This window comes from Rhinolophus sinicus, linkage group LG13, assembly GCF_036562045.2.
Source record: "Rhinolophus sinicus isolate RSC01 linkage group LG13, ASM3656204v1, whole genome shotgun sequence".
Lineage (NCBI taxonomy): Eukaryota > Metazoa > Chordata > Mammalia > Chiroptera > Rhinolophidae > Rhinolophus > Rhinolophus sinicus.
Window position 1 is genome coordinate 61754275 of NC_133762.1, and position 141339 is coordinate 61895613.

The window sequence follows — 141339 nt, forward strand, 5'->3', positions numbered from 1 at the left end:
TCTGGGTGTGTTGATTCTTGTGCCTCTTGGGCCGGGCCCTGGTGCAGGGTGGTTTCAGAACAAAACAAATCAACAAGCACCACAAAACAACAAATACACTCACATGTAAAAACAACCAACATCCATCATTCAACACAAACAAAGCTATCAAAAATACAAAAAGGAAAACAAAAGAAACAAAACAAAAAATAGCAACACCCCCTCTCTGCAAAAAACAATCAATAAAGAAAAATGGAAAGGAGGAGGAAAAGTAGAGCAAGGAAAAGAAGAAAGAAAAGAAGAGTGAAAGGGGAATATAGATAGATAGATAGATAGATAGATAGATAGATAGATAGATAGATAATAAAAAAACAAAAAACAAAAAAAACAGCGCCAGTCTTGGCTTAGGTCCACCAAGCTATCTCCAGGTTGTCCTCTGCTGTATAAAACCTCCTCTGCATTACCAGGGTCACTATGGGCACCAGGTGGCCGGCAGAGTCTGAAGGGTGTCGATCACCCATTCATCATCATCGGACAACTAGCCTCCATCCTATACTTCCTAATCATCCTAGTCCTAATACCACTCGCAAGCATCGCAGAAAATCGTCTATTAAAATGAAGAGTCTATGTAGTATATCACATTACCCTGGTCTTGTAAACCAGAAAAGGGGAACAACACTCCCCCACAGACTCAAGGAAGAAACTCCAAGTTCCACCATCAGCACCCAAAGCTGAAATTCTACTTAAACTATTCCTTGAACCATTTATGAATGGAGTTAAACCAACCCCCTGTGCCTCCCCAGTATTAATTTACCAGCACATACCTCTATGTAATTCGTGCATACAATTAATTAGTACATAAATCATACAGTACATACTATGTATAATCGTACATTAATTATTTACCCCATGAATATGAAGAAGTACAGTAAGATCATGATATTACATGATACATTGGATGGAATTGTACATAAAATCGTCCCCAACATGAATATCCTCGACCAAAGTGAATGCTTGATCTTACATAGTACATATAATGGTTCATCGTACATACCCCATTAAGTCAAATCATTTCCAGACAGCATGCGTATCACCTCCAATGGGTTATTTCTCGACTACCAACTCACGTGAAACCAGCAACCCTTACGAGACGTATCCCTCTTCTTGCCCTGGGCCCATAAATCGTGGGGGTTTGTAAACCTGGGGAGTAAACGACATCTGGTTCTTTCTTCAGGACCATCTCACCTAAAATCGCCCACTCTTTCCCCTTAAATAAGACATCTCGATGGGTTAGTGACTAATCAGCCCATGCCGACACATAACTGTGGTGTCATGCCTTTGGTATCTTTTATTTTTTGGGGTATGCTTGGACTCAGCTATGGCCGTCAGAGGCCTTAACACAGTCAAGCAACTTGTAGCTGAGCTTAAATTGAACCATGCTTGGATGCGCATCAAAATCAAAGGGTAAATAAAGTGAATGGTACAGGACATAACGGTCAGCCGAGCATGGAGAGACAGCCTTCAACATGCAAACTAAGGTGTGGCTACCGGGAGAATCCGTAGACGGGTGTTATTCAATCAATGGTTTCAGGACATAACAACATACAGCATACCCACCCCCACAAGGTAAGTAGGCTCACCAAATCCCCTCACCCCCCCATTAAATCCTAGCATGACATGCAACTATCAACATCTTGCCAAAACCCCAAAACAAGAACAAGTGCACAACTGACACAAGTGAGACCGAACCTTCATCGATAGCAGGGCAGACCGATAAATCCACAAACCTCAGCGATTTAACTTAACTCTACCCACCATTTGATACAAACCTACTTTAATGATTCAACTTTCCTTGGACATCCATCTCCCTAGATCTGAAACCCACCCCCATCGATTCAAATATAACTGTGAATTTTAATGTCCACCTCAAACCAAACCCTCCCCGTTAATGTAGCTTAACCAATCAAAGCAAGGCACTGAAAATGCCTAGATGAGTATTAGTACTCCATAAACACATAGGCTTGGTCCTGGCCTTTCTGTTGGTTCTAGGTAAAACTACACATGCAAGTATCCGCGCCCCAGTGAGAATGCCCTCTAAATCATACCTGATTAAAAGGAGCGGGCATCAAGCACACTACAAAGTAGCTCATGACGCCTTGCTTAACCACACCCCCACGGGAAACAGCAGTGATAAAAATTAAGCCATGAACGAAAGTTCGACTAAGTTATACCTACTCCTCAGGGTTGGTAAATTTCGTGCCAGCCACCGCGGTCACACGATTAACCCAAATCAACAGAAATACGGCGTAAAGCGTGTTTAAGAGTGCAAAAAAATAAAGTTAAATTCTAGCTAAGCCGTAAAAATCCATAGCTAAAATAAAACTACGAAAGTGACTTTAGAAATTCTGAACACACGATAGCTAAGACCCAAACTGGGATTAGATACCCCACTATGCTTAGCCCTAAACCTAAACAATCAACACAACAACATTATTCGCCAGAGTACTACTAGCAACAGCTTAAAACTCAAAGGACTTGGCGGTGCTTTATACCCCTCTAGAGGAGCCTGTCCTATAATCGATAAACCCCGATAAACCTCACCAGCTCTTGCCAATTCAGCTTATATACCGCCATCCTCAGCAAACCCTAAAAAGGAACTACAGTAAGCACAAACATAAGACATAAAAACGTTAGGTCAAGGTGTAGCCTATGAGCTGGGAAGAGATGGGCTACATTTTCTTCTTAAAGAACACTTAAAACTTCATACGGAAGCTCCAATGAAATAAAGAGCGGAAGGTGGATTTAGTAGTAAATCAAGAACAAAGAGCTTGATTGAATTAGGCCATGAAGCACGCACACACCGCCCGTCACCCTCCTCGTATATGAAGGTACTACCCTATTCCCACGTACCCACAGTATGAGAAGATAAGTCGTAACAAGGTAAGCATACTGGAAAGTGTGCTTGGACACATCAAAGTGTAGCTTAAACCAAAGCACCTGGCTTACACCCAGGAGACTTCACATACAATGAACACTTTGAACAAGTACTAGCCCAACCATAACTCAGCTTAATTAATACAACCAATTAAATCAAAACATTTACCTTCGTGAAAGTATAGGAGATAGAAAACTCACTTGGCGCTATAGAGAAAGTACCGTAAGGGAATGATGAAAGATAACTAAAAGTATAAAATAGCAAAGATTACCCCTTTTACCTTTTGCATAATGATTTAACTAGAACAAATTAGCAAAGAAAACTTAATCACCCCGAAACCAGACGAGCTACCTATGAACAGCTTTACAGAGCAAACCCGTCTATGTGGCAAAATAGTGGGAAAATTTGTTAGAGGTGAAAAGCCTACTGAGCCTGGTGATAGCTGGTTGTCCAGAACAGAATATTAGTTCAAATTTAAACCTTACCTGAAAAACCAACAATTCCAATGTAAGTTTAGATACTACTCTAAAGGGGTACAGCCTTCTAGACACAGGATACAACCTTTATTAGAGAGTAAGTCATAACCAATACCATAGTTGGCCTAAAAGCAGCCATCAATTAAGAAAGCGTTAAAGCTCAACAAACCAACAACCTTAATTCCTAAAATAACAAGCCAACTCCTAATGTACACAACTGGACTATTCTATTACTAAATAGAAGTAATACTGTTAATATGAGTAACGAGAACTAATTCTCCTAGCACAAGTTTATATCAGAACGGATACCCCACTGATAGTTAACAACAAACACACGCATAGCCCAAAGCCAAGGCCGGACCCCAAAGCAAGTTGTTAGCCCAACACAGGAGTGCAATAAGGAAAGATTAAAAGAAGTAAAAGGAACTCGGCAAACACAAACGCTACCTGTTTACCAAAAACATCACCTCTAGCATTATAAGTATTAGAGGCACTGCCTGCCCAGTGACATCTGTTCAACGGCCGCGGTATCCTGACCGTGCAAAGGTAGCATAATCACTTGTTCCCTAAATAGGGACTTGTATGAATGGCCACACGAGCGTTTTCCAATCAGTGAAATTGACCTTCCTGTGAAGAGGCAGGAATGCTCTAACAAGACGAGAAGACCCTATGGAGCTTTAATTAACTAATCCAATAAAGACAAATCACTACCTACCTGGGACCCAACTCCCCTTTATATGGATTAACAATTTAGGTTGGGGTGACGTCAGAGCACAGAAAAACCTCTGAGTGATCAAAATCTAGACTAACCAGTCGAAACATTACATCACTTATTGATCCAAAATTTGATCAACGGAACAAGTTACCCTAGGGATAACAGCGCAATCCTATTTAAGAGTTCATATCGACAATTAGGGTTTACGACCTCGATGTTGGATCAGGACATCCCAATGGTGCAACAGCTATTAACGGTTCGTTTGTTCAACGATTAAAGTCCTACGTGATCTGAGTTCAGACCGGAGTAATCCAGGTCGGTTTCTATCTGTTCTAGGCTTCTCCCAGTACGAAAGGACAAGAGAAGCAAGGCCCACTCTACTAAAGCGCCTTCAAGCTAATAGATGATTTAATCTTAATCTAGTAACCACAAATAACCCTGCCGGAGAAACAGGGCCCGTTAGAGTGGCAGAGCCCGGTAATTGCATAAAACTTAAACTTTTACAGCCAGAGGTTCAACTCCTCTCTCTAACAACATGTTCATAATTAACCTTCTACTATTAATTGTCCCCATCCTCTTAGCCGTGGCATTCCTAACCCTCATCGAACGAAAAGTAGTAGGCTATATGCAATTCCGTAAAGGACCAAATGTTGTAGGCCCCTACGGACTCCTCCAACCAATCGCCGATGCCGTCAAACTATTCACCAAAGAACCTCTACGCCCCCTAACATCATCAATCTCTATATTTATTATCGCACCAGTCTTAGCCCTTACCCTAGCCCTAACAATATGAACCCCCCTACCCATACCACACCCACTAATCAACCTCAACCTAGGAGTCCTATTTATACTAGCTATATCAAGTCTAGCCGTATACTCCATCTTATGATCAGGCTGAGCCTCAAACTCTAAATATGCTCTAATTGGAGCCCTACGAGCAGTGGCACAAACCATCTCATATGAAGTCACCCTTTCAATCATCCTGCTCTCCATACTACTACTAAGTGGATCCTTCTCACTATCAACCCTAATCACCACACAAGAACACACATGACTAATCTTCCCATCATGACCACCAGCTATAATACGATTTATCTCTACCCTAGCAGAAACCAACCGAGCTCCATTCGACTTAACCGAAGGAGAATCTGAACTCGTATCCGGATTTAACGTAGAATACGCCGGAGGCCCATTCGCCCTCTTTTTCCTAGCAGAATACGCCAATATCATTATAATAAACATTTTTACAACCACTCTATTCCTAGGGGCATTCCACAACCCATTCATGCCAGAACTATATACCGCCAACTTCGTACTCAAATCCCTACTCCTCACCATCTCCTTCCTATGGGTCCGAGCATCATACCCACGCTTCCGATACGACCAACTCATACACCTCCTATGAAAAAACTTCCTACCCCTAACCCTAGCCCTATGCATATGACACGTAGCAATACCTGTAATCACAGCCGGTGTCCCACCACAAACATAAGAAATATGTCTGACAAAAGAGTTACTTTGATAGAGTAAATTATAGAGGTTCAAGCCCTCTTATTTCTAGAATCACAGGAATTGAACCTGCTCCTAAGACTTCAAAAATCTCCGTGCTACCAAATTACACCATATTCTAAAGTAAGGTCAGCTAAGTAAGCTATCGGGCCCATACCCCGAAAATGTTGGTTCACATCCTTCCCGTACTAATAAACCCCATTATTTTTGCCACAATCTCATCCACCATCATCCTAGGAACCCTTATCGTAATAACAAGCTCACACTGACTGCTTGTCTGAATTGGTTTCGAAATAAATATGCTAGCTATTATCCCCATGATAATAAAACGCTCCAACCCCGATCCACAGAGGCCTCCACCAAATATTTCCTCACACAAGCAACTGCCTCCATACTACTCATACTATCTATTATTATTAACCTCCTCCACTCCGGCCAATGAACTGTCACAAACATCCTGAGCCCAACAGCCTCAGCCATCATAACCCTAGCCCTCACCATAAAACTAGGCCTATCACCATTCCACTTCTGAGTCCCCGAAGTAACACAGGGTATCCCTTTATCATCAGGCCTCGTCCTCCTCACATGACAAAAGCTAGCTCCCCTCTCAATCCTCTATCAAATCTCACATTCAATCAACCTGGACATCTTACTCACCATGTCTATCCTATCTATCCTAGTCGGAGGCTGAGGAGGACTAAACCAGACTCAACTACGAAAAATTCTAGCATATTCCTCAATCGCCCACATAGGCTGAATAACAGCTATCATAACCTACAACCCCACCATGGCACTCCTCAACCTAATCCTATACATCCTAATAACAACCACAACCTTCATGCTATTCATGACCAACTCATCAACCACCACACTATCCCTGTCACACTTGTGAAACAAAATACCCCTACTAACAGCATCCATTATAGCAATTATATTATCACTAGGAGGCCTCCCTCCACTAGCAGGGTTTCTGCCCAAATGAATAATCATTCAAGAACTGACAAAAAATGACAGTATCATCCTCCCAACCTTAATAGCCATCACCGCCCTACTCAACCTATACTTTTATATACGACTAACATACACCACATCCCTAACAATGTTCCCATCCACCAACAACATAAAGATTAAATGACAATTCGAAAACACAAAATGAACAACCTATCTATCCCCAATAATCATCCTATCCACCCTAACACTCCCCCTAGCCCCAATGCTATCAACACTGAACTAGGAATTTAGGTTAATACAGACCAAGAGCCTTCAAAGCTCTAAGCAAGTGAACGTACATTTAATTCCTGCCTATAAGGACTGCAAGACTCTATCTTACATCAACTGAATGCAAATCAATCACTTTAATTAAGCTAAGCCCTTCTAGATTGGTGGGCTTCCAACCCACGAAATTTTAGTTAACAGCTAAATACCCTAATCAACTGGCTTCAATCTACTTCTCCCACCCCGTAGAAAAAAAAGGCGGGAGAAGCCCTGGCAGGATTGAAGCTGCTTCCTTGAATTTGCAATTCAACGTGTAACATCCACCACAGGGCTTGGTAAAAAGGGGACTCAAACCCCTGTGCTTAGATTTACAGCCTAATGCCTACTCGGCCATTTTACCTATGTTCATTAACCGCTGACTCTTTTCAACAAACCACAAGGACATCGGCACCCTCTATTTACTATTTGGTGCCTGAGCAGGAATAGTAGGTACCGCCCTAAGCCTGCTCATTCGAGCTGAACTGGGCCAACCGGGCGCCCTTCTAGGAGACGACCAAATCTACAACGTGATCGTCACTGCCCACGCATTCGTGATAATTTTCTTTATGGTAATACCAATCATGATTGGGGGGTTTGGCAACTGACTGGTCCCCCTAATAATTGGCGCACCGGATATAGCATTCCCACGTATAAACAATATGAGTTTCTGACTCCTGCCCCCCTCCTTCTTACTCCTGCTGGCCTCCTCTATAGTCGAAGCAGGTGCCGGAACTGGCTGAACCGTCTACCCCCCTCTAGCAGGAAATCTTGCCCACGCAGGAGCTTCTGTAGACCTAGCCATCTTCTCCCTCCACTTGGCTGGAGTATCCTCTATCTTAGGGGCAATTAATTTTATCACTAGGATCATTAACATAAAACACCCTGCCCTATCTCAATACCAGACACCACTCTTCCTGTGGTCCATCCTAATTACAGCCCATGCTCCTTCTACTATTCCTTCCTGTCCGGGCCGCCGGAATTACAATACTGCTAACTGACCGCAACCTAAACACCACTTTCTTTGACCCTGCTGGAGGAGGAGACCCTATCCTGTATCAGCACCTATTCTGATTCTTTGGCCACCCCGAAGTGTACATCCTTATCCTACCTGGGTTTGGAATTATCTCCCACATTGTCACCTACTACTCAGGCAAAAAAGAACCCTTCGGATACATGGATATGGTCTGTGCTATAATGTCAATTGGCTTCCTTGGCTTCATTGTATGAGCCCACCACATATTCACGGTTGGCCTAGATGTTGACACACGAGCCTACTTTACCTCAGCTACCATAATCATTGCCATCCCTACCGGAGTAAAAGTCTTTAGCTGACTAGCAACCCTGCACGGAGGAAACATTAAATGATCACCCGCTATACTATGAGCACTTGGCTTCACCTTCCTGTTTACAGCAGGAGGCCTAACCGGGATCGTCCTAGCTAACTCGTCACTAAACATTGTATTCCATGACATATTATGTCGTAGCCCACTTCCACTATGTCCTATCTATAGGGGCCGTATTTGCCATTATAGGCGGCTTCGTCCACTGATTCCCACTATTCACTGGCTATACGCTAGACTCAACCTGAGCAAAAATCCACTTCCTCATCATGTTCGTAGGGGTTAATATGACCTTCTTCCCTCAACACTTCCTAGGGCTATCTGGAATGCCCCGACGATACTCCGACTACCCAGACGCCTATACGACATGAAACACAGTATCCTCTATAGGGTCATTCATCTCACTCACAGCAGTAATCCTAATAGTGTTTATAGTATGAGAGGCCTTCGCATCAAAACGAGAAGTATCGACAGTTGAACTTACAACAACCAACCTCGAATGAATGCATGGATGTCCCCCACCCTACCACACATTCGAAGAACCTACCTACGTAAACCCAAAATAAGAAAGGAAGGAATCGAACCCCCTCATATTGGTTTCAAGCCAACATCATATCCATTATGTCTTTCTCCACCAGAGAGATATTAGTAAAATTTACATAACTTTGTCAAAGTTAAATTATAGGTTAAACCCCTTTATATCTCTATGGCGTACCCTTTCCAGTTAGGCTTCCAAGATGCCACATCACCCATCATAGAAGAACTACTACACTTCCATGACCACACCCTGATAATCGTCTTCCTAATCAGCTCCCTAGTGCTATACATCATTTCACTCATACTGACAACTAGCCTTGTCGCGTCCAGCGCAACACGGGCAGTGAGGGTGTGAGAAGGGGCGGTTTGGGTTAAGTTTTTAAGAAAGAAACAAACAGAGACTTAATGTAGTTAAATCTCTCCGAAGGCCAGGGGTCTCTCAGTCTCAGAGGACTGGAGCCCAGATTTGAGCCGACTGGAGGGTTTTATTGATAAGTATACAAGGGAGTAGCAGTGTTTTTGGCATGGTCTGTGAGACTCACTTATCACGTTATAGAAACAACCCAAACCAGTTATGTTGATCTTCAAACAGCCGAAGCAGAAAGTCCTTGAGGTGAGGTGTGCAACTCTTTTAAGGGACATATGTCACATGTTGAAATTGTTTCACAGAGCTGAGCAGAGAGAGTTTAATCTTATCACTCTCAAGACTTTTCTCCCAATTAGGTGAGAGGGAAAAGCCAGAGCCAGCAATGGCTTTTCCCAGGCAAGGGGAAGGAGAGGCAAGGCTCCTTCCTATATTCTTCTAAGGCAGCTCATTGGGGTCCCCACTCGGTTCCACCTGGCTTAGGTTGTATCTCCCATGAGATATCTTACCCGTCTTTGGCTGCAAACCATCTTTTGGGGACCAGACAGAGAGACATAAGGTGTAAACACATGGATGGAACAGAGTCCCAGAAAGGCACAGTCTCACCGACTCTTCTTTCCTTAAGGAAAGACACAGGGGGACAGTTGGCTAGGCTGTTGTGTGACTACATAGCCTCACTCACACCAGCACAATGGACGCACAAGAAGTAGAGACCATCTGGAACATTCTCCCAGCAATTATCCTCATTATAATTGCTCTCCCATCCCTACGAATTCTATAATAATGGATGATGAAATCAACAACCCATCCCTAACTGTTAAAACCATAGGACACCAGTGATACTGAAGCTATGAATACATGGACTACGAAGACTTAAGCTTCGACTCATATATAATCCGTACATCCGATTTAAAACCAGACGAGCTCCGTTTACTAGAAGTAGACAATTGAGTTGTACTACCCATAGAAATAATTATTCACATGCTAATCTCATCCAAGGATGTCCTACACTCATGAGGTATACCTTCCCTAGGCCTAAAAATGGACGCCATCCCAGGACGCCTAAACCAAACAACCCTCTTATCTACTCGACCTGGCCTCTACTATGGCCAATGCTCTGAAATTTGAGGATCAAACCACAGCTTCACGCCAATTGTCTTGAACTAGTTCCACTCAAACACTTTGAAAAATGATCATCATCAATAGCATAAAGTCATTAAGAAGCTGAGCAGCGTTAACCTTTTAAGTTAAAGACTGAGGACCTAACCCCTCCTTAATGAAATGCCACAACCAGACACATCAACATGACTAATTACTATCTTCTCCATGATCCTCACCCTGTTTATTGTAATACAGTTAAAAGTCTCAAAACACTCCTTCCACTCAACCCAGAGTCTCTAGAAGTTAAATCATCAAAACACACCACCCCCTGAGAAACTAAATGAATGAAAATTTATTCACCTCTTTCATTACCCCAACGATAATGGGCCTCCCCATTGTCATCTTAATTGTTATATTACCCAGCATCCTATTTCCCTCAACAAACCGACTAATTAGCAACCATCTTATTGCCACCCAACAATGATTAATCCACATGACATCAAAACAAATAATGGCTATTCACAACCCCAAAGGCCAGATCTGAACTCTAATACTAATAGCCCTCATTCTATTTATTGGCTCAACAAATCTACTAGGACTCCTGCCACACTCATTTACACCAACCACAAAACTATAAACTTAGGCATGGCTATCCCCATATGAGCCGGGACTGTTATCCTGGGGTTTCGCCATAAGACAAAAGCCTCTTTAGCCCACTTCCTACTGCAAGGATCTCCCCTGGTGCCCAGAGCCAGCCACCTGGTGCCCAGAGTGACCCTGGTAATACAGTTCTAGACAAGTGGGGCTATGGAATGTGGTTGGTAGTTTTCACAAAGTCAGTGCAGTTTCTGCTCTTGCCTGTACAAATGTGCACTGAGAGCACCACAGCCAGCTATGGGGAGGTGGGCTTCTTCCCTGTGTGCTGGTTTCCTGGGTCTCACGGCACTTGTTTGGTCAGAGGGGTGTGGAGGGTGTGAGATTTCTGAACTGCTGAAAGCCCAGGGCTGCCTCTGCTACCGCAGGCTGCTGACCCCTGGGTGTGTCTCAGCAGTTGTAATTGCCCTGCTGGGAGCCTCCCAGAAAAGGTGGGGGCTATCCAGCTTCTTCCCTAATACCAGCTGCAAACCAGCTTTTTCCAGTTTTTAAGGGCTACAGCTCCTCTGAAATCTGACACTACTCTTCCATTCAGGGACTAGTTGAAGACTCTGAAAGGGTGGGGGTAGGATTGCTGTGGCAGAATTGGAGGAGGGGCCCAGGTATGGAGTTTTCTCAGTCTTCGGTCTGAAGGAGACAGCCCAGCCACAGCTCTCAGCTGAGGTTTCTGCCTCAAACACTGGACACCACCGTCCTATATGCTGATTTCTTGGCAGGACTGTAGGGCACAGGGAAAGAGCCCACAGACTGGCTACTGCGATCTCCAGTCTGTGTCCTGGGGCCCCCCGCATCTCCGCAGCCAAGGATGTGGGCTGCATCTCCATACCTCTCTCTTCCCTCTTGCCCTACTCACCCAGTTTGCCCACCTTTAGGTAATCCTTGTGCGAGTATCTTAGTTATTCTGTGTGATGAGCAGAGAATCCTTTGATGATTATAGATGTTCAATTTGTGGTAACTTCTAGGGAAGAACTCAAGAAGCCCACCTACTGCCACCATTTCTATGATGTCACTACAATCACTATCTCTTTAAATACAGTTTTTGCCCGTTCTCTCTTTGTCTTTGAGGACCCCAAACTTCTCATATGTTGGGACTTCTAACATTCTATTTTCTATATCTGTTAGTGCATTAGACACTCAATTGCCCTGAAAGCAGAGCCTGAGATAAAGGTTTGTATGCAGGTAATTTACTTAGGAATGTGATTCGAGGAACAAGTGTTAGCAATGGGGTTTGTGAAATAGGGAAGGAGGAAAAACCAACACAGTCACATTATTGAGTTAGCCAGCACTGTGGGCAATTATTGCTTAGTCTTGCAGGACTCACAAGGAAACATCAAATGTGTCTCCAAACGATCTGACTCAGAACTAGCTGTCAGAAATGTGGCTTGGCATCTCAACCTTCTCCTCTGGAAATTGCAAATGGACTCAGGGAAAAAGTGGCTCCCCACTGGGCTCATGTTCCTGGGCCTCTGACCTTCCCTGTCAGAGTAATTCCTCACCATGTTCAGGCTCTCCAATGTCTTCTGGCAAATGTTTTAAATATTAAGTTCATCATTGCCCCCACTGAGAGTGTGAGTCTCAGTTATCCAAGCTGCTATCACACAAAGAGAATGGCTAGCATATTGTTCCCAAAATGTAAAAGATTCTGAATTCCAACATACATTTCACCTAAGCATTTTACATAAGTTATCGAGGACCTGTATGTATTACTTTGTACTTGTTTTTCCCCTCCCAATATAATGTGAATATTTCCTTATTATTAATTGTATATCTGGACCCATCTTATTCTTTGTAATGACTTTAATTTGAGCATATACTTAGCCATTATTAATGGACATTTAACATGATTCCAATTTGGCTACATCAGAAACAAGACTGAAATGGACATCCAAGCACATCTTTGCACCATAGGATCAAAAGGTATGCTTGACCTCTGCAATGGCATGAATGTTGTGCTCCCCCAAATTCATAATTTGAAATCCTAACCCCCCAAGATGATAGTATCAGGACGTGGTACCTTTGATAGGTGATTGGGTCATGAGGGTGGACCCTTCATGAATGGGGTAAGTGCCCTTATAAAAGATCGCAGAGAGCTCCCTTGGTCCTACCATGTGATGACTCAGCAACAAGATGACCAGCAATGAACCAGGAACTGTTTCTCATTAGACACTGAATCTGCCGGAGGCTTGATATTGGACTTCCCAGCCTCCAGAACTGTGAGAAATAAATTGTTGTTTATAGACTACCCAGTACATGGTATTTTGTTATAGCAGCTTGAATGGACTGAAATAACTGCTAATCTACAAATGTGGCTTTTTTTGTGGATATGCTCCAAGAATACAGACTGTACATAGAATGTTATGAAGCATAAATAAGAAATGTAGCCCAAGTAGAAGGACCATTATAATATAAATAAAACCTGGTACACAATTATCTTGATCCTCAAGCTTAAAGAGCTGGGAATTACTAAATAGGGTGTATTATAAATCAGTCATTAGCTGTAGAGATCGAGATTAGCCAGTGATACAAAGTAATAGAATAGTTGTCAAACTATTACTTTTCTAGTCATTCCTTTTTTCTGGAAATTTTTCCCTAGAGAGTTACAGTTAATACTTACTACAACCTTTGAAATTTATACCTTTGCGGTACTTTGGTTCAGAAATAACATTTATCATTTGGTCATATGAAGACATTTTGTATAATTTGCATATTCAAAGCACAGGAGAGTCATTTTATAAAATTACCTCCCATTAAATCATGTTTTGGAAACAACTTCTTGTGCTAACATTTTATTTCCAAACTGTTGGGTTGGATGGAGATTTCTGCTTTCCTGAGTTCAAGTGATTAAGAGACTGATAAAAATAAATTCTATTTTCTCAAAACTGGCTCTTAATCAGTTACATTCTGATTGCTATTCCCAGAGCTATGGTTTCTTTGGGTCCTGAGGGCTTTCTAAGTCCAAATCTTCTGTCGGGGCCTGAGCTCATGACATGCTGCTGTCTGTGGAACATGTAGTCACTAGGCAAAGCTTCCAAGGACCAGGCTCCACTGGCTGCTCAGTGAAAACAGATTCCTGGGTTCTATCTTGGAATTGCTGAGCTTGGATCTAAGGAGGTTGGGGTCCGGGAATCTGGATTTTTAACAATTCACAGGTGTCTATACACAGTTTGCCAGGTCCTGATGACCAGCTTTTGGGGGATCACTGATCAAGCCCAACACTAAATGTGTTTTCTTCTATTTCAATATAAGAAAGTGACCTAGATAGACTTTTCAAACTGGTATATATTTACATAAAATACAAATATGTACAAAACACAAATGTACAGATTAACAAATTAACATAAAACAAAAATTGAGGTAATTCCCACCAAACTCATGACATGAAACATTGGCAACATGTCAGAAGACACCTTCCACCCATTCCTCATCATAATTTGTGTTCCCCCTGCCAAGTCATAGCTGCTCAGGGTCCCAGCGCAGAGAAGGGTTATTTATCAGGGTCTTGCCTAAGTTCCCACAGTCCCTCTCAGCCTAGAGCTGCCTCTGCAGGCAGGCAGTCCTTCAGATTGGTGGTGGGGTGATTCTCCTAGTCTCCAATCTTAGGGACACTGGACTCAAGAGTTCTATCCCTCCCACAACTGGAATGCTATATATATTTCCCTATTTCCTCTTTAAGCAGTGATGTTCAACTTTGGCGTTGAAAAGGACCTGGGAGCTTTTAAAGCTTCCACTGATACCCAAGCCACACCCCAGACCAATTACATGGGAATTTCTGGGGTGGGACGCAGGTATCAGCTGCTTAAAGCTTCCCAGATGATTCTAATGTACAGCTAAAGTTGAGAACCACTGCATTAAAGTTCAGCACTCTGAGGTAACACAATTCATGGTGACTAGCTGAAGCATTTGCCACTGCTTCATAGCACATGTTTATTTTTTACTTTGTGTGGGGACAGAGCCTCAGAAAGTAGTTTACAGGCTCTCGGCCTCACGTGGAGGGGTGCTGGCTCGGGTAGTAGATGGCCGTCAGCTGTGGCTGATTGGCCGTCAGCTGTAGCCAGTTAGCCAATTAGCCGCTAATATAACTGCTGCGGCTACGGAGGAGAGTGAAAGAGAGTCGTCGGTGGGTTGCAGACAAAACGGACAGCAGGTCGCACGTCCAGTGAACCCAGCCTCCAGTGAGACCGTAGTGGTATGACTCCCCTACCTATGGCTCCGTGGGTGTTCCTTTTTGGCCTCACCATATCCTGCGTTATGTGGGGAGCGGGACCAGAGACTCCGCAGGCCGCCCCGCACGACAAATGGCGCAGCAAGCAGGGTCTCCCGCACGACAAATGGCGCAGCGAGCAGGGTATGGTGCCGGCCAAAGCTCTCCGAAGGACGGTGGAGCAGTTTGTGCGTGTGAACACCCAGTCTCAGGAAGACCAGGAGGAGCAGCTGCCAGAGAGCTGGACCCCCGTGGAGGGGTGGGAGGATGTGGACGTTTCTCCCACCAGCACAGGAAAAGCCATGCAGCTGCTGGAGAGATGGAGCCCCGTGGAGAGGTGGAAAGATGTGGACGGTTCCCCAACCAGCACAGGCCGGAGAAAGCAAAGGTCGTTGCGGCCCTGTGGGCCGGGAGGTTCCTGCTCAGGCAGCCCGGATGCAGGACTTGTAGTCCCAGGAGGTAACGCTTGCTGAGTCCTCCATGGAAGATGAGGGTGAGGTCAAGGTTGTCCCTCACCCCCAGGACAGCCCTGGTGAATGACTATGGACTATGGGGAATTGCCTTCCATCCCTAATTTAATGGACCGCTTGACTGTTTGTTTGGGAACTGTTGTTAGTGGAACTGGGGGATATTTGCTTTTGTCTCTTGACTGGCCGCCATTGAGAATATGTAAGCACCTTGATTGTGAGTCGCTGTTGTTCCAGCAGGGTACCCTGAGAGGCACAGAGAGAGTGGCAGTGCCCTGAGAGCCCTGGCTGTGTCCAGGAAGTGTGGCTGTGCCCACAGAGAGTGGCAGTGCCCTGAGAAATCCTAGCTGTGCCCGGGGAAACTAGTGGTACCCTAAGAAGTCCAGGAAGTCTGGCCGTGCCCAGAAGCACTGGTGGTGCCCTGAGAAACCCTGGCTGTGTCCGGGAAGACAGGTGGTACCCTAAGAAGTCCAGGAAGTCTGGCCGTGCCCAGAAGTACTGGTGGTGCCCTTAGAAACCCTGGCTGTGTCCGGGAAGACAGGTGGTACCCTAAGAAGTCCAGGAAGTCTGGCCGTGCCCAGAAGCACTGGTGGTGCCCTGAGAAACCCTGGCTGTGTCCGGGAAGACAGGTGGTACCCTAAGAAGTCCAGGAAGTCTGGCCGTGCCCAGAAGCACTGGTGGTGCCCTGAGAAACCCTGGCTGTGCCCAGAGAGCCTGGCTGTGTCCAGGATATTGCATTCACCCCCAGGCTCCTCGCACAGGGCCCCTCGCGGAAGACGCTTGTCGGGTAGATTGTGAGGCGAGACCCTGTAGGGGTGGAGTGTGGGGACAGAGCCCCAGAAAGCAGTTTACAGGCTCTCGGCCTCACGTGGAGGAGTGCTGGCTCGGGTAGTAGATGGCCGTCAGCTGTGGTTGATTGGCCGTCAGCTGTAGCCAGTTAGCCAATTAGCCACTAATATAACTGCTGCGGCTACGGAGGAGAGTGGAGGAGAGTGAAAGAGAGTCGTCGGTGGGTTGCAGACAAAACGGACAGCAGGTCGCACGTCCAGTGAACCCAGCCTCCAGTGAGACCGTAGTGGTATGACTCCCCTACCTATGGCTCCGTGGGTGTTCCTTTTTGGCCTCACCATATCCTGCGTTATGTGGGGAGCGGGACCAGAGACCCCGCAGGCCGCCCCGCACGACAAATGGCGCAGCGAGCAGGGTACCCCGCATTACACTTTGCCTTTGAGTCTAGTCACTACCACTGTGAAGGTCACAACCCCCCCCCCCCCACACACACACACACACACTATCCTGCCTAACCACGGGGTGTTCCTCTTGGCACAGGTGACTTAAGAGGAGGCAAACTGGAAAAGTAGCGCCATGAAGTGGGAAGGGCAGAAAGAAGTACTTGTCTGCTTGGTGTTGTCTCTAAGTGGGTGACAGACCAGAGGGCAAGAATCCAACTCTAAATAAATACAGAAGTAGAAAAGGGAAAAAACCAGATGTTAGTTGTCCTAGTACAGTATTAATAAACCAGTAAGTACTAAGGAGTTCAGAAAACCTGTTGGAAGAGTTGGTCTGCAAACTTCTCTTGCAAAAGGGTGACATTTTCTGGGTAAAAGCCACCAACTGGATAACTCTGAGTTGTTTAGTTTCACTGCTCCTGCAGATCCAAACTTCTGCTAAGCAGCCTTCTGAATAAATAGACACACCTGGGACCAATCCCTTTCCTAAAGGACATCACCTCGCCCAACACACATCTCTTTATTCCTTTAATGCTTACAAGTATGCATATGTTTGTTCAAAAAAGGAGACCAGAAATCAGCCAAAGGGAAATGATTAGTTGCTTTCAACAAATGGTTTCTGGCTATAATGAAACATGCGATTAGTGTGTATGACCTGTGCCAATCATGAAGTGTCAGCGTTCAAGAGCCCCAAGGGAACAAAGGACAGGTGAGTTTGTTACTGGAGAGCAGGCCCGTCTCAGCGCGGTGTCCAGGTTCTTGGCATCTCGAGCAAAGAACTGAATGAGACAGAAATACAGTGGTGACAGAGCAGCTTATTAAAAGTGAAAGTACACTCCAAAGAGATAGGAGTGGGCCTGAGCAACCAAGAGGCTCAAGAGGCACTGACTGGTGTTTTTCTTTCTCTTCTAGAATGGGCTACTCCCCTCTGAGTGTGGGGTCTCTTGATTGGCATTTATGATTGACAGGAGAGTATTACCTTATCTTTTAAGACTGTGAATGTTCTTTCCCAGAATTCAGTCTATTATAATGATATTAATGAACTTCTGGGAATATGTATGATATTATAATGATGGTATAATGAGGCCCAGGTGAAATGCAGGTTGTAGTGTATGAGTGACTTGTTTAATCTAGTTAGGTATTTTGTGTCCTTTAGCTTCCTCATAGTGGTTGATGGTTATAGTGGATAAGAGAAAGATTTGGGCAGAGACGGGAGGTCTTCTGGGTGGTTGCTCTTCGTAGGCCATGTTGGATGTGCAGGAATGTTACCTGATGTGTTTGAGTATATTGGATACCCAATTCTTGTCTCTAACTGCCTGCCTCATGTCTCCCTTGAGAGACATGATCCCTATAAATCTCTATGGGAAGTTGAGGGACAGGAGATCTCTTCTGTATCTGCTTCCTGCTGAATGTGGCTGTTGTCTCTACCTATCAGGGATTCACAGAACTCTCACTCTATCTGATCTTAGATGAAGGGAAAGGGTCTTGGGATCCGCCTGGAAGACTGTGTTGATCTCTTTGGACAGGATGTACTGGAAGTCTTGCTGGGCATCATTTGTATCCCATCGGCCCCTAGATAAGGAGACATTTTCATTAGACAGAATTAAAAGGGTTGGCCCAAGAAGCAGGACGCAGAGCCATCCACGCAAGGTGGCTATGTGAGGGAAAGTCTGTTTAGCTTCATGGAGCCTGTGGCCTTTTCCTCTAGTTTAACCGGTCATCCAGGTGGCGTTGTTCAACCTAGGAGCTGGGCCATAATGATTACAATCAAAAAGCATAAATCACAGGTTTGGGGGTAATTATCTGAAGCAGGGGGGAGGAGACTTCCTATGATTCAGGCTAGGAACAATCTTCCATTTAAGATTAAAAAGCTGATTAAGATCAGGAACTAGGGAGCTAAGAAACTAGGGAAAAGGAGACTTAAAATTCCTATAGTGGGGGGGGGCAGCTCTCCCGTATCAAATTCACTTTTAAACAGATAACAAACGTGAACATCAAGCCCATGACAGATGTTGACTGCTGCATGTCTTTCCTACTGACAACCTTTTCCCACTGAGTCTGGGTTGACCTTAAGTATCCTCCTCAGTAAGGCTATTGAGGCCTTTTTCTCCAGTTATACTATTTATAATCCTCACCTCTACGCCTGTCTGCTTCTTAGTGGGGCCTACATCATTCCTTGTAATAGTCCTGCTCTGCTCATGCGTACACTGTCTAGTCTGTTCTCCTGGTTCCCATCAAATGGTCAGTGGGCCATGGTATCCTGTCCTCTAACACAGATAATCATCCAGGCTTGGGCACCTCACTGAAGTTGGGAACATCAGATTCTCAGTCCAGGAATCTGGACTTTGGACAGAGACTCTTAGTTGTTGTGGAAGTCATGGATAGTTGGGCTTGAGGCAACAATTTTATGCCATAGGTATGCTCAAGCAGAGAATGTTGGCATATGAGATGGAATGTGTTCAGGTGCAAAACAGTCGCCTAGATGCACATGGGATTGTTTTCCTCATGTAACAAGAAGCCCAGGGGTAGGTGGTTGTTGGCAGTGCATCAGCAGCTCAATGGTCTCACCAAGGACCTTGGGTTTTCTGTTCTCAGCGTGTTGTCCTTTAGACTTAGGTGTCTCCTATGGTCATAAGTCACTGCTGCCATTTTAAGTATAACTCGGGGGTTCAGGAGAAGAAAGGGCAGGGCCAATCCCATTTCTCCCTTTTATTAGAAAAGCAAAAACTTTCCTGGAGGTGAAAATAATTCCTAGATTTCTGCTTTTACCTTAAGCCAAAACCTTGCCTGCGACCACCATCGCTTCAAGAGTTAGAAAAGTGGCAGTGTATCTTTTCCAGTTCTAGAGTGGAAGGTGGCAAAAGAGAAGAAGGCCTGCCAAATAACAGGGCTTGCACAGAATCACAGAGGGGACGCAGAGATAAAATACCATGAGGCATCAGGAGGTGGAGAGGAATTTTACTCCTTTTTGTCCAGGTCCTCGTTCCAGTGTCTGTGAGGTCTGGTTGTACTTTCTGTGCTAAGGTCCATAAGCTATCCCCATATCCCTTCTATACTCGTAGATCCCTCCCTTATCTTCAGCTGGCTTTGTGGATGTCTCTTTCTGATCTCTACGATCAGACTGATCTCTAAGATGCTTTTCCTACTGTGAACAAGCTAGTCTACATCCTCTAACTTTATACTCTACATGGTCCTCCTGAGCTGAAACCAGAGCTTCCCATCACAACACAATAACTTAGCCTGAAACCCTATTCCAAGCAGGCCACTTCTGCTGTCCTGGATCTGAGAACAGGAAGGGCTCAGCCCATTTCTGCTCTTTATTGCTCCTTTCACCCAATTATTCCTAGATTACTTGTAACCTTGAAGTCTACCCTGATTGTCACTCCCCTGTTGACGAATCCTTGCATACCCCCACACTTTCCTCTTAGCCCCTTTTTTGTCTTTCCCTAGCCTGTCAACCTGCCTATAATCTTACTCATCCAAGACCCGGTTTCCTCCAAGAAGCCTTCTCTAGCCATTCTCACCTTATGGGATTTGTTCTTTCCTGCTGGCAAGGCACTCAGTGTTTTTTCTGTGGCATTGTTTTATATTGGTAATGATGCTTCTTATATCCCCTCCCAGACTGTAATGTTCCTGCACACTGACTCACCTTCTTTCGCCTTTGTTTTGTCATAGCACTTGGCTGAGCACCTGGAAGGCTTTCAGGAGATATCTGTGGAAGAAATAGAAACAGCATGGGATTAGGAAAAAGCACTGGACTGGAAATAGGGTGTGTTTCTAGTTTTAGCTGTGAGGTACTCTATTGGCTGCCTGCCCAGCACCACTGCTTCCATGCTGGCAGAACCCTGATTTTGTTCAGCTAAATGCCCTTTATGTGGGCCAATGTTTCAATGGAAGTGGGACTCATCCTCAGTCTTAGGGTGCAGGGGGTTGGGGGTGGGTTCTGGTTGGTCTAACCCAGTGGTTCTTGACCAGGGGCTCTTTTGTCCCCTAGAGGAAACTTGGCAATGTCCAGACACATTATTGATTATCATGACTAGGTGGGTGGGATGCTACTGGAATCTAGTGGGTGGAGGCCAGGGTACTGATAAACATCTTACAATGGACAGAACAGCTTCTCACCACTTACAACACCAACAAAAAATTATCTGTCCCAAAATGTCAGTAGTCCTGAGGTTTAACCTAGTCTAACCAATCATAGGGTTCTTATCCTACTTCCAATAACTGGGTGGCAGTTAGGCTGGAGAGTGAGGTAGGGGGCTGACAATTGAAATAAATCATAACTAACAAAGTGCATCTCACCATGACTCACAAACAGAAAAATGATACTAAACCATGCTGTGCAACATAAATGATCTAATCTCAGACCATTTAACTCATTTAACTCATTCAGACCATGTGCTCCAAGATAAAATCAATGACGCCTTCCAGTGACTCTCCTAGTTTGCAAATTCTGACCTATTCCTGCTAACACTATTTGTGACAACTTCCAGCCCCCAAACCCCAAGAGGACCCTTCCATAACTCCACTGCTTTAAGAAGCCTCACAAGGTCTCTGGTGCATTCCTTTGCTACAGCAAGTTCAATAAACCTAATTTGTTATTTTTGTTATTTTGTTGAGGAATAACTGACATTATATTAGTTTCAGTTATACAACATGATTCAGTATTTGTGTATATTGTGAGATGATCACCACATCCAGTTAACAGCCTTTACCATGCATAGTTATTTTTCTTGTGATGAGAACTAAGATCTATAGAACTAAGATCTGTTCTCTTAGCAACTTTCAAATATGCAATACAGTATTATTAACCAGTCACTATGCTGTACACTAATTTATTATTACATATTTATAGATATATTCCTGGCTATTTTTGGTTGGAGGGCTTTAACATTGTGCATGGAATACAAATATTAATAATTCCAATGCGATGGGCTAAGTCCTATAATCAGGGCACGTTCAAGGGCCTTAGAAATAAAGAAATTTTCTGCTTGAGAAATTAGGGGAATAATTTTCAGCAATGATACTTGAAGTAGCTCCTGAATGATAAAAATGTTTTTGGCCAGGTGGAGGTAAAGGAAAGCATTGTTACAAGGAGAAGGAATAATATGGACAAAGGCAGGAAGGCATAGAATTAGAAATAAGCATTCCTGAGTGTCTGGAACATGGGATTCAGGGCAGGAAGAATAATCCAGACATGCAGGAAGGGCCAGATCATGCAGTACTCATACTGTTAAAAGTGTCCCTGATGTAATAGCTACACTGGTTATATTCAACAGGGAATGAAGTAAATTATTGCCAATGCCAGAATTATAACCTGAAATCCCTAAAAACCTGGACTTATTGAACATTTCCCTCTGTTGGCTCTTCATTTCTTTTCTTATGGAACAGTCATGTGTGATTCCAGTGCCATGTAGCACTGAGAAAGGCAAGAGCACGTTTCCATTAGGAAAGCTTTTGAGTGAAGAAATTCTTAATATTTCATTACGAGCATGCATTTTCTAGAGATGATATATAATAACAGGACTTGGTTTCCTCTGCCTGGAAATCCTCCTCCCTGTTTCTTCCTTAAATCCTATTTATCTTTCAGCTCCTTCATCTGTCAAACAATCTCACAAGATCATGTTATTCTCCTTTAATACAATTATCACATTTAAAATGTTACATTTATTATCATGATCTGATTAAAGTCATTTCTCACTTCTACAAGTGAGCGTTTGTCTGTGAGTTGCTCACCATCAACTTCTACCACCAAAAAATATACCTGGCTCACTAAAATAGTGTTAATGAACGAACTGATGATTACTTCATGCTTTCTTAGATTTTGTAATTAACGATGGTTTCTATTTAAACCCTGCATTTACTTCTAAGGGTAACCTTTTGATACGTTAGACTAAAATTTTTTAACTTCCACGCTGAAAGTTCTATTTTAAGTAAGGTTTTATTGAGTCAAAAAGGCTTGCCAAAATATGGGTCTTGGGGCATGAATTCTAAAGTACTGGGGCATGGCTAGGTAGAAGAGACAGCATGTCTACGGTCCCAGAGATCTGCAAGCATTTTATACATCAAGTAGGGGGAAGGGAGAAGACAGTGGTAGTTTAAAAGAATTTACATAAGCTGTAGGCAGAGCGGTGGGAGAAGGTAAAGGGGGTCAGCTCTAGGATAGGTGCAGTCCTCATAAAGAAATGTCGCTCCTGTAGATTGGCTGGCGGCAGCAGTAGCCCTCCTGTAAACCAGTGGGGGCTGGGCCTCCTGGAATTAGATGGTGTCTGGCTAAAATAATCTGTGGAAATAGCCACCGGAAAATTAATCCAAAATTCCAACAGGCAAAACAGACACGTGAGAAGTGTTTTGTTAGCTGGTCAGCATCCATTAACTAACAATTCTGTCTGTCACTCTCCAGGCCACTGTAATTAGAACATCTCACAATATTTTAAAATAATTTTACAAACTTTATCAAATGTCTGTTGTAATTATCACCAAAAGACCTTACACTTCATATCTGGCTTTAACCAAAACGGACATTTTCTGGCCTAAGTTTTCTCTTAATTGGCTTGGTTTGGAAAAAGTATAATTTTCAGGTGGGGGTTGTTGCACTCTCGTTCCTCTAAGAATATGAACTCATTATTTTTTACACTGCCTGTGTAGGAACCGGGATTTTTGTCACTTAAGCAGCACCATCCTCTCTACCGACACAGACACCCACAGACACCAACACCTGGGACCAGCAATGCCGATGCGCACGGCTACTGGCGTTCACCATCAGAAATGAAATGAAAGCAGGAAGCGCAAGGGCTGTGCTGGGCCACGCACGTTTCGGGGTCCGGACGCCGCGGCGGGTCAAGGCGCTCACTCGAGACCGGCTTCCAAATAGCCTCGCCCGGCCTGAGTAGAACCCGAGGTTCCGCCAGCTCGAAATCGCCGTGATGACCCACCGAAACAGGTCCCACCGAGTGAAGCCCAGGAGAAAGCCAGCTCAGCGACCGGAAGAGGCGGGTCCAAACGCGTCACTTTCGCGCGCAGCCGAGAAAAGGGCGACCCGGGGCGTGGGGCCAGTGCGAGGCCACCTTCGAGCCTCCTTTACTCGGTTAGGGTGCTGGCTGGGCGGGCCGCGGTGGCGCGCAGCATGGGCGACGCGGACGGGCTGCGGCAGCGCCGGCGTCTGCAGCCCCAGGTGGTCACGGACGATGGCCAGACCCCGGAGGCCAAGGACGGGAGGTAGGCGGGGCCTCCAGACCTGGTGTGCGAGCCGCGGGGCCGACTCCATAGCTCTATGATGGCAGTAACCTCAGAAGGGTAAATGCGGTGCCAACCCGCGGCATGGCCGTGTCATTTAATTCTCTCGGAGGAAACAGGCTCCGACCAAGCGGGTGCAACTGCCAGGTACTGGACACTTTGGGCGCACCCTGCGCCCTATCGCTGCGTTAATTCCTGGCTGCTTGTCCGGGGACTGTCTCACGCTGCACCTGTCCCTCCTGCCTCTCCCGCTTCCAGAGCGGTGGCTTCCTTGCCTTTCCCTCCGTCCCCTTTACCCTCTGCGCTGTCCTTACTGCTGGCTCACTTGATCCCCAGGGAAAGCCACCTAACCACGGCCCTAGGTCTTCCGGGTCCCACGCACGCACTGTCCTGAAGGGACGTCTGAAAAAATGTTCGGGTAGTACCTCGTGATCTAGCGAAGAGCTGGCCTCTGTACCTGTCCGTCTCTTGCTGCGTGAGACCTGTCCTTACCGCGGTTTTCTGGAAAGAGTAGAGAACAGAAGGGACTTTGTCAGGCAATTTTCGTGAGAATTCAGCCTTGCAGATTTTTCCTGATAGGGACAGACAAGCATAGGAAACTAATTGTTGATGCCTAATGAAAGAAATCTCAGATTTTTGGTCTTTGCTTCTTTTCCCAACTTTCTAGAATTTAAGTATGCTATGTTTTGTTAGCTAAAAACTGAAGCATGGTCCTCAAACATTTCTATTTCAATATAAAATACTTGAACTTCTCTTTTTAATTTTGTGTCCAGATTCTCCTTACTTTGAATGTTTTGAGAGAACCAAGAGGCCCTACATAGACCAAGCTCAAAGTTGTGGAACTGGTTGACTTTTAAGTTGATAGACATATTGGAAATATTTATTGGTGTGCCAAGGGGTGTGGTATGTACTGAATTTATTCACTGATGATAATAAGAGGACTACCTTCGAAGGAGAGCTCTAACAGAGAGAGGAGCACTTTGGCTCTAGAAAGGCAATTCGCAGAGAAGACTTGTTGGTAATATCTGGCTCCTGGGGTCAGAGGAAAGATCAAAATGTGATCTAGTCTTGACTGTAGGGTGACCAACTGTCATGCGGGAGACCCTGCTCGCTGCACCATTTGTCGTGCGGTGTGGCCTGCGTGGCTTCTGGTCCCGCTCCCCACATAAGAACGCAGGACATTGGGAGGCCAAAAGGGAACACCCACGGAGCCATAGATAGGGGAGTCATACCACTGTATTCTCTCTGGCAGCTGGTGGAGACACACGCAGTAGTAGCCACACAATCCGCAGTCCGCCATTCACTTCTCTGCCTGCCAACCAACCAACCAATCAACGCAGCCCCGCAGTTACATTAGTAGCCAGTTGGCTAACCGGTTACAACTCATGGCCAACCAGTCACAGTCAATGGTCATTCACTACCTGAGCCAGCACCTCCCCACCGAGGCCGAGAGCCTGGAAACTGCTCTCTGGGACTCTGTCCCCACACCAACCATCCTGGTTTTCCCTGGACTCAAATGCTTCCATGGCTGCAGGACTTTCAGTGCTAACCCTGGAAGACTGGGACAAATTGGTCACCCTACTGACTGTGGATATTGTGAAGTCATCCTCCACTGATGAGTGAGGAGCCTTTTAGAAGAGACATGCAAGGACTGGCAGTGCTTTACTACAGAAACCATAAAAACAAGGCATTGCTACGTACACTTTTACGTGAGAAAAGAAAACTCACCTGGCCCTGAGTTTGCCATGAGGTGAAGTGTGTTGAAAACCAAGGCATATAGCATCCGAGGGCACTTGTTGGATGGATCCAACTCTCAGCTGGGCTCCTCTGACACTTGGCCCTGGAGGAGAGAGGCAGAGTTAATTAAGTTGCTTTTTGTTTCTCTGTGGGGATTTCTGACTTAATGGCAAGGGTAAATTGGATGTTGCAAAGTCATTATCTGCTGATCTTTTCCAGTGTGCCCTTTACATTATATTCATTTAAGATATTTTCTTGACTTTGAGTTCCAGTCAAGATGGCAGAGTAGGTAAGTGCTGTGTTTAACGTCTCTCCTGACCACATCAAAATTACAACTAAACTAAAAAACAACCATCATTGAGAATCACCTGAAATCTTGCTGAACCAAAGACATACAACTAAGGACATTTAGAAGAAACCACCTGGGGACTGGTAGGAGGGGCAGAGACGTGGAACAGACTGGTCCCACACTTGTATATTACCATTAAAAACTGGGAAGTATATCTCAGCTGCAGAGGCCCCCTTCTGTAGAAACAAGGGGTCCCAGTGCCACACTGGGCAGCCCAGCCCAGGTTTCCAGTGCCATGGAGAAAAGTCCTCATAATTTCTGGTTGTGAAAACCAGCAGAGATTGTGGCTGAGACAGAGGTCAGCTGGAGTCTCAGGTGCTCCTCTTAAAGGGACCATGCGTGGACTTAACCAACAGTGGAATCACTGGCTCTGAGCTCAAGCACTGGGGCAACAGCAAGAGTGGTAACAGGGGCATCAGAAGCGTGAGCTGGGATGTGGGGGAGGGGAAGGCTGAGTTGTCTGGCTGTATGACCAGTGCTGGAGGGGAAGCTTTCTCCTGGATGATAGAGCTGGCAGAAGCCATTGTTTTTTTGTTGAGTACCCTCTTCCCAGCATGCAGACACAGGTGGCTATCATATCTGAGTCTCCATCAAGCTGGCTGACACGATTTGTTTGCCCTGCCCTGGTGATTCTGAGACCCCTTCCCACCCAACTTTTGGGCACACCCAAGCTGCTTCCAGTGGCTTTTGTATACAAACCAGCCTTGATTCATGCTGCAGACTTTCCTAGGGTCTCTCAAAGGTACGTGGAACCCAAACAAGCAGCATCTGGTGGAGCATATCCCATAGCTCTGGCTGAGCAGCCCTAAGCCCAGCACTAGCAGCAGACCACCTTGGTTTGAGGCTTAGTTTCTCAAGGCACTTCCAAGCATGGTGTGGATGGCATTCATCTGCAGATTGCTTTGTGGCTCCTGCTGGGTGGCCTCAGGTGGTGCACAGGCTGTGGCTGAACCTAACCTGCAGTGGATCCCCTCCCAGGTGGCCCAGGGGCTGGCGTGCCCAGTGGCCAGCTTCAAAATGAACTGGAGCATCACCCAGCTGCCTTCAAGGATGACATACCCAAGGGGCAGATTGGGCAGGCACCAGAGGCCTGCTGAGGCAGATCCTGCTCTGTAGGATTAGCCACTGTACCAAAACTTCTTCACTGTAGCCATGGCCAGTCCTCATAACCAGTGACCTTGAGGGTTAAGCCTTCCTATTGATGCGCAAACAACAATCAATGCTCAATTACAAGAGAGCACACACAACTCACAAAAGGGACATCTGGAGTGCACTGCTCAGGAAGTCTGCACCACTGAGCCCCACAGCACACCTACTATGTAAGGCCACTTTACTAAGACTGGAGGACATAGCAGCCCTACCTAATACATAGAAACAAACACAGGGAGACAGCCAAAATGTGGAGACAAAGAAACATGTCCCCCCAAGAAAGAACAGAACAAAGCTCCAGAAAAAGAACTAAACAAAATGGAGACAAGCAATCTACCAGATGCAGAGTTCCAAACACGGGTTATAAGGATTCTCAATGATCTCAGGGAGAACTTAAATAAAGAGATAGGAAACATAAAAATGGAGATAGAAAACATAAAAAGGAACCTGTCAGAGATAAAGATTACAATAACTGAAATGAAGACCTATTAGAGGGAATCAACAGTAATCAAGACTATATTAGATGAAGCAGAGGATTGAATCAGTGATTTAGAAGATAAGGTAGCAGAAAACACCCATTCAGAAAAGGAAAAAGCAAAACAAATCCCCCCCCCCCAAAAAAAAAAAGAGTTTAAGGGGCTTCTGGACATCAAGTGTACCAACATTTGCATTATAGGGGTACAAGAATGAGAAGAGAGAGAGCAAGGAATTGAAAACCTATTTGAAGAAATAACGATGGAAAACTTCCCTAACCTGGTGAAGGAAATAGCTATATAAGCCCAAAAAGCATAGAGTCCCAAACAAGATGAACCTAAAGAGGCCCACACCAACACACATCATAATTAAAAGGCCAACTGTTAAAGACAGAATGAATCTTAAAAGCAGCCAGAGAAAAACAGTTAGTTACCTACAAGGGAGCTCCCATCAGACTGTTGGCTGATTTCTCAACAGAAACTTTGCATGACAGAAGGAATTGGCAGGAAGTATTCAAAGTTATGAAAAGCAAGGATCTACAATCAAGATTATTCTACTTAGCAAAGCTATCATTAGAATCGAAGGACAGATAAAGAGCTTCCCAGACAAGAAAAATCTAAAGGTGTTCATCACCACCAACCAGTATTACAAGGAATCTTAGACTTCTTCTTTTTTCCCCTCTTTTATAATTTATTAAATTTATTGGGGTGACAGTGGTTAGTAAAATTATGTAAGTTTCAAGAGTACAATTCTGTAATACATCATCTGTGTTTCACATTGTGTGTTCACCACCCAGGGTCACTTTTCCTTCCATTACAATGTATTTGATCCCCTTTTGCCTCTTCTACCACTTCCCCTTCTCCTTTACCCTCTGGTAGCCAGTAAGCTGTTGTCTGTTTCTGTGTGTTTTTTGTTTGTTTGTTTTGTTCTTTTGTTGTTTTCAGTTTTATATCACACATATGAGAGGAGTCATATGGTTCTTGACTTTGTCAGTCTGATTTATTTTGCTTAGCATAATAATCTCAAGATCCATCCATGTTGTTGCAAATGACAGTATTTCATCTTTTCTTATGGCTGAGCAGTATTCCATCTTCTTTATCCAATCATCTATCAAAGGACACTTTGGTTGTTTCCATGTTTTCGCCACCATAAATAATACTGCAGTGAACATCAGAGTACATATATCTTTATGGGTAAATGTTTTCAAATTTTTTGGGTGGATACCCAGGATAGAAATTGGTTGGTCATGTTGTAATTCTATTCTTAATTTTTCAAGGAACCTCCATACTGTACCAATTTACATACCCACCAGCAGTGTATGAGGGTTCTTGTTTCTCTAAAGCCTCTCAAACATTTGTTATTATTTGTTTATAGCCGTTATTTGTGATAGCCATTCAACAGGTATGAGGTGAAATCTCACTGTGGTTTTGATTTGCTTTTCCCTAATAGCTAGTGAAGTTGAGCATTTTTTTCATATATCTGTTGGCCATTTGTATGTCTTGTTGGGAGAAGTGTCTGTTCAGGTCCTCTGCCCATTTTTAAATTGGATTGCTTTTTTGTTGTTAAGTTGTACGAGTTCGTTATATATTTTGGATATCAGCCCCTTATCGGACGCGTTTTTGCAAATATCTTCCATTCAGTTGGTTGCATTTTTGTTTTGTTGATCGTTTCTTTTGCTGTGCAGAAGCTTTTTAGTTCGATATAGTCCCATTCATTTATTTTAGCTTTTACTTCCCTTGCCTTTGAGGTCAAATTCATAAAATACTTTTTGAACCGAAGGTCCATACGTTTAGTACCTATGTTTTCTTCTATGCAGTTTATTGTTTCAGGTCTTATGTTTAGGTCTTTGATCCATTTTGAGCTAATTTTGGTATATGGAAACAGATAGAGGCTAGTTTCATTCTTTTGCACATGACTTATTGAAGAAGCATTCTTTTCTCCATCATTTGTTTTTGGCTCCTTTGTCGAAAATTACCTGCCCACACATATGTGGGTTTATTTCTGGGTTTTCAATTCTATTCCATTGGTCTGTGCTGTTTTGATTTTTGTCACTCTAGTACAAGCAGAAGTCAGGGAATGTGAAACCTCCAGCCTTATTCTTTTTTCTTAGGATTGCTTTGGCTATTTGGGGTCTTTTGTGGTTTCATACAAATCTGATGATTTTTTGTTCTATTTCTTTAGAAAATGCTTTTGGGATTTTGATGGGGATTGCTTGCAACCTATATATTGCTTTGGGTAATATGGCCATTTTAACTATGTTGATTCTTCCAACTCATTTATGTGGAATATCTTTCCATTTCTTTGTGTCTTCTTCAATTTCTTTAAAAAATGTCTTGTAGTTTTCAGCATATAGGTCTTTCACATCCATGGTTAAGTTTATTCCTAGGTATTTTATTCTTTTTGTTGCAATTGCAACAGGAATTTTTTTTTCTCATTTGTTTTTCTGAAATTTCATTGTTAGTATTCATGAATGTGATGGATTTCTTTACTTGATTTTTTATTTTTTTGCTTCTTTAAAATAATTTATTAAGGAAAATTGCAAACATATGAAAAAATTGTATATATTGAAGCCCATGAAGACTCATGAACTCAATGCCCAGCTCCAACAATTATTAACTCATGACTCATCTTGTTGCTTTTATATCACTATCCACGTACTTCCTCTTGTATTATTTTGAAGCAAATATTAGGCATCTGAAATCTATAAATATTTCAGTATGATTTCTTATAAAGGATCTTTTAAAAGCATAACCACAATACAGTTATCACACCCAAAAAATATAATGTATTTCCTTTTTTTTCTTTACTTGATTTTGTATCCAGTAATTTTACTGTATTCGTTTATCATTTCTAATAGCTTTTTGGTGGAGTTTTTAGGGTTTTCTATATAAAGAATCATGTCATCTCCTGAAAGTGACAATTTGACTTCCTCATTCCCAGTTTGGATGGCTTTTATTTCTTTCTTTTGCCTGATTGCTCTGTCTAGGATTTCCAATACTATGTTGAATAACAGTGGTGATAAGGATCAACCCTGTCTTGTTTCTGAATGTAGAGCAAAAGCATTCAGTTTTTCACCATTTATTATGATATTAGCTGAGGGTTTGCCATGTATGTTCTTTATTATATTAAGGTATTTTCCTTTTCCACCCTTTTTATATTAGTGTTTTAATCATAAATGGATGTTGTATCTTATCAAATGCTTTCTCTGCCTCTATTGATATAGTCATGATTTTTGTCTTTTATTTTGTTTGTGTGCTGTATCACATTGATCAATTTACATATGTTGAACCATCCTTATACCCCTGGGGCGAGCCCCACTTGATCATGATGTATAATCTTTTTAATGTATTGTTGTATTTGATTTGCTTGAATTTTGTTTAGGATTTTTGCATCTGTAGTCATCAGAGATATTGGTAGCTAGTTTTCTTTTATGTGTTATTTTTACCAGGTTTCAGTATCAGAGTAATGTTGGCCTCATAAAATGAGTTAGGAAATATTGCCTCTTCAAATTTTTTTAAGTAGAGGGACTGCTTTAAGATGAAAATAAAAAATATGAATAATAAAATGGCAATAACTATATACCTACCAACAATTACTTTCAATATAAATGGATTAAATGCTCCAAGCAAAAGAGAGGTGGGCTGAATGGATAGGAAAACAAGACCCTTCCTGATGCTGCCTACAAGAGATTCACTTTAGAGTGAAAGATACACACAGACTGAAAGTAAAAGGATGGAAAAAGATATTTCATGAAAATGGAAACAAACGAGCTGGGGTAGTAATACTTATACCAGACAAAGTAGAATTTAAAACAAAGATTATAACAAGAGACAAAGAAGCACCTAGTGATCTTACTTCTGGGTATTTATCCAAAGAAACCCAAAATGCTACTTCGAGGGGATGTGCTCATCCATGTGTTCATTGCAGTATTATATAAAATAGCCAAGACAAGAAGGCAACCTGGGTGTCCCTGAATAGAAGACTGGATCAAGAAGAGGTGGTACATATATACAATGGAATGTTGCTCAGCTATTAGAAAGAATGAAATCTTGGCATCTGCGACAACATGGATGGACCTACCGGGTGTTGTGCTAAGTGTATTGTCAGACAGTGAAAGGCAAATGTCATATGATTTCATTTATAAGTGGAATCTAAAAAACAAAACAAACAAACAAATAAAACAAAAACAAACTCATAAGTATAGGGAATATTTTGATGGTTGCCAGATGGAAGGTGGTTGGGGGTGGGTGAAAAACGGGAAGGGATTAAGTACAAATTGGTAGTCATAAAATAGTCATGAGGATGTAAATTAATGCATAGGGAATATAATTAATAATATGGTAATAACTATGTATAGTGCCAGGTGGGTACTTTTGAGTAATTATGATGTACAGTTGAAACCAATATAATGCTGTATATTAGCTATATTTTAATAAAAATCTTAAAACAATGTTCTTGACTTTCCTATCTGTGAACATTGTGTTTTTTTTTTTTTTCCTGTTTTCGTCTTTCTCTTCTTATTTGTTTGATCCCTTTTCTATATATCTGTAATGGTCTCTTTCATAGTGAATTCTCTTCACCTACCTTCCTTTCTATATTTATTATCATAAAGCTATAGTTTTTTTGCTTTTTTTAAAATTATTTTTTTCATGTGATTCTCCTCTATTTTTCATTTCTTTTGTGGTCATTTTTAGTAGTTCATGTAATTGTCTTCTTGATTACCTTACAAGTTGAGGGTTCACCACAAGACAGGAAAGCATTGTATATAATGTATAATGGAATCTGAGGGATGTAAAAATGTGACAACTATAGAAAAACCTTTAGATATGCTAAACAGAATAAAGAAAGCCTTGAAAGATACATTATTCAATTAACAGAAGTAGGACAATAGATTTTAGTGGAAGGGGCACCTAGCAATACATTGGCTATCTCCTGACTCAGCATGAAAGGTAGTGTTAGCTCAGTTTCACTGATGTGGCCATTGAGGTCTATGTGAATGGAGTGGTTTATATAAAGTTCCAGAGTATTGGAGTCAAAAAAGAGAAATGAAACGAATAAAGAAGGATAGAATTTGCCACTGGACAACGATTGAGAGGCACATTAAAAAAATTATGCTTTGGAAATAGGTTTTATGCCAAAGCTCTTGAATTTCTGTGTTTGAACTAGCTATAAGGAGGAATGCAGTCATTAAATCCTTTTATTCAGTGTGGAACATAGATGAACTAAGCACTTTAACACACCAGTGCAAGCTTAAATTGGTATTTACATCAGTTTCTCCAAATACTTTGGAAACTGTATTGTCAGAATGATTGTAACACTGAAACTATCCCTTTCCTTTTGGAACATAGTTCTGTCTGAGAAGAGAGAGTAGCTGTTTAATGTCCACAAATAACTGTTTAGGGCTAAAGAGTGAATACATTGAAAATTTAACAGCTGCTTTTTCAGTAGCTTTTTCTAAAGGACTTTAGACTAATTAAAAATCTCTACTAGGCCAATTTTCCTTTTTAAGACTGAGGAGTAAGGGAGGCAGGGTGGGAAAACAGATGGGGCTGTTATAAATTCATGAAGTTGTGAGGAGTTTGGAATCTGAAGTTTTCTTAGCCTTTCATCCTGGGTGTGTTTTCAGGTGGCTCTTTTAACTTCTTAGTTATTTTCAATGCTGGAATAAAGACATCTACAGTCTAGAAGCCCCAGTTTATAAAGGAATGTGGAAAATGAAAAAAATTCAAGGTGCAGTCATTTAAAAATTAGACTGACTTTGTTGCTGTTTGATTTTCTCAGTTTCTAGGGATTACCTTGACACCTGGGGTTCTGGTCCCTGTGGATTTAGGGCTTATAGATTTTCCATAAAAATCATAGGTTGTTTTTGATCTCACAGGGTCTGTTGCTCAGGACTTCAGTCCCTGACTTGAGGCTCTGATGTCCTGTGTACCGAAGGGGTTAGAGAATGTCCTTCATATTTGGCTGATGAAAGAACAGGATTTTGTAAATCGTGGCTGAGCCAACAGTAGTTGCTAGATCTTGTTGAATCACAATAATTGTTCTCTTGTCCTTAGACACTGTAGGAACTTTCAGGGTGCAGATGTCCTCAAGGAAGTGAACATCACCTGTGGCTCTTCCAAGAGATTTGGGCAAACAAGTTGATTTTCCAGACTGCACCTGGGAAGTAAGTTGCCAGATTTCTTGAATGTGTCAGCACAGACTGGGAAGGAGAGTATGATAGGCTTTGTCAGTGAAAATGGATAGGGATAAATGGAGTGTCCTTTATTTAAGCTACCAATGCAGGTGTGCAAAGGCAAGGGGCACACACTGAGGACAGGCAGAACTGTAGTTGACTGTAAGTTTGCAGGAACGAACAATGATATGGGTCTGCCAAAAAGTTAGTAAACTGTGGGCTAATATAAGTGTGGGTAGGTACAGACACCCCCCTACCCCCATCCCAAGGTACTGTGCATGCACCAGACAGTCTGTCACGCAGGGTGTCATGTGGGGTCTCTGGTCCCGCTCCCCACATAAGAACGCAGGATATGGTGAGACCAAAAAGGAACACCCACGGAGCCATAGATAGGGGAGTCATACCACTATATATTTGCTGGCGGCCGGGTTGGAGAAACTGGAAACAGGAGCCACACTATCTGCAACCTCCTGTCCACTTCTCTCTGTTAACCAACCTCACTTGCTAGCTGCAATCTCCCGTGGTAACTGCAATCCGCTCTTGCTAGCTCAGCCACCATCTTGCTAGCCCCCATTGGCTGCTAGCGTAGCCATGGCAGTTATACTAGTGGCCAGTGGCTCACTGCTTACAGCTGATGGCCAACTAGCCACAGCTGATGGCCATCCAATCACAGTTGATAGCCATTTACTACCTGAGTGAGCACCTTCTCATGTGAGGCCGAGAGCCTGGAAACTACTCTCTGGGGCTCTGTCCCCACACCCGCCATCTGAGGAGCTCCTGTAGGACTGGGGAGACGTTGCCTGGAGAGGAAAGAAGTGATGATGGTGTGACCTCAGGGATCAGCTCTAGGGAGAGCTGTCTGGGAGGGCAAGGGCTTCCTGTTCCTACAGGCAGAACTGCACCCAGTCAGTGTGAGCAAAGGGAAACCGTGTTCCTCAGAACATGCTGCATGAGATGACCTGGGCAGCCAAGGTCCCTGAGTAAAAGATCAGGGAAATGCTCTGTGTTCTTGCCTTCTTGGACATGGTCCATGCACGCTGGCAGGCATTTCCTCAGTCTTCAGGGTTCTGTGGGATCTGCCCCTGGCAGCGATCCTGACCTGTTCTAGCACCTTCCCTTTACTCACTCTGCCTCATGCTCTCTGCTGTGGTCATTCTGCCAATGTGGTCAAGGTTTGGAAATGGGGACTTTTACTTAACTCCTTAAAACATGTATAGTTCACTCATGTTCCAAGGTTTGTTGAGTCCTACTGTTTCCTCTGCATTGCTCTGCCCCAGATATTTGATTTCTCCCAGCTTCACTGAATTTCTCTGTTCAGAGGTCATTAGCTTTGACCCCTGTGTGTGGCCAGCCTTCCCTATCACTCTACTCTGACCCCACTGTAATTGTTCTTTTTTTTTTTTTAAGATTCTACTGGGGAAGGGGAACAGGACTTTATTGGGGAACAGTGTGTACTTCCAGGCCTTTTTTCCAAGTCAAGTTGTTGTCCTTTCAATCTTAGTTGTAGAGGGTGCCGTTCAGCTTCAAGTTGTTGTCCTTTCAGTCTTAGTTGTGGAGGGTGCAGCTCAGCTCCAGGTCCAGTTGCTGTTTCTAGTTGCAGGGGGCACAGCCCACCATCCCTTCGGGAGTCAAACCGGCAATCTTGTGGTTGAGAGCCCACTGACCAATGTGGGAATTGAACCGGCAGCCTTTGGAGTTAGGAGCACGGAGCTCTAACCGCCTGAGCCACCGGGCCGGCCCCCGCTGTACTGTTCTTCATTGTACTTGCCACTGTCTGTCTTTTGCTTATTTGTATTAGAGTAAACAGAAGGCATGAAACTTCATTTACTTTATGGCTATACTATGAATGTAGGTAATTATTTAATGCGTGCATGTGAAGAAACATTAAATGCTCTATCAGGCTGTTGTCTGATGTCATAGCCACTTGGCCATATGCAGCTATTTAAATTAAACTAATTAAAATGAACTAAAATAAAAAATTTAGTTCCTCATTTGTGCTATGTAGGGAGTTGGAGGGATTTGGGGGCTGATCAAGGAAAAAGATATGACTACGAGGTGGCAGCAGCACACACAAGCTTTATTGGGTGACACTTTGACAAGTTTGCATGTGGGGGGGGAATGTCTCACAGCAGGAGGGGGGCCACACTCCTGAGAGGAGGCGGGCAGGAACAGAGAAAGGGCTCCCTAGTCAAGGTGAGTCTCTGGGTCAGAGAGCTTCAGGGGCAGCAGTTTCTGGAACAAGGCTCTCTTATCATTGGACAACAGCTGTCAGGTGAGGTTTCACAGAATATGGAAAGTAGGCAGGCTATAAATGACTAAACGTTTGCTTGTTTGGGCTATATTTTAAAATAATTGGATATGTAAAAATTGGAGTTTTGCACTGGTGGGCCTTTTGACCTAATGGGTCTCATAGCCTGCGTGAAGAAATAACCCACCGGCTGATACACAGAAGTGGTCTTTGGCCCTGTTATATAACACGCTAGCCCCATTTCCAGTGCTCGGTAGCCACACATGGCTCACATTTCTATCACTGCAGGAAGTTCCATTGGACAGCACTACTCAGGGAGTTTGAGATGCTGCTTCTAAAATGTGCCCACAGAACTTCCCAGTGGAGGCTCGCTGATGGTCCGCCAAGGGTGTGTTGATAGGCTTCTTTCATTAGGGAGGGAGCTAGATGGTGGTGGTGGTGTCCAGCTGTATGTCAGGAAGAACTGGGAAGCATGGGGGAAAAAAAGGTTTCCCAGGCCCATGTCAGGCCTGCCCATTCTGAATTTCTGGGCCTTGTTTACAGCTGCCCTGGTTGTCTGGTATAGGCGATCCAGGGGCTGGCCAGTCTTGGGAGCACCAGGGGGTCTCTAAATTCTTCAGCCTTTTATAGTGTGTGCTCACCAGCAGTGCCTTCTATGTCCATATTTCTGGTAACAGTTCCTGATGATTTAGGTATTCTCTAAGATGATATATGTTTTCTCTACCGTGCTCCTCACTTCCTTCTGAGCCCTTGCTAACAGAGTCTTTAACATCTACATTTCTACTAACAGTCTGTTCAAGGAAATTTAGACTTTTTCTATGCTTCTCCTCAAAATTCTTCTATCCTCTACCCACATCCTGATTTCAAGGCTACTTCCACATTTTTAGGTATTACGGCAGTGTCCCACTTCCAGGTAATAAAATTACTTTAATTCGAAAAATGTATTAGTTTTCTATGGCTGCTGTGACAAATGACCACACGTTTAGTGGCTTGAACAACACAAATTGATTATCTTATTTTGGAGTTCACAAGTCCTGGTCAGGTCGCCATGTCGAAATCAAGGTGTCACAGGGCTGTGTGTTTCTTTTTGGAGGCTCTAGGGGAGAACCTGTTTCCTGCCCACTCAAGGTTGTTGGCAGAATTCAAACACTCTTTATTTGTGCTGTCCCAGATGTCTACAGGATGACACTCCATGAAAGCCTCTCTCTCTCCCCTCTTTTGTCTTTCGTTTACCCTTGCCTTTCATTTCTACCTACCCCTATAGAAACAGAATGATTTATTTTCTGCTTTATTCATTTAATAAAATCATGCATGTTTAGAACTGGATAGGACTTTGAGGTTCCGTACCCCACACCCTATTTCATGGAGGAGAACTGGTGGGCTTTGGGTAAAGAGACACCTGCAGTGGTTTGGCTGGTTGTTGGGAAGTTAGGACTGGCATCCAGGCCCCCACGTTTCTACCTGGAACAAGTTTACACAGCAGAATACTATCCTGTAAAAATCAAACAAAACACTGTCCTTAAATCAAGTTTATTTTGTTAAATATGAGTCTTGATTTTTTTCTTTAACTCACCTTATTTTTTGATAGAAAAAGATTCTCCATCTTAGGAGTTCATGATTTTATTTAAGTTAATCTTAATGTCAAGTGTTTAGTAAATTTGAATGCACTTATGTAAGTAAATAATGATCCTATAAAGTTTATTTAGTAGCAAGAGGCTAAATGTGCTCACTTGTTTACTAGATGAGTAATGATGCATGTGAGAATCATTTGAGAGAGATTTTAGTCACTGTTGGCCATTTGTCCAAAAACTTATTGCAAGATTACTAAGGCGGCTTTCAGATCTTACCAGGGCTTTAGCTATGATGATTTGGAATTGTAATTTTAAGATTCTTCATAAATAACCGTCAGCTTCTATGAGAGTCTTCCAGGTGGAGAGGTGGGATTATGGTTTGAGTTCTTAAAGGTGTGATCTGCAAATGACAGGGGAACCAGATGCTCAGGAAGTTTTTCTGCTTCCATCTGCTTCATGAATTTGTCTCTGTCTCATTTATCCACAAACCCTGAGAATCTTAGGGACACACTGTACTGAGTGTTGCTCCTTTGAATCCATGTACCAGGAAACTGGCTTTTGGGAAACAGCTCTCTTCTCTGTAGATGAGTGTCTCCCGTCTCTTATTGCAACTCTATTCCCATTACTTTTTGTGTTCATCAGTTCTTTGAGTTTTCCCTCTTTAAAATTGTATTAGAGGATTCAAGATACAGCCTATCATATTATCTGGAAAATAACTGATAACAGTGTCCCACAGCTGGAAGATTTAAAAAAGAAAAAGAACAAAAGTGTGTTTGCCAATTCTAGCAAATAGTGCTAAAGGTTAATCACAAGCTACAGAGGTTGGTGGCCTTGTACTGGGGACACCGGATGAGAGGCCTGCTTCTACTGAAAGGGCTTTAAAGATCAGCTGAGCTTGTCACCATCTGAGCCTCTACTGATTGCCTTTGTATATTTTATTTCTGGCAGCTCCTTTAGCAGCAGAGTTTTCCGAGTGACCTTCTTGATGCTGGCTATCTCCCTCATTGTTCCTCTGCTTGGAGCTATCATGCTTCTGGATTCTCCCATAGATCCACAGCCTCTCAGGTGAGCTGCTACAGCAATTCTTGGGAGGGGTAGCTCAGCAAAATATAATAGGCTGGGATGATTTCTAGAGTAATTAAACCAATCTGGTCTGAAAGGTAAGTTACTGTGAGAAATAGAGATTTGTAATTTCTTTAGTGCCTGTGTTTTATGTTGAATTAGATGTTCCACAGAATATATGCATGGTACTCATGTTATTGTTTCAAAAACAAAACTGTGCAAACCAGAAACAAAAATAAGAAAAATCCCAAATAAGAGAAGCTTAAATATTAGACACAATTAACCTGAATTCATATGGAGTGGCAAAAGCACATACAAACAAAGGTTAAATATATGGTGATGGGATGAGAACTGACCTGGGTGGTGAACACACAATGTAATACATAAATGATGTATTATAGAAATGCTCATTTGAAACCTATACAGTTTTACTAACCAATGTCATCCCAGTAAATTTAATTAAAAAAGTGTAAGTTACCTTGTCTAGATTTTATAAGTAACTGATTTTTTAAAAAACTTGTAAGTAGTGTTCTCTTTTTCCTACGTTACCTTTCATCAGTGGGGATCTATGAATAATGCAGTCCATTATAACTTGAAAAAATAATATATACCTAAGGAGTCCCATGATATGTATTCACATTTTTAATTAGAGTAACATAGAGCCAGGTTCTTGTTGGTATTTATGACTTATGACATCGTGTCAAGGTGGTGTAAGAGGGTTGCGCAGTCTGCTTCACTAAGTTCCTGTTTTCCCTTGCAAAATTGCAACTGCCCAGAGGGGTGGGCTGTCTGAAGTTTATATTAAGCGAGTAAGTCCACAGCTTATTATAGACTGAAAAACTTGAGAAAGAAGCACATCTCATTATAGACTGAATATAACATATACAACTATATAATGTGTTGGTGTTTTGTAAGTAAAACTTAAGATTCTATATTGGATTCAGTTCACTAAAAATGTATTCAGCACCTAGTATGCTTGAGGCAGGTATCCGGTTGGATACAGAGGACACAGTTCTGATCTTAGATTGACATATGTATAGAAAAGTCAACTTTTAGTTGTTGAATTTAGAATTAGTAAAATACAAGGTATTGCTTAAACATGATTAGCTTGTATAAGATTGGGAAGGGGTGCAATCCTGGGCACTCTTGACTCATACTCAGCATGTTTGCTCTGTAATTCCTGATGTGTCAGTGTACCTGTGCACGTATCTTTCTCTCCAAGGGGGTTCTAGGACTCATTGGGGGAAGGGGCCTCTCTTTTGCTAACCCCTCTCAACATGTGGAAGGATGTGGCTCAGCCCACCCCAAATAGAAACTGATGTGGGCTTGTCTATCAAGTTGGCAAGGTGAGAGAGTGAACTGTGTCCACAGCTGGAGATCAAAGCCTGGGCTGGGGAGCTAGCCTTGGGAAAGAGGAGGAAGTTGGAGAGAGCAGGTGAAGGTGGAGTTTCTGAGTTGGAGTGGGAGCTTAAGTGACTGATGACCTTTGATCTCAGTAAAGGTGAATTTATGTGTGGAAAGAGTGTTGAAGATATTCAGAGCAAGATGGGTATGTACTGGTGACCAGAAACTGAAAGGAAACATGTCCCAGTAAGGATATGAAGTGGAGCAGATGGTTTCTGCCTGGGGAGTAGATGAGCCTGATGAGGAAAGAAGGGAGGAGAAACCTGGTAAAACAAGTATGCTGATAGGATCTCTCCTACAAGCTCAGATTTACGGAATGACTTGCTCAAAAATTGGAAGCATGTACGCCAAAATGCAGAATAAAAGCAGAAGACTGGCAGAACATGTAAGAATAGAAATAAACTGAGGTTTGGGAAAAATGCTAATGATAACAGCAAAAAAGGCTTCTTTAAAACTGTTCAGAGCAAAAACAGCAAGGAAGGGGGAGACCCACTGTCTGGGGCTAGTGATGCAGTTTTGATGAAGACAGGAAAGCAGAGCCACCAGCTTTTGCTCTGTCTTGGTCGTCTCCCAGCTGAGGGGGGCACACCATGATCAATTTGATCAGGCCGACTGGCAGGTCAGGAGGTCAGCAATGACATTGCCTTGGGGAATCTACCTTCAGGGGCTAAATGACCTCCATGACCCCGTTTAGAAATCTCTGAGAAATAGAACAGACAGACCAGGGACCGGGAGGGGTGGAACCCTTCCAGAGCAGATTGTTATGCAGTTGATTTCAGTTCTAGGGAGCAAAGCCACCTGGACGGCTTCAGTGCTTTGCCAAAAACCTGCTGTGCAAAGCCACCTTCTTTTCCTTTTTGGAAGATTAGAAAACTGTTATAGACATAATATATGTGACATCTGATTTCTGGAGGATGTTGACTAGTGTCTTCCAGGGTACATTTGACACACAGAGTTAGCAGGACTTAGCAGGAATTAACATGAGTTAACAGGAGTTAGTAAGAGTTAACAGAAGGTCGCTGGCTTTAACCAGAGTCCACATGTCCTGGCTGGTCCATGAGTGCTGATTTGGACTTCCTGGGGCAACTCTTCTTTGGTGCTTCTGCTGCCCAGCTGCAGGAGTGGGGGCCCTTTCTTGCCTGTCCTTTGTATTTTCATAGATAAGTTTTCTTCTTGTCTCCCTATCGAGATAATACTAAGGCTCCATGTGGGCAGGAACAGTGAGCGATATACTGATTAGTTTGATTCTACAAATATTTCCTGAGGACTTCCTGTGTGTAGGGAATCACGTAAGGTCCAAGGACCGGGTGAGAGGGGCTGGCTGAGTGTCAAGTGTACACTCCTCTATCCCTGGGCTCTATGTGCTTGTCTGTTGTTCAGTCTTCACATGTACGTTGGGAGGTGTGACCTTACCAAGGTCAGAATTTGAACCCAGGTATGTCCAACTCCATTGCCCAGGCTTTTTTCACCAAAACATACAGGTGGCAGTCCTGCTTTTCCTTTGGAAATAAAATTCCTAGTTAAACCAAGAGTGTTTTTTTTTTGTTTGTTTGTTTGTTTTTCCAAACAGGTAGAAAGCCATAATTTGGGGGCAGGGCAGAGAATGAAAGAGGGGCAGCTATGCTGCATAGGTGCCCACACAGGTGGTGGCAGAGAGCTTTACCATCATTCCACATCCTCAACTTTTCCCTCCCCCTTGGTTCTCCCACTCTGGGGGGGTGGCTAGGAACCTGCATTGCTGGAGGGCAGGATGGTAAGGGAATTGGGAGATAATCCCCCTCCCTGATCCCCCTCACTGTGGGAGGCTACAGTGTTCATTGTGAGCCTCCTGTATGCCAGGTGCTTGGGATACAACAGCAAAAAACCCAGAGCAAATCACTGATCTCATCTGCTCTAGTAAGGATAGACAGACAATAAACATAACAGAAGTGAGAAGCTGACAAGGGCTATGAACCAAATGGGGGGGGGATGGGCTTTGGGGGAAGGTACTGAATATTAAATTGGGTGGTCAGAGCAGGCCTCACTGAGAAGGTGAGGGTGAAGGAACAGCCAGTGCAAAGTGCTTAAGATGGGAGATGCCCAGTGCAGTCAAGAATCAGCAGGGAGGGGCTGGTGTGGAGGATCAGAGTGAACTACTGGGAGAGGAGGTGAGGGAGGTGATAGGCTAGATAGTGTAGAGCTAAGAGCCACTGCAAGGACTTAGGCTCTGCCTAAGTCCTGCCACCACAGGGCTTTGAGCAGACAAATGCTGTGATCTAACTACAGGGTTCACATGGCATGCTGGGTTGAGAATAGGGACAAGGGAGGAAGCAGGGGAGAGAAGATGGTGGCTTGGACCAGGGTGGTAGCAGAGGACATGGGACAAAGAGGGTCAATGATGTCTTTCTTTTGGAGGTGGCATCAGCATTATTTGCTGTTGGATGGGGAGGAACCGCATATTTGCATATGGGTGGGGAGGACTTGAGGAGAGGGAAGAGTTCTTGGAACCCAGTCTGTGCAAAGGGAGGGATCCAGGGCCCAGTGGAGGCTGGCTTCAGAGAGAAGCCAGGTGGGTCATGAGAGTGCGCTACTGCTGTACCATGGGGCAGTGGCGCCAGTTCCAGAAACTTGTTTTTTTTCTGTCTTCTCCATGAAGCCGGAAGTAAGGCTGTGAAATGTCACCACGGCTCCCCTTTATCTCCATTGGTCTCTAATGGGAGGGCAACCACTGGGAGTGTAAATGCAAGTGTGTGTGAATCAGAGGGTGTGAGGAGATCTAACCTGCTGTGAGGCATTGGACAAGTGACAAGAGCTCAGGTGGGTGGAGACCCTGGGGTAGTCTCAGGTGGCAGGTGATTGCCCAAGTTTTTGCATTAGCCGTATTTATATTTTCATATTTATTTAGTACTATGACCTTTTCTGAGATCCCAGGACAGTTTTTTTCTTAACCTTTTTGTTTCTGGCAAATAAAGGTATTATTGGAATGAACCCATTTATCAAACAGAATTATGCATGTTGTAGGTCCTCAGTAAACATTTTTAAATGTATTTTCTATAGATAAATCCCTATAATTGCATTATTTTACAGCTTCAAAGAACCCCCTCTCTTGCTTGGTGTTCTGCAACCAAATACAAAGTTACGAAAGGCGGAAAGGCTATTTGAAAATCAACTTGTTGGGCCAGAATCAATAGCAAATATTGGCGGTAAGTAAAATCTGGAATTGCAGAGTCTGACTGGGGGTGTCATTGAGGCTGTCTGTTGCTTGAAGGAGGGATTCTGTAGTAGCAGCCACAATGTTACCCTGCTCCTAGGTGGGGGTCCTCGGCATCCTTAGCTGAGGATACATGTGCTTGTTGAGCAGACATCCAACAGGAACATCTTGGCTCTCCAAGTTGTGGGCCATTTCAGTACTGGGTGATTTTGAGTTCATGTATGTAGAGTACTTTATTCTGCTCAAAGTGTTGGACCCATTAAAATGAAAGGAAAAAGAAAAAATGCAGACAATGATGTTTAGTTCATTTATCAAAGGTAGGTATTACTTGACAGGACATTGTTTCTTAGTTCAGTTTGTCTTTGTATAGGTGTCATTTTGAAAAGAATATGAACAATTCTCAATATTTCCACTTTTTTTTTTTTTTAAAGCTCTCTTTGGTGGGTATATTTAAGGTTAGCTTTCTTCGTCAGACTTGCCCAAACCTAAGAAATAGAATTGGGTCTGATCCTAATACTTGAGTCTCTAGCTACTTGAAACAGGACATTTTCTGTTAGAATGAGAATTAGGCTTAAGAATCAAAATATAAAGTTAATGAAAAGGTTGCAGAACTTAAAATGGTGTGAGTATTTCTGAGCAGCTTAACTGGGCACTCTGCTCCTCATTCCACAGTACAATATGTTTTCCGTGAAGTAGTTGTGGATACTTGCATCTGGGGTGCTTCTCTGTTTTGCTTTGAAGGCAGGTTAGGGTCGCTCCTCTGGTGATATTGACCAGCTTGTCTTTCCCAGCCCTGCTTTTTGATGTGGGACCCAAAGACATTTCTGCAATTGTTCGTTTGTTTGGCTGGCAAAGTCAACATTGCTTTAAGAAGGATAAGTATTTCATGACAGAACTCCATGTTTCTTCTAAAAAGATATGACGTTTGTTAATAATAAAATTTACAAATTTTGTGTTTGGTGAAAAGTCAAATATTGATGTTTTAAACTGGAACTTTGAGGAATTAAAGAGATTTTTTTTTTTTTTTTTTTTTTAATTTTCAAAGAGAATGCTTTTCTTATCTTTTCCCTTTCCACTTGGGCTAATGTCTCATTGTACTCTGGCACCAGATAAAGGAACTGGTTATCTTCTTGGTGACATTTTTGGTTAGGCACAGTGGGGGCCTATCCTCGTTAGCTCCCTGCAGGTGCTGCTTCATCTGGAATTTGTTCTAGGGGATGGCTGGCATGTTGCAAACAGTGGAGAGAGGCACCAGCCCCAGGAGTAATCACCAATTAACGTGCTTTAATTTTTAAAAAATAGACTTTATCTTTTAGAGTAGTTTTAGGTTCACAGCAAAATTGAGGGGGAGGTACAGAGATTTCCCGTATACCCCTTACCCCACATGCATAGTTTTCCCCATTATCAGCATTCCACAGTAGGTGGTACATTTGTTATAATTGATACATCATCATCATCTAAAGCCCATAGTTTATATTGGGGTTCTCTGTTGGTGGTGTACATTCTATGGGTTTGGACAATGTGTAATGACATGTATCCATTATTTTAGTATCATACAGAGCAGTTTCACTGCCTTAAAAATCCTCTGTGCTTTGCCTATTCATCCCTCCCTCTCCTTGACCCCTGGCAACCAGTGATCTTCTTACTGCTTTTCCAGAATTTCATATGGTTGGAATAATACAGCATGTAGCCTTTTCATATTGGCTTCTTTCACTTAGTAATATGCATTTAAGTTTCCTCCATGTCTTTTCATGGCTTCATAGCTCTTTCCTTTTTATTCCTGAATAATCCATTGTCTAGATATACTACAGTTTGTCTGTTCACCGATTGAAGGACATCTTGGTTGCTTCCAAGTTTTGGCAATTATTAATAAAGCTGTTATAATATCCACATGTAGATTTTTGTATGGGCATGTTTTCAACTCGTTTGGGTAAATACCAAGGAGCACAACTACTGGATCTTATGGTGGGAGTGTATTTCCTTTTGTAAGAAACCTGCAAACTCTTCCAAAATGGCTATACAATTTTGTATTCCCACCAGCAGTGGGTGAGAGTTCTTGTTGCTCTACAATCTCACCAGCATTTGGTGTTGTCAGTGTTCCACATTTTGGCCATTCTAATAGGTGTGTAGTGGTATCTCATTGTTTTATTTGGTTGGTGCAAAAGTAATCGTGGTTTAAAAGGTTAAAAATTGCAAAAAACGCAATTATTTTTGCACCAACCTAATAATTTGCATTTCCCTTATGAAATATGATATTGAGCATCTTTTCATATGCTTATTTGCCATCTGTATTTCTTCTTTTGGTGAGGTGTCTGTTTAAGTCTTCTGGCGATTTTTAAAATTGGGTTGTTCATTTTCTTATTGTTGAATTTTTTGTTTTTTATTTTTATTGGGGAATATTGGGGAACTGTGGTTTTTTCCAGGATCCATCAGCTCCAAGTCAAGTCATAGTCCTTCAGTCTAGTTGTGGAGGGCGCAGCTCAGCTCAAAGTCCAGTCGCTGTTTTCAATCTAGTTGCTGGGGGTGCAGCCCACCATCCCATGCTGGAATTGAACCTGTGTTCTAACCAACTGAGCCATCCGGCCTCCCACCAGCAGCTCAGCAGCAGTTCCTTGTCTTCAACCTAGTTGTTGAGGGTGCAGCTCACTGGCCCATGTGGGAATCCAACAGACAACCCTGCTGTTAAGAGCTTGTGCTCTAACCAACTGAGCCATCCGGCTGCCCTTATTGTTGAATTTTAAGAGTTCTTTGCATATTAATGGATAGCATTCTTTTATTAGTTTGTTTTCTGCAAATATTTTCTCCCAGTCTGTGGCTTGTCTTCTCATTCTCTTGACAGTGTTTTTATAGAGCAGAAGTTTTTAATTTTAATGAAGTCCAGCTTATCAATTATTTCTTTCATGGATTGTGCCTTTATGATTGTATCTAAAATATCATCACTACACCTAAGGTCAGCTAGTTATCTCCTATGTTATTTTCTAGGAATTCTATAGTTTTGCATTTTACATTTAAGTTTGTGATTCATTTTGAGCTAATTTTTGTGAAGGATGGAAGGTCTGTGTTTAGATTCATTTTGTTTTGCATGTGGGTGTCCAATTTTTCCAGCACCATTTGCGAAAAAGACTTTTTGCTCCACTGTATTGCTTTTGCTCCTTTGTCAAAGATCAGTTGACTACATTTATGTGGGTCTGTTTTTGGACTCTATTCTGTTCCACTGATCTATTTGTGTATTCTTTTGCCGTTACCACATTGTTTTGATTACTGTGGCTTTATAGTAAGTCTTGATGTCAAGTAGTGACATTCCTCTGACTTTGCTGTTCTTCAGTATTGTGTTGGCTATTCTGGATCTTCTGCTTTTCCATATAAACATTAGAATCAGTTTGTGGATATCTATAAAATAACTTGCTGGGATTTTGATTGGGATTGCTTTGAATCTATAAGGAGAACTGACATCTTGACAGTATTGAATCTTTGTACCCATAAACATGGGCTATCTCTACATTTATTTAGTTCTTTGATCTTTCAGCAGAAGTTTGTAGTTTTCCTTACATAGATCTTGTACATGTTATATTTAGACCTCAATATTTTATTCTTTTGGATGCTAGCGTAAATAGTATTCTGTTTTTAATTTCAAATAGGTTCATTGTTGGTATATAGAAAAATGGTTAACTTTTGTATATTATCCTTGTATTTTGCAACCTTGCTATAATCGCTCATTACTTCCAGGAGGAGTTTTTTGTTTTTGTTTTTTTGTTGATTCTTTTGGATTTTTTACATAGACAATCATGTCATCTGTGAACAAAGACAATTTTATTTCTTTCTTCCCAATCAGTATTAACTTTTATTTCCCTTTCTTGTCTTACGGTATTAGTTAAGACTGCTAGTACAATATTGTAAAGGAGTAGTGAGAGCGGACATCCTTGCCTTGTTCCTGATTTCAGTGGGAAACCTTCTAGTTTGTCACCATTAAATATGATGTTAGCTGTAGAGTTTTTTAAATAGATGTTCTTTATCAAGTTGAGAAAGTTCCCCTATATTCCCAGCTTGCTGAAAGTTTTATCATGAATGGCTGTTGGATTTTGTCACGTGTTTTTTCTGCATCTATTAATATGATCATGTGATTTTTCTTTAGCCTGTTGATATTATGGATTATTTTATTGATTTTCAAATGGAACTAGCCTTGCATGCCTGGGATAAATCCTGCATGGTGGGTGTGTATTTCTTTTTATACATTGTTGGATTCAATTTGCTAATATTTTGTTGAGGACTTTTGTATTTTTGTTCATGAGAGATATTGGTACATAGTTTTCTTATAATAATTTTGTCTGGTTATGGTATTGGGGCAATGCTGGCTTCACAGAATGAGTTAGGAAGTATTCCCTCTGCTACTGTCTTCTGGAAGAGATTGTAGAGAATTGGTATCATCGCTTTCTTAAATGTTTGATAGTATTCACCAGTGAACCCATCTTAGCCTGGTGTTTTTTGTTTGGGAAGGTTATTAATTATTGATTCATTTCTTCAATGGATATAGGCCTATACAAATTGTCTATTTCATCTTGTGTAAGTTTTGGCAAATTGTGTCTTTCAAGGAATTGGTCCATTTCATCTAGTTGATCATATTTGAGGTCATAGAATTGTTCATGGTGTTCCTTTATTATCTTTTTTAATGTCCCTGGGGTCTGTAGTGATGCTTCCTCTTTCATTTCTGAGATTGGTAATTTGCATCTGCTCTCTTTTTTAGTCTGACTAGACGATTCATCAATATTATTGGTCTTTTCAAAGAACCAACTTTTAGTTTTGTTGATTTTTCTCTATTGATTTCCTGTTTTCAATTTCATTGATTTGTGTTCTAATTTGTACTATTTCTTTCTTTTGCTTACCTTTGATTTAATTTGCTCTTCTTTTTCTAGTTTCCTAAGATGGAGGCTTAGGTAGTTGGTTTTAGACTTCTCTTCTAATATATGTATTTGATGCTGAAAATTTCTCTTAGAGCATTGCTTTTGCTGCATCTCACAAATTTGGATAAGTTTTTTTAAATTTTCATTTAGTTCAAAATGTGTTTTAATTTATCTTGAGATTTCTTCGTTCACCCATGTGTTATTTAGAAATGTGTGTTACTTAGTCTCCAAGTATTTGGGGATTTTTCCCTCTGTCTTTCTGTTGTTGATTCCTAGTTTAATTCCATCGTTGTCTGAGAGCAACTGTATAATTTCTACCCTTTTAAATTTGTTAAGGTGTGTTTCATTGCCTAGAATGTGTTCTGTCTTGGTGAATGCTCCATGTGATCTTGAGAAGAATGTATATATTCTAGTATGTTTGGATGATGTAGTTGATAGATGTCAATTATATCCAGTTGATCCATGGTGCTGTGGAGTTCAACTAAGTCCTTACTGATTTTCTGTTTGCAGGACCTGTACATTTCTGATAGAGGGATGTGGAAGTCTCCAACTCTAATAGTGGATTTATCTATTTCTCCTTGCAGTCCTATCAACTTTATCTAATATATTTTGATGATTTGTTATTAGGCACATAAATATTAAGGATGTCTTCTTGGAGAACTGACCCTTTTTTGCTATCAATGGTCCTTTTTATCCTTGACAACTTTGCTCTGAAGTTGGTTCTGTCTGAGTTCTGAGCAAGTTTCTCGCTCACTTTTGTGTAGTGTTAGCATGATATACGAGTATCTTTCTCCATTCCTTTATTTTTAATTTATATTACTATATATTTCTCTATATAGTAATATATTACTATATATATTACTATGTATTTCTTTTTTTTAAAGATTTTTATTAAAAAATATAGCTAACATACAACATTATATTAGTTTCAGGTACACACCATATTTGTTCAGCATTTATGTACCTAAAGAAGGGATCGCCATGATAAGTGCAGCAACCATCTAACACCATATGATGCTATCACAATATATTGACTATATTTCCCATGCTGTACATTACGTCTCCATGATTTGTTTTATACCTGGAAATTTGAACCTCTTATTCCCCTTCACCTTTCCCCCCTTTGTTAATTTTTCAATTATAGTTAACATTCAGTGTAATTTTGTATTAATTTCAGGTATACAACATAGTGGTTAGACATTTGTATAATTTAAGAAGTGATTCCCCTAACTAGTCTAGTACTCACCTGATCCTATGCGTAGCTATTACCATATTATTGACTATATTCCCTATGTTTTACTTTACATTCCTATGACTGTTTTATAACTACCAATTTGTACTTCTTAATCCCTTCATCTTTTTCACCCTGCCCCCCAAAGTCTTTGTCTTTCAGATTATGAGACTGACGCGCTGCCTACTGCGCTAAGGAGGCAGGTCTGTCTTTCAATTGGTGTATTGAGATCATTGATGTTTAAAATAATAATTGATACAGTTGCATTAATATCTTTAATATTTGTTACTGTTTTATATTCATTGCCCTTGTTTTTTGTTTCTAAATATTTCTTCCACTCTTTCTGCATTTTGTAGTTTTATATGATTCCATTTTCTCTCCTTTCTTAGCATATCAGTTACGTTTTTTTAAAGCTTTTTTAGTGGTTGCCCTAGAGCTTGTAAAATACATTTAAAAACTATGTAATGTTTCATGAATTTGCGTGTTATCTTTGTGTGGCGGCCATGCTAATCTCCATATTTTTCCAATTTTAGCATTTGTGCTCCTGAAATGAGCACTTAATATGCTTTAATTATATCCTGAGGGACTTCCTAGCAGTTCTTCCCCTTTAGTTGGATATGATCAGCCTCAATAGCAGACACTGATGTGATGCAGACATGACCATGTGTGCCTGAGTGCCAGCCCAAGAGCCCATGCTTTTAGAGTAGAAAATCCTCATGGTTTTATGACTGACTAGTGTCTGCTGCACCCTTGCTCCAGTGTCAGATTCAGGCCCCATAGGCTGATGACCCAGGCCCCCATGATTTTATTGTAGCAGATTTTAAGGACTTTTTGATCCCAGATTTCGGTTCTCCTTCATATTCAGAACTGCCATTTCCTCTCTGGAGATGAAAAACACCAACAAGTCACCTCTGTTGTAGAAGGCGGTATGATCACAGTTGTTAGGCTAACCCAGTAACACTCTTATTTCTTTTTCTTTTTTAAACAGATGTGATGTTTACTGGTACATTAGATGGCCGGGTCATAAAATTTGAAAGCGGTGAAGTAGAGACCATCGCCCGGTTTGGGTCGGGCCCGTGCAGTAAGTCAGTGACCGCCCCTTCATGTATGTCTCTTCCATTCATTCAGAAAGGTGCTGAATGGCCTTGTGTAAGTCAGGTTCACCCTCGGCGAAAAAGAGCCCCCACCATCTGGCAGATGGCCTGACTTTGGTGTTACTACATGCTCTTCATTTGCCAGTGATTCCTGGGCCTCACAGTGCCTGGTTGTCACCTTGTGTTGCAGTTATTACCCATCTAGGCAGTGGCCATGGCACCTGCTGGTTACTTCTTGGGCCCTGCTCCTCGTTATTCTGCAGAGGCGCATGTTCACTTTTGAGGTAACTTGGAGAAGATTAATAAGTGTTGTCTGAGTGCTGCTGTTAGCAAAGCAGTTGGCATTAGTTTCTCAGGAATTTCAGCAGTGTCATTCTAAGTGAAAATATCCTGATGTCGCTCCAATGTTAGAAAACTAGAGTAGAAGAATCTCACCTTTTAAACACTGGCAGTCCAGACTTCTTATTTGTTATCATTTTTAATAGCTAGAATATTTTTGTAAAAGTGATGCTTTTTTATTGTGAAATGTGAGCAAAACAAACGTACAAAGAAGAAAGTAAAAAAACTCACCTGGCGTTTTCTCAGATTAACATTTTAATGAATAAGTTTTCAGATATCCCTCTGTTCGTGGATACTCACAGCCAGCCACACACGGTTCTTGTGATGGAGTCTACTCTACATCTGGTTCTTGAACCTCTTTTTCCACTCCATATTTTGGCTGTAAATGCCCTATAGTAAGCACCCTGCAGCAAGCACCCCTGCTGTAAGCACCCCTGCAGTAAGCACCCTGTAGTAAACATCCTGCTGTAAGTACCCCTACAGTGAGCACTTCACAGTAGCATCTTGCTGTAAGCAACCCTGCACTGAACACTCTAGTAAACACCCTGCAGAAGCACTCTTGTAGTAAGCCCTCCACAGTGGGTACCCCTGCAGTAAGAATCCCTGCAGTGAGTGCCCGAGTAAGCACACCACAGTGGGCACCCTGGAGTAAGCACCCCACAGTGGGTATATCTGGAATAAAGCACCCCACAGTGGGCACCCTGCATTAAGCACCCCACAGGAAGCACCCTGCAGTTAGTACCCCACAGTGGGCACCCTGGAGCAAGGATCCTTGCATTAAGCACCCTACGGTGAATAACCTGCAGTAAATATGCATTGCCACAGGTATTAAAAGAGTGTAGAACAGGAGAGTTAATCTAAGGAATAAAATAGTAACTCTCCCTTTATGCTAGATGGAGAGAAAACCATCATGCTCCTAGATGGACACAGTATTCAGGATTAAGCTCCCAACTCCTGAGGTTCTGGGGGGATTCTGGAATTGAAGCATCGGTCCTTGATGTCCCTGAGTTAACTGTTCAAGTTTTGGGATGCTGATGTGAACGTGATTCTTGGATACCAGTTTCTGTGAATATGTCCAGATCTGGATTCTCAGGTGGTCCTTCTGGACATGCTGGTCAGTTGTACTAAGTTCCAGGGGGCTAGAATACTGGGGGGTGGGTCTGTCCCTAATGCCATGGTCTTGTTTGTTCTCTACAGCACTGTGCATATTTAGGCAGATATCGATGAGGTGCTTGGACACTGATGGGGCACAGGCAAAATATTGGACCAGCCACCGATTCCAATCCATTTGTTTCCCTAGAAACCCAAGATGATGAGCCTGCTTGTGGGAGACCCCTGGGCATCCGGGCAGGGCCGAACGGGACCCTTTTTGTGGCTGATGCATACAAGGGACTATTTGAAGTAAATCCCTGGAAACGTATGTGATAATATCTTGTTTGCTTCTGTGATGATTTCACATCTTTTAAACAATATGTGCATAAGTGGATTTAATAGAATTTGTTCAATACAATCTGTTGGAAACTCTAATATTTTCATACTCATTGAATAGTACTGAAAGCATTGCCTACAAATATCAGCTGGTATAAATACCATATAAATCCCTACTCATGACTGCATTTGGTCAGTACCCTAATTTCCTCTGGCGTTTGTGTTTTAGCCATGGGGCTCAAGAGGATTTATTTTGAGGATGTTCGACCTTCTCTTTCCATCTTTATTTTTCTGTATCTTTCTTTATGTCTTGTCTTCCACCTCTCAGTCTTCTCTTTCATACTTCCCCTTCATCTCTGTCTTTTCATTTTCTTCTTTCTCCAGTTCCTTCTCCCGTTCTTCTCCCCTGACTGGTCATGACATCAACTTGACCAGTGGTGTAACATTTGCTGTATGTGCTTCAGCAGGGGAGGGTCATGCTATGGAGGAGTCTGTTATCATGGATGGTACGTGGGGCCCTTGGCTCAGGCACCACAGATCGACTACCTGGGTGACTGGCTGTGTGACTATGCAAGTTACTTAGCCTCTCTGTGCATACTTTCTTCATCCATGAAATAGGAATAATGTAGTTGCCTGCCTCGTGGGATTGTTGTGAGGGTTTAAATGATATTATACATGGAAAGAGCTTAGTACTCAATAAATGTTCATACTACTATTTAAAAAACTTACTACTACTCTTATTTCTTTATTTAAAAGCAGATAAGTGGAACATTTTATATTTCTCTCAGTCAAACACATAGAAAAATTGCCTTTTACCTAAGACTCTTAATAGATTTTTAAGTCAGTTGGTCTCAATAAAAGAAAGTTCCTTATCCTTAGAAGAAGGGTTTTGCTTTAATGAAGTTAGTCTAAAAAAATTCATCAGCTAACAGATGAAAGAAAGGAAAACACTGTTTTTTTACTTTAAGAAGGAATAAGTCTTCTGACACATGACATGGAGAAGCTCATTTTAGTTTTTCTTTTTAACAGGCTAATTAATATTTTTAAATTATTGAGATAAAGTTCTTAGAATAAACGTAAGTCTCTCTCTCCCTCCTTTTTGTCCTTTTTTCCTTTCTTTCCTTTTTTTCCTTTCTTGCTTCCTCCTTCAGGTGAAGTGAAACTGTTGCTGTCCTCCGACACACCTATTGAGGGGAGGAAAATGTCCTTTGTGAACGATCTTACAATAACTCGGGATGGGAGGAAGATTTATTTTACGGATTCTAGCAGCAAATGGCAAAGACGAGATTATCTGCTTCTGGTTATGGAGGGAACGGATGATGGGCGGTGAGTGTGTATTTCAGATCTTTTGCTCAGTGAGCTCATCAATCAGGCGGGGTAATTTCAGCAGAGCTGGTTACTTCTAGGAATCATTGGAGTGTTTCTGAGCATATTTCAGCATTTCAGATAGAACCTTAATGGCTTCTGGAAATAGGTGATGGATGTAACAAAACAGAGCAAGATGGTCTTACTTTCTCTTTGATGAAATGAAATTAAAATAGGGCAATCCATGTAAGGATGTGGTCTAGGCAGTCTGGGAGAGACCTACAGGCAGGCCTGGGTTTCAGGTCATCCCTCTAAAGGGGAACTTCTGTGAGGCTGCATCCATGGTGGCCCCCAGGTCAGTGAGAGAACTGACTGGATGTTGTCTAGAAGAGGATGACTAGGGCTGCCCTGGATGGGGAAGGCCCCTCAGGAGCCAGCCTGGAACCAGGTCTGAGCTGAAGACCACCAGGGGCTTTGTCACTCCGGTGTGAGGCTGACTTCCCTTCTGTAGGTCCCTGTCCAGAGGGGAGCAAGGCTCCAACCCAGCAGGGGGGTCGTGGGTTCTCCCTGTGTGACCCTTTGCTGTTGGCACTGACAGTCTGCTAGAGTATGATACCGAGACCAAGGAAGTGAAGGTTTTACTGGACCAGTTGCGGTTCCCTAATGGAGTGCAGCTTTCTCCTGCAGAGGACTTCGTCCTGGTAGCAGAGACAACCATGGCTAGGATAAGAAGGTACGTGTGGTATCTACTGAGCTGTCACTGTTCACCAGAGTTCATCATTCCTGGGATGGGTGTGGAAATATCTATTGACAGAATCTGAGGCGTAGCAAGGCACCTTCTCCTGTATGTAATAACAATAAAAGTCAAACTCAAGGATGCCTTTTCTTTCTCCCATTTCTCAGCCTATCTGAGTGTCACAGTCTGCAAGAATCTTAATTTAATGCTGACTGTGCATCCCTGGTCCCTTTCACTAACGGTGGGTCTTGGCCTACCCCACCCCTCCAAACTACGTCTAGCTAAGCCCAGGGCTCCTGAGTGCCTCTTTCAGCAGCTGGTCCTTTGTTCATGATGGACATGTTTATAATTGTTTCCATAAACTTATGGATCCAAGACCAATTTGGTGCTTGTCTAAAATTTTTTCTTAAATTGGGGGGCTGCTGCTCACGCCTGCTTGGGTGAATTTTTCAGATTCTACGTGTCTGGCCTGATGAAGGGAGGGGCCGACCTGTTTGTGGAGAACCTGCCTGGATTCCCAGACAACATCCGGCCCAGCAGCTCCGGGGGTTACTGGGTTGGCATGGCAGCTATTCGCTCCAACCCTGGGTTTTCAATGTTGGATTTCTTATCTGAGAGACCTTATATTAAAAGAATGATTTTTAAGGTAACTGAAAACTATTAATTCCAAACACTAAAATGAAGATGTATCTAATTATGATATTTTTTGAACTTTATAGCTCTAAAAATTGTAGTTCTGCTAATAATGTAATACTTTTATTGTCTTTAAAACACTTTTTATTCTTCACCCTGACATGTAAACTTAAACATTTAGACCCTTTGATTTTTTTCTTCTGGTTTCCTGGTCTGGGTGTTTTTATCATCACAGCATCATGACCTTTCGGGGCCTTTACCCTGCCTGTTAACCTCGCTCTTCCCACTCTGTGATGGCTGTTTCAGACCTTCTTCCCTCTCCTCCAGACCCTGTGATTTGGCCCTCCCTTCCCTGCCAGCAGATGACACTGCTTCTCTTCAAATGGTTATCAGGTGTGTCTTCCTGTGGCCACACATATAAACCCACTCACCTTGGGCCCCTATTCCATCCTGCTTCCTTTTGCCCTCTCAGAACCTCCTGTCAATCATCTGTCTCCACAGGAGTCTGCTTTTTGACATCTTAGCACACCAAATTCTTTTCCATTAAAAAAAATCATCCTTCCTCACCATTGGCCAGCCACAGACCCTTCAACACAGCCTCTAACCATTCATCATCCTACCCATTTTGCCAGTGACTTGAAATGCCCCGAATATACTCAACGTGTTTTACACTGGGGATAAATAGGCACTCTGTCATATAGAAATCTTATTTTCCAAAAAGCTTCCTTTTACAGGCTGAATAGATATTTGAAATTGATATTGACTATTTGAATAGATATTAAAATATTTATAACTTAAAGTCCTGGAAGGTACCAGCTAGTAATTACTGAGTCCATACAGTGCCAGGCCTTGTGTCTGGGCCCCGGTGAGAGGCTGCATGCATCTGCTTATTTAGGCTGGCCTATGGCCTTCAATATTGTTCAGTGGGTCACTATGGAAAATTCTGATCTGTTCAGAAGTAACACATCCCTCCTCTTTGTCTTGTTGGCTCCAGAGCCAGCACCTGTTCCCTTTGGAAACTAGGAGGAGGCAGAATGGTAGGGTGGGCAAGGAGAGGGGTTTTGAAGAAGGCCAGACCAACTGTGAGACCCTGGGCAGATGACCTGGGCTCTCTGCCTAAATTTCTCCATCTGTCAGGTGGGAAGAAGAATAATAGTATTTTATTAGGTGCTGAAAAATGAGAATACGCACATAATGCCTTAGCCAGGTGTAGTAAGTATTCAATTTCTATACGTGTTGGTTTTTCTATAAGGATGTGATCTGTTGGTGATGGGTGTTTGTCTCTCAGTCTCTCCCGATAGAGTATGTGCTCCATCAGAGTAGGTATTTTTTTTCTGTTTAGTTTATTTGCAGCACTAAGAACGGTATCTAGTACACAGTAGGTAGTCAGAAGTTATTGTTGAATGAATAAGTGATTATAGAATTGAGACTGTAAGTATGAGACCAAGCTGGAATGGCAGGATGTGTTCTGGGTGATGGAGAACATGGGTGGGGTGCCTGGGGCAGGAGAGAGCTCAGCATCAGTGTGTGACCTGGAACATGGCAGATGGAGAGCAGGTGGGAGAGGTGGGCAAGGACCATAGGCCTTATAGGAGGTTAGATTTTATTAAATGGCAAGAAGTGTAGAAAGAACTTTTTTCCTGAACTATCTGCAAGTAAGTTGCTGACCTGAGGCCCCATCATCCTCAGATACTTTAGTGTGTTTTCTATAACAAGATCATTCTCCTTCATGACTAACTGTCCAAACAGGAAATTCACATGGATACATGCAACTGTCCAACTCATACACCCTATTCAGGCTGCGCTTGTTGCCCCAGTAATGTCTTTTATGAAAGAGGATTCAGCTCAGGATCGGTAGTGGCCTCTAGTTGGCCTGTCTCTGTTCTCCTTCAGTCTGGAACAGCTTCTCAGCCTTGACCTATTGGAGGATTGCAGGTCAGGTATGTTGCAGGATTCCCCTCCATTTAGGTTGTCAGGTGTTTCTCGTGGTTAGATTCAAGATATGCTTCTCTGGCAGGGAGATCACAGAAGTAAAGTTGGGTTCCCCGTGTGTCTTGTCAGGAGGGGCGTGACGTCATTGTGTCCCATGCTGATGCAGTGTTCATCACCTAATCCAGGTTAGACTTCTCCACTGTGAAGTCACTCTTTCCATTTGTAATTAATGAGCATTTTGTGGGGAAGTATTTTATAACTAAGTAAATATCAGTGTGATCTCATGTTTGCCTATTTTACTCAATGGGTTATATAATCTGTTACCATCATTATTTGGATGCTCAAATTGTCCAGCTGTAGCCAGTGAGAGCCCCTTCAGTGTGGCTCCTTGACCTTCGGACATGTCCCTGTCATCCTTGGAGCGGTTCCTCACTTCCTGGCACCACATTGTTCAGGCTCATCTTGTACTTTCCCTGCCCCAGCTCTGGAATCAACCATTTCCCCACGGAGCCCCAGTTCCTTCTAGAGGAGATCTGGTGCTAAGTGTGCACATTGCTTTTGGGGCGTCTCTGCTCCGAGACCCCCCTCAGTGGACAAAGTGGGGAATGTATGCATGTGTAGTCATACATATAAGCATATATACAATGTACATACACATGTTGACACCTGTATTTATTTATCATCTGTTTATTTAAATTGAACACCATAATGTCTACTTCTAGTCCAGTACCACAGGATTTATTCTAGTTTTCTCCCTTTCCATATTTGCACTTCCCTTCTCTAATATCGAGAAAGCTGGGTTCCAGTATCCTTCATACCTATTTGGTCAGATTCCCCAAATGTCACCTATCTATAGCCATTATCCTCTATCACATGACCCCTTCTAGGGCTCTAGCACTCACCCTGGGCCTTCTCCCTCCTCTCGACTATGTGCAGGGGCCAGCCTCTTTTCTCAAGGGCTCTGATACCTTCACAAGCTATCCCCCAGGGAAATACCCTTCTCATCCTGTCTGGGCTCTAAAAACCTGTGCCAGGCCACCCACTTCAGGGACATCGTCTCAGTCTGCTTGAGCTCTGACACCATACTTTGTGCCAGTGTCCCTCTCTTCTCCGAGTATGGCCTCTCCTTCACCCTGCTGAGACTGATTCCCTGGTCTAGGCCACTGCAGTTTCCCTACTCTGCATACATGTGCCCTGCTCAGCCCCACAAGCCACTTCTTGCCTGAATTATTTGGGAAGGGAGTGATATACAACAAAGAATGTTTTTAAAAGATAATTGCAACTGCTATGTGGAGAATAACCTATAGCAGGGCTCCACTGGCTTGTGGAGCCTATGTGGAGGTGTTTGGAATGGCCAGGAGAGGTGGTGGGCAAATACCAGGGTGGGGATATTACATGTATAGCAGATGATAAGACCTCACAGTGCCGGGCTCATAGGGTTGGAGAGAGAGAGATTAAGTGTGAGGGCTGAATTCCTGGTGTCAGCAGCTAGTGTCAGGGGCCCTGTCTCCTGAGCTGGGGAGTCAGTTGAGTTTGAAAAGTTGTTAGAAAGTCCAGGTGGAGATGGGTCCTGCCTGAGTAGTGAGGAATTTAGCATTGGGCATCGGAAATAGAGATAGAAATTTGAGAGTTCTCTGGGAAAGTGACTAAAGTAATAAGAGGGGATGAAATATCTCTTAGGGATAAGATGGAGAGAACAGAGAGGGCAGGACGTATGGTTAAAGGGAGGTGCCTTATGGAGTATTTTGAGTTATAATGCAATTTTGATCAATCGCTATAGAACCTTCCAGAACACAATCAACTTATATGTCTGCTTGAACATTTCCAGTGACAGACATTATTCATTGGACATTTGTAATTGTGTGGCTATTACCCCTTATATTAAGGGGTAGATATCTCCCTACTAATTTTCATTCATTGGTCTTATACAGTGGTGTCCTTTGTCATCATTTCCTACCTGGTATCCTTCTACTCGGCCAGAAATTTTATATCTCACCATCTGTTTTTTTTTTTTTTTTCTTTCTTTCTTTCTTTTTTTTGCTTAAAACCCTTCAGTAGACCCATGTGCCCCTTGGCCTGGCTGAGCCAGGGGCTAAGCTCCTAGAGGCTGCCTGATAAGCATGGGGGTATCTGATCTTTATCTACGCTGGCTGCAAGGAGAGCTGAGAGTCGTTGTGTCTCAGGGCAGAGACATGTTCATTTAAATTGCCCAGGATTTTTTCTTTTTTCTTTTTATTGGGGAAGGAGAACAGGACTTTATTGGGGAACAGTGTGTACTTCCAGGACTTTTCTTTTTTTTTTTCCAAGTCAAGTTGTTGTCCTTTCAATCTTAGTTCAGCTTCAAGTTGTTGTCCTTTCAGTCTTAGTTGTGGAGGGCACAGCTCAGCTCCAGGTCCAGTTGCCGTTGCTAGTTGCAGGGGGCATAGCCCACCATCCCTTGCGGGAGTCGAACCGGCAACCTTGTGGTTGAGAGGACGCGCTCCAACCAACTGAGCCATCCGGGAGCTCAGTGGCAGCTCAGCTCAAGGTGCCGTGTTCAATCTTTAGTTGCAAGGTGCGCTGCCCACCATCCCTTGTGGGATTCGAGGAATCGAACTGGCAACCTTGTGGTTGAGAACCCACACTCCAACCAACTGAGCCATCCGGGAGCTCAGCGGCAGCTCAGCTCAAGGTGCCGTGTTCAATCTTAGTTGCAGGGGGCACAGCCCACCATCCCTTGCGGGACTCAAGGAATTGAACTGGCAACCTTGTGGTTGAGAGCCCACTGGCCCATGTGGGAATTGAACCGGCAGCCTTTGGAGTTAGGAGCACGGAGTTCTAACCGCCTGAGCCACCGGGCCGGCCCCTAGATATTTTTGCTTTAACATGAACCACTCTTAGATCTCTATCATTTGTACCTTGCACATTTGAGATATCTTAAACCTTGTCAGAAGACTTGGTGTTTATTCTGGTTAGGTTATGCTGGTTTTAATCTGGCATTCTGGGGTTCACATTGCTCTAGGCCTTGGCCTCATGTTGTGTCTTTCTCAGATGTGATTTGTGCTTCTCTGTGTTCAGAGAAGCACCTACATTGCAGGTGTGATGAACATTGCATGAGGGCTGTTGGACAGCCACAGTCCTTGTGCTGGGTTAGCCTTGCCTTTTCCATGTAAGTGACAGGAAGCTCCTTGGCCTGATCTGCACAGGGGGTGGGGGCAGGAGCCAGGGAGACCTGCTGTGGGACAGGCTCTGTGCTGGGAGTGGGGAGCTGGTTTAACCTGGCTCTGCCCTGTTACTGGTGGAGTCGGGCCCTTACTAGATGGTGAGGGGCTGTGGGGTCTATTAAAAAGTAATATTCAACTGAGTAAATTTTAAAGAGCTTATTGGCTTTATTCATTGATTCATGAACTGAGCAACATCCAGTCTAACGAATAGAAAGGAGATCCAAGGAGCTATACAAAATAACTTTAAAAAAAAAATTAAAGTTTATTGGGGTGACAATTGTTAGTAAAGTTACATAGATTTCAGGTGTACAATTCTGTATTACATCATCTATATATATCACATTGTGTGTTCATCACCCAGAGTCAGTTCTCCTTCTATCACCATGTATTTGATCCATTTTACCCTCATCTCCCACCCCCCCACCCCCCTTACCCTCTGGTAACCACTAAACTATTGTCTGTGTCTCTGAGTTTTTGTTTCTTCATTTGTTTGTCTTGTTCCTTTCTTGTTTTCACGGCTTTTTTTTAATTAAAGTTTATTGGGGTGACAATTGTTAGAAAGTTACATAGATTTCAGGTGTACAATTCTGTAATACATCATCTGTATATATCACATTGTGTGTTCGCTAAAATGAGACTTTTACAGGCAGAAGGGAGTGGGAACAAGGAAGGTCCTACTAGACAGAAAGTTTGATTATTGCAAGGTCACTTTCCTTTAGGGAACAGCAGGTATCTGTGAGGCAGATGGCCTAACTAGTGCTGATCAGGCAATTCCTGATTGACTGGCTTAAGATTCCATTTCTGGGAGAGCCGAAACTGTAACTGAGTTAAATCTTGGTTTGGTGACGTGGGGCTTACCATCAGTGACTCCATTGTGGACCTGTTGTCTTGCTTTTAACAGGTCGGATCTGCTCACATCATTCGCTTAGTCAAATGGTAAATTTTCCTCTCACTGTGCTTCCCTTCCAGCTGTTTAGTCAGGAGACAGTGATGAAGTTTATGCCACGATATAGCCTCGTCCTAGAACTCAGCGACAGTGGGGCCTTCCGGAGAAGCCTGCACGATCCCAATGGGCAGGTGGTCACCTACATCAGCGAAGCGCATGAGCACGACGGGCATCTATACCTGGGCTCCTTCAGGGCCCCCTTCCTCTGTAGACTCAGCCTTCAGTCTGTTTAGCAGCCCCAGTCGCAGCCCTAATCATGCCTGTACCAGGAGTTGCCACACTTGAGCACCATACCTGATCTAGGAGACACCGTGGACACAGCCCTTCTCACCTGCACTGCTGACCCTTGGAAATGTGGTATGACCCTGCAGGCATGCAGGCCCGTGTGGGACAGCCCTCACTTGGGTTTGACTTTGCATTTAGAGGGAACCATCTTAACATCTGCCATTGGGAAGATAAGTCCATGTAAGGCCATTTTCTCTTAAAAAATTCTAAGTACAGTAATTTTCTAGGACTTAGGCGACATCATATACTTTCAGCAGGCCTCAGGGTTTGGTGGATGGAGCAGTAGATCCCTGTCCAGGGATCTTGGTTTAGCTACTGGCTCTGTCCTGCCAGCCTCAGTGTCTTTATTATAAAACACGGTAATGCCTGTCTTGGGAGGGGCACAGGAAGGGCAAGGATTGTGCAATGCAAAAGTGCACAGATGCCAGCAGGTGCAGCTGTGCAAGCACAGATATTAGCACTGCATTCTCTAGAGTTGTGCAGGCCCTTTGTCTCTGTGCTTTACCTCCCATCGCTCCTACCCTCCGTCCTACTCCAGCTTGTACCAGGGGTTTTTTAAGGCTCCTGAATTTTGTCAACCATGTAAAGGCAAGGACCTGAGGAAGTGCATAGGAAAAGCATGTTGATTCCAACAATTCAGAGAGGACTCACTGGGTTTCTCTCTGTGAACAACCTACCACACAAATTGAATGACCCAGCAACTGGGTGAATTTAGGGCAGTCCTGTTTACACATCTTTGTTTCTCACCTCTAGACTCACAGAGATGAATAGTGCACGTGTTAATGTCATATTTGCTCAAGTGCCACAAGTCCAAAATTGCTGTATGTCTATACACTGGTCATAATTTTGTCAGGGAGATCCATGTAATAATGATAATTAAATGAACTTTTATGCTGATTAACTTTTTTTGATTGTGCTGCCTAGGAGTTTCTTCTTTACTTTAAATACAATTATTTTAACAGTGACTGAAATTTGATTCCAGCCAGTGTTGATATGAGAATTGTTTTGGCTAGGATCTTGTTTTAGGGACAAACAGTTCATCCAGTTTTCTCAAGACCTCTCACAAGGCATCATCTGGCCTCAGGTCATTGCCTCTCCTCGTGCCTCCCAGTGTTGATTCATTCTTGGGCAAATTGATAATACACTGCTTTCCTGCTTTCCAACCTACAAAATGGGGTTAATATCTGTTCTTTTTCTGTCCTAGGTGAACAATTTCTGCCTCTGGTATAGTTTTTAAGAACTTGACAAAGACAATATTCTAAATAGGTAATGATACTAAAATTCAAAGAGGATTGAGAGCTGTGGTACAATCTGAACCTTTGGGTCCTGTCTCATTGGCTGGCGTTCATTCCCTTCACTGCTTTTCTGAACAGTCGGCCCCCAACCCCATGCTCTGGTCTGGCCTCATTTTAGGGGAAGAAAGTTGGGAATGGTCAGCTCATCTTGTGTCACTCTCCTCAGGCTGGCTTGATGTGCAGCAACAGTAGGACGGAGTCAAAGACTGGCTTCAGTCTAGTTGATACTAACCCATACAAGAATAATAGGGTAAAACCCAATCATTCCGCCACAAAAACTAATTTAAATGTGCTATGCCTAAATAAGTCAACTTCTTGATTGAGAACAGAGGGTTTTGCTTTTAGTGCTTAATTTTTACTGTTACAAAGAAGCTGATAAATTGCTTTTCATAGTTTTCAGCAAAGGAGTCTTGATTTGACTCAGATGTTGGTTTTCTGTCCCAAAGTGTCATTTCCTGTTTTTTATTTGGTAATTTGCTATGGTGAGGTGCAAAATACAGCCTTATTAGGTTTAAATATGATGTGCTTTTGTTGTGAACAAAACAGATTTGTTCTAATGTGAATTGATATCATGGTCTTAAAATTAAATCAAATGGTTCATTCACTGTGTGCTTCTTTATTATCTATTATAAAAACTCTCAGAATTCAGTTATTGCCTTTTTAGGACAGAGGTCCCTTTTGAGATTTTTATCAATATATACTTGCAGAGTGGCCTACAGTTTTTTCCTGTACTCTGACCTTTTAATGATGCAAGCAGATAATGGCCTCGTTTGCAGATAGGAACGGAGGCTGGTGGAGAAATGAGTTGCCCAGAGTCACAGCCAGCATACAGCTGAGCCAGGATCTGTGCTGCGACTGTGGAATCTGCTGGGGAAGCTGGGAGACACGGAGGAGGTATGATGGTATTGCAAGCTCTGTGGTGGCCACCACCCAGTCTGAGGGTCAGATGTGCACATCAGAGTTCTTTTGGATGCCCAGGTCTGTGGGGCAGCCTGGGCATCAGTGTGGTTTAAAGTTTCACAGGTGGTCCCCGTGGGCAGTGGTTGGGCATTCATCACAGCCTGGGCCCATCAGCTACCTCAAGAGGGGCTAGGCTGGGTGGACATCTGGAGCAGGGGGCAGTATAGCTAAATCCCTGAGAGTCTGTGCAGCTGGTGTGATGTAGAGGGGTTTTGCCAGGGGAAAGCTCTATAACTTTCAGGACAGGGGCATCCGTTAGAATTTTGATCGTTGGGGTGGTTTGTTCAAGTTTGAGAAAGTGTTTCTTTTTGGTCATAGTGCTGGTATGTTTTAGAATCATGGGTACTAAACTTTATATTTTCTCAGTCACAGTAACATTAGATGATGGTACGGCTTCCTTCTGAGTCACAGTAAAGCTGATGAGTTTTCAAAAACATAGAATTGGGTTGGCAATATAGGACTTCAGGTTATCACTGGTTGACATCCAGCGGCTGTGGTAAGGTGCACCGTCTCCATCTGTCTGAATCCATCTCAGGGCTCTCTGGCAGTTCCTTCTCAGGTAGGGCTTCAGTATGACTCTGGAGAGAACAATCTCTTACAGCGGTCAGAGTTAGGAAAAAAGCGAATGGATCTGGCACAGTCAAGTGCTCCCAGTGTCTGCAGGGCCTACTCTCCAGGCAGTTAGAGCAACGTGTTTACAGTGTTTTGGTTGGTAGATGCGAGACTGCAATGGTCAAAGGTGTGCCAGCTGCTGGCTTCCAAAAATCAAGGTAGCCTCACACTGGCTTGCTACCGAGTCCTTTTGCTTCTGGTGTCAGCATGGCAGGTTTAAGAGTTATTTAAAGATAAGCATGTACTCCTGTGAGGTATAATATATAAAACAATTTGGGATTCGGGGTAATAGAAGGTGCGTATATTATAAAGTAAAACTCCCTTCCACCTGGAATTCAGGGCCTGAGGCTCCTATGGAGGGAAGGTTTACAGAAGCCTGAGGTTGGGGACACACAGCCAGCTGGCTTCTGTGGTGGCTGGTTTGCCTTAATTCTAAGACTTCTCTTTGTTTACTTTATAGCAGGGGATGAATACCTTGTCCCAAATGATGTTTTGAAAATTGTGGGTATAGGTTAGTGTTTAAATCTGAGAGTTTTGAGATTGGAATTTGAGGTTTCCTCCCTCCTAGGAGGGAAGGTTAGTCAAGGCCTCCTGGCTGGGCAAATGGCAGGGAGTTCAAACGCGGATCCCACAGGGGTGCTGTGAAGCCACTGTTCCCTAGAGCTGCCTGTGCATTCTCATTTCTGATGCTGTATGTAAGGTCAGTGAGGGGTGGCATCTGGAGGCCTAAGTAATTTTCAGGACAGGCCTGGACTAGATGTGCTGTGTTCCGCATTTAAATGTAAATGAAGACTGGGAGCTCAGAGTTTGGGGTCATTTCATTTGCTGCATCGTCTTATATAAATCACAAAGGCCCCCTGGAGCTGTGTCCGCATCCCATCTGGCTCACACTCCTGGTGCGATGTTCTTGACATCTTGTCAATGTATGGGCTGAACAGCACTGGGTGAGCTTTATCTTCATGAAAGGATTGCCTGCAGGGGCCTTCGGAATCATACGATAGATTAAATGTCTTATGGCATAGTTGCCACCACTCACCCTGAATTAAATGACCAGAAGGAGGTGAATCAAGGCAGAAAAAAAAAGGAGGACTTGGAATTATAGTTACTCTCATCACTGAAAGAAGCGTCATTTGGTTATTCACATTGATCAAGTTTATGACAGCACACTAAATTGCCATACTTAATGCAGATTTTCTCTCCTATGAATCATCAAGTCCATATTTTTTAAAGGCAGCAACATATTTTGTATTAATGCATAGTTTGAAGAGGGCCTGGAGAGGAAGACGTCCAGTGAGGGGCCGCTGCGTTTTCATAAGGCTTACTGCACAGGATGTCTGGGGATCATCTCTAAGTGAAGCCCCAGGATTCTCCAACTTTTGGCAACTCCTTGGCTTGTGCTCTGTGTTCCAGCCGTCCACTGCTTCCAGTGCAAGTGCAAGGCCTGTCTTTTACAAGGCCCCCAGGCCTTCCAGACCACAGCACTTTCCTCTTTCCCTTGTGCCCCCAGTGCAGCATATCCACCCCTGATCTTGTCTTCCCTCTCCTGGGTAGGTTTGTGGGGGGTGCTCCCTCTCCTGGGTGGGGCTGTAGGGTGTGGTCCCAGCACTCCATCCCACCTCACCTGTCTAAGCACAGCTGTGCATATGCTGAGCATCAAAGGCAATAGAGAGACTTAGGTGGACAGCCCACAATCAGAAGAAAGCACAGCTGGAGGGTGAGCATCCTCTGTGGGGCATCACCTCCCCTGCCAGTTCATGATGTGGACAGAGGCTGGCCTGTTTCTGGTTGCTTTGGTATGTTGGAGCCAGAAGTTAATGGCTGGAAAAGTATCGGGGTGCTTTATGGCGGTAACTTAGACTGGTCAGACCACTCAGTGAGGGGGACCCCTCACAATCTCACCTCACCTTCCTGACTCCCTTTAACAGGTAAAGCAACACCCATTACTTTGAGGTCAATTCTTTATTCATGTTTATTCAACCACAAAAGGTGAAGATACTCAATAGTAGACTTAGTCCCTCTGCTCAGTGCTGTAACTATTCAGACAAAAGGATGGATCTCTGGGCTTTCATCAGGGACCTGGGACCATGGGATAATCAGGCGGGGACCACTGGGTAACTGGGTGGGAGGGGCTCCCTCAGAGGTCGACAACCCAAAACATTCTCATTGGAGGACTCAGTCCCGTATGTTCAGACCCTGTGTCCAGGTGCACAGTATCAGGAAAATTAAGTTTAGAAGATAATTCAATGTATTTAATCTAGTAGCTTCCATCCCAGCTACTCTATAATGAACCCATGGGCACTTCCATTCTGCTCACTGGGAGATACTATTTCAGAAGTGACAGCAGCTGTAGTATTGCTGAGAGGCCAAAGTCAGTGACAATGGAGAACAGTTACCTTGAACCTCTGGAGCCAGGGGATGACCCAGATTTCAGAGTAGCAACTGAGAGTCTGAAACAAAGAAGAGTACCTTGAGAATTACGCTGCCTGTTACAGAGGCCACCTGCCCCACCGAGGCCACCCACCCGAAGCTCTGCAGAGTTCCCAGTGCTGCTGTCTGTGGGCTGTGCCTGTGTGTGTGTGTGTGTGCGCGCACGTGTGTGCATTTTCCTTAGAAGGTGAGACCCCTTTGTTTTACCTGCTTTAAGGTGTGGTTGGTTTGGAAGTCACAGTTGTCCAGACTGGGGTGATTGATTTTCTTGCAAGTAGTTCTGCCAATTTCCACATCAAGCATGTATTTCAGGCCTTTCACTATCTAAAGAGAACAGAGGGCAGGGTCTGGGTTACTTGGTTCAGGTCAGAAGGGACGGCAGCTCTTCTGCCAGCAGGAGGTGGCATGAAGACAGGTGATAAAGATGCCCTGATGGGATTGGTCCATGCCCCCTGGAAAAGGAGTGAGTGGGGGAGAGGGCATGTGGAACTTACCAGAACCTTCCCCTGCTTCCAGTGCAAGTGCAAGGCCTGTCTTTTACAAGGCTCCCAGGCCTTCCAGACAGCACTTTCCTCTTTGCCTTGTGCCCCCAGTGCAGCATATCCTGTGGGAAGGAAGCCTGTGGCTGGACCCCAGACCCCTCCTTTATCCACTCATCTTCTCATTCCTGCTCAGGGACCTAGCTCTTGGTCCTGGGGGGCGAGATACAGGCTCTGTGTCCTGTCTTAGGATATCTCCTTCCTGCCTAGAACTTTCCATCAGGAGGGCAGCACACTAGGATTGCCCTGGGGTTGCTCTGGCCCCTGGCCCCTGGCTAAAGGTGAAGTCCTACCCCCCACCCTCAACCCCATGCCCTAACCACCCACTGGTGCCTGCCCTGTGTGGCCTTTACATGTGATGAGTACAAGCAGGGTGTTTGCTAGCTCCCCTTACCATTACTGTCAATGGTGTGGGTTTTTTGTGTTTTTTTTTTTCAGTTTCAGAATAGCCCTCCTCTACTTGGATATGGCAGCAACCTGGTTCATTCCTTTCATTTGTGGTCTCAGAGGACTCGGAGAAAGAAGTCCTCAATTTTCAGTCATAGCCCCACCAAATATCAAGTGAAATAAAGCCCCCAACTTCACTGAGGTATAATTCCCACCCTCAAAGGCCCTTGGGCACTGGGCACAGGGCATCTCACACTTGCAGCTTTCCTGCAGGAGGCCACAGCCTCACCTGGTCCCTGGGATTCTATGCTTGGAGTGATGACATTTGGCTATTTACATGGTAAACCTTATACAGTGGCACTTTAGTTTTTGAACATAATCCGTTCCGGAAGACCGTTCAAGTTCTGAAACGTTCGAAAACAGCCGACAGCTCGGCCTCAGGATCTTGCACTCAGCGGAAGCTGTGTGACATGTTCGACTTCTGAGTCGTGTCCGAAAACTGAAGCATTTACTTCCGGGTTTATGGCGTTCATAAACCAAAATGTTCGTCAACGGAGACGTTCGAAAAATGAGGTGCTACTGTAAAGCCTTTCCCACACCAGACTGTCTTCTACAAGATGCTTTTCTAATGATAGAAACACACTACTCATAAAAGGTTTGCAGTTACCAAAAAGAATAAAGAAGATAATAAAAATCAGCTATAATCCTGTGACCCAAAGACAACCGACCACTAATAGTGTGTAAAGACTGTCTGCATCTTGCCTCCTTCCCTCACCACTACTCATTCATAGGAGTGTGTGGATTTTGGCCAAAGTCAGCTTCCCACATCCATGAATTTGCGTTTGGCTGTATGATATCCTCGGTTTTAGCAAAGGCAATGACTGCCGGGCAGCTATCTCTTGATTGTGCTTCATCTCTGTTCTGCATCCCTTATCCCAGGCTGACCTTTTGTTCTCAGTACACAGATGAGCAAGGCCTACTTTGCCCTGTAGGGTTCCCTCTAGGAGAGGGAACACTGAGCCATCTGTGTGACGACTTCATAGCGTGTGACATGGGGGTAAGGTTAGAGGAGGTGGGGTTTATGTGTAGGGAACGAGGTATATCTTGGGCTAAGCTCTGATGTGAAAGAATAAGGCCCAGGTGGGGAATGTCAAGAGGTCCCTTGGGGCTGCATTGTGGTGAGGGGGTAGATAGGGGTGGGATCCTGGGTGGGGGCATCTCTGGCAGGCGGTGTAGTAGGCCCCTCTGAGAGGGCAGCACCTGCATCAGTTTGGTTCCTATGGCCTAGCTTCTAGTTTCTCCCCACTGGCAGCCTTCTGCATGCCCACCTCTGGTCCCTGTTCTGCCCCTGGTGCTACTCCTGGTGGCTCTGCCCAGGAGAAGCTGGTTTCAGTAAGAGATGTCTCTAGGACTTTTTGCTCAACTCTGGTGACATTGATTTGGGTTGCTCGTGGGCTATCTGGAGCTATTGCTGTCAGCCACATGGCTTGGTCTGTGTTCTAGATGGTCAGGGCATTAGATGGTTGGGCTCCTCATGGGACAGGAGCCCAAACCCTTACCTGGACCAGAGCTCTGCTGATGTGGGATTCCTTGAACAAGAAGGTGTCATTCGTGCAGTTGTTGAACCTTTCAACACTGTGTCTGGCCGCTTTGAGGACTCCTGGGTCATTGGTCTTGATTGTTTTGGGAAATCCTGGCTTTACACATGAGTTCAAGATCTGGGAACAAAAATCTGAAAGAGCAAAACACAGAACCAGAAAAGAACATTGCTATTAGTGGAGCCCTCGGTCCAAGGTGTCACACCTCATACCTTGGTTCTCACTTCTCTCTGCTCCCAGTGTGGCCCCCAGCCTGTCCAGTTCTTTGCCCATCTGCCCTTCTCTCACCTGTCCACCCTCCCCAGCCTGTCTAGCCCTTGCCCCACAGTGCATTTCTTGTGTATCCCCATGGTTGTCTCTTACTGAAGGCTGAGGACCAGGTGAGGTAGGTGATACAATGATGGATAAGACACAGTCCTTGTCCCCTGTCCCGGCCCACACAGCCTCCTTCAGAACCCAGGATTATTTCCCTAGTTTATTACGTGTGTTAAAGAAAACCGGAACACGTCTGAAGGTGGCGGAGCCTCTGGACAAGATGCAGCCTCAGGGTGTTAGGAGAAGTTGCTCCAGCTGGATTTCCAGGCTGCCATATGGCCCAACCTCTCAGCTTGTCCCCAACAAGTGGACCGTGAGAAAGTGCCCAAAGGCCAGTCCTACCTTCTCAATTGTAAGGACGCTGCTGCTGTCCTCTGCCTCAGGGACTTTCGTTAGAACCCACCCAGCTTCCAGGCCCCACTACCAGGTGCCCACACTCGCCAGGCAGCACCATAGCACCTGGTACCCCTCATGTGCTGCCTCCTTGTGCACTGTTTTGGGTACAAGTCTGAGGGCAGGGCCAGGCCTGGAAGGCTTTATTCCACATAGCTGCTGTAGGGAGGGAGGGAAGGATTTCTTTTACCATTTCATGCACCTTTTGTCCTGAGGAGACCCATATTTGGATGGGGGAAGCAACATGAGGGGCTTCTCCCCGACCATCACATACTCCCTGCCTCTGACAGCCAGACAGAACCAGGGACCCCGATACCCCTCCTCTGTTCTCCACGTCCTCTGCTCCCAGCTCCCACAGTAGCAGAGCTCAGATGGACCCAAGACCTCTCTGAAGAAGGACCTCACTTTTTACTCCTTTATCCAGTTCCCCATGGGGTGAGCCCTCATCCTGTAGTTGCAGGGGATTCAGAAGCTTGTTTTCTGGAACTCACATTCCATCAGTAAACAGGCAAGAAAAATATCAGAGCAGTGAGTGAGGAAAGGCAGGAGCTGTGCAGGGATCTGTTTGTGGGTACGGAGAGTCTGACAGCCAGCTGTGGGCCATGAGGCAGAGGTGTCCCAGGGGTCGGGACCACAAGGCCAAAGTTAGGAGGGCATGGGGAGAGATGCTGAAAGGCAAGGCTGCTCAGGTGTGGGTGTGTACTAATTCAGGTTACTTTGGATTTTACTATAAAGAAAATATTATATTGGTGCAAACATAATTGCGGTTTTTGCAATTATTTTTAACCTTTTAAACCGCAACAACCTAATAGGAATGTCAAAACCCCACAGGCTCTTTATAGCAACAAAAGAATGGTGGCCTTTTCTGGTTGATGGCTCATGGATGAATTTGTTTGTCAATTTTACTACAAAGGTCATAGACTACATGTATCAAAATAACAAAAAGTTAAAAGTTTGGGGAAAAAAATCTAAACAAATTGAGGGTAGGGAGGATGGGGCAGAGGGTTTCTAGGTCTGTGAACTGCTCCTCGTTACTAAGACTTTCCCCCAGATTTTCATGAAATGCTAGCATGCCAGGCATAATTCCACAAGGCTGTTACTGGCCCGGTCAGCAACTTTATTTTGTTAATTAAATGGCATGTTCAGCTCCTCAGCGGGATGGCTGGTGTCAGTTGCTCTATAGCTGAACATGGTTGTGGCTGCCATCTGGGCCGGTGCAGACAGGGACGTTGCATCCTTGCAGAGGGAGGTAGGTTTAGCATGTAGCAGAAGTGCCCGAGCAACAGGAAGTGGAGACTTGGGGTGTGTGGGCAGCAGCAGCGCTAATCAGACAAGCTTCCGGCTTAGAGATTCTTGCTGCATTATCTTAGAGAAGATAATGGTGGCATGGGAAACAGACTTTTGGGGGAGTCAAGGTGGTTCCCTGGGTTGTGAAGAAATCAAAATTTAGGGAGGAAAACAGCAGCATGAATTCAACAGAGCTTAGGAGTTTTAATAGAAGCATTACTCCCGGGACTGGATTGGATGTCCCACTGGGGACAAGGAGTCTCCCACTCGTGGGCACTGATGGAAGGGGGCTGAGAGAAGTACCTTTTACCTTGTACTAGAGGTAGGATTAGAAAGGGCCAATGGGATGACGAGGCTGAAAACTGGAAACCTGAACTGCTCAAGGATTTGCAGCCAGCAGAATGGGGACCTGTGTGGCTCTGTGCTTACTATGGCCTGCCACTAAGGCTGTGCCCAAGAGCCCAGGGGACAGAGCCCTTGTGGGAGGGGGAGGGGAAAAGAGGGGAAAGGCTTTATAGCTGGGTTCAGGGTCTCTGAAACAGACTGTGCTGATGGTCCCAGGCTGGGGTCAGTCAAGCATGCTGGGACATTTCCCAGGGGACTGGCCTGGGCTACACTGGTCATAGCAGAGGGTAAGAAGAGGGGGACGGAAGCTCAGCTCAGTGAGGAGGGCTTGCCAGGGTGTCAGTAATCTAATTAGCTTGAAGTGAAGGGTCTCAGAGGAGGCCATTTCTGTTGCCAAGTAAGGTCTGCATGAAGCCCTACCTGGAACCAGGATGCCTAACTGCATGGTGTGTACATGAGACCCCCACTGAGTATGAGAACTAGGATGGTGGGCTGTCTGTCTGGCTGGTGTCGTGTAGCCTGCCTGCAGGGTCTCCTCTCCCCTGTGGGATGTACAGTGGAAGGAGGCTGGGAATGGACAGAGAAGGTGAGAAGTTCTATGACCCTGGGGGGCATCCTGCTATCTGGGGGGACCCACACTGCCTGGCCGACCAGGACTGCCTGGCCAATATGTCTTCCCTGGTTCCCTGATTCCAAAGGCAAAACATCAAGACTAAGCTCATGATTCCTCTGCAGGGCTCTCTATGCTTTAGCAGCTCAAAAGACCTGGCCCTTCCCAACAGAAGGTAATGACCAACTGCTGGTCCAAGTTTTTCCCAGAGCTTTGTCCCCTGCCAGCGCCCTTTGAGGTTCTCCTTTGTAATAATCCAGGTCTCAAATGACATCCCACAAAAGCTGGCCTGAGGCCTTCAGTTGACGTGTCTGAAGATGGAAGCAACAAAAACTGCTTCTGTCCCCTGAGTGCCAAGAGCTGGGTTGATCAGGCTGCGTCAGGCCCTGAAACCTTCATTTCCCGGCTTCCCACGTGGCTCTGATTCAGACGGTGCTGGGAGGTCTCCTGGCACCTGTGCACACTGATGCTAACACTGGGGACAGGGCTCCCCCTGGGATACCTGTGTTTACTGACCGTAGGAAGATAGGTGTGGATTTCAGTTTTAACAATAAACTGTTTTGAAAAACAGCTTGGTTTCTGCTCATCACTGTAGTCTACACAGCAGAGAAAGAAAGAAGCCCCTCAATGGACAGGATCGAGTCTCCAGTTATTACAAGGTCTCCCATCCTCCACTGTGGATTAATATATTTATTGCTTTGTAAAAATTACATTTATTGCCTTTTCTGATTATAAGCTTACCTATTTTTGGTAGAAAATTTGAAAAATATAGAATAGTTTAACAAAAATATTAGAAATCATTATCAACATCTTCAAGGTAACCACTGTTAACTGTTTTTAAATAAAATGTATTACATTTAATTTTGCTTGAATTTAGCAGAATTAAAACAATGAAATGAAACTAGGTGTGGCTGAACCTCAGATGAATGTGATGTTAGTTCCTAAGTGATTTTGATAAAGTTACAAAAATGTTATGAAAAATATTGAAGTTGGTTTATTTTATTGAACTACATATTTCCTAAACTACAGGCTTTAAGTTGACACGGGTCCAAACAATAAAAGCTCCATTTTTAATTTTTTAAAAAGTTGAGAAGTCAAACCTATTTTTAGGATGATTCAATAGAAATTAACAAGAAGGACTGATCATGAAGTAAAACATCCCAAAGAGGGGACTCCCCTTCAGGGAAGAAAACACACAACCAAGCGGGTGCTGAGCATATGGTGAGGTCCCTGGACCCCAATCCGAGAGCCAGTCCCTCCTTACCATTATCCTCTGGAAGGGGACTTGGGGTTTGTGCTGGGGAGCTGAAGTCTGGGGGAGCAGGAGAAGCCTTCAGTTCCTTTTCCTCACACCTCTGCAGTGGCAGTGTTTGCATCCCCACTCTATAGGTAAAGAAACTGAGGCCTCAGAAGAGTGCAGGGCAGGTTTAAACCCAGATTTGACTAATTCTAAAGACCACGTTCACTTTCTCATTCGAGAAGTATTTTTTGGCAGCGATGCCAAGATGACTTTGAGACTGGGAAGTCCACAGCACAGGAAGGGAGGAGGTATGCAGACCTGGGCTGGGCAGATTCCAAGAAGGTGACTGTAACCTGCACATAGAGCGCTGAGTGAAGGGAGCTGGAGGGAGGAGACCAATGAGAAAGTGGTGGAAATGACCTAGGTGGGGAGGAGAGAGAGCTGAGTGTGGAGGCAGAAGCCACAGTACTTAGCAGGAGGCAGGTGTGGGGCCAAGAAAGTCTGTGACTCAGACTGGTGGCACCATGATGGCCTGGGTGATGTGCACTGAAAGGACAAACGGGAGGAGCAGATTGGTGAGAAGAAACAAAAAAGTCTTCTGCAAAGGGCCCATGATGGGGTGGGGACAGGCCACGCATAGTTGGAAAGAAGTGAAGTGCCTCCAAATGAGGGGCGACTCCCTCGCTTGCTCCTTTGCCCCCTGCCACCACCCTCACACCTGCACCCCCACCCACTGCCTCCCAGGACAGCACAGAGAACACATGAAGGCCTAGGGCCTGATCCTCGGGAACTGAGCCTCACACAGCCCTATCCACAGTCAGGTGGGAAGTGCGGGTGATGTACCCAGAAAGGAGAGAAAATGTGGGGATTCGCTCCCCACTCTGGCTCTGCCAGACCAGCTCTGGAGCAGAACTTCACAAAGGACCCCCTTACTGCTCGTAGGAAAGAAATTGCTCTTTGGCTGGTCTTGAAAATAACCTCAGATGGCAGGAGATTTTGGGGTGCAGGGAGGTACAACTGAGGGAGGATCAAGGCCCGCCCCATCAGGGTCCCTTCCCTGAAGGGGCCAAAGGGCCAGGGAGGGAAGATCAAAATGACCTCGGGGCTGGGCTAGGTGCTGAGCAGGGTATGATGTGCTTGTGACAGAGGTGCCCCTTTTCCCCTTTCACCCCACCCCCCGGACTTACAATTGTAACAATAACAGGGGACAAGCACAGTTTGTAGATGCAAAGTGCTGAAAGACTTGGAGGAGGACAGCTGAGTTCCAGCCCTTAGGACATCAGGATGCCGGCCAGATTTTTGCCTGAGGGTGTGGACTCCTGCCTGGGCAAGTGCAGATCATGTCCTCAGACAACAGGCCCTAGAGAGCTGGCACTGAGACTCAACATGTATGTAGGAGTCAGCCACAGGGGTGCTGAGGTGTAGACCCTCCACACCTGCCCCTGAACAGCTCAGACTTGCTGCAGGAACCAGGACAACTAGGGGCTGTGCTGGCTTGCACCAGTGCATCCCTGGGCCATCCTGTTTGTACAGTCCCCTCTAGTCACAATCTTCCATGTATCAAAGATGTCTAAGCGTCTTCTCTTCCTGGTGATCAAAATGGGAAGCAAAGCTTCAAGGAAACATTTTGATTTGTCTCACTTAAAAATGTAATTTTTCTATACAAATCACAAACGATTCCTGCTCCACCATCCTGTTCCTGTTCCTGTTGCATCTCCATACCCCCTTCTTCAGAACTGTGACACTGATCCTGAATTTGCTTTCAGCATGCCAGGCTCTGCAGGACATCCGTGTGGGCACTGCCCTGTCTTTTCTGAGCTGAAGACTTCATTTATAGGCCTGCTAGTGTGTGTTGACTCTTAGGGAAAATAGCTAAGTTTCAGTCAAATCCTCAGGTGAGCAGGCGACACCAGCCTGGGGACACTGTAAATAACCTGATTATTAGTTGTAGCAATAGTTAACTGTTTCTAGGTAGATTAAAGAGGCTATAATCTGCCCTCAAATTACCATGAACATACATGCAAATGCCCTATAAGATATGTGGGACAAAGACTTCCTGACAAAGAATAGTTAGTAAAATGATCCAGTAGCAAATGTTTTTGATAAACATCCCTCAATTTACTTTTCCGAAAAATTTAATATACGCTGGATGCATGTCCAGTAGGGGGAACCAGAACCTGGGACATTGACCACGTGTCCACATCCTGAAGCCTTATGGAGGACCAGACCCTTTGGAGAGAGCTCCTGTCCCCTTGGACCTGTCCTGCTCCATCCTGTGTGCTGTCCTACTTGTGGAGGGAAAGGGGGTGCTCAGGGAGGTTGGGGTTCCCAATCATCTTCCTCTTTCAGGAGTGTTCTAGGTGCAGCCTGGGAGGTGGAGGAAACCCCAGTGTGTGAAACTATCCCTAAGAAGAGAAGCCCAGGGTCCCCAAGAGCCAAACACTGGCAGTCCATGCTGGTGACCTACCTATATCACCTGGGGGTGTTTTCCTCTAGGTGGCTGCTTGGGCTTTCCCTGCCAGTATCATGGAGCCCTTGTTGAGGGCAGGGTGCTGGGACCTTTGGGGAGGTGGCCCCCATAGGGCCCCTGCTCCTGGAGCTCACAGTCTGGTAGGCTGGGCCTAAGGACTGGAGTGGTGGGTGGTGCCTGTCAGTCCACTTTCTGCCTATCTGGAGATGTCATTCTGAGCCCTGCGCCCCTCTGCTCCTCTCATACGACACCAAAGTTCAGTTGGTCGGGGTGGTTGACATTAATTCCATACCCCTCCCCCCCCAGCTATGTTCTGGGGGCTCTGAGTAATGAATAGGTCCATCTTTTTGAGGATGCATGTGTTCTTCTGGCACAAACAGGATGCTGGTTAGTCCTGGCCTTAAGCCGTGGGGACATTCCCGTAGTTTGAATCCCAGCTCTGCCTCTCACTGGCTGTGTCGTTTTGGGCAAGCTGCTTAACCTCTCTGACCCTTTATGTCCTCATCCACAAAATGGGAGTGATATTGGCATCGACCTCAGAAGGCAGTGGTAAGAATATACAAGATGTAACAGATAAAGCTCTTATCAATAAATGGCATGCAATAATGTCACTATTATCAAGTATTATATCAAATATTCAATATGGCTACAGTGGGGGTGTCTGAGGGCAAATTGGTGTCCTCCAGTAGAAAAAAAAATCTCAAGATGCAGAGAGTGGGTTAATAGCCCCCATAGACTCATACACAGCCTGTAGGAGTTCCCAAGGCCCCTCCCCAAGATGCAGGGACTACGTAGACCCTCCCCTGCTGCAGGTGGTCTCTGGGTGTGACAGGTGCTCCCAGCCCTTACTACTGGTAACCGAGGACTTATGTCCACTTGCAGGTAGAAGTGGTGCCTGCCCTCTCAGTTGTACTGAGATTTAATTATTCATACTACTGGCAATTGTTTCCTAAATTCTTTCTACTTTCTTCAGCTTCCTCCCCTAACAAAACAGGGATAGTAGTATCAGCATTTCGTGAGGAATCCTTAGCTGACTATTAGTGCCTTTTCACTGATCTGATTGCTGCCCCTCTGCTTATGTTTCATACTGGACAGAGCCCTCTCCAAGTTACTGCCCTGTCCACAGCTATGCCTGCCCCATATGGAAGTAGAGAAGGCCTCTCCCCGTGAAAGCCCTTCTCATCAGGCCTGGGCAATCCTGTCAGATCTGCTCTCTGCCACCAATAGAGGGTCCAGAGTCCACATGCACATGCTAAGGGCCTTGGGGCACAGAGACTCCCTGAACCTACTAGCTGTGGGGCCTAGAGCTTCCCTAAGTGTCAGTCTCTTGACCCATGAAATGGGTAAATAACCCATCCCCCTTGGGCCTTGTGAGGCTTGACTGCGGTAGTCTCAGAGACACTCACTAGGCCAGAGATGCTGGCAGACACCAGCCCTAGCCCTGTTCCTGAGTATGTGCAGTGCTGGCAGCCCCCATACTATACCACCCCACCCCATCCTACTCCAGCTTCGATCCTTTCTGGTGGTGCTTCTTCATTTGACAGATGACAGCCCCGGTGAGGAGGCCCCTCTGGTGGTGGAGCAGAGACTGGAAATCAACCCCATACCTGGTTCTATCCACCCCCTGTCCCATGACTCCCACAGCCTCTCCCTTGCCTCTTGAAAACAGATTCCGGACTCTTCCCGTGGCGGAGGGGTTGGGGGGAGGTTTCAGGGACTCTGAGGGTGAGCCATCTTAGCATCTGGCTTCTCACCACACCCAGAAGCTAAATTGCACCGACCTAAATGCAGAACCCCCAGTAGTTTCTTCTGCTGAGCCCTTCAGAACTTAGGGAATTGCTTCATCAGTTTCCTCAGCCCTTTTGTCTGCAGTTGAAAATTGAAAAGGCCTTCTTTCTCAACCTGTTAGCTCTTCTGGGAAGCTGCACTTAGCCACCATGTCACACTCACCCCCCCCCCCCCCAACTCCAAGTGGCAGTGACTCATCATCTCATTTTGAGGCCACCTGAACAGGGGCCTGGGGTCCAGCAGCTATCACTCCTTCTACCTGCAAGTGGACATAAGTCCTCGGTTACCAGTAGTAAGGGCTGGGAGGACCTGTCACACCCAGACCACCTGCAGCAAGGGAGGGTCCACACTGTCCCTAAATCCTAGGGAGGGACCCTGGGAACTGCTGCAAGCTGTGTCTGAGCCTGTGAGGGCTATTCACTCTGCATCTTGAAATTTTTTTTTCCAATGGAGGACACCAGATTGTTTCAGCCCTCCAACACCAGCTTGCTTCCTTGTTGGTCAAAAGAGGTGGGGTGGCGGCCCTCCATGTTTCAACCAGCATTCAAGGCCTATGATTCTGGTGCTGGGAGGGCACCTCCAGCTCCACTAGAGTGTGTGTGTGTGTGTGTGTGTGTGTGTGTGTGTGTGTGTGTGGCGGGGATGAAGGAGGAGCAGGGGCCAGGCGCTCACTGGCTGCTTGACTTGGGCAAGTCACCTACCCTAGCTGTGCGGCAGTGCAAAGGCCACATCTCCCGTCCTCCCCTTCCTCCCAGCCCTGGCCTGGCAGGAAGGATGATGGTGTCTGATCATCAGAGTCCCTTGAGCCAAGTTACAGGACAGCAGCCAGCAGGCAGGACAGATGAGCCATTAGATAGAAACCACCTAACCATGTGCATCCCTGTGATCAGTCCCCACAGAGGGGTCATGGGGAGTCAGTCTTTGGCAGAAGGTCCTGAGGCTACCACGCTGGATCTCGGGAGAGGCAAGGAACAGAAGTCACCTCCCTCATCCTCAGGTAGCCCTCAGATTCCCATCCCTGAACCCCGTGAAGGCAGCTGCAACCAGCACTGGGGCACTGGCTGTCCACTGGGGCCAGCGCAGACAGGAACCTGCCTCCTGAAGGAGCTCAGGGCATACCAGGCCTCAGTTGGGCATCTCGGTACCGTACCTTGGAGCGGCAGAGCAGAGGGGAGACCCTCCTCTTACCTGCAGAAGGGCTCTCCGTGGTGCTCAAGATGAGGCCGTAGAAGGCAAGCAGCGCCTTGGCGGGCTGCATAGCTGGGCGGAAGGCAGTGCCTGCTGTGGGCCACTGGGTTGGTGCTGGGGAGTGTGGGGCTAGGGTGGGGGCTGCCTGCCTTGCGGCTGGGCAGGGGTGGTGGTTTCTTGCTGAATCATTTTGACCAGAAGTTCTTCACCTCCACATCTGTCGGCTACAAAGTCAACCACTTCCTTTATTAAAGTTTCCAAAGTACGATTCTTTGCAAGGAGAAGAGGCAGAGAAATGAGACCTATGAACAAAACCGCTGATATCTTCTACTCTTGAAACACATATAGAAGAGACATTGCATTAAAAAAAATTAGCAGGGATTTTCAAAAGAAGAATCACTTGGATTTCCTTCTCCAAACCATACTTCGCAGGCCCATGCCTACAGCATTCTGAGGTCCTGAAGGGCCCCTGCAGGGGACTCTCTGCCTGCTATTTGTTGTAAGTGGACATCCCTCCTTCCCCCACTCTGGGCAGTGGGCAGGAAAGAGGGTGCAGACTGCAGTTTCAGAGAATGACCGTGGTCAGGGCACATGATGCCTCTGGTGATTTCTACACCTGAAACGGCGAGATGAGCAGTGTTTGCTGATTGATGGATCACAGCCCATTTTTGGCTCAAAGCTGGTGAAGGAGAAGAAAGAACAGTATGTGGCCCAGAGGTTCTAGTGCCCTGGCAGAGTGCCTGTTTACATGCCAGCCCTGAGGTTAGGAGTGAAGCTTTGGAGCCAAATGGCAGGAGTTTGTTCAAATCCGGCTCTGACTGTTAACACTTGGGTGGCCTTAGGTATGAGACAGACTCTTATGCTTGTTTCCCACTTGATAGGGTTGTGGTGAGGATTTGGGGACTTCTTCAATGTAAATGCTCAGGGCCTGGATAGAGCAAGCTGCACGGACAGTTCATGCACTCCTCCAGACTTCTGGGCAACATAGGAGATGACCGAGCCTCGATGCTCCCAGCGCCATCTGGACCGTGACTGCACCAACATCCTCTGGGCTGGTTGGACAGGCAGACTCTCTGAATCAGGACCGGCGTTTTAACACCATCCAGAGGAAGATCTGCACCCAATGGGTGCTACTGGGTCCTATTGGATTCCAGGCAGGGATCCGCGTTTGTGTGACCCAGATGAGCCGTGTAACCTCTTGGGACCCCCCAGGTTCCTGACTGCCGTGAGGATTGTTATTAGTGTCAACTGAAAAATAGTATTGACCAGGTGTTTCACCACCAAAAAAGACTTATTAGGAAAAAGAAAGGGTTGCAACCTAGTACATGCTGATATGGCAAGCCACGCGCATACTCTGCCCTGCCCAGATGAAGGGGTGTTTGTAGAAGTAAGGGGGCGTTAGCGCCGCAGAGCTTTGGTGTGCAGGTAGTGCTCCCCCTGCAGGGTCTCGTGGTGCACGTTACGTGGAACTCCGTAAACCCTAGCTCCTCCCATAAACCCTCCCAACTGACTACGTCTGCTTAAAGTTCCAGTTCATTTTTATCATTCCCCGCTTTTGATCGAGATCTTTCTCTGAAAGCATCGCTGATCAACAGTCAGGTTTTCCAACTTCAGCAGCCTTTTTGTTCCTCGATGTCAGGAAGGACTTCTTCTGGCTATCATCTCACATCAGAGGGAAAGTGCATAGACTGGGAACAGCTTGTGTCCAGGGTTAACAGGCAACAGATTCAGAACTTAGTAATGAAGAATTCAAAACAATTAGAATGATCTAGTCTATATAATGAATTTAAACTAGTAGCTCAAACCTGTGGATAATATAACACAGACCATTATTATCTTAGTTTGATCAAAGTTCTTCATGATAGATTCAATAACCAGAAAAGTTCCCCTTTCACAATAGCTTAGGAAATGTAAACAAAGACACATTCCTTCTAATGAAAAGAGAAAAATGAAATAAGAATTGATAGAAAAGAATTGTACAGGCCTGATTCAGTGATGTTGGTATTTTGTTACCTTCAGAAGTCACCTGCTTTAATTTTTGACAGCTTTAGTTTCAGGTCATCAGACTGTGTCCAGTTCCAGTCAGGGTTTGGTGCTTTCTTTAGCTATGACATATGTATCCAAGAGTCTACTCCTTGGAGATTAGTAGCAGAGGGGTTATTCAACAGTACCTGGTAAGGGCCCTTCTAGCAAGGCTGGAGGGAATCTTTTTTGAGGTGTTTTTTATAAACAAAATCTCCAGGTTGTATAGTATAGATTTTGAGTTTTTCATTACCCGGGAGTGCACTGTGAAAAAATTGTTCTATGAAAGCATGATTATTTTCAATAAACACGATTAAGTTTTTACAATATTGAAGTATGTCTCCTTTCACCAACTGTGGATCAAGAGAGGCAGGGACCAAATGCATAGGGCATCCTGTAGTTATCTCGAAAGGTGAAAGCTTATGTGTCCCAACAGGGGTAGATCTGAGCTTTGCAAGGACAAATGGCAAAGCTTTTAGCCAAGGTATTTGAAGAATTTCTACAAATTTTGCCAATTGAATCTTAATACCATTAGTGCATTCAACTAAACCTGAAGATTGAGGATGGTGAGCACAGTGGAAATGTAGGACTGGCCAAACAGCACAGACTTGCTTCAGCACCTGACCAGTGAAATGGGGTCCTCGATCACTGTGGAGTTCAAGAGGAGTTCCCCAAGTAGGAATAATCTTCTCTAACAGGACTTTAGCCACTGCAGACACATTAGCTTTTCTATAAAGGAAAGCTTCAGTTCAGTGAGAAAATACATATCATGACTAAAACATATTTATATCCATGAGACAGGGGAAGCTGTATGAAATCTACTTGTCAAACCTCACATGGTTCATTTGGCAACTTAAAATGTCCAGGAGGGAGTGTGAACAGGCTTCTCTGGGTTGTACTTTGGACAGATGGGACTTAAGGTAGGCACGTTTTGCAGCCTTGTTAATATCCCCCCAAAAACACTGATTAATGAATGCTATCATACTGTCAGCAGACCAATGGTTTAGTGCATGTACAGTAGTCAAGAGTGGAAATTTTAGAGTCTGATAAGACTGGGTTGTTATTCGGTCCAAACTAGAGCTTTCTCTTCTTATCAAACCAGCAATTGTTGGATTTCCGATCTTGTTTTTCTTTTTCCAAAGCCAATTTTTGGGCTTCTCTGGCCAGTTTTTCTAAGTTATCAACTGGGGAAACATCTCTTTGGACCATGACAGAGATTTGACTGCTGCTGATGCCTTTAAGGGTAGCATTCTTAGCAGAAATGTCAGCCAGGTGATTTCCTTTAGCTTCCAGCTAGTCAAGTTGAGAATTCCTGGACTCTTAATAATAGTGAGACCACTTCGTGGATGGTGTAGATGCCTGACTACTGTGCTATATACCTGAAGCTGGGGTGTGGAGTACAGTATAGGGAATAGAGTCAATGGAATTGTAACAGCTATATACGATGTGAGAAGGGTAGTAGATTGGGGGAGGGGGTTATCACATTGTGAGTGGTGTAAATGTCTAACTATTACATTGTTTTGTATACCCGAAACTAATAAAAAATAATAATAGCTAAAGCATCAGGTAAAAGTATAGCATCCAATAATTCCTAAACATATGGACTATTTTTAATTTTATCCTTATTGGAGGTAAGGTAACCACATTGTTTCCATAACATTCCAAAGCCCAAAGTCATAAACTACTCCAAAGGCATATCTGCTGTCAGTGTAATGTTGACAGTTTTACCCTTTGCTAAAAAGCAAGCTCTAGTGAGGGCATACATTTCAGCCTGCTGTGCTGAAGTATCTAAAGGCAAAGATGATGCCTCGACAACTTCAAAAGGGGTTACAAAAGTTTATCCAGCACAGAACTTAACTGTTTTTGTTTATTAGGTCTGAACCATCTGTAAACCATGAGAAATCAGCTTTACCTAAAGGAGTCTCCGCAAATCCTCATGAGGAGTCAAGAGGTGATCTGTCAGTGTCCACCAGCAGTCATGAAGGGCTTCATCACTTTCAGAAGGGAGAAGAGTAGCTGGATTAAGGTTATTATAATGTTAAAGAGTTATATGGGAAGCAGTCAACAAAATGATTTCAGGAAAGTAAGTTGAGTAACTCTGAAAAATGCTGGGTGTGATGAGAATTCAAGAGAGCTTCTACTGCATGAGGTACAAAGATGGTTAGAGGGGATCGTTTCCTCTGTGGCCTTAATGAACAGGGCAGTAGCAGCAATGGTTCTACACAAGGGGGGTATCACAGAGCCACAGGGTCCACTTGCTGATAGTATCCTAGGGGGTCTATATTGATCCTCATGTTTTTGAGTGAGCACCCCTTCCTTTTTGTGCACAAAAGGAAAAGGAGAATCTGATACATAGTTAGGATGCCCAAGAGTAAGTGGGTTTATTAAACTCTCTTTTCAGGCTTTAAAAGCTGTGTCATCCTGTTCTTCCCATGAAATTGGATCAGGACTGTCATTCTTTAGTAAGACATGTAGCGGTTTTGCCATAAGAGAGCGATTTGGGATATAATTTTGGCAGTAGCCAACCAGCCCATAAAGCCTCACAGTTGATGCTTAGTTTTGGGCCTTGGGAAACTTAGGATATCATGAAGCCCATCTGGATCGAGGTGTAGTCCTTGTTCTGTTATCAGATATCACAAATATCAAAACTTTGGACAAATTGTAATTTTTCTTTTTTTTTCTCTTTTATTTATTTTTAATTAAAGTTTATTGGGGTGACAATTGTTAGCAATTTTTCTTTAGAGACCTTATGTCCCTTAAAGGCCTAAAGTTCTAACATATGGATGCTATGTTCCTGTGAGGAGACCTGAGAAGAAGAACAAAGAAGTAAATCATTCAGACATTGCAATAAGGTGGAAGCTTTAGGAAAAATTATATCATCCAAATCAGTCTTCAGAATTTGTGAGAAATAAGAAGGATTTTCAGTAAAACCTTGAGACATTACTGTCTAGGTAAATTGTTTTCCTTCCCAAGTGAAGGCAAAAGGTATTGAATAGCTGCATTAACTGGGATGCTAAAGAATGTACTGCATAAATCAATTAACATAAAGAATTTACCTCCAGTTGGGATAGCTGCTACCAGTGTATGAGGGTTAGGAGCAACAGGGTGTCAAAGGATAACAATGTGGTTTATTACTCGGAGATCTTGGACAAACCTCTACCTTCATCCCTTTGGCTTTTTCACAGGTAAAATAGGAGTGTTACAGGGACTAGTGCAAGGAATAATAAGACCCTGAATTATGTAATCTTCTATTATTGACTTTATACATTGAAGGTCCTCTTTACCCATAGTATATTGATTGATTAATTCTGGGAAGAGGTTTTGAAAGATCAATTTGAATCTTAATGGGAGGTGCATTGTAGATTCTGCCAATATTAATTGAAGATTTTGCTCATAAAGATGGCAGTTGGTCCTATTAAGGACAACTGATCAATGCTTTCAGTTCCAGCTACTACCATCAAAAACAGAACAAATAAAAAACATTGAAAGGCCCTTTAATTCACCTAGTTGGCCATTCTGACAGTTACCATCAAACTCTAACATTATTTCTCCCTTTCAAGAAAAGGCTATTCCAGCATGATACGTCTCTTGAAAGTCTTGACCTAATAAATGAGTAGGGGCAGAAGCACTAAAGAGAAAACAATATGTATCTCTTAAGGGGCCTAAGCAAAAAGGAATAGGTTCAGAGATATGAACTTGTTGTGGTTTATTTGAAATCCCCACTATCTGAACTGTTTTATTACTCTGAGGTACAGGCTGTTTTATGACAGTGGGATTGAGCACTGAGAGTGTAGCACCAGTGTCAATAAGAATAGAATTAGTTTCCTTACCAATCTGAAGAGAAGTTTCTCCAAGATGATTAAGAGGAAGGATTAGAAAAAGTCCCTGTAGCCCCTCGGAGCATCATCATTAGGGATTAGGAGGACCTTGAAAAGGCTGGTTAGAAGGTTGAGAGCATCTGAAATACTTAAATTTATGACAATCCCTTTTGCAGTAGCCTGGCTCTTTACAATAATTGCAAAATTTGGAGTCTTTCAGTTTCACATAGGGCCTCTCATTTCCCAAGGCTGAAAATTAAAAATCTTGGTAGTCTTTCTTCTAGGTGGTTCATCTAGAGTATGAGCAAGTTGATTGGCCAAATTAACAACTCTAGGGAGGACATGGTCTCCTATTCCATCCTGGTTTTCTTCACCAGGAGGGAAAGATTTCTGTTCAGACCCTTAACAAACAAAGAATTAAAAGTTCCCCAAGTGGTGTTAACATCTAAAGGAAGACCAAAGTTTTCCTTAAAAACAACGTGAAATCTATTATATTAATCATGAACAGATTCGTCAGATTTTTGTGAGCAAGTGTGAATTTTGCTCCAATCAACAGGTTTTGGGAAAGAATTAGGAACTGGTGCAGTTTTTGAGAAGTTCTTTAGCTTCTTCCCAAAAATTAGAAGTTTGCTTTTCTAAGTCCCTTTTGGGACGTTCCCATCAAGCAATTCTCATGCAGTATCTAGTTTTGTCTTCACCAACTAACATATGAATTAGGTGATGCAAATCAGAAAACCTGGGCCAATAGGCCTGAATAATAATATCAAATTTCTCAGCAAACTTGTGAGGATCCTCATTTACCTTAGGGGATTCCTTTATAATGGCTTGTAACTCAGCTTTAGTCCAGGAGACATGTGAAACTTGGGATTCCCAGAAACTTTTTAGGATTTCCAGAGGGTTTCATCAGTGAAAGTGCTGATAAGATCAGAGAAAGAAGCACTAGGGGAGGATTCCAGGGAAAATGGCACTGGAAGCTGAACTGAAAGTAAGGAAGGCTGTAGTGGGAAGCAAGATGGTGTTAAAGGTGGAGCTTGAGGCAAAGGAGTTGGGGGAGAAGCACTTGCATGAGCTGGAGAAGAAGCCTGAGCTAAAGTCTCTGTAGAAGAATAGGGTGGACTGGAAGATGGTTTCTGAGACAGTGGCGTAGAGGGTGAAAGGCAAGACAGCACTGCAGAGGAAGAACACGTAGTATCCGATGCCATTTTTCTCTCTTTTTAAATTTCCAGTAGTTTCTGTTAATTTTAAGACTTTATTTCACGAAGAGGCAACTTTAGTTTCTTGGTCTTGTTTGGAACCTTAAAATACCATTCGAAATAAGCATTCCACTAAATTCTACCAATTTCAGTGCTATTATTGTCCAATTTGGTTTTAAGAAAATGAAGTTTGGGAATCTCAAAAGTTCCTCAGAGTGACCATTGCTTTTATGAATTACTTTTAGTCAGATCTGTCCATTTAGTTAAATATGCAAATGAAAGTTGCCTGTGACTTTTAACCACGTACTCTGCCAGCATTCTTAGCAGAAGAGGGACAGCCTTAAAATATTTAGACAGCTGAGATCCACTTTTTCAGAGACTTTTCTCTGGAACAAGGTACCCAAGACAATTTACAACAGTTTGAGCAACCTGCACATCAGACACTAGCCAGCCTCAGTCTAGAAGAGTCTGATCACAGAGGACCAGGTCGAAGGCTAAAAGCTCGTTCTAGGAAAATAACCAACCCTAAGAGTGTCTAGTTATGGGCTGAGCTGAATGGCACTCCTCTCAATGAGACGGCATAGTCTAATACTGGGCCAAATTGACTAATTTCAATAGAAATAACCTCTGTCCTCAAAGGGATCTTTATGTGAAAGCCAGTTTTGTCTCAAAAGACAACTTATTTCCAAAGATATCAGGCTGATATGTCAAATTGAGTACTCACAGACAATAGATAGACAAACAAATAAGCAAGTCCTTTTTAACACATGCACACACACACAAAACTTGCAAACAATTCCCAAATAAAGCCCAGAGAGCTTCAAAATGCAAAAAGCAAAAGCTCGATTCTGGGAGAAGACTTACCCTAAGCTTCCAAATCAGAGAGCAAGCAGTGAGCCAAAGTAGCTCTATGTGGGGCGCCAACACCTGGTTGCCGACCTGCCCCGAAGCCATTGGGGTTGTTCCTCTCTGGAATCCTGGACAACCCCCCAAAGTATTGACTGAAAAATAATGTCAAACAGGTGTTTCATCACCAAACAGGATTTACTTGGGAAAAAGGAAGGGTTGCAACCCCAGGGCCGGCAGACACGACAAGCCACATGCATACTCTGACCTGCACTCCAAGATGGAGGGGTATTTATAGAAGGGAAAAGGAAGCCAATGAAAGGGGAAATTTAGAATCATAGAGCTTTACTATAAACATGAACTTCTTCCTGTTAGGGTTCTCACGTGTAGGGTTCTCATTATTACACAGAGTGAGAGAAGTGCCATAAGCCTTCGCTCTTGCCATAGATCCTCCAGACTGATTATGTTTACTTAAAGTTCCTGTTTGTCTTTATCATCAGCAAAGCACATTTAGCACAGTGTATGGCAGATGTTGATATTTGATAAAATGTTGCTTCTGTGATGTCCTGCACGTTCTGCTGGGCCTGCTCTGCCAGTCCTGACTGATTACCCTCGGCTGTCAGTGGCTGTCGTTGAGGGCTCCAGGGTGGTGTCTTCCTGCCAGGCTCTATTCCCTGACACATGTGCCATGTCTGGGATTCATCACCATTAGGGGACTGGGCTGGAGGAGAGGCAGGTGGCATGGCACTGGTGTCTTTGCCCAAATCAGGTGGCAGATTGTCCTTGGTGCTTACTGTTAGTGCTGTAGGTTATTTTCCCTTTCAGAAGCATTGGGTAAAGCTCAGAGTAGCTTTGGGACTTGCCCCACTCACTGTATCTCTGTGTCTTCTCCGGGCCTTGGCCCTTTCATCTGTGAATGTGGGTGATGGTCACCCATATCCCCAGCTCCACAACCCTCAGGACTGTGGGGCAAGCAAAGGTACAGGGAGGTCCTTGTTGTATCTCAAAGTGCCATGGCAGGAAGGCGGTGATGTTGCATCAGCATTATTACAGGGTTCTCCAGGGAAAGTGTTTATGTGTGTGTGTGTGTGTGTGTGCATGGTGTCATATATATAGATATATATGTGTGTGTCTCTGTGTGTATGTGCATGTTTCCAGGAGTCTATTTTTGTTTCAGTTTTTATATGGTTTGAATGTAAATGTGTATAAGTGTGTTTTTCTGAGTGTGTAAAAATGATGACTGTGTATGTGCTTGTGTGCATATGTGTGTAAGTGGGTGTGTTTTTGTGTATGTATGTATAATGGTTAGTTTTATATGTCAATTTGACTGGGCCATGGGATGCTCAGATACTTGGTTAAACATGATTTCTGGGTGTGTCTGTGAGTGTATTTCTGGAGGAGATTAGCATTTGAATCTATGGACTGAGTAAAGCAGACTGCCCTTCTCAATGTGGGAGGGACTCATCCAATCAGTTGAAGACCTGAGTAGAATAAAAGTTGAGTAAGAAAGAATTCTCTCTGCCTGACTGTCTTCAAGCCAGGATATCAGTCTTCTGCTTTCAGACTCAGACTCAGATTGGAACTTAAACCATCAGCTCCTATTTCTCAGGCTTTTGGACTCACACTGGAACTATAACATTGGCTTTCCTGGGTCTGGTCTTAGCCTCCATAATTGTATAAGCCAATTCCTTATAGTAAATCTCTTCACACACACACACACACACACACACACACACACACACACTCACCCTATTGGTTGTGTTTTTCTGCAGAACCTTGACTTATATATTGTGCATATGTGTGTTTGTGTGTAAGCCTATATTTTGTGTGTGTCTGTGTCTCTCTGCTTGCATGATTGTATATTCATGTTTCTATGTGTGTTCCTGTGAATCTGGGTTAAAAAGCTTTGTCTGTGTGTCTCTGTGCACCTGAGCATGTTAATGCATACGTATGCATGTGTGTGTGCATCTGTGCATGTGTGTGATTGTGTGTTATGTGCACTATTTCTGTTCCATCCAAGACATGCCTGAACTGTTGTGGCGGTGCGGGGCTCTGTACTGAGTCTCATTTATTCATTCATCCACTTGTTACTCATCCATCCTTCAACCCCTTGCTACTTGAAGTGTGGTTCCCTACAGTGGAGTCAGCATTCCCTGGGAACTTGATGGTAATGCAGATTCGCAGGTCCCACCACACCTTCTGAATCAGACTTTCCGTGAGTGGGGCCCAGAAATCTGTTTTCACAAACTCTCCAGGAGAATTTTTGGCCTCTAAGGTTTGGGAAGCACTGATTGAACCCATTTCATCGTCTTTCCTGTCCTCCTTTCTTGTGGACACACATGACATCCTTCTGGCCACCATACTGTGCATACTGCTGGTCTTGGCCAGTTGTCATCCTACCATGCGAAGAACATGACTTTGCCCACTAACTAGTCATAAAGCAGGGTTCCTACATGAGACCCCTAGTCCCTAGGGGTTTGAGTGGATGTGGGAGGGACATGGGGTGGGTCAGGGAAGCCTGGCTTGGTGAAGTCAAGTCGTGTGCGTGCTCCTCCTCCCCAGTGGATGTGGCCATGCCCCCAGATCCATATCTCCACTGGTTGTGAAGCTGTAGAGTCTGGTTTTGCCAGAACCTCTGGAGCCAGGACTTAAAAGGCGCAACTCACGCCTCCTACGCCTCCTATGTCTGGCTTGGTGGGCAAGAAGTGCTGTCCATCTAATTTGAAGAGTTAATGGAATCACAGACCTTGGATGTAGCAAGGTAACTTGGGTCCTTTCTCCCTTAGACTGAGTCTCCTGGGAGCTCTTTCTTGCCTCTCCTTGGGGGTGAAAAAGAAGCAGGTGCAGTTCAGGTGGCAGGGATTCTGGACGACCAGTCTCCTCAACTCTCCTCTGAAGCTTCTTCTTCTTTTTTTTTCTTTTTATCATTTGTTTCCCCTTTAAATTTTTTTTTTTATTAAATTTATTGGGGTGACAATTGTTAGTAAAGTTACATAGATTTCAGGTGTACAATTCTGTATTACATCATCTATAAATCCCATTGTGTGTTCATCACCCAGAGTCAGTTCTTCCATCACCATATATTCGATCCCCCTTACCCTCATTTCCCACCCCCCACCCCCCGCCCCCCTTACCCTCTGGCAACCACTAAACTATTATCTGTGTCTATGAGTTTCTGTTTCTCATTTCTTTGTCTTGTTCTTTTGTTGTTTTTGGTTTATATACCACATATCAGTGAAATCACATGGTTCTCTGCTTTTTCTGTCTGACTTGTTTCGCTCAGCATTACTCTCTCAAGATCCATCCATGTTGTCACAAATGTTCCTATATCATCTTTTCTTACTGCCGAATAGTATTCCATTGTGTATATATACCACAACTTCTTTATCCATTCATCTATCGAAGGACATTTTGGTTGTTTCCATGTCTTGGCCACCGTAAACAAAGCTGCAATGAACATTGGAGCACACGTGTCTTTATCTCTAAATGTTTTCAGATTTTTGGGGTAGATACCCAGGAGAGGGATTGCTGGGTCATATGGCAATTCTATTCGTAATTTTTTGAGGAACCTCCACACCGCCTTCCATAACGGCTGCACCAGTCTGCATTCCCACCAACAGTGTATGAGGGTTCCTTTTTCTCCACAGCCTCTCCAACATTTGTTACTATTTGTCTTGTTGATGATAGCCATTCTGACTGGGGTGAGGTGATATCTCATTGTGGTTTTGATTTGCATTTCTCTGATGATTAGTGATGTTGAGCATTTTTTTATATGTCTATTTGCCATTTGTATGTCCTCTTTGGAGAAATGTCTCTTCAAGTCCTCTGCCCATTTTTCAATTGGGTTGTTTGTTTTTTTTGTTGTTGAGTTGCATGAGTTCCTTGTATATTCTGGATACTAGCCCCTTATTGGAGGCACTGTTTGCAAAAATCTTCTCCCATTCAGTTGGTGGCCTCTTTATTTTGTCAATGGTTTCTTTTGCTGTGCAGAAGCTTTTAAGTTTCATATAGTAGCTTCTTCTTCTTGACAGTGTATTTTCTGCAGCTCATGGGACAGAGCTGGAGGCCACACAGTTGATTCACACATGTTGAATTCCACTACAGAGGGCATGTCTTGGCACAGATGGCATTGCTGTGTGAACTGTGCAGGCCCGACTCTCAGGGTACTTAACTTGTTGCCTCCATATTTTTTGCATTTTGAAAGGAAAATGCAATGAAATATATCTAGTTATTTGATCTATTGTTGCATAACAAATGACCACAAATTTAGCAGCTTAAAACAGCACACGTCTATTATCTCACAATAATTATGGGTCAGGATCCAGACACAGCTGAGCTAGCTTGGTTCTCTGCTACAGGCCTTACTAAGCTGCAATCCAGCGGTCACCAAGGCTACAGTCCCATTTGAGGGCTGAACTAGGGAAGGATCCCCTTTCAAGCTCACACACCAATTGGCAGCTGTCAGTTCCTTATGGGTTGTTCTTAGCCATGTGCTTCTTTACATCAGCAAGGCAGAAAAAGAGTATCCTAGGAAAATGGGTTACAATCTTGTGTAAGTTATCACAGAGATGACCACTGTCACCTTGGCCACACTATTGCTTAGAAGCAAGCCATAGGTCACTCAAGGGGATAATGGCACAGGCTTTCACAGGCAGACATTGTGAGGGCCACCTTAGAAGCTGGCTGCCACACTTAGTAAGTAAAGTTCAGTACAAATACTTATTAACTCTCTCCACTGAAGATGCCTATAAAAAATGACCAGTGAGATGGTAATGAGCACCTCTAAATGTAACTTCTCACTAGAAAGAGCCAAGGCTACTTGGAGTAATAGTGGTTCCTGGCCAGGGAAAATGTACAAGGTGAGCCAGGAACATCTGGTCTTCCCAGAGAGTAGGGAAGCCATTGAAGACCAATGCGGTCACATTACAAAAAGACGAGAGTCAACCTGAAGAGGCTTCCACTGGCCCAAGGGGACAACTTAGCATCAATAAGAATAATAGTGACAGGGAATTGAAAAACACCAAATATTTGTAAATGGTTACCTCATAGTAATGCTTACAATGATTATAATGGTGATGATACTCCCTTCCCATCATCTGAGGGTCATGGGGATGGTGGGGCCCCTTCTCCCAGCCACTGGTCCCTGTTCTACAACCAAGCTGCAGAAAGTGTCCTTCCTACCTCCACAAAGTTCCAGGAAGGACAGTCAGTGTCCAGATGCTTCTATGAAGTGGAAACTGCAGCGCTCCTTGACCTGCAGAATGTTGTGCTCCTAAGAAAACATCAGGATGGATTTTCTTGGCGCTAGCTATGGGACACTGGGTAAGTCATTGAACTTGTCCAACCTCAGTCTCCTTGTCTGTTACAAAACAAAAGCAAGCAAGAAAGGAAGAGAGCGAGAGTGAGAGCGAGAGCGAGAGCAAGAGAAAGAAAGAAAGAGAGAGAGAAAGAAAGAGAGAAAGAAAGAAAGAAACAAAGAAAGAAACCGAGAAAGAAACAAAGAAAGAAAAGAATGACAGTGTTCACCTCTTAGGTTTCTTGTGGGGTTTAGATGAAGTTTTGTGGAAGAGGGTGCTATGAGCCGGAAGATGTGCCCAAGGACAGACAGTAACTTGTTTGGTCACTATTCTCATAGCTGGAGTAGTGTTTCCTAAACTATCAGTTATCAGGTGTTCGCCAAAAAGTTTCCTTGCACAAATACACACAAGGTATGTGGGACTTCTCAGAGCCTTTAAAATAGCAGGTGTAGTGTGCAGATGCCCAGATTTATTTGCAATGGAAACATGGATACATCTCTGCCCAGAATGTCTCTGACCACTGTATGGGGTTGGGGTCTAAGGGTTCTAGTGCGGGCCATGGAGAAGAGTGACAGGCAAAGTCCTGCAGGGAGTTGGGGGAGTGACTGGCTGCAGCGTCTTGCTCTGGAGTTTTGAATTCAGTAAGGAGGCATTCCCAGATGTGGCCACTAGAGGGCCCCTGCCACATTGGGCCCGTAGCTGTTGACTCCATTGGATGGCAGTGGGAGGTTGTGGATGGCAGGGCCAGGGCCCTGCTGTCCAGCATGCTGGCCTTGAGCTCCAGCTCAGCGGCTTCAGTGACTTGAGGTTCTCTGAGCCTCGGGATTCACATCTGTACAAAGGGCACTAAGTGGGTCCTGTGGTTTGTGAGGGTCAAACGCCAGCCTGTGTGAAGGCAGCCCAGGGCCTGTCACCACACAAGAAGACAAAGGGCAAGGAAACATGCCTCTGGCAGAATTCCTGCTAGGGTGAAAGGAGCCAGATGTCAGTCAGGCACTTAAAAGACTGTAAAAACCATGTCCCTGGAAACACATGACAGAAATAGCTGCCAGGCTGGCAGCTGAGTGGCTTTTGACCCCGACCCAGGAGGTCAGCTGGTCCTGGGCTGTCGGTGGGCAGGGGTGCTGGGAGAAGGCAGAAAAAATCTGAAGGTGGCCTAGAGTTGACGTGATTGGATGGGTGGAAATAATCACAACAGCTGACATTTATTGACCGCCTCCTGTACACACATTAGCAAATTGGCTCAGTTGATTGTCATCATTAACCTTTAAGATGAGTGTGAGTGTTCCCCACTTTATAGATGAGAAAACTGAGGCTCATGGAGGTGAATTCACTTGCATTATGTCACATAGTCTGTGTACTTGAGCTCCAGGCTTTATACTTAGCTCTGAGGCTTGGCAGAGGTCTGAACCATATGCCACGCTGTCTGCAGCAGAGGGGACTGCTCACAAATGCACCTACTCAGCAACACCGGGACATTACACTGAGTTTTGGAACATTCCAGAGTCCTGGCATCCTAGGGGACACAGCTGCAGGCCATAGCCTTGTTCAGAGGAAAGAGCCTGGCAGGCCCTTCCAGGATACCTTCACAATCTGACATTTGATGTCCCCCTGTGTGCCTGTTGTTTACGTAGCGGCAGGACCGATCAGAAGACTAGTTTGGGTGGGTTCTAGGCTCCGATCTTTGTGAACTGTGACCTGAGCAAATGTGTTTAATTCCAAGAAAGACCTTCTGTTCTTGTACCCGGTGCTCTCCATCAGCCTGTGGCCCTCACTTCGGGGCCTGGAAGTTTGGAAAATGGCCACAGGAGACCCTACCATACACAGGAGTCTTGGCCTCTCTGAAGAGCTTGTGGTGAGGGGGGCAATCCAGGGGCTTAAGTGAAAGCAGTGAGTCAGGGGGTGCAGTGTCCCCCACCCCCGGCCAATGGGGTGCAGGCTGGTTCACAGGAGTGCAGACCTGACTCCACCATGAAACTCCTCAGGGCTGGGTGGGGGAAACCCCCAAACCCTGTGGGCCCTGAGGGCCTGCCCATTCTGTGGTCAAGCACCTGCCCTGTCCCAGCTCATGTTTGCACCATGTGGGGGTTGGTTGACCAGAACCACACAGCCATGCAACCAAGAAGCAAATGAGACATCTGAAACACCCTGTCACCTCCAGATCCTGAGCTTCCTTCCTTATGCTGCCTGTCTCTGCCACAGCTGGGTCCCAGAGTACCTTGGGACCCAGCTGTGGGGTCAAGGTACTTGGGGCTTCATCAGCAAATGCTGCTCCATTAGTTATAATGATAAAAATAGTAATAATGAGAGGGAGCATGTTGACAGTACTTACTATGTGACAGGCACTTCCTCAGCACTTTATGACCATTTCTTCATTTAATTATCACACCATTATTTTACACACAGGAAACTGAGGCACAGAGAGGGTGAGAAGTTGTGGGAAGTTCTGCTGAGTTGGAGCCCAGGCCCTGGCAGTGTGGCTCTGGCTTATGGGTCCTCCTACTGTCCTCTGCCTGTCCCCCTCTGGGCCTAGTGCCCTCATCTGTGGCTTTCTTTGATGGCTATGCTGGTACTGACTGGACTGGGATTGGGAGACAGTGACTCCTGAACTCCAGCCAGCCTGCAGACAACAACATGGGGATGGGGATCCCTGATGGTGGCCTGAGCTGGGAGAAGCAGAAGGGCAGGTGTACTGATATACCATCCTGAATGACTGTGAACAAAAAAATCACAAAGCCTTGAAGACCAGGGAGTGGGGTGGCTTCAGAAGGAATCTTGGGGTATGTGTGTGTACGTGGTGAGAGCGATTTTTTTTTTTAAAGATTTTATTGGGGAAGGGGAACAGGACTTTATTGGGGAACACTGTGTACTTCCAGGCCTTTTTTTCCAAGTCAAGTTGTTGTCCTTTCAATCTTAGTTGTGGAGGGTGCTGTTCAGCTTCAAGTTGTTCTTTCAGTCTTAGTTGTGGAGGGCACAGCTCAGCTCCAGGTCCAGTTGCTGTTGCTAGTTGCAGGGGGCACAGCCCACCATCCCTTGCGGGAGTCGAACCGGCAACCTTGTGGTTGAGAGGATGCGCTCCAACCAACTGAACCATCTGGGAGCTCAGCGGCAGCTCAGCTCAAGGTGCCGTGTTCAACCTGAGTTGCAGGGGGCAGAACCCACCATCCCTTGCGGGACTCGAGGAGTTGAACTGGCAACCTTGTGGTTGAGAGCCCACTGGCCCATGTGGGAATCGAACTGGCAGCCTTCGGAGTTAGGAGCATGGAGCTCTAACCGCCTGAGCCACCGGGCCGGCCCGAGAGCGATTTTTTTGTGTACCTAAATAATGTATGGAAGAAGCAAAAATTGGTTGCCCCTGGAGAGGATTATCTGATGGGCTTCTGATACCTTTGTGTTCTGTTTGTACGTTACTTTTTAAAGTCAACGATGGTTATCTTAGTGATGAGGCTGGAAGCCCTTCTTTTGTCTTTATTTTTAAAAGATTTTAATTAAAAATATAGCTAACATTATATTAGTTTCAGATGTACACCATAGTTATTCAACATTTATATACCTAAAGAAGTGATCACCATGATAAGTCCAGCAACCATTTGACACTGTACCACGCTATCACAATATTATTGACTATATTCCCTGTGCTGTACATTATATCCCCATGACTTATTTGTTTTATACATGGAAATTTGGACCTCTCATTCCCCTTCACCTTTTCCCTCCCTTTTAAAAATTTTCACCTAATGGTTGACATTACATATTATTTTATATTAATTTCAGGTATACAACATAGTGGTTAGACATTTATATAATTTAATAAATGATCACTCTGATTAGTCTAGTACCCACCTGGCAATATTCATAGTTATTACCATATTATTAACTACATTCCCTATGCTTTACTTTACATTCCCATGACTATTTTGTAACTATGAATTTGTACTTCTTAATCTCTTCACATTTTCCATCCAGTACCCCATGCCCCCTCCCATCTATCATCCTGATAAACCTAGTACCCATCTGACACCATACATAGTTATTAGAATATTATTGACTATATTCCTTATGCCATACATTACATCCCCCAAAATACTTTGTAACAACAAATTTGAACTTCTTTTATTTTTTTAATTTATTTTTTAATTTTATTGGGGTGACATTGTTAGTAAAATTACATAGATTTCAGGTGTACAATTCTGTATTACATCATCTATAAATCCCATTGTGTGTCCATCACCGAGAGTCAGTTCTTCTATCACCATATATTCGATCCCCCTTACCCTCATCTCCCACCCCCCACCCTCCACCCCCCTTACCCTCTGGCAACCACCAAACCATTGTCTGTGTCTATGAGTTTCTGTTTCTCATTTGTTTGTCTTGTTCTTTTGCTGTTTTCGGTTTATATACCACATATCAGTGAAATCACATGGTTCTCTGCTTTTTCTTTTTCTTTTTTTTAAATTTATTTTATTAAATTTATTGGGGTGACAATTGTTAGTAAAATTACATAGATTTCAGGTGTACAATTCTGTATTACATCATCTATAAATCCCATTGTGTGATCATCACCCAGAGTCAGTTCTCCTTCCATCACCATATATTCGATCTCCCTTACCCTCATCCCACCCCCCACCCCCACCCCCCTTACCATCTGGCAACCACTAAATTATTATCTGTGTCTATGAGTTTCTGTTTCTCATTTGTTTGTCTTGTTCTTTTCTTGTTTTTGGTTTATATACCACATATCAGTGAAATCGCATGGTTCTCTGCTTTTTCTGTCTGACTTATTTCGCTCAGCATTACACTCTCAAGATCCATCCATGTTGTCACAAATGTTCCTATATCATCTTTTCTTACCGCCGAATAGTATTCCATTGTGTATATATACCACAACTTCTTTATCCATTCATCTATCGAAGGACATTTTGGTTGTTTCCATGTCTTGGCCACCGTAAACAAAGCTGCAATGAACATTGGAGCACACAGTCTTTATCTCTAAATGTTTTCAGATTTTTTGGGTAGATACCCAGGAGAGGGATTGCTGGGTCATATGGCAATTCTATTCGTAATTCTTTGAGGAACCTCCACACTGCCTTCCATAACGGCTGCACCAGTCTGCATTCCCACCAACAGTGTATGAGGGTTCCTTTTTCTCCACAGCCTCTCCAACATTTGTTACTATTTGTCTTGTTGATGATAGCCATTCTGACTGGGGTGAGGTGATATCTCATTGTGGTTTTGATTTGCATTTCTCTGATGATTAGTGATGTTGAGCATTTTTTCATATGTCTATTTGCCATTTGTATGTCCTCTTTGGAGAAATGTCTCTTCAAGTCCTCTGCCCATTTTTCAATTGGGTTGTTTGTTTTTTTGTTGTTGAGTTGCATGAGTTCCTTGTATATTCTGGATACTAGCCCTTATCGGAGGCACTGTTTGCAAAAATCTTCTCCCATTCAGTTGGTGGCCTCTTTATTTTGTCAATGGTTTCTTTTGCTGTGCAGAAGCTTTTAAGTTTCATATAGTCCCATTTGTTTATTTTAGCTTTTACTTCCATTGCCTTTGGAGTCAAGTTCATAAAATGCTCTTTGAACCCAAGGTCCATAAGTTTAGTACCTATGTTTTCTTCTATGCAGTTTATTGTGTCAGGTCTTATGCTTAAGTCTTTGATCCATTTTGAATTAACTTTGGTACATGGTGACAAATAGCAGTCCAGTTTCATTCTTTTGCACGTGGCTATCCAATTCTCCCAGCACCATTTATTGAAGAGGCTGTCTTTGCTCCATTGTATGTTTTTAGCTTCTTTGTCAAAAATTATCTGTCCATATTTATGTGGTTTTATTTCTGGGTTCTCAATTCTATTCCATTGGTCTATGTGTCTGTTTTTCTGCCAATACCATGCTGTTTTGATTATTGTAGCCCTGTAGTACAAGCCAAAGTCAGGAAGTGTGATACCTCCATTATTGTTCTTTGTTCTTAAGATTGCTTTGGCTATTCAGGGTCTTTTGTGGTTCCAAACAAATCTGATGGTTTTTTGTTCTATTTCGTTAAAATATGCCATTTGGATTTGATGGGGATTGCATTGAATCTGTGTATTGCTTTGGGTAATATGGCCATTTGAACTATGTTGATTCTTCCAATCCATGAGCACGGAATGTCTTTCTATTTCTTTGTGTCTTCTTCAATTTCTTTCAAAAATGTCTTATAGTTTTCAGCATATAGGTCTTTCACATCCTTGGTTAAGTTTATTCCTAGGTATTTTATTCTTTTTGCTGCAATTGCAAAAGGAATTGTTTTTTGTATTTCTTTTTCTGAGATTTCATTGTTAGTATATAGGAAGGCAATGGACTTTTGTGCGTTGATTTTGTAGCCAGCAACTTTACTGTATTCGTTGATTATTTCTAATAGCTTTTTGGTGGAGTCTTTAGGGTTTTCTATATATAGCATCATGTCATCTGCAAAGAGTGATAATTTAACTTCTTCATTCCCAATTTGGATGCCTTTTATTTCTTTCTCTTGCCTGATTGCTCTGGCGAGGACTTCCAACACGATGTTGAAAAGCAGAGGTGATAGGGGACAGCCCTGTCGTGTTCCTGAACGTAGAGCAAAGGGCTTCAGTTTTTCTCCATTAATTATGAGATTAGCAGAGGGCTTGTCATATATGGCCTTTATTATGTTAAGGTATTTTCCTTCTATACCCATTTTATTAAGTGTTTTAATCATAAATGGATGTTGTATCTTGTCAAATGCTTTTTCTGCATCAATTGATATAATCATATGATTTTTGTCCTTTATTTTGTTTATGTGATGTATCACATTGATGGATTTGATGTTGAACCATCCTTGTGCCCCGGGATGAACCCCACTTGGTCGTGATGAATAATCTTTTAATGCATTGTTGTATTCGATTTGCTAGAATTTTATTTAGGATTTTTGCATCGGTATTCATCAGAGATATTGGTCTGTAGTTTTCTTTTTGTGCTGTCCTTACCAGGTTTTGGTATCAGGGTAATGTTGGCCTCATAAAATGAGTTAGGGAGTACTGTCTCTTCTTCAATTTTTGGAAGAGTTTGTGCAGAATTGGTATTAGATCCTCTTTGAAGGTTTGGTAGAATTCACTAGTGAAGCCATCTGGTCCCGGACTTTTGCTTTTGGGAAGGTTTTGGATGACTGATTCAATTTCGTTACTGGTGATCGGTCTGTTTAGATTTTCCAGTTCTTCATGGTTCAGCCTTGAAGGCTATATGTTTCTAAGAACTTGTCCATTTCTTCTAGGTTGTTGAATTTGGTGGCATATAGTCCTTCATAGTATTCTTGGATGATCCTTTGTATTTCTGTGGTGTCCGTGATAACTTCCCTTTTACGTTTCTGATTTTGTTAATCAGTGTCTTCTCTTTTATCTTAGTAAGTCTAGCCAAGGGTTTGTCAATTTTGTTAATCTTTTCAAAGAACCAGCTCTTTGTCACATTAATTTTTTCTATTGTCTTTTTGTTCTCTATTTCATTTAGTTCTGCTCTAATTTTTGTTATTTCCTTTCTTCTGCTGACCTTGGGTTTTACTTGTTCTTCTTTTTCTAGTTCTTTAAGGTGTAACATGAGGTTATTTATTTGGGAGTTTTCTTGTTTCTTGAGATAGGCCTGTAATGAGATAAATTTCCTCTTAAAACTGCTTTCGCTGCATCCCAAAAATTTTGGTAGGATGTATTTTCATTGTCATTTGTTTCTATGTATCTTTTGATCTCTCCTCTAATTTCTTCTTTGACCCAGTCCTTCTTTAAAAGTATGTTGTTTAATCTCCATGTATTTGTGTTTTTTCCGCTTTCTTTTTACAGTTGATATCCAATTTCAAAGCCTTGTGATCAGAGAATATGCATGGTATGATTTCAATCTTCTTAAATTTGTTGAGACTGATTTTATGTCCCAATATATGGTCTATCCTTGAGAATGTTCCATGTACACTAGAAAAGAATGTATAGTCTGATGTTTTAGGATGAAGTGCTCTATAAATGTCAATTATGTCCATTTCATCTAATGTGTCATTTAGGGCTACTATTTCGTTATTTATTTTCTGTTTGGATGATCTATCCATAGCTGTCAATGATGTATTTAAGTCCCTAGTATAATTGTGTTTTGGTCAATTTCTCCCTTTAGTTCTGTTAGTAGTTGCTTGGTGTATTTCAGTGCTCCCTGATTGGGGGCATAAATATTGATGACTGTTATGTCTTCTTGTTGTACAGTCCCCTTCACCATTATGAAATGTCCATCTTTGTCTCTTGTTATCTTTTTCACCTTGAAGTCTGTTTCATCTGATATCATTATGGCTACACCTGATTTTCTCTGGGTACCATTTGCTTGGAGTGTCAATTTCCACCCTTTCACTTTGAGTCTATGCTTGTCCTTGTAGCTGAGATGTGTCTCTTGGAGACAGCATATGGTTGGGTTTAGTTTTTTGATCCAATCTGCTGCTCTGTGCCTTTCTATTGGTGAGTTCAGTCCATTTACATTTAGGGTGATGATTGATATGTGAAGATTTCCTGTCATTCTATCTTTAGTTTTCTGGTAAGGCTGTGTCTCCATTGTTTCTTTGCCTTTTTGTTGTTGTCTATTATTTCTGTTTGGTGGTATTCTATGATGTTTCCCTCTGTTTCTTCTTTTATTACAGTATATATTTCAGTTCCAGATTTTTTTTGAGTGGTTACCCTTAAGTTTATGTAAAAGAAAGTTTGATAACAAATTTGTACTTCTTAATCCCTTCCTCTTCTCAACGACCCCAACCTCCCTCCCATCTGGCAACCATCAAAATGCTCTCTGTATCTATGAGTGTGTTTCTCTTTTGTTTGTTTGTTTGTTTGTTTGTCTTGTTCTGTTTTTTTGATTCCACTCATATAAGCGAAATCACATTGCATCTGTCTTTCTCTGTCTGACATACTCCACTCAGCACAATACCCTTCAGGTCCATTCATGTCACCAGATATGACAAAAACCCATTCCCTTCCATGGCCGAGAATATTTCATTGTATATATGTACCACCTCCTCTCTATCTATTCATGCATCGATGGACACTCAGGCTGCCTCCACGTCTTGGCCGTTATAAACAATGCTGCAATGAACATATGGATGCACAGGTCCCCTTGAAGTAGCATTTTGTGTTTCTTCAGATAAATAAATCCAGGAGTTGGATTACTGTGTCCTTCTTTATCTCTTGTTATAGCCTTTGTTTTAAAGTCTATTTTGTCTGGTATAAGTATTGTTACCCCAACTTTTTCTTCCCATTTCCATTTTCATGAAATATCTTTTTCCATACCTTTACTTTCAGTCTGCGTGTGTCTTTCAATCTGTAGTGAGTCTCTGTAGGCAGCATTTTTTTGTTTTTCTATTTCTCTGTGAAGAATGCAGTTGAAACATTTCTCTAGAGCTGTTGTGAGTGTTAGGAGAATGTTATCCAGATGGTGGCGCTGTGAGCTAAGAAATGAGCAAGGCCTTGCCTGAGAACTGGGGTTTCCCAACTTTTTCCTCAGGGCTCCTGGACTTCCTTCTTTGGTACCTGCCTTTGGTCCCTCCCCTCTACCTTGTTTTTAGACTTGCTCCAGCCCCAGGCCTACTCTGTAACAGTGTTGAGATTCCGGTAGTCCTTGACCCTTTCTGGAGAAATGCAGTTCTGTCTAAACTGCAAAGTTCCCTGCAATTCATGTTCTCAGCAAGTGGGAAGACCCTGCAAATCTTCAAGTCCTGAGGCTTCACGTTCACCCCACCTGGCCTTGTCCTAGAGAATCTTGGCGCCTCGTAAGGGAGGGGCTCCCTCGCCTAGTGCTGTGTGGCAGCCACTGCAAACTTAGTGGTGTAAACTGACAGCCATTCTATTATGATCACATATTCTGCAGATCGAGGACTTGTGTGGACATGGCCTTTCTCCACGAGTTCTAGGATGTCAGCTGGGACTATCCAAGGGTGGTGGTTTTGAATCATGTAATGCCTGTTTATGCCAAGTCTGGAGCTGATGCTGGGGCTGCTGGCTGGAACACCTCCACATGGCTGCTTGAGCTTCCTCACGACATGGTGGCAGGGCTCTAAGAATGAGTGTCCCCTGGAGCAGTAGGTGGAAGCTGCATCATCTTTGAAAGCTTTGAAAGTCACGTAGTGTCACTTCAGACCCCACCTCTCAGTGGGAGAGTGTCACTGTCACACCATAAGAAGAGCATGTGGGAAGGGATGTATTGTTGTGGGCATCTTTGGAAAGTTATGTGCCTCAAATGGGTCCGGAAAGAATTAAGGTCTAAACATCTCTGGAAGAGACCCTGTCTCCTTGTCTTTGCCCACCCGGTGCAGATGCCACCTGCTTGCCATCTTGCTGGCCATGGCAAGGGCAGAGCAGTGGGTCAGTAGGCAGGCTGGCCCTACAGTTAAGTGATTTGGGAGGGGCTGACAAAACTCCAACTCACAGAGTGAGTTCTGACTGGCCCATGACAGCACAGTTGGTTTAGAGGTGGATAGGTGACTGAAGGTGGCTCAATCAGAGTCCAGTGAAGAACTTGATTTCTATAGTTGGGGGAAGAATACGTATCTTCCATTCTTCATCCTGATCCCCCTTCTTCCTTTCTTCTTTTTCCCATGGGTATGAATAAAGCAGCATGTAGTCCCCATAGTTGCTGGTAGCCTTGTTTGTACATGAGGGCAACCAGAATGAAGAAGAAGCCATAAAAGGGGAGAGACAGCTGTGACAAACCCCTGGATTAAACCCACCCTGAAGCTCACATACTGCTAGATTTTCCAGTTATAAGTTCCCATAAAGTCCCATTACAGTTGGATTTTCCAGTTTTCTTTTTCCTCAGCATAAAAGGGCCCCAACTGACATAGGTAGGAAACAGATTTGTGGCTGGGTCATTGTAAAGGATATGTGCTTGCTAGTGGCCAGCAAGTCAGGAAGAGTGGAGAAGTTGGTACTGTTGTTTACCAGGAGAATTGAAAATCTTTCCAGTGGTGATGGAAGCCCAGGTCCAAGGGTAGACCTGAATTCAAGTGCCATGAGCATGGTCAGTTTTCAGCAGACTGAAATGAGTTTGGTTCTTAGAGGCTGGACATAGCCTGCCTTCCTTGTCCCTAATGCCCAGAGGTGACTTAAAGGCCTGACAAGGCTTCTGACATTCTGTTACCGAAAATTGCCAGTTAAAATACAAGGCATCCAGATAAATTTGAATTTCAGAGAAACAACAAATAAATTTTCAGTATAGGTGTATCCTAAATATTGCATGGGATATACTTACACTAAAAAAAAAAAATTATCTGAAATTCACATTTAACTGGGCATTCTGCATTTCTATTTGCTAAATCTGGCCTCCCTACCTTTTTGTACCTGGTGAACTTTGCAGAAGGACAGAGTTGCCACCTCTTTACACATAATTCTTCTGTGTGGAATGGGAGAGCTCTCAGCTCCTGGCTTTGGAACTCTGGGCCCTGTGGGTCAACCTGGTCAGCTGACCACACTGGCCAGCTTCTGGGTTCTGGTTTGTTCATTAGAGCAAGAGCAGAACCTGGTACTGACTGGATGGGATGTGTTTCCTTTTCTTCTCTCAGTCTTCCAATTTGTAGTTAAAAAGCATCCTCAGAAGGCTGGATACATGCTCACCTGTGTGGGGACTGCACTCTGCACTTGGCCTAATGGCTCTTGGAGGGCTGGGCTCACTCACCTGGCTGCCTGTTATATCATTCTGACAATGACTCACCACAATTAAGTTATCTATAACCGATTTTGAAAGAGGCAGCAGCCTTTCACGCTGATCCAGATGGGTGTCTGGAGACCAGAACACTGCCTGTAGAGCCATCTCTGACTGCTCTGAGGGCAACGGATCCCAGGCCTGAACCTAAAGAGCTCACCCAGAGGGGAGCTCGATGGCCAGCGCTGCCCAGCAGAGCTGAGGGTGGATATGTGCATGCTGCTGGGCTGCTTGTTAGGCATGGGGCACTGCCAGGCCCCACAGCAGGACCAAGACATTCATTCTCCCAGCCTCTGAAAGGGTTGCCTTTGGCTAAAGAGAGCTAAGTGGCCCAGGGTCACACCCTTTCCCAGGGCCACTCTGAACCACTTTATCTCATGGCAGGATATCTCTGCAGGCATATCACCATTCCAGAGTTCCAGCTGCCCTCACTCCCCACCAGGCTCCTGCTCACTTAGCACCATCCCATTTGCTCCCTTGGGAACTCATTCCTAACAAGTGGGATGTACTATCTCCATAGAAGTGATATTTAAGTCAGGTTCCCATGAGTAAGTAGGAATTTTCTTAGGACGAAAGGAGAGGGGTGAAAGCAGAGGGAACAGCATGAACAAAGTGTGGTATGCAGTTGTCAGGGTGCTCCTTGTAAGGATAGCTGTGTTGCTTCTATGTGACTTCAGAGGAGGTCAGTCCAGGACTCATCATGTAGTCCTGGATCTTTGGGTCATTTTTGGAGCTGCCTGTCCCTAGGAAAGTTTGGTTGAGGGGGGTACAAGTGGCGGTGTTGAGAGCAAACTTTGTTCTGCAGTCATCATGAGGCACACATCCGGTGGCTACTTAAGCTGCACCTGCAGAACAGCGGCAGCAGTGTGACCTATGACCTGGCACTGGGAGAACCAAGGGCCGTGTAACATTTAGACTCTGTGTTCTCCCTAAATCGCACCTCGTCTGTCCTGCTGAGATTCTACCAGGTGCTACTGTTCTAAATTGGGTTTTTACGTACAAAGACACTACATTGGGGTAATCTCTCCTTCAGGGGTTTGGAGTCAGAACACTGGGAAATTTCTGGAAGAGGCTTGGACTGTAGGACAAAGAGGAAAAGGCACAGATCAGGATAACTAGGTGCCTGGAGTCTGGTGTGGCCCCAGGACAGGGACACAGGAGCTGTTGACTGGTGAGGGGAGGCATCTTTCTGACTTAACTTCTCTTCAATCTTTCTGACCAAAGCTGGTTCTTGGCTCTTAAGGATGCATGTGATTACATTTAGGGTCCACCTGGGTAGTCTGGGAAAATTCCCCATCTCAAGGTCCTTAATTACATTCTGAAAAATCCCTTTGCCCTGTAAACTATCATGTCACAGGTTTCAGGGTTAGGATGTGGGCATCTCTGGAGGCCATTACTGTGTCAGCCACAGGGTGTATCAGGAAGAGGACGACCAGCTGCTCAGTCTGGTCCCATCCTGCTGGACTTAAGATGGGACTTCCCTGAGGCCCTGTGATGTGGTGGGCAGAACTGGTGAGGCCTCTGAGGCATGCCCAATGACTCAGTTGACTTATAGGCCACTAAACCTGCATCCTCATCTTCAGGGAAGCTCTTGGGCTGAGTTCTCAGACTAGACCCTGAAACAAAGGCTGGAGAGCACCCAGAACATCTGGGAGGGGATCCCAGTGAGAGACATGTATACTGACAAACAATGGCCAGACCATACATGACAGTAGAACCCTGACCCACCACCTATAGCCCAAGCACAGGAATCTAGACCACAACCTCTTCTATGGCAACCAGCCCAATGGTCAGACTTGTCAATAACTGTCGGCTTCCCTAATTTTTGTCCCCACATCCAATTTAGCATGAACCAGAGAAGAAAGCCAAACATGCTCCCCTAACCAGTCACGTAGGGTGCCACACTTCTAGTTGCCTGACTCACATCCCCAGGCCAACCTAAAACCTTTCCTTTTTTCCCATCATAAAACTTCCCCACTCTCTGGCCTTTATTCAAGTCCCTGCCACATACAAGTGTCAACAGATGGTTGTTGGCATCAATTCAACACCAACAGGAATTCCCAGTTTGGGGTGTGGTGATGAAGGAAACTATTCAGTGCAAACAGCTCAATTGTTATATAGCATAGCTATGGGAACAGCACAGCCGTGAAACAGCTCAATAGTGTTACAGCTCAATTATGAAGCAGCATGGCTGTAAGACAGTCCTTGGTCTGGGTCCCTCTCTGACTAGACAGCTCAACTCAGCTCTGCTCTGCTCTGATCTGGTCTGGTATGGTCAGCTCCACCTGCTCCACTCTGCTCTACACTGGTCTGCTTTTATGTGCTCTTGGGAGACATCTTTGTTGTTTCATCTCCAGCCAGGGAAATATAGTATTTAGTGGAAAGGGAAAGTGTGCTCTCTAAGTCAGAGGAAGCTGACTTATATAGACAGAAGTCCCCATCCCTGGACCTGATTGGTCCATCCTCATGCAAATGAGGATGCCAAATCATCACAGTTTGATTGGCCCAAAAGGCACTGTCCTGATTGGTCAGAATGGAGCCACTCTGGCCAGTGAAGATACTGATAGGGGATATAGGTGTGTAGCTCCAATTGGACAAGGAAAGCCTCAGTCCTATTGGTTGACTTACTATTTCAGGGACTCCTTTATAAGGGCTGGCTCAAATGGTAAGAATGCAATGCAGGCAGGCCTTTCAGTATGGGAGGCAGACAGCTTAGTGCAGACGTTTCCCTGAAGTACAGTTTGTGTGAGAGGCCCCTGTGTAGAAATGGCTGCTTTTTTTTCCCTTTAATTTGAGCCCAGTTAGCCACCAGGTACCCTATCTTCTTTCTCAGGGTCCACATTGTCCCCCTTTGATCAGAACCTGTTGATAGTGTTGATAATCAGTCAGGTCAATTTGTCGCATGTTGGTGCTAGAGTGACTTGGCAACCTGTTCTGGTTCCATTTAGTGCCACAGTGAGGCTCCTGAGGCAGGGCAGGAGCCAATAAGGCAACTAGAGCCATTTTCTTATAAGATGTCTCTCAGGCACCTGCCAAACTGAAAAAAAAAATCAAAAAAAAAATCAGTCTTCTATAAAGGCAGCCGGAGCAACTTGGGAAAGGTTAAAGAACAACAAAAGCAGTTTGCAAGAGAAATCAGGGGTAAATGACAAAAGGTATTTAACATCAAAAGTAAAGCTTTTGGGGTGGAGGGATGGTGGCGTGGGGTGAGCCTATGTGGGGCTCCCCTGGAATTTACAATGAATCGAACAACAAAAACTCCACAAAGGACTCCCTGCATGGCAGACGGGCAGGACAAAGAGGCCCACTACCGACTGAGGTCACCTACAAGTGGGAGATTCACGCGGGTGGGGGGAGGAGGAAGGGGAGAGGTGCGGAGGCAGAGCCGCGTGGGCGCAGGGCGCAGACCTAGCTCAGTGCTCCGAGCTCGCTGCTTCCCGGAACTACCGCAGCTGCGAGAGAGGGAAGAACTCCGACCGCTAGGGCTCCGCTTACGGCCCACAGGGCTGAGGGGGCAGCATATAACACGGCTGAGCCCGGCGCTCATGGCAGACACCTTGGAGAAAAGACTGGGGAAGAAGGCTGAAAACGGTGGTTTAAGCCCTCACTGCCGAGCAGAGAACGGAAGCCTTGGGCGCTGAGATTGACCGCCCCCTCCTTGCCCTCCCGGAGCTCGCCCCGCCCCCACCTGCCCGGTGCTGGAGGTGGAACAGTGGCAATGCCGGATCAAAAGAATAGAGTGTTTGCTGTTCTGAGAACTGTGGACCACAGACGCGGATTTGCAGCCCAGCTGGTTCCAGCAAAGGGGAGGTTGCTGTGGAAGCAGGACCGGCTGTGGTGGTGGTCGCCGCCATTGCTCTGGGCCACCTCTCACAACTCACCCCGCCCCTGACTCCACCTATCTGGGCGGATCCCTGCAGGAGTAAACAGAACTGCTGAAACATACGGGCTCTGAATCAGGAGCTGGAAAAGCTTTGGAACATCAAAAGCTCTCCACATACCCACCGGGACACTGCACCCTGTGACCTAGATGAACTATTAATAGAGGAGAAACCCGTCTCCCAGGGAATCCCCCCATTGTGTGAGATGCTGGAATAGTGCAGAGAAAACATAGCACTACCGTGTGGGAGAAGAAAAATAACCTGCAGTCGGGATAAAAATAAAACATTCTACCAACAAGTACTGGAAAACAAAAGAAAGACCGCTTCCTATCCACCTGTTGCAGAAGTCACTCATGTAGATGTCTAGGAAGAGAAATAGTAAATCAGTGATTGCCATGAATAACCAAGGCAATAAGACAGCTCAGAAAGAAAGTGAAAAATCTCCAGAAAAGGCACTTAAAGATACAGAAATATGTGACTTAAATGACAGAGAATTCAAGATTGCAGTTCTGAAAAAACTCAACGAGATGCAAGAAAATACAGATAGGCAGTTAAATGAACTCAGAAACTCAATCAAAGAACAGCATGAGCATTTTACGAAAGAGATTGAAATTTTAAAAAAGAACCAAATAGAATTTCTGGAGATTAAGAACTCAATAGAAGAAATTAAGAATGAAATAACCAGCTTAGGTAGTAGAGTTGATCAGATGGAGGAAAGAATCAGTGACATCGAAGATAGAAACCTGGAAATGACACAGATGGAAGAAGAAAGAGACTTGAGACTTAAAAGAAATGAAAGAACTCTACAAGAACTTTCTGACTCCATCAGAAAGAGCAATATAAGAATAATGGGCATACAAGAAGGAGAAGAAACAGAGAAGGGAACAGAGATTATGTTCAAACAGATTGTCGATGAGAACTTCCCAAATTTGTGGACAGAACTGAACCCTCAAATCCAAGAAGCAAATAAAACACCTAAATACCTCAATCCCAACAGGCCTTCTCCAAGGCACATTGTATTGAAGCTGTCTAAAATCAACGACAAAGAAAGAATCCTCAAGGGAGCCAGGGAAAAGAAGACGGTAACTTACAAAGGAAAGCCCATTAGATTATTACCAGATTTTTCAGCAGAAACTCTACAAGCCAGGAGGGAGTGGAACCAAATATTCAAACTATTGAAAGAGAGAAACAATGAGCCAAGAATAATATATCCAGCAAAGATATCCTTTAGATATGAAGGAGGAATAAAAACCTTTCCAGACATACAGAAGCTGAGGGAATTTTCTAATAAATGACCTGCACTACAAGAAATACTAAATTCGACCACCATCAACAGGGACAATTTGTGGCAACCAAAACATAAAAAGGGGGAGAGTAAAGGCCTGAATCGGAATATGGGAATGGAGAAAGTAAACGTGCTGAAGAAAATGGAATACTCTAATTATCAAACTTTCTTTTACATAAACTTAAGGGTAACCACTCAAAAAAAAATCCAGAACTGAAATATATACTGAAATAAAAGAAGAAACAGAGGGAAACATCATAGAATACCACCACACAGAAATAATAGACAACAACAAAAAGGCAAAGAAACAATGGAGACACAGCCTTACCAGAAAACTAAAGATAGAATGACAGGAAATCCTCACATATCAATAATCACCCTAAATGTAAATGGACTGAACTCACCAATAAAAAGGCACAGAGTAGCAGATTGGATCAAAAACTAAACCCAACCATATGCTGTCTCCAAGAGACACATCTCAGCTACAAGGACAAGCATAGACTCAAAGTGAAAGGGTGGAAATTGACACTCCAAGCAAATGGTACCCAGAGAAAATCAGGTGTAGCCATAATGATATCAGATGAAACAGACTTCAAGGTGAAAAAGATAACAAGAGACAAAGATGGACATTTCATAATGGTGAAGGAGACTGTACAACAAGAAGACATAACAGTCATCAATATTTATGCCCCCAATCAGGGAGCACCGAAATACACCAAGCAACTACTAACAGAACTAAAGGGAGAAATTGACCAAAACACAATTATACTAGGGGACTTAAATACATCATTGACAGCTATGGATAGATCATCCAAACAGAAAATAAATAACGAAATAGTAGCCCTAAATGACACATTAGATGAAATGGACATAATTGACATTTATAGAGCACTTCATCCTAAAACATCAGACTATACATTCTTTTCTAGTGTACACGGAACATTCTCAAGGATAGACCATATTTTGGGACATAAAATCAGTCTCAACAAATTTAAGAAGATTGAAATCATACCATGCATATTTTCTGATCACAAGGCTTTGAAATTGGATATCAACTGCAAAAAGAAAGCAGGAAAAAACACAAACACATGGAGATTAAACAACATACTTTTAAAGAATGACTGGGTCAAAGAAGTTAGAGGAGAGATCAAAAGATACATAGAAACAAATGACAATGAAAATACATCCTACCAAAATTTTTGGGATGCAGCGAAAGCAGTTTTAAAAGGGAAATTTATCTCCTTACAGGCCTATCTCAAGAAACAAGAAAACTCCCAAATAAATAACTTCATGTTACACCTTAAAGAACTAGAAAAAGAAGAACAAGTAAAACCCAAGGTCAGCAGAAGAAAGGAAATAACAAAAATTAGAGCAGAACTAAATGAAATAGAGAACAAAAAGACAATAGAAAAAATTAATGTGACAAAGAGCTGGTTCTTTGAAAAGATTAACAAAATTGACAAACCCTTGGCTAGACTTACTAAGATAAAAAGAGAGAAGACACTGATTAACAAAATCAGAAATGTAAAAGGGGAAGTTATCACGGACACCACAGAAATACAAAGGATCATCCAAGAATACTATGAAGGACTATATGCCACCAAATTCAACAACCTAGAAGAAATGGACAAGTTCTTAGAAACATATAGCCTTCCAAGGCTGAACCATGAAGAACTGGAAAATCTAAACAGACCGATCACCAGTAACGAAATTGAATCAGTCATCCAAAACCTTCCCAAAAGCAAAAGTCCGGGACCAGATGGCTTCACTAGTGAATTCTACCAAACCTTCAAAGAGGATCTAATACCAATCCTGCACAAACTCTTCCAAAAAATTGAAGAAGAGACAGTACGCCCTAAATCATTTTATGAGGCCAACATTACCCTGATACCAAAACCTGGTAAGGACAGCACAAAAAAAGAAAACTACAGACCAATATCTCTGATGAATACCAATGCAAAAACCCTAAATAAAATTCTAGCAAATCAAATACAACAATGCATTAAAAAGATTATTCATCACGACCAAGTGGGGTTCATCTCTGGGGCACAAGGATGGTTCAACATACGCAAATCCATCAATATGATACATCACATAAACAAAATAAAGGACAAAAATCATATGATTCTATCAATTGATGCAGAAAAAGCATTTGACAAGATACAACATCCATTTATGATTAAAACACTTAATAAAATGGGTATAGAAGGAAAATACCTTAACATAAAGGCCATATATGACAAGCCCTCTGCTAATCTCATAATTAATGGAGAAAAACTGAAGCCCTTTGCTCTACGTTCAGGAACACGACAGGGATGTCCCCTATCACCTCTGCTTTTCAACATAGTGTTGGAAGTCCTTGCCAGAGCAATCAGGCAAGAGAAAGAAATAAAAGGCATCCAAATTGGGAATGAAGGAGTTAAATTATCACTCTTTGCAGATGACATGATGCTATATATAGAAAACCCTAAAGACTCCACCAAAAAGCTATTAGAAACAATCAACGAATACAGTAAAGTTGCTGGCTACAAAATCAACGTACAAAGTCCATTCCTTTCCTATATACTAACAATGAAATCTCAGAAAAGGAAATACAAAAAACAATTCCTTTTGCAATTGCAGCCAAAAGAATAAAATACCTAGGAATAAACTTAACCAAGGATGTGTAAGACCTATATACTGAAAACTATAAGACATTTTTGAAAGAAATTGAAGAAGACACAAAGAAATGGAAAGACATTCCGTGCTCATGGATTGGAAGAATCAACATAGTTAAAATGGCCATATTACCCAAAGCAATATACAGATTCAATGCAATCCCCATCAAAATCCCAATGGCATATTTTAAAGAAATAGAACAAAAAATCATCAGATTTGTTTGGAACCACAAAAGGCCCCGAATAGCCAAAGCAATCTTAAGGAAAAAGAACAATATGGAGGTATCACACTTCCTGACTTTGGCTTGTACTACAGGGCTACAATAATCAAAACAGCATGGTATTGGCAGAAAAACAGACACATAGAATAGAATCATATGGAATAGAATTGGGAACCCAGAAATAAAACCACATAAATATGGACAGACCATTTTTTTGACAAAGAAGCTAAAAACATACAATGGAGCAAAGACAGCGTCTTCAATAAATGGTGCTGGGAGAATTGGATAGCCACGTGCAAAAGAATGAAACTGGACTGCTATTTGTCACCATGTACCAAAGTTAATTCAAAATGGATCAAAGACTTAAGCATAAGACCTGACACAATAAACTGCATAGACGAAAACATAGGTACTAAACTTATGGACCTTGGGTTCAAAGAGCATTTTATGAACTTGACTCCAAAGGCAATGGAAGTAAAAGCTAAAATAAACAAATGGGACTATATGAGACTTAAAAGCTTCTGCACAGCAAAAGAAACCATTGACAAAATAAAGAGGCCACCAACTGAATGGGAGAAGAATTTTGCAAACAGTTCCTCCAATACGGGCCTAGTATCCAAAATATACAAGGAACTCATGCAACTCAACAACAAAAAACAAACAACCCAATTGAAAAATGGGCAGAGGACTTGAAGAGACATTTCTCCAAAGAGGCCATACAAATGGCAAATAGACATATGAAAAAATGCTCAACATCACTAATCATCAGAGAAATGCAAATCAAAACCACAATGAGATATCACCTCACCCCAGTCAGAATGGCTATCATCAACAAGACAAATAATAAGAAGTGTTGGAGAGGCTGTGGAGAAAAAGGAACCCTCATACACTGTTGGTGGGAATGCAGATTGGTGCAGCCACTATGGAAGGCAGTGTGGAGGTTCCTCAAAAAATTACGAATAGAATTACCATATGACCCAGCAATCCCTCTCCTGGGTATCTACCCCAAAAATCTGAAAACATTTAGAGATAAAGACACGTGTGCTCCAATGTTCATTGCAGCTTTGTTTACGGTGGCCAAGGCATGGAAACAACCTAAATGTCCTTTGATAGATGAATGGATAAAGAAGTTGTGGTATATATACACAATGGAATACTATTTGGTGGTAAGAAAAGGTGAAATAGGACCATTTGTAACAACATGGATGGATCTTGAGATTATACTGCTAAGCGAAATAAATCAGACAGAAATAGCAGAGAACCAAATGATTTCACTGATATGTAGTATATAAACGAAAAACAACAAAAGAACCAGACAAACAAATGAGAAACAAAAACTCATAGACACAGGCAATAATTTAGTGGTTACCAGAGTGTAAGGGGTGGGGTGGGAGATGAGGGTAAGGGGGATCAAATATATGGTGATGGAAGGAGAACTGACTCTGGGTTGTGAACACACAATGGGACTTCTAGATGATGTAATACTGAATTGTACACTGGAAATCTATGTAACTTTACTAACAATTGTCACCCCAATAAACTTTAATTGAAAAAAAGACACACAGTAGCAGATTTGATCAAAAACCTAAACCCAAAAACATGCTGCCTCCAAGAGACACATCTCATCTACAAGGACAAATATAGACTCAAAGTGAAAGGATCAAAATAGACACTCCAAACAAATGATAATCAGAGAAAAGAAGGTGTAGCTAATACTGATATTAACTGAAACAAACTTCAGGATAAAAAGGGTAAGAAGATAGAAAGATGGACATTTCATAATGGTAAAGGGGACTATACAACAAGAAGACATAACAGTCATCAATATTTATGCCCCCAATCAGGGAGCACCGAAGTATGCAAAGCAACTACTAACAGAACTAAAGGGAGAAATTGACCAAAACACAGTTATACTAGGGGACCTAAATACATCATTGACAACTATGGATCGATCATCTAAACAGAAAATAAATAATGAAATATCAGCCCTAAGTGACACATTAGATGAAATGGACACAATTTACATTTGTAGAGCACTTCGTCCTGGAATTTCAGACTATACATTCTTTTCTAGTGTACATGGAACATTCTCAAGGATAGACCATATATTGGGACATAAAACTACCCTCAGCAAATTTAGGAAGATTGAAATTATCCCAAGCATATTCTCTGATCACAAGGCTTTGAAATTGGATATCAACTGCAAGAAGAAAGCAAGAAAAACCCCAAGTATGTAGAGATTAAACAACACGGTTTTAAAGTATGACTGGGCAAAGAAGAATAAGAAGAATAAGAAGACCATATATGACAAGCCCTCAGCTAATATCATAATTAACAGTCAAAGACTGAAGCCCTTCTCTCAGGAACATATCATGTTCAGGAACACGACAGGGCTGTCCCCTATCACCTGTGCTTTTCAACATAGTATTGGAAGTCTTAGCCAGAGCAATCAGGCAAGAGAAGGAAATAAAAGCCATCGGAATTGGGAATTAAGAAGTTTAAATGTCACTTTTTGCAGATGACAGGATCCTATATATAGAAAACCCTAAAGACTCAACCAAAAAGCTATTAGAAACAATAAAGAAATAAAGCCAAGTTGCAGCTACAGAATCAACATACAAAAGTCCATTGCATTCCTATATAGTAGCAATGAAATCTCAGAAAAAGAAATAAAAAACCCCGATTCCTTTTGCAATTGGAAGCAAAAGAATAAAATACCTAGGATTAGATGTAACCAAGGATGTGAAAGACCTATGCACTGAAAAGTATAAGATATTTTTAAAAGAAATTGAAGAAGACAGAAAGAAATGGAAAGACATTCCATGTTAATGGATTGGATGACTCAACATAGTTAAAATTATCTAAAGCAATATATAGATTTAATGCAATCCCCATCAAAATCCCATTGGCAGTTTTTCAAGAAATAGAACAAAAAATAGTCAAATTTGTATGGAACCACAAAATACCTCCAATAGCCAAAGGAAACCTAAGAAAAAATAACAATGCTGGAGGTATCACACTTCCTGACTTTGGCTTGTACTACAGGGCAACAATAATCAAAACAGCATGGTATTGGCAGAAAAACAGACACATAGACCAATGGAATAGAATTGAGAACCCAGAAATAAGCACACATAAATATGGACAGATAGTTTTTGACAAAGATGGGAAATCATACAATGGAGGAAAGACAACCTCTTCAAGAAATGGTGCTGGGAGAATTGGAAAGCCATGTGCAAAAGAATGAAACTGGACTGCTATTTGTCACCATGTACCAAAATTAACTCAAAATGGATCAAAGACCTAAACATAAGACCTGAAAGAATAAACTGCATAGAATAAAACATTGGTATTAAATTTATGGACCTTGGGTTCAAAAAGGATTTTATGAATTTGACGCCAAAGGCAAGGGAAGTAAAAGCTAAAATAAATGAATGGGACTATATCAAACTAAAAATCTTGTGCACAGCAAAAGAAACCATCGACAAAATAAAGAGGCAACCAATGGAATGGAGAAGATTTTTGCAAACAACACCGCTGATAAGGGGCTAATATCCAAAATATATAAAGAACTCATAGAACTCAAGAACAAAAAATTCAAACAATCCAATTAAAAAATGGGCAGAGGACCTGAACAGAAACTTCTCCCAAGAAGACAAGCAAATGGCCAATAGATATATGAAAAAATGCTCAACATCACTAATTTTCAGAAAAATGCAAGTAAAATGCAATGAGATATTACCTCACACCAGTTAGAATGGCTATCATCAACGTGACAAGTAAAAACAAGTGTTGGAGAGGCTGTGGAGAAAAAGGAACCCTCATACATTGTTGGTGGAAATGCAGGTTGGTGCAGACGCTATAGAAGACAGTGTAAATGTTCTTCAAAAAGTTAAGAACAGAATTACCATATGACTCAGCAGATCTCATGGATATCTGCCCCCCAAAATTAAAAACATTTATCCATAAAGATATATGTACCCTGATATTCATTGCAGCTTTATTTACAGTGGCAAAAACATGGAAACAACCAAAGTGTCCTTCGATAGATGATTGTATAAAGAAGTTGTGGTATATATACACAATGGAATACTATTCTGCCATAAGAAAGGACGAAATAATGCTAGTGCCATTTGAGATAACCTGGATGAATCTTGAGGTTATTATGCTAAGTGAAATAAATCTGATAGAAAAAGTAGAGAACTATATGATTTCACTGATATGTGGTGTATGAAACTGAAAATAACCAAGGAACAAGACAAACAAATGAAGAAAGAAAAATTCATAGACACAGACAATAGTTTAGTGGCTAACAGAGGGAAATGGGGGAGGGGGAGGTAGATGAAGGTAAAAGGAATCAAATATGTGGTGATGGAAGGAGAACTGACTCTGGGTGGTGAACACACAATGTGATATATAGATGAAGTATTACAGAATTGTACGCTTGAAACCTATATAATTTTAGTAACCATTGTCACCCCAATAAACTATTTTCTAAAAAAGGAATATTACTCTGCCATAAGAATAAGGCAATCTTGCCATTTCTGACAACATGAATGGACCTGGAGGGTATTATGCTAAGTGAATAAGTCAGACTGAGAAAGGCAAATATCATATATTCACACTTATATGTGGAATGTAAACAACAAAATAAATGAACAAATATAAGTGAAACATACTCATTGATATAGAGAAAAAAACAATGGTTTTCAGAGGGTAGGGACGTTACAGAGGTGGGTGAACAACTTGAAGGAATTAAGATATACAAATTTGAAGTTACAAAACAGCCACAAGGATATAAAGTACAGCATAGAGAATATAATCAATAATGTTGCAACAACTATGTATAATGCCAGGTGGGTACTAGACTAATTATGCAGAGGGATCACTGCATAAATTATATAAATGTGTAACTACTATGCTGTACAACTGAAATTAATGTAAAATAATATTGAATGTCAATTATAATTGAAAAACAAACAATTTAAATTAAAAAATCCATTAAATTTTTGGTAATATATATAACATAAAATTTATTATTAACCATTTTGAGTATACAATTTAGTGACATTAATTACATTCACAGTATTCTGCAACTATTACCATGTGTATTCCCAAAACTCTTTCATCATCTCAAACAGAAACTTCATAACACTTAAGCAGTAACTCTCTATTTCCCCTCCCCTCAGCCCCTGGTGACCTCTTATCTAGTTTCTAACTTTACAAACTTGCCTATTCTAGATACATCATATAAAGAAAAGCATTATACACACACACACATACACACACATATATGTATATGTATATATATGTGTACATATATATGTGTGTGTATATATATATACACACACATATACATATATACATGCATCTTGCTTATTGCACTTAGAATAATGTTTTTGAGATTCATCCATGTTACAGGATGTTTCAGAATGTTGTTCCTTTTTGTAGCTGAATAATACCCTTTATGTGTATACCACATTTTGCTTACCTATTCTTCTGTTGATGGGGGTGTTTCCTCCCTTTGGTTGTTGCAAATAAAGCTGCTATGAACATGGGTGTACTAATATCTGTTTGAAACTCTGTTTTCAATTCTTCTGGGCATATGTCCAGAAGTAGAATTACTGGATCATATGTAATTCTGCTTTCAATTTTCTGAGGAACTGCCATACTATTTTTCACAGCAGCTATACAATTTTACATCTCTGCTAGCCATGCACAATAGTTCTAATTTGTTTACATTTTCACCAACACTTGTTCTCTTCTTTTCTTTTCTTTTCTTTTCTTTTCTTTTCTTTTCTTTTCTTTTCTGTTCATTTCTTCCCTCCCTCCCTCCGTCCTTCCCGCTTTCTTCCCTTCTTTTCTCTCTCTCTCTCTCTCTTTCTTTCTCTCTCTCTCTCTCTCTCTCTCTTTCTTTCTTTCTTTCTTTCCTTCTCTCTCTCTCTCTCTCTCTCTCTCTCTCTCTTTCCTTCCTCCCTCCCTCCCTCCCTCTCCCCCCTCTCTCTCTCTCGCTCTCGCTCTCGCTCTCTCTTTTTCATTCTTCTTTTTGATAATAGCCATCCTAATGGGAGTGAAGCGGTATCTCATCGTAGTTTTGATTTGCATTTCTTTAATGGTTAGTGATATTGAGCATCTTTTCATGTGTTTGTTAACTGTATATTTTCTTTGGAGAAATGTCTATTCAAGTTTTTTACCAATTAAATTCTTTTTCTTGTTGAACTGTAGGAGTTCTTTACATATCCTTGGTATTCCCTTATCAGATATGTGATTTGCAAATATTTTCTCCATTCTGTAAGTTGTCATTTTACTTTGTTGGTAGTGCCCTTTGATGCACAACGGGGTTTATTTTTGATGAAGTCCAATTTAGCTATTTGTTGTTACCTGTGCTTCTGGTGTCATATCTAAGAAATCAATGTAATGAGGTTTTCCCGCCTATGTTTTCCTCAAAGAGTTTTATTGTTTTAGTTCTGACATTACAGTCGTCGATCCATTTTGAGTTCATTTTTGTACAGGTAGGGGTCCCACTACATTCTCTTGCATATGATACATGTCAGGTGGTGATCACTATTGCTTTGACAGGTAGGAATGAGAAGATGTGGCCGTCATATGCTCTGGACTTAGTGAATCTTTGTGCAGTTTCTCTATTCAAGCTGAGCTTGGCCAGCACCTTGTTTGATTCCAGTTGTGTGGAGTCACATGCCAAAAATTATTCCAAGTTTTTGTCCTTTTGTTTTCTGTCTCAATTCATGCCACTTCCAGGCTCCAAGGCCCATGGCTGTGGGATGAGGTTTAGTCCTGGACAAATGTGTGTTCTTGATGGAGGAGAGAAAATCAGAAGCTGCCAGGGGCTGGGAATGGGGGTGGGGCTGACCCAAAAGGGGCAACATGAGGGAGTGTTTTGGGACAATGAAACTGTTCTGAATCTTGATTGTGGTGACTGTTCCATGACTGTATACAGTTTTCAAAACTCACAGAATTGTAACCCAAAACAACTTTTACTGTATGTTAATTTAAAACATGGAAATCAAGGAGTGAACAATGTACTATTGAGAAACAACCACATTTTGGGTGATAGTGCCCTTTGGATGCAAGCCACCTGAGTTCAAGTCCAGGCCCCCCCTCTTCCCAGCTACATGATCTTGGCAAGTGCTGCATGCCTTGGTTCCCTTCTCTGTAAAAGAAGGGTGTAATGCGTCGACTTGGAATGCTCACTAACTTGGTTCAGCCATACAAAGCTTGGGGAACAGGTTGATATGTAAAAAGTGCCATGTAAGGAATCTCTATTATCACAGGTATCTCTAGGTCCCAAGGGTGTGTGTGTGGGGTGGGAGGGGGGCGGAGGAGGAGCTGATGGGGTGGAAGTTTCTGGTCCCTGTAAAGTGCTCCATTGTCACTTTGCTCTATTTGTTCATGTCACACTGTAGTACTAAGACCATGTTTGGGTGGGATGCTGTGTGTCTCCCAAGGCATCACTCATGTCCTGGGCATGTGGCCTGAGGAAGCAGCTGGGCTGAGCTGGCTTATCTCTTTTGGGCCTATTGATGACTACAACCCCATTCCCCAGCTCTCGGAGACCTCAGCCCCATGGCCTTAGTTAGGTGGGGCTCTTTCTGGGTGTCGATGCTACTTTCTTTACGGTGCAACTCATTTTGCTGTTCAGCATTCACAAGGGAAAACTAGGCATGGGAGGTGAGAGTGGTCACATTGACTTGCAAAAGTGTCAGTCTCCTCTGTCATCTCACATGCTGCATAGCTCAGGGGCTTCTCTTAGAAAAAAATACAATCTGTTATGGCCTGTTTGCTTGATGGGAGCTGTTCCTATGGATTTTCTTGATTAAGAGGTAGAAGCCAGCTCCCCTCCTGTTGGGTGTGTCTGTGGTGTCCTCTCCAGATGAGTTGTCTACAATGTACCCTCACCCTCTCTTTGTCCTTCTCTTAGAAAAAAATACAATCTGTTATGGCCTGTTTGCTTGATGGGAGCTGTTCCTATGGATTTTCTTGATTAAGAGGTAGAAGCCAGCTCCCCTCCTGTTGGGTGTGTCTGTGGTGTCCTCTCCAGATGAGTTGTCTACAATGTACCCTCACCCTCTCTTTGTCCTTCTCTTAGAAAAAAATACAATCTGTTATGGCCTGTTTGCTTGATGGGAGCTGTTCCTATGGATTTTCTTGATTAAGAGGTAGAAGCCAGCTCCCCTCCTGTTAGGTGTGTCTGTGGTGTCCTCTCCAGATGAGTTGTCTACAATGTACCCTCACCCTCTCTTTGTCCTTCTAGGCACACTCACCCCCATCTGCCTGTATTTTTGCGATGAAGTCCCCTACACTCTGTTTCATCCACCAGTGCATTTCCATCTGCTTTCTGTCTGCCAGAAACTGATTGAAATTTTGTGCCAATGTTTCGAATTCTTTTTGTGGTAACAGGCTTATTCCCTTTGAAATAAGCCTGTGACAAGAGTGGTCTCCTTCAGAAGGCAAATATACACAGGGGTTGGGGAGCCTGGCAGTCATTTACATCCTATCAAGAATGATGCAGATCAGAGTGTCTTTGAAAAGGCATTTTGGATTGTGGAGAGCTAGAGAGAGCCATCCATGTCTGAATAGGAAGTTAGGGGGCAGTGTGAGGGTAATGGGCCCCTGGAGATGGGGAGAACACTGGGAGGTTGAGGTGGCATCTAGTGCCGGAGCAACAGATGAGAACCAGGATTATATTAAAAATGGGATCTTCAAGGATGGTCCTGCATTGGAGTTGTTGAAACATTGTTCCAGGGTGTTCTAGGGGAACTTCTGGCTAGACATCAGGGATTATGTTTTTCTTCTCTCCAGGCCACAAATTAATGCATAAACCAATTTTATCATATGCAAAGTAAAAGGTTTAGAACTTTAACAGACAAACATCAGCTGGAAAAGTTTTTACCCAAGCCTTTTAGTCAAGAAAACAAAAGGTAACAAAAGGTAACAAAAGTCAGACAGTTCTCATGCTAGATTCTCATGGCAAGGTCCTTCTCAAAGGCCTGGGAAAAGATTTGAGATCCCAAAATAAAGGCTTCCAAGTTATCCTGGGGGCAGGAATGAGGGCAGAGTGAGTGAGCATGGACAGAGGAGAAAGACTGTGTCTGGGCTGGGGGAGGGGAGCCATGTGCCCCTACGCCCACATGTTCTTGGTGTTGGCTCCAGCACGTCCAGTCCAGACACGGGGCCACCTCTCTAACGCTAGCATCATCAGCAACATTGGTGGGTCCCTGGGCAGGAGACCAGGGTCACACGCTGTAGTGTGGGGTGAAGCTTTGAGGCACACTCATGTGGCAGGGCCCCTGACAGGCTAGTGGGCAGAGCCTGAGATTGTCCCAAATGTCATGGGTACAAGCAGGGCACTGTCATTTTTTCCTTTAGGCTATTATTCTTTTAAAATTTCTTTTAAAATACAATAATTGGCCATGGTGGCTCCACCTACAATGTTTCCTTTTTCTTTTGAGGTACAAAACATTGGGCTTTTTTGAGCCCAATAGAGATCTTGCAGGGGCACAAGAATGCCAGCCTCACAGGATAGAATAAAGCATTGCAGGGATACAGCCACACACCCTCCTGCTCTTGGAGATGTGCTCACAGATCCATCCCTCCCCTGGGACAGGTGCTTTTATGTGGTAGGAAGAGAGCTCCTACCAAGTGTGCTTAGCATGCTTGATGCTCAGGCCTCCCTACTGGAACCAGACAGGGCGGGGATGACTGGGGTCTGTATGCTCCAGGGAGCCTTTGTTTATTTCATCCATTGCATGCTATTGGTGGGACAGGAGGGCAGCTGCTGCATAGCTTGGGCTGCTCTCATGGGCCCAGCCCCATCACCCATAGACTCTGTCAATGCTCCATACCCTGGGTGATCTCTGTATACAGCCAGAGCCACAGGGTGTGCATTGTGTCAGGTGGCTGCTCTTTCCCCTTGCTTTGTTTGTCAAGAAGAAAAGCAGTGGCACTTAGTGTTGTGTCTACTTCATTCTCTACCTGGGGTGGATCCAGCACCAGCTTTCCTGAGCCCTGACACACTGCTCTTCACCTCTTTCTCACACTAGTTCAGGCCCTGGATGCCCCCATAGTACCAGGCAGGCAGTCCTTATACCCCAGTTCCTTGGACCCTACCTTTCTGCATGCCAGCTCTGATAGGAGGAGCAGGGAAAGAGATGGAGAACCAGGCCCTTCCTCAAGTGGGGGCTGAGGACCACACTGGGGACTCTTCCTTTGCCCCTAGGGGTATCCATGCCACCAAGTTTGCTGCCACCATCCCTCTCCTGTTGGGACTCCCTAGGTAATGCTGTGGCCAGGGCACCAGCCTTCAGTAACTGGAGTTGCCTCCCCCTTTCCAACAGGAACTGCCTCTGTTGGACCTCAGATAGCTTTGACCCTGACTCCTGTGCCTGCTAAGGGTACGTGAGCTGTAAGTGCTCAATGGGTGACAAATGTGCCCTTGAATCAGGGCCACCATGGGATGTGTGAGAAGGGTCTTTATTCACGCCCTGAGCAGGGCAGGCTTATCTGGTGCTTGGCTTTCTGCTCTAAGGATCAGGGAGACCTGCTAAGCCTAGAGGGGTTGCTGCCAGGAGAAATTTTCATCTCACTTGTGTAGTCCCTGGAGGGTACCCCAAAAGCTGCTCTCAGTGAAGCAAGAGCTCTTGGTGGATTTTCCTTTTACTTATTTCATTTATGGTGCAACAGAAAAATTCCCAGCCCAGAATGGCCTGCCTTGCTGTTTCTCCAAATGCTGGTTGGGGATCTGATCAGGGTTCCATAAGAAATGTTTCAAAACCTCGCTGCGCCCCCTATCCGACTTCCTCCTTTCCTCATTTGTGCCCCACTCTCTCCCCTCCTCCAAAACAGCATGAACCTCCAGCAAGGAGGTCTTGGAGAGGAATAATTGACTGCCCCTTCATTTTTTTTGCCCTCACCACACACTGGCCACACTCGCCCTCTGGCTTTTCCCAGAGGGCAGTGGGCCTGAGTGAGAGGCAGCTGGCCAGCTTAGGTTCCAGGAAGGACTGGGGGAAGACAGGACCAGAAAGGAGCAGCCTGGGGAATGCATCTGGCCTTACAATCCCTGGATTTAGCAGGTAGAACAGCACAGCTCACAGGGAGTCAGCATCAGGGAGATGGGGTTCCTTCTTGGCAGGCTGGTGCCAGCTGGAAGTTGGGAGGGGGATGTTATCTAAAAGGGTCAGAGGACATTGGAGCCTGGATTGAGGATGGACTGGCCAGTCAGACAGTCGCTCCTCCCCACTGTGCAATCCTAAGGGCATGATGCAAACAAGCTGTGGAGGTCAGCATTCAGGCATCGTTCCCTTGATGCCCACAACCTGTTCCTAAAATGACCCTTCCTGTCTGAGAGCATCAACCAGGAGCCTGTTCCCATTACTTTAAATGGGAAAAATTATAATGCCCTTCTCATGGATCCAAACCTCCAACAAATCCTTAAAATATATCCCAAACACCACCAAACACTTACACAAAAGTGATAACGCCAAACATATCCCTAGCATGCAGCTGAAGCACGGATAGCGCTCCCCATAGAGGTAGTCATGCTGGTAGGTCGTCACGCACTCAGCACACCCCTTCTTGCTCATCAGCCAACATGACTTTATGACGGCTGTATTGCAGGAGGTGTGGCCTGGGTCTTCAGAGCCCTCAGAGCCTGTCTGAGTCGATGTCTGAGTGGATGGCGGTCCCGAGGGTAAGGTGTCTGTGCCTCTGGGAGCTGGAAGAAGATGCGAGGAGCTGCAGAGAGAGCAGATATGTGTATTCACAGGCTTCCTGGGACACAGCCAGGGGTTTTTCACTGTGGCGCTTAGCTGGATATTCTCAGATTACAACCTGCAGCCAGCAGCAGCCTCATAACTCACAGCTGCCTGCTTCTCAGTAGCCCACAGCAACAGCGCTGGGGCATGGACTCCACAGCCCCATAACTCAGCAGTCCCAGACCATACAGCCCACGGTCTCTACCATGTCTCCACCTGAGCTTCCTGTCTCTGTGCCAGCCCGGTCTCTGTCCTGTCCCTTAAAATAGCAGGACCCCTTTATACCATATAGAGAGACAAAAGAGGCACACAGCCAAGGTGCTGACATAAGGGTACATAAACAGTAACATAAGGATGGACGATGTCTGCGCAACCTTCTATCTTATTGGACTGGCAGCTGGTCAGGGTTACCAGCTGGCTGGGGGAGAGAAGCCTGATTAACTCCATTGTCCCTACAGAGCCCTTGGAGAGAACACCACTTGAAAGCAAATTGCTATCATGCTGCAGTGACTGTTGCTGTGTGAAAAATTAACCCCAAACCGAGTGGATTAAGACAACTGTTCTGTTATGCTGCTCACAGCTTCTGAGACCCAGCGATTGGGGCAGGGCATGGAGGACTGGCTAGACTTTGCTCCATGACATCAGAGTCTTGACTGGGAGGCCCCAAGTTTGGCAGCTGGGTACTTGGAGGCTTCTTCATGCACACGTCTGGAGTCTGGGCTGGGGCTTCCTCACAGCATCATGGCTGAGCAGTCAGACTTCTTCCATTGTGGTTCAGGGCTCCCAGAGCCAGTGCCAGCCAGTGAGTAAAGCGGAAGCTCTCACCTTTGAGGACCCCTCTTTGAAGTCACAAAGCATTTCTCTGTCTGTTGGTTGAAGCAGTCACAAGTCTCAGTACGGTGCTGGTGTTTTCACTCACAACATTTTTTTACACCGAATGTGTGTGGATTTTTTTCCACACCAATCAATTCCGTGACACCAACTGGGTGTCCTACAATTCAGTTCAATTCAGATACTACCTACCTGGAGTTAGTGCAGACCCCAGGTTAAGGGCTCAGTCCCACAAGACTGCCCCCATCTTCCATTCAGACACCCATTGCAAGTACTGGGCCTCCTGTTCTTCCAAAAGCTTTCTGAAACTGCTTTTTAGGGTTTTATGGAGGGTCCATTATGTAGGCAAAGGAGGTGAGGCTGAAAATTCCAACCCTATAATCATGCCTTGATCTTTCTGGTGACCAGACAGCATCCTGAAATGATCTAGTGGCCTCAGCCACCAGTCATCTCATTAGCATACAAAAACAGTCTTATCACCGGGGATTCCAAGGTCTTAGAAACCCTTGTGTCAAGATATGGGACTAAGACCAACTATTATAACAAAAGATGCTCCTAACATCCCCATCACTTAGGAAATTCCAAGGGTTTTAGGAGCTCTGTGTCAGGAATTGGGGGCAGAGGCCAAATATATATTTATTATTATATCACAACATCACACTCAGGTTCAGAGAGGAAGGGCATGGACATCACCTCGCAGTGGAAGAGTGTCAGGGCCACTCTTCCACTGCGAGGTGGAAGAATAGCATGTGGGATGGCACATATGGTGCAGCCATCTTTGGAAAGTACAACTGCCACTGTGTCCATTGGCACTCTGCTCAAAACACTTGGAATTTGGACATTCTACCTATTGTGTTTGGAAAGCGACCTGAAACTTTTTTGTCCACCATTTTGTTAAAAATCATGTACTGAAGTTTTGGGATATAAAAATATAAATTTCCCATTAAATATTAGCTGAGACCCACTAGGAAGGCTATGATAGAAAAGACAGAAAATAACAAGTGTTGGTGAGGGTGTGAAGAAATTAGAACCCTCATATACTGCTGGTGGGAAGGCAAAATGGTACAGCCACTTTGGAAAATGGTTAGTGGTTCCCCAAAAGTTAAACACAGAGTTACCAGGTGATGCAGTATTTCCACTCCTAGGTGTATGCCTGTGGCGGGCCAGCCGCCACAAGTCGATCGGTTCCCGAATGGGGGAGTGGGAATGAATAAAAGACACTCTCACATATGATGATGGCGATCGTGGACCCCAGTGATGCTGAAGCCACTGAGTTTATTTTACTGCACCTATATATGCAGTTTGAGTACGTGCAACTTAGCAACGAAAGTATGCATTATCTTAGCAACTGTAAATTCTTTAACTTTTACATAGGAGACACAAAATTCACTGAAACTCCCAAAAGTAATTATCTTATCAATTGCCCTGATAGGCATCAGCCTTCTGTGTCCGGGAACTGGCCGTTCCCACCACATACCTGAGCAGCTTACAAGCTTAAGCTCCCCCCAGGTGCAGGCAGAGACAATTGCCTCAGGGGGAGGAAACAGGTAGCATAAACCGAGCCATTCTGTAAAGCTCAGAGTTTCCTGTAACCATGGCTCCCCACATCTCCCCCTTTTTTATTTTATATGAACAAAATCCATCCAGTCAGGATGGTGAGGTGACGGTGCCTGTCTTAGGCATCCCAGGACGCCTGCCTCAACTTACCCGTCATTGGTACTCATATTTTATCATACAAGCCCTGTCTTAGGTGTTGAAGCGGCTCCCAAGTATTTACCCGTCGTTGACTAACCCATCCCTCATAAATGCACAGGGGAGAGAAGCTTATGGCTTGCCTTAAGCTCAGGCTGATGGATGTCAGCTCGTAAGTCTAACATCCTGCTGATGAAACATCTAATGAGGATGGGGAGTAGGCACAGAACCAAACAGACACAGATGCCCAATGTAAGAAATATTATAACAGAATGAGTAATATAAGGCATAGAGGGCAAAACACCCCTAAGAACATTAACAAACTCAGAAGCAGCCTGAGCTGCATCAAATTTCAAAGGTTCAGCTTCTCTCATACTTTGAATTTCATCGTGAAGCTGAAACATGTCTAAAGATAGGTTAGCATCATGCCAAATTCCTTGAAGATGTAAACGAACTCGATTCCAATCATATTGACTATTATTATATTTTTTAGAAGTAACGCATATCCAATGATATTCTGAATGACATTCTAAATGAGATTTAACTTTCATACCCTGAATCACATTTCCCATATACTGAACTGTATCATAAAGGGCATTCACTTTTTGCTCTAATTTCTCATCAATAGCCTCTTGGGTTCCCAAGGCTAAGGTAACATTCTTTGAAAGAGTATTAACATAATGAGCATTTTGAATAGTCTGAGAAAGAGCCACAGCTGCTGTAGCAGCAGTTGCAATTATAGTAACCAAAGCCACAATTCCTGCAATTAGAAGTCCAATAAACCGCTTTGGCCTACTCAAAGCATACTCAATTTCTTTAAAAACCTGCAAACTTCTTTCAGCATACCAAGGTCCAGAAATATTAACAGGAAGCATAACAAAAGATGGTTGTTTAAGTATCATAACATGAGTTCCTAATGGTACCCAAGAAATACAATTTGCTAAAGAACAATTACTACAGGATACACTAAATTGATTTCCTATAAAGTGTACATTAACATTTCCAATCAACAATGCATAAGGAGAAGGAACACAAGCAGATATATTAACAGTCTTAGCAACAGTCGTCCAATCTCTAGTCCCATCTTTCAAGACACTCACATGACTGCAGGGAGTGCCTGATTTACAGAACTCAACTATTTGAACAACTTCACCTATTACTCCCATAAGTCTCCATAATGAATTTTGCTGATATTGTGTATCAGAAGTCCAAAGTCCAGAAATCAGTTCTCGGGCCCATCCTGACCGGTTACTTCTCGACCAGTCAATGATGTATCTGCCTGCTCCAGGAATGTCATAACGAACAGGATCATTGCCAGGACAGTCTCTCCATGGGACAGTCTCAATATTTAATTTCAATCTTTTATTGCAAGATGGACGTGATGGAGGGATGGGCAGATTTATTCTGCATCCTCCTGACCAATCACCTAGCATGTTAAGACGAATAGTCCATCCAACTAAAGAGTCATTAATGTGCATAGTGACAGGAGAACTACGCAAGCACCCAGATGTAGACCTATTTTTTGCAATACAAATAGGCAAACCTGTTCCTATACCATTATAAGTGAAATTCTTCTCTAGTTGTTGTTTTATGTGTCCATCAGAGGGCAATCCTAAGGCCTGAGTATCATTAACATAGACTGGAATCTCAGGACCGTCCCACACAGCAGGGTGGAGGATTGGTGGATCAGGTACATAGGCCCAATACGTCTGGTCAGGTTCCGCTTGGCAAAGCATCAGTAGCATCATCAATGGGCTGAGGGTCCACATGTCGCACCAATCTTTCTGGCAGCCACCGAGGGCCTTCTGCATCCTGTGGAAAAACACATACATGTCCTCGTCCCCATATGAGGACTGGATCTGGGCCTTACCAAGAGCCTGTAAGTGGGTCTTTCCATTTGACTAAAGCCTGAGGGGCAGTAGAAGGATGCCAAAAGCGCTCTGCAGCACTCTTGCCATGGGCATCCAAGGTCAAAAAATTTTGAATAAAGAGAGAATGAGACAAATAATTATGAGGCGTTAGGGGATATAACTCCCCCTTTTTTATTTTATGCAAATTAACTTTTAATGTACCATGAGTACGCTCAACAATCCCTTGTCCTTGGGGATTGTAAGGAATGCCAGTAACATGATTGATCGAAAATTGCTGGCAAAATAGAGCAAATTTTTTGCTGGTATAACCTGAGCCATTATCTGTTTTAAGTTTTTTAGGAGTTCCAATCATGGCAAATGCAGCAAGACAATGTCTAATAACATGAGATGTGGCTTCACCTGTCTGAACTGTTGCCCCAACGAATTTGGAAAACGTATCAATGGAGACATGAACATATTTTAACTTTCCAAATTCAGGTATATGAGTCACATCCATTTACCATAAGTCATTAGGACGTAAGCCTCGAGGGTTGACTCCATAATGAGGCACAGGCTGGAGATGTGAACAGTTTGGACATTGTTTTACTATCTGACGTGCTGCTTCTCTGGTTATATTATACTGCAGTCTCAAGCTCTGGCTATTTTGGTGGTGGAGGCTATGAGCCTTTTGTGCCTTTTCTATTTGAGTCAAGGCAACGAGCTGAGTGGCAGAGTCTGCAATTTGATTTCCTGAGGTTAAAGGGCCTGGAAGATTAGAGTGAGCTCTAATATGGCCAATGTAAAATTTTTTACAGTGCAACTGAATGGCCTGTTGTATCTGAAGAAATAGATGCTGAATAACAGGATTACTGTTGCTAATAAAAGGTACTGTTTCTAAATTTTGGATGGCATGAACTACATAATGGCTGTCAGAGAATAAATTAAAAGACTGGGAAGCAAAATCAAGCAATACCATATGAACTGCTCGAAGCTCAACTATCTGAGCTGAGGCTGGAGGTGTCTGCACTCTCTTGATGACCTTTTCATTGAGTGCATAGACAGCTACACCATTGCTAGATCCATCAGTAAAAACATTAGGTACAGCAGGAAGAGGAGCACGTGATACTATTGAAGGGAAGATTGGATCATGATGTTGAAAAAATTGAAGCAATTTATGCTTGGGATAATGATTATCCAAAGTTCCCACAAAATTAGCCAATGCGACAGGAAAACTGTTAGTAAACTGCATCAGGCCTTGAATCTGTGCTTTTGTAAAAGGAATAACAATAGAATCTGGCTCCTTTCCATAATATTTTCGAGCTTCCAAGCGGCTCTCCTGAATTAAACTGGCCACAAATTCATAATAAGGTGTAAGATTCTTTTGAGCAGCTACATGGAGGTGTATCCATCTAAGTGGCCCTTCTTGCCACAACACTGCTGTGGGTGTATGCTTGGTGTCCAAAACATACACATATAGAGGTTTAGAATAATCTAAAAAGGAAACATGCTGTTGCTGAATGGCTTCCTCAACCTTAGAAAGAGCCTTCCGTGCAGGCTCAGTAAGAGACCTGGGCGAGGTCGGATCAGAATCTCCTTCTAAAATTTCAAACAGTGGTTTAAGATCTCCAGTAATTAATCCCAAAGAAGGACGTAGCCAATTAATATCTCCCAACAGTTTCTGAAAATCATTAAGAGATTTAAGATGATCTTTCCTAAGCTCTATTTTCTGTGGGGCGAAATGCTGAGCAAACAACTGAAATCCCAAGTAAGAGTAAGGCTCACTTCTCTGTACTTTCTCAGGTGCAATAATAAGACCTGAGGCTAGAAGATTCTTTTTCATATCTGTAAAGCAAGCTAACAACATTCCTTCTTTCTTACAAGCCAATAAGATGTCATCCATATAATGAATGATATACACAGAAGGAAACTGTTTTCTGGTGTTATCAATTGCTTCACTAACAAACTTCTGACACAAGGTGGGGCTATTAGCCATACCTTGGGGAAGGACTCGCCATTGATATCTTTTCATAGGTTTTTGGAAATTTGGACTAGGAATACTAAAGGCAAATCTCTTACAATCTTGAGGATGGAGTGGTATATTATGAAAGCAATCTTTTAGATCTAACACTATTTTATAAGTATCCTTTGGAATAGCAGAAGGATGAGGTAATCCTGGCTGGAGAGCACCCATAACTTCCATAGTTTCATTTACTTTTCTCAAATCCTGCAACAATCTCCATTTCCCCGATTTTTTCTTAATTACAAAAATGGGTGAATTCCAGGGCGACGTAGATTCAATTACATGGCCCTTATCAAGCTGCTCCTGTACTAGCGCTTGAGCGGCTAATATTTTTTCTTGAGTAAGGGGCCATTGATCTATCCACACAGGCATATCAGATTTCCAAGTTATTGCTTCTGCAGTTTTTTGGTGGAGTACAGGTAGATCTATGACCCCTGGGGAAAATATCCTAAACCGGCTCTTTGTAAATTAGAGGTAGGCGAGATGGGTTCCTGACGTCCTTGTCCCTCAGTGCCTAAGCCTTGTCCAGGGAGGAGCCCTTGATCAAACATCTGCTGAGTAACTTGAGTGCTTGGGCTAAAAAGATAAACTCCCATATTGCTCATAATGTCCCGTCCCCATAGGTTAACAGGCAGACCGGGAATAATATATGGTTGAAAAGTCCCTTGATGTCCTTCCTCATCTTGCCATGACAATAAATTACTGCTTTGCTTAGGGGAATGAGACTGACCTATGCCTTGTAAGTCTGTGTTAGTGCATCGCATAGGCCAACTAGAAGGCCAATGCTCAACAGCTATACAGGATACATCAGCTCCAGTATCTAAAATCCCTTGAAAACTTTTCCCACTAATTTTAAGCTGCAAAACAGGTCGATCTCTTTTTATTTCCTGAACCCAATTAGCATCAGAGGAACCGAATCCTCGGTCTCCACATTTCTGACTTTGCCTATTTTTTCCTATTTTTACACGAGGCAAAATAATTAGCTGAGCTATACGAGTCCCAGCAGGTATAACTGAAACATTTGAAGATGAGCAAGTCATAATCTTAATTTCTCCAGTAAAGTCCTCATCAATAATTCCTGGGGAAATTTGAATCCCCTTCATAATGGTACTACTTCTTTTTAACAATAAACCTACAGTTTCTGGTGGTAGTGGCCCAAAGATTCCTGTGGGCAATGCTTGCATTCCCATCTCGGGAGTTAGTACAATGTCGGTGGTGGAACACAGGTCCAATCCTGCGCTGCCTGAGGTGGCCCGGAATAAATCCGCGATGTATTTCCTCTCAGAGGCTCGTTCCCTCTCTGTCCCTGCATCTGCGCTGGGATCTGCAGTGCCCCATAACATTGCTGATTCAGGGCCAGGGGCTGGCCCCTCACCCAGTTTCCCTGGATGGGCTTCCCATCTTTATCTGTCTTGGATTTGCATTCATTAGCCCAATGTTTTCCTCTCCTACATTTAGGACATATATCTGGAGGCTTTTTTGTAGGAGTGGTCGAGTTCTCAGACTCCCCTTTACGAGGGCATTGGGCAGCTCGATGTCCCAATTTTCCACAAGTAAAACAAGCTCCAGAGCGACTCCCTGAATTGAGTCTTGCCTGTTGATACAATACTTCTTTCATAGGCTTTCCCTGTATAGCTGCCGCTATGGCTATGCCTTGGGTAAAAGAGGATCCTACGTCAGAACACAAACGAATATAGTCAGACAATGTTCCCTTTTTTCTAAACGGTCTAATAGCAGCTTGGCATGCAGAATTAGCATTTTCATAAGCAAGCTGCATTATAAAAGACTGAGTGGCAGCTGATGGCCCAAAAATCCGCCCCGCGGCTGTATTGAGGCGAGCCACAAATTCCTGAAAAGGCTCATCTGCTCCCTGCCTTATCTGAGAAACATGTTCCTCTTTGCGGGAAGTGTCTGGTAGCATACGCCAGGCTTCCTTTGCAGCAGCAGAAGTCTGAGCATAAGCTCCTGCCGCAAAGCCCATTTGGTTTCTTAATTCAGCATAAATGCCTTCACCGGCCAACATCTCAAAAGTGATGGGAACTCGCCTCAAATTGTTCTGATTAGCTTTCTTTTTGCAGTTTTCATAAAACTCAGATCTCCATAAGAGATAATCGCCTCCCGAAAGGCAAGCATGAGCAATAAGCTTCCAATCCTCTGGAGGGGTGGCTTCAGTAGACAGAACATCCAAAATTGCCATGGTGAAAGGGGCAATAGGTCCATACTGCACACAAGCCTCTTTCAATTCTTTTATCTGCTTCCACTGGAAAGGCCTCCAATCCCTAACCCTACGTCCTGCCTGATCATATCTTTCAAAAATAGGATATACGCCAAACTGCTCTGTAGATTCCCCTTGCTTGTGAGCCTCTTCACAAGCTATTTGAAGAGGGGATCGTACAACAGAGTCCGATCCTGGCTTAACATAACCTGGCGGAGGCTCAGCAGACATGTCCCAGACCGGGGGCTGCAGCGGAGGACCCCACCTACAGGGCTCCTCAGAAGGTGGTGCAGAGGGATTAACTGTGGGGGGATCTTTACCCCGAGGATTCCATTGATCTCTAAAAGGAATCTGGGGACCCCGAGGACAATTTCCTCCATCTACAGCAACTTTAAGTTCTATCAACTGTCCCTGAATCTTTTTTTATTTGATCTGCAAGAGAAAGTGCAGCATCCGCAGGTTGCTCGTCCTCCCGAGCCACAGCCACTAAAGGAGGGTTTTTGTCCCTATCATATTTGGCTGCCTCATCTTCTAATTTTTCCTGATCTTGAGGGTCTAAATCTTCCCAGTGCTCGACTAGAGATTCCTGACAAACAGGCTCTTTACTAACCTTAAAAAATCCTTCTGTGTGTTTCGCTCCCTCCCCCTTCTCTCTCTCTGCCGGAGAAGCGGCAGAAGCGGCAGATGGGAGAATTTCCTCGTTCTCAGCTTGTTTCACTTTCTCTAGCTTGCAACCCTTACGTTTAAGTCCATGGGCAGTATAATAATCTTGTAACTGTTTTTCCACCTTTCTTTTGCAATTTTTATAAAACTTGTCTAGCTGTTCTCTGCTCACCCGACTGCCACGGGCGGCAAGCAACTTCTTAAGTCCTCTAACATACAGGTCCTTGCTGCTTGCGTGACCCATTTTTTCCCCTTTTCGGCCCTTCAATCAACAAAGAAAACAATCAGATGCCCGTCTGGCCGTGCCCCTCGCGGGACTAAATCTGTCTTGGCTAGAGGCGCTCCGGTATAATTCCCCGGACAGGTGGACTGTAAAGCCCAGTCGCCGTTATGCTGTATGACAGAACCGGAACCGCAGATTGGGGCCCAATCAAGCTCCGTGACAAAAAGTCGTGGAACTATCAATCATTCACGCATTCATTCGACCGAGGGGATCGTGTCTTACCGCGCATCCACTGAAATTAGCTCTTATACGAGCCGGGCCCTTGCCACGCGGTGTTCCTCACTGTTACCCCCGTATTCAGGTCCCTGTTCGGGCGCCAAGTGTGACGGGCCAGCCGCCACAAGTCGATCGGCTCCCGAATGGGGGAGTGGGAATGAATAAAAGACACTCTCACATATGATGATGGCGATCGCGGACCCCAGTGATGCTGAAGCCACTGAGTTTATTTTACTGCACCTATATATGCAGTTTGAGTACGTGCAACTTAGCAACAAAAGTATGCATTATCTTAGCAACTGTAAATTCTTTAACTTTTACATAGGAGACACAAAATTCACTGAAACTCCCAAAAGTAACTATCTTATCAATTGCCCTGATAGGCATCAGCCTTCTGTGTCCGGGAACTGGCCATTCCCACCACATACCTGAGCAGCTTACAAGCTTAAGCTCCCCCCAGGTGCAGGCAGAGACAATTGCCTCAGGGGGAGGAAACAGGCAGCATAAACCGAGCCATTCTGTAAAGCTCAGAGTTTCCTGTAACCATGGCTCCCCACATATGCCTAAGAGAATTAAAAATGTAAGTTCACACAAACATTTGTACACACATGCAGCATGACATCCAAAAGGTGGAGACAATCCAGTGTCCATCAACAATGAATGGATAAACAAAATGTTGGGTATCCATACAATAGAATATTATTCAGCCATAAAAAGAACAAAGTACTGATTCTTGCTACAACATGGATGACTCTTGAAAACCTGATGCTAAATGAAATAAGCCAGGCACAAAGGGCTATATATTGTGTGATTCCTTTAATATGCAAACCCAAAGATAGAAAAGTGGATTACTAGTTTCCAAGAACTGGGGAAGGGAGAAATGGAGAGTGGCTGCTAATGGGTTTGGAATTCCTTTTGGGGTAATGAAAGTGTTCTGGAATTAGATAGTTGCACAACCTTGTGAATATACCAAAACCCACTGAATTATACATTTTAAAAGGGTGAATTTCATGGTATGTGAACTAAATCTCAATAAAAATTTTCAGAAAATATATTTAAAAACATCAGCTGAGAGACGTCTGTCATATGAATAATGTTTTAGAGTCAAGTGCCTCTCTACTGGGGAGATGTTTTGCAGGTATATCTGCAAACAGGTGCAGGCCCCCTGCTGCCCAGCCCTTGGGCAGGTCTTTCTGCAGCAGGAGGAGCCAGAGATGCAGGTTATGCGGGCAGCCCAAGCTGACCTTCTACTCCAAACCAAATATGAATCTTGGGACCAGTTTGCTCAGCCGAGCCTGGTGAGAGGAGGTGAGGGAGAGGATGAGATGAACAAAAGCAGAAACAGAAAAGCTCAGGGCTTTGCGAGGATAGTGATTTTGAAGGCACAGTGACACTGCCAGCTAGTAACAGGGGCCCAGCAAATGCCTGGCTCCTTTTCTGTGTGGGTGCTTGGGGGGTGGTGGGTGCTGGGTGGAATGAGGGGGAAGCACTCTGTGAGGGGAAGCCTGGGGTTAGGTGAGACTCATGCCGGACAGGGATGAACAAAGCTGTTTCAGGAGCTCAGTCTGGCCATAACCACTATCTTCTGGAAGACAGGGTAGACAAGGTCTAGGTGGGGTGTCAGCACCCCAGAGAGTGGCCTAAAGTTGAGGACAGAGTTTCTACCCAAAGGGGTGTGGACATGTTGGGCAGGGGGACCAAGATGGAGGCAGGAGATGGATTGGCTACCATGGGCGGGGAGAGAAAGGGAGTACTTCAAATTTGGGGGCACACTCTGTGGTAGTCTTTAACATTGGGGCACCCAATGAACCAAGACTGCTGGTATATGTGACCTTTTGTGGTTTCCTGCCCTGTGACTTGCTTTAATCAATAAAATGCGGAGCAGTGACATTGGTGCTAGTGTCAGGCCTAAACCACAAGGAGGCCAGGCAGATTCTCCTTTTGCACTCTGGGGGTGCACTGAGACTAGTGGAGAGAGTGATGCCCAGCAGTCTCAGAATTAAGCTGGGCTGGGCCCACTGTTGACCTTTCAGCTGAGTGCAGCCACATAAGTGACATGGTGAGTCCAGCAGGAGAACCCAGTTCACACTGCAGAATCATGAGCAGTTAAATTGTTTTAAGTCACTGAGTTTTGGACTTGAGTGCTTTAGGTCTGTTCCCTCTGACTCCTGATTATTGGGCACAGGCAGCTGATTTTCCTCCTGTTCTGGAAGGGACTGGCCCTGGCCCTGGGAGGAGTTGATGCCACAGGTAGAGAGAATCAGTGAGAGACCAGCAGGCAGGGTGCCAGCAGAAGCTACCTGAGCTCAAACTGCATCTCTGGGATGGGGCCACTCTGTCCATGACATTCAGGGCAGGCACAGCTCCCAGCTCGTGCTAATCTGCCCACAGTCCAGGTGATTCCTTGAAGTTCAGCTGACTTTTTCCCCAGACTTAAATTTAATCCACAGAGTTGTCTGAAGTGCAGCTCAAATGCTACCCATCATGAAGTCTGTTCCCCACTGAATTGGCAAAAAGCACAGCATCTGACAAAAGAAGGCTTGAGTACCAGCAACATAGGTGAGTGGTTGAGTAGGAGCTTTCTTTAGCGGCTTTAGTGGCCAGATCTCTCAATAGCTCTTACCACAGGCCCTGAGGTGTTCTCTGTTTCCAGACTGCATGCATCAGGAAGCTAGGGCCAGACCTTTCATCTTTCCTACCCTGGGATCTGGAAGGGTGCCTTGCACCCAGGAGTTGCCCACCAATGCTTGTTGCACAAGGAAGTGCAGACAGAGTGGAGCAGGTGCTGGGCAGGAAATGGGTAGCCCCAGTCTCTTCAGGAAACAGAAGGATCATGGACATTTCTCCTGGAGGCAGGTGCAGCATGAGTACAGGAAGACGGAACTGACAAAGGAAAACAACTTTTATCTCCTTCTGGCAGGCAAAGACTCCCATATCTGCTCCATGCCAATACTTCTGAGTTATTTAAAATTTAGCTATTGGGACCAAAGCACACATATAATCTCACCTGTTAATGTCTCTCTCCATCTTTTCTTCTAACAATGAAGCGGGATGGGAGGAGGACTATCAAGAAAGATCAGTAATAAACTCAGTCACCAGAAGAGACTTTGGGGGCATGGAGCCCTCATTGCAGAGCTTGTTCTCAAGCTTCTTGTTATCCTTGGTCCTTGAATTCCATCTGCCCTTCCCCACGTTCACTGGTGCCAGCCCCACCTCCCCACACAGTACCCCTCTGTTTGCCAAATACTTGTGAGCTATGCACAGCTGTTTTGTGTGTTCACATATTATAGATGTACACGTATGGATGAGTACTACATTTAGAGAAAGAGTTAGGAAAAATCTTAACTGAAAATCTTGGCATGGGAAAGGTGTGCGCAAAAATGATCCTAAAGGAGCTCTTGCATCACGACAATGCACCAGCTCACAGGGCACTGTCTGTGAGGGAGCTTTGAGTCAGTAAACAAATAGCTGTATTGGAATACCCTCCCTACTCACCTGATCTGGCCCCCAATGACTTCTTTCTTTACCTGAAGATAAAGGAAATACTGAAAGGAAGACATTTTGATGACGTTCAGAACATCAAAGGTAATACAACGACAGCTCTGATGGCCATTCCAGAAAGAGTTCCAAAATTATTCTGAAGAGTGGATTAGGCGGTGGCATAAGTGCATAGCTTCCCAAGGGGAGTACTTCAGAGGTGACTGTAGTGATATTCAGCAATGAAGTATGGAGCACTTTTTCTAGGATGAGTTCTTGAACTTAATTGTCAGACCTTCGTATGTGTTTACACTCACACTCATAGTCACATACACACACATGCACACACTCACACACACACAGTCACATACACATATACTCTCACATATATACACACACACAAGACTGTCCACCTTTTCTCTTTTCCTCCAGGTGGACTCCACCTAGCACAGTGCCTAGGACATGGCAGCTGGTCAATGTTTGTTGAATGAATCAATCCAGAGTGAATGCATGACTAAATGAATGCACTCTATTCTAATATCCCACTGAGACTCAGCAATTACAGCCATGTTTAACCTGTCACTTGCTAAACGTGTATAAATTTTCCTATGCTATGCTCCAGGACAATCTAGAGGAGAATATGATTTTGACCATTGAGCTGGAATCTGAATTAATTTACAGGACAGCCAGCAGATCACCATGTCTGATTGCATCAACTATCAGCTCGGCATGAATAGTGATCCCAGTGCTGTTTATGGCATTAGATCAATCCAATTTTATGGAAATCAAAGAGTAGAAACTGAGAGAAAAATATAAGAAAGGCAATGAGGAGAGAGACAGGAAGGCCTTTAAGCAAGTCCATTCAGCCCCATGTTGGTGAGGAGGGAGAGTGAGGGTCTCAGATGAGGCAACTGCTAGGTGGTAGTGGGGTAGAGAGGGAAGGATGGCTTTGCTTCTGCTTGGGAAAGCATGTATTTATAGCCATCTCTCCAAAGGAAACCTGGGCGGGAACCAAAAAGAAAATTATCTTCTAAAACGTTAATTTCTCTAAATTTATGGCTATGATAATTTCTTAGGCTACAAGCACCATAGCTGCAGACTCAGCAGTTGTGTGAAGACTTTCAGGTGTGCTGGGGAAGGGGCAGGGCAGTCACTTCTCTCAGGACAGCCAGGCCAAAACACCTGTCTGTCCCTCATCCACCAGCTGGAGTTGGAATCCCAGAGCCTTGGGACTTGGCAGCTTCCAAGCCTGGTGGCTCACCAGAACCACCTCAGGTCTTTAAAAATACAGATTCCTGGCCCCAGCCTTGGAAATGCTGACTCCTGACCCAAGGTAGAGGTGGGAACCTGTGTTTGTAACAAGTTCTACAGGACTGGGCGTCCCAGACCCAGAACTTGGACTACAGACTCTTTCTCAGGTTCATGGAAATGTGGACATCACCATGTGGAGGGAGTGCCAACTCACAGGGGAAGGGCAGAAAAAATTGGCCTCCCCACTGTGCCTCTCACTGCACCCTGAGGGCCTTTGGTGTTGGCAGCCGTCACTGGGGTTTCTTCTCCAAGTCACATGTCGAGGTTCCAGCTCCTGCTCCTGATGAGGCTGCCTCTGCTCCACCTGCTTGCTTGGCTTCCTTTCTCTCAGCTCTGGGTATCACCTGGCTCACTTGCCTTCCCACCAACCTGTCTCTATTCATCCACCTACACATCAGCCTCTCCGTGTCCTGGCTGATCTCACACCACCCTCAACTCCCTGGAAACTGACTCAGACTTTGGCTGAGATGTTTCTTGAAATGCTGTGGGGACAACAGCTCTTCCTCTGATTCTCTGAGTCCATTTCCTCTAGTGTGGTTCTGGGGGCAGGTGTCAGAGTTCTCATGGTCCCAGGATGGACTGGGGAAGCAGGTCACCTGGCCCTACCTGGCTAGCAGTTGTCCATATGGGTGAAGGGCTGCCAAAGTCCCTGATGGTGGACGTTTACTTTGTTTCCACTGTCAGCAGGTTCTTGTCTAGCACTCATTTTCCCACAGGAGTGGGAGGTGGCCTGTATCCAGGACTGATGGACTTTTGGGTCCCCAGCGGAGGCCCCTCTACTGACTCCAACTTAGACCCATTGTCACTTGTTTTCAAAAGCAGACCCAAGGCAAGGACTTTGTCCCAAGGAGCACAAGTGAGGAGATGGGGCCGTGGGGTAGTAAAGCCACAGAAGGCAGTTAAAAAATGTGAATAAACCCACTCTTGGGTCGTTACTCCAATGAAGTGGAAGTCCCACGACAACCTGTGTACATCTGTGTATGGCAGCTTTATTTATAATCTCCCCAAACTGTCCAAATGAAGCAACCCGAATGTCCTTCACCTGGTGAGTAGATAGCAACGAGGAAGGAACAGCAATGTTCGCAAAAGCCTGACTGAGCCTCAGAGCCAGACTCAGAAGGCTGCGTGCTCTGTGAATCTCCCCCTACTCTACTCTGGAAGAGGCAAAACTGCAGGTGGAAGGAGGTTGAGTGTTTGCTGAAGGTTACAGGAGGTAGGTCACAAATAAAGGGCAGGTTGGGTTTCCAGGGGGTGATAACACTACTGTAACTTGACTGTGATGGTGATTACAGGGCTGTGTGTATTGTCAAACTTGCAGAACTGTACAAAAGGAAAGGTGAATTATGGGTGCACAATGAATGAGCAAGCCTAGGCACTACGCGCTTGCATACATGAGGATGTGAAGCCAGGACACTTTTTGGATGAAAGTGAACGGTAGCCCTGGGTGCTGAACCAGGCCTCTGAGGCGAGGTGAGTGGTCCTGGCACTAGAAGTTTGGAGGCCATGGGGGCAGCTCAGAGGCAGGAGTGCCACTGCTTGCTGTGAAAAGACAGCAAGTCTGGAAGAAAGGAGAAAATCCAGCAGGATTCTGAAGATCAGATCTCCGTAGGCTGAGGAGCAGAAGTCGGGAGAAGGGCAGAGTGGGGAAAAGGACAGCCCTGGGCACATTCAGAAGCACTTCATGCTGTAGAATTGAGGGAGAGAAGGTGGGCCTCAGGCTGCCCACCCTCCAGCAGAGTCCCAGGACTGGGTTTTGTTGCCAGTGGTACATTTGGGAGGTAGTCCCAGGAAGCAATGGTAGGGGTGGGGGTGGGGAAGTGAGAGGGGACAGGAAAGAAGCCAGTCAGAGAAGGCATTGAAAAACAGGTGACAGTTGTGGGTGTCACATCAATTCCTCAAGGAACCCTTAAAGACAGATCAGCTCCGCTGGGCTGCCCAAGCGGAGAAGAATCTGGGCTTTAGTCACACATTCATTCCCATCGCCATGGGCTGAGGCTGCTTCTGGCATTAACTCTGTGGTCCTGTGGCCCCTCAGGCAGAGTTAGGAGCCAGGCACCATTAGCAGTGGAGGAAATGTGTGGCTAAGAGAGGCAGGTGTACCAACATCTACTACAGTTGGCGTCAACAAAATTAATCTGTGTTTGGAGAAGTATTCTTATCAGTAAAAGCAAATTGCTTCACATATTTTTCAGTTTTCTTGCTTATCAATATCCACACATGCCTACATTGTCTGCATGATTTAAACCACTCTTGTCATTGAGATGTACCAGACACAGAGTGGTCAGGCTGTTTCATGAAGCCCACACATCAGGACAATGCCCTTTAGGGCCCAGACTCAACGACTCTTTTATCTATGTCCTCATTGACAAGAAAGTCAAATATGACACTTCCCTCTGGGAACTGAGAAGTTTGTTCCTTTCTACTTTAGTTGCAACGAGCATAATTTTCTTTCTCGAACTTTAAAGGAAGAAGTTTGTTATAGCAATGTCACAAAGCAAAGTACCTCCAAGGAGATTTTTCTTTTTAATTTTTTTTTTTTTTTAAGCCAACTATTTCCTAAGTGAAGTTGGTCTCACCAGTTCTCCTTTTAGGAAACTGAGATCTCAAATAATGCTGACAGGTCACCATTCATGGTGGGTAGATGACAATGACAGGACTTCCTTTGCCAAAGACTTTTATCCTGTTTCTTTATAAGCTTGTGTTTGAATTCTAAGATGCAGAAAAAGATCCACACTTTTTTTTTTTAAGTAGCCTTCACACGTCCACATTGTTCCTTTGTGAGAAGAGGAACCACCTTCTCTGCTGAGAGGAGTTTCCATCTGACTTCTCTGCGCCTCGGTTTCCCTATTTGTAAATTGAAGAACTAATGCTCCACCTGCCTACCCCACAAGGGTATTTCTTGAGAGGATAAAATTTAATCAGATTCAAATATGTATGTATAACACTCTGTTTCCCAAATGACTAATGCTGAGGAAAATAAACACTTGCATGAAATAAAATGTCCTCAAAAAAATTGTAAGATACAGAGGAAGTTGCAGTCAATAACCAAGACACAGGGCGGAGTCGTAATCACAATGACAACAACAGTACTGTGACCATCTTCTTCATGCTCGGCTGTGCCCGTGCTGCGCGTTACCTGCCTTACCTCATTTGCTCCTCACGGCAGCTCTGCGTGCGGGGCCTGCCCCTCCTCCACTTTAATGATGAGGAAATGAAGGCTCGGAGAGGTTCAGTAACACGCCAGT

General features: G+C 43.8%; 2 protein-coding genes, 1 long non-coding RNA gene and 2 other non-coding genes across 8 annotated transcripts; 2 read left to right on the top strand and 3 right to left on the bottom strand.

The window, feature by feature from the left end:
- The first annotated feature begins 1993 nt into the window (after positions 1 to 1993).
- Positions 1994 to 2952, top strand: LOC141568396 (18S ribosomal RNA). The gene has a single exon (XR_012491539.1). It is a non-coding gene; the product is annotated as an 18S ribosomal RNA (ribosomal RNA).
- A 14324-nt stretch (positions 2953 to 17276) lies between these two features.
- LOC109437498 (uncharacterized) lies at positions 17277 to 23748 on the bottom strand. The gene is made up of 3 exons (XR_002136260.2): positions 23575 to 23748; positions 20411 to 20473; positions 17277 to 18333 (listed from the first exon to the last, which is right to left on the bottom strand). It is a non-coding gene; the product is annotated as an uncharacterized LOC109437498 (long non-coding RNA).
- Positions 23749 to 23770: 22 nt separating this feature from the next.
- Positions 23771 to 63285, top strand: APMAP (adipocyte plasma membrane associated protein). 4 transcript variants are annotated; one of them, XM_019716784.2, is made up of 10 exons: positions 23808 to 23979; positions 33763 to 33872; positions 38649 to 38765; positions 43233 to 43348; positions 50474 to 50566; positions 52219 to 52335; positions 53498 to 53672; positions 54250 to 54384; positions 54841 to 55033; positions 61125 to 63285. In XM_019716784.2, exons 3-10 carry the CDS (start codon positions 38686 to 38688, stop codon positions 61332 to 61334), a joined length of 1119 nt encoding a protein of 372 aa, XP_019572343.1. In that variant the 5' UTR covers positions 23808 to 23979; positions 33763 to 33872; positions 38649 to 38685; the 3' UTR covers positions 61335 to 63285. The 4 variants fall into 4 exon arrangements, with proteins under 4 accessions (XP_019572341.1, XP_019572342.1, XP_019572343.1 ...); XM_074318358.1 differs by lacking the exon at positions 23808 to 23979 and adding an exon at positions 24032 to 24144; XM_019716782.2 differs by lacking the exon at positions 33763 to 33872 and having other exon boundaries at positions 23771 to 23979.
- Positions 49939 to 50042, bottom strand: LOC141568338 (U6 spliceosomal RNA). The gene has a single exon (XR_012491487.1). It is a non-coding gene; the product is annotated as a U6 spliceosomal RNA (small nuclear RNA).
- A 2919-nt stretch (positions 63286 to 66204) lies between the features above and the next one.
- On the bottom strand, positions 66205 to 79285 carry CST7 (cystatin F). The gene is made up of 4 exons (XM_019716787.2): positions 78841 to 79285; positions 69166 to 69338; positions 66888 to 67004; positions 66205 to 66700 (listed from the first exon to the last, which is right to left on the bottom strand). Exons 1-4 carry the CDS (start codon positions 78908 to 78910, stop codon positions 66623 to 66625), a joined length of 438 nt encoding a protein of 145 aa, XP_019572346.1. The 5' UTR covers positions 78911 to 79285; the 3' UTR covers positions 66205 to 66622.
- Positions 79286 to 141339: the final 62054 nt, after the last annotated feature.

What these genes read in the sequence shown, in the direction of transcription:
- APMAP (XM_019716782.2), top strand. Translation starts at nt 23,888, where the DNA reads ATGGGCGACGCGGACGGGCTGCGGCAGCGCCGGCGTCTGCAGCCCCAG. An exon ending in GAGGGAACGGATGATGGGCG is followed by an intron (nt 53,673 to 54,249) that starts GTGAGTGTGTAT and finishes TGGCACTGACAG; the next exon opens with TCTGCTAGAGTATGATACCG. An exon ending in TTAAAAGAATGATTTTTAAG is followed by an intron (nt 55,034 to 61,124) that starts GTAACTGAAAAC and finishes CTTCCCTTCCAG; the next exon opens with CTGTTTAGTCAGGAGACAGT.
- CST7 (XM_019716787.2), bottom strand. Translation starts at nt 78,910, where the DNA reads ATGCAGCCCGCCAAGGCGCTGCTTGCCTTCTACGGCCTCATCTTGAGC. An exon ending in TCAGCAGAGCTCTGGTCCAG is followed by an intron (nt 67,005 to 69,165) that starts GTAAGGGTTTGG and finishes TGTTCTCTTTAG; the next exon opens with ATAGTGAAAGGCCTGAAATA. An exon ending in CCAACCACACCTTAAAGCAG is followed by an intron (nt 66,701 to 66,887) that starts GTAAAACAAAGG and finishes TCTTTGTTTCAG; the next exon opens with ACTCTCAGTTGCTACTCTGA.